General features: G+C 42.7%; 3 long non-coding RNA genes across 3 annotated transcripts; 1 reads left to right on the top strand and 2 right to left on the bottom strand.

Annotated features, from left to right (window-relative positions):
* Positions 1–38,346: 38,346 nt before the first annotated feature.
* LOC309621397 lies at positions 38,347–84,405 on the bottom strand. Its single transcript, XR_014239986.1, has 2 exons — positions 70,411–84,405; positions 38,347–61,426 (listed from the first exon to the last, which is right to left on the bottom strand). It is a non-coding gene; the product is annotated as an uncharacterized lncRNA (long non-coding RNA).
* A 12,169-nt stretch (positions 84,406–96,574) lies between these two features.
* Positions 96,575–108,417, top strand: LOC309621396. The gene is made up of 4 exons (XR_014239985.1): positions 96,575–96,589; positions 96,624–103,280; positions 105,730–105,943; positions 108,052–108,417. It is a non-coding gene; the product is annotated as an uncharacterized lncRNA (long non-coding RNA).
* A 3,598-nt stretch (positions 108,418–112,015) lies between these two features.
* LOC309621399 lies at positions 112,016–124,745 on the bottom strand. The gene is made up of 2 exons (XR_014239988.1): positions 112,587–124,745; positions 112,016–112,255 (listed from the first exon to the last, which is right to left on the bottom strand). It is a non-coding gene; the product is annotated as an uncharacterized lncRNA (long non-coding RNA).
* Between the last annotated feature and the right edge of the window lie 4,940 nt (positions 124,746–129,685).

Raw genomic sequence — 129,685 nt, 5'->3', positions numbered from 1 at the left:
AAAACTCCTAGAAGAAAACATAAAGAAGAATCTACTTAACACTGGTTTGGGCAATAATTTTTAGATATGATCCCAAAAGCAGAAGCCAGAAAAGTAAAAACCAACAGATGGGATTATATCAAACTAAAAAGCTTTTTATATAAATAAAAAATATAAAGTCTATATACAGAGTAGGAGAGAATATCTGCAAATCCTATGTTGCATCAAAGAGTATAAACTTTCAGTGTTAAGATGAGTAAGTTCTGGGAACTTTAATATACAGCATGGTGACGATAGCTAACAATGCTGTATTATATATTTGAAAGTTGCTAAGAGAGCAGATCTCAAAAATTTTACCACAAAAAAAGTTAATGATGTGAGTTTATGGAAGAATCTTTATTGTGGTAATCATTTCATACTATATATCTGTATCAAATCACCACACTGTGCATCTTAAACTTACACAATAGTGTATATCAATTATGTCTCAATAAGTCTGGAGGAAAAAAAAAAAGAATTTCAAGATGGATAGAAGAGCATGAGACCAAGCATGGGCATTTTTGAGTGAAGAAACTTGTGTCATAGCCATGTAGCTGTTCCCAGTTCTACCTGCAAAACCACAACGAAAATCTGAGCACTGGTCCCCATGACCAGGGCTAACAACCTGCCTGAGCTCCCACCTTGCTTACTGCAGCAGTCTCCTAATTCGCGCCCCAATTCTGCTTTTGCCCCCTCAGTCAGTTGGTAGGACAGCAGCCAGAGGAAGTCAGATGATAGCCCTCCTCTGCTTAAAACCATTCACTAGTCCTTTATTTCACTCAGAGTAAAAGCCAATATCCTTTAAATGGCCGACAATCTGTTGACACCCCCAAGGGCTCTATCCCTTGTTCACTTAACTTCAACCACCCAGCATTCCCAACTTTCCTCAAACAAGCCAGCCATGTTCCTTCTTTACAGCATTTTACCTTGCTCTCCCCTCTGCCTGGAATCTGTTTTTGCCACCTATGCACACTATGTATGCCCTCCCTCATATCTTTTAAGTCTTATTCACAGGTATTTACTGAGCAAGAGTATGTGCCAGACACTATTTAAGGCACAGATGTTTGGACGCAGCATCTCTCTGATCTTACTGAGGCGGAGCCTCATTTCATAAACTTACTGACTTTTTTTTCTGGAAAAAACAGATACATAAATATGGGAATGTAGGAATCGCTCAGGCACAATCCCAAATAATAGATACAGATGTTTAACTATCAGAAAGGTGGCGCATAACTTCCCAAATCCTTAAATGTGTCCTGCACACAGTGACATCCTTCCACAAGGTACACACTGAATGGACGGGGGGAAAGATGGATGTTACAGTGAGGAACTTGACAAACCCCACCTCAGCCAGGTGATCAAGGGCAATAAGTCATCTGCAGAGCATGTGCCCTTGATATGAAATGTGAATTCCATTTGTTCTTCTCCAGAAACACATAACCCCAGTCTAATCACGAGGGAAACAACAGGTTAAACCCCAATTGGAGACTGTCAAGGTCATCAAAAACAAGAAATGTCTCAGAAATTCTAACAACTAACAGTGTCCTAAAGAGAAATGGCAGCTAAATGGAATGAGGGTGAGATATCCTGAATGCAATCCTAGAAGAGAAAAAGGGAAGTCTAAGAAAATTTGAAAACAGAGTGGGTTGTAGTTAAAAATCAGGTGTCAACACTAGCTCATTAACTGTAAAAATGTACCCTAATGACATGAAACTGTAATAAGATAGGAAACTGAGTCTGGGCTACATGTGAAATCCTGCACTATTCTTGCAAATTTTCTATAAATCTAAAACAATGACTTCGCCATCGAATCTGAATGAGATCCTTGCTGGGTAGAGTAATTTTGGTGGTAGGTTTTTCTCTTTCATCATTTTAAATATAACCTGCCACTCCTTCCTGGCCTGCCAAGTTTCCACTGAAAAATTAGCTGATAACCGTATGGGATTCCTTTGTATGTTACTTTTGTTTTTCCCTTGCTGCTTTTAATATTTTATCTTTGAATTTAATTTTTGTTAGTTTGATTAATATGTGTCTTGGTGTGTTTTTCCTTGGGTTTATCCTATATGGAACTGTCTGTGCTTCCTGCACTTGGGTGACTATTTCCTTTGCCATGTTAAGGAAGTTTTCCACTATAATCTCTTCAAATATCTCCTCAGACACTTTCTTTTTCTCTTCTTCTTCTGGGACCCCTATTATTCGAATGTTGGTTCATTAGTGATGTCCCAGATGTCTCTGAGATTGTCTTCAATTTTTTTCATTCTTTTTTCTTTATTCGGCTCCTCAGCAGTTATTTCCAACATTTTGCCTTCCACCTCACTTAATCTGTCTTCTGCCTCTGTTATTCTGTTATTGATTCCTTCTAGTGTATTTTTCATTTCAGTTATTGTGTTGCTCATCTCTGTTTGTTTGTTCTTTAGTTCTTCTAGATCTTTGTTAAACATTTTTTGTATTTTCTCAATCCGTGCTTCCATTCTATTTCCAAGATTCTGGATCATCTTTACTATCATAACTCTGAATTATTTTTCAGGTAGTTTGCCTATTTCCTCTGCATTTATTTGGTCTTGTAGATTTTTACCTTCCTCCTTCAACTATGACATAGTTTTTTGCTGTGACTTTTTTTTTTTTTTTATGATTGGGATTGTGTTCCTCTTATACTGGTTGTTTGGCCTGAGGCTTCCAACCCTGGAGTCTGTAGGCTCTTGGCTAGAGCTGGATCTTCCTGCTGAGATGAGGAACTCTGTGAGATCTCACTCTGATGAATATTCTCTGGGATCTGAGGTTCTCTGTTAGTCCAGTGGTTTGGACTTGGATCTCCCACTGCAGGAGTTTCTGCCCAAACCCAAGCTCGAGAATCAATATCCTGCAAGCCACATGGGGTAGCAAAAAAAAAAAAAAAAAAAAAGAGAGAGAGAGAGAGAGAAAAGAACTATAACAAAGTAAAAATAAAATTAGACTAGGAAATTAACAGATATGTTAGAAAGAATATAAAAATAAATATATAGATGAATCAACAACTGGAATGTACGACACTACCACAATAGTAAAAAAGAGGCGGGGGGGAAAGAACAAAAATGGAGGGGGTGGTGGGGGAGGACTTGGCTGTGGAGAGTGAGACCTAAGCAATGGTGAGGTTTGGGCAGTGGGTAAGGCCAATGCTCAGGACCCACAGGGCTGGAAAGGGCTCTGGGGGCTGTGGGGGTGGGGCTTAGGTTCAAGGAACAGAAGGGGCCCACACGTGTCCCCCATCCCTGGTCTCAGCGATCAGGGGACCTCACCTGGGAGCCCATCAGGATTCCTGGTCTCGAGTGGGTAAGGCAAATGCCCTCCTCTGCTCGCCTCTCCTCCTCCGGTCTGGGAGGGCCCCTCCCGCCTACCTCTCCTGATCTCCCCCGCCTCCCCCCTATGCCCCCAGGACCCACACGGCCTGGATGGGGCTTTGGAAGGGGGCAACAGGCTTAGGAGCTCAGCAAGCTCTCTGGCCCAAGTGGGTCAGGCGATCGATCGCCCTCCACTCCTCTCCTGCTCTTCCCGGAGAGTCCCTCCCACCTGCCTCTCCTGATCTCCCCAGCCTCAGGGGCGCCGATCTTGTCTGGCTTCCACTTCTCCTCCCCCTTCAGTCCCCGAATGTCCTACCAGTTCACTCTATGTCCTACCAGTTCACTCTGTGGTTCCTACCGTCTCCTTGGGGGTCAGAGTTCCCCACCAGCGGTCAGCAGGCGCCCTAGTTGTGGGGAGACGCTAACTCCGCATCTTCCCACACTGCCATCTTGACTCCTCCCGCTATTCTTTTAAAAATTTTACATATTCAATGAACTCTGGCAAACACGGCCACAGTCAAAAGAGATGTCTCCAAACTAAAGTTCAAACTAAATAGTTTTGTGGTTTATGATACCCCCTTTTGATACTCAGAAAATACCTGGTAGTTTTTATAGTTGAAGCTCATCCAGATGGGAGCTGTATTTCAGTAACAGGGATTTGTGATTTTTTTCTGAGATGAGAGAAGACAGCAGGTGGATTCCCTCCCTAGAGCATTAAAAATTGTGACTTTTGTGTCTTAGTGATTATTCTAACCAAGATTACTGAGAGTAATGTAACCAGTTTTATATTTACCAAAAAAAGGTTTATTTCACATGGCAAAATTTCCTAAGTTTACCTGCTCTTTAGGTAAAACTCAAACATGTAGTGTTAAAAAATACTACTTTCCTAACCCAGGTCTGGCACAATGTTCTAAAGGGCAGATAGTAAATCTTTTAGGCTTTGTCACATGACCTGTGTTGCATCTACTCAATTCTGTTATTGCAGCAGGAAAGCAGCCGCAGATGAGTTAAATGAATGAGCATGGATGTGCTCCAATAAAACTTTATTTATTTATAGACACTGAAGTTTGACGGTCATATAATTCTCATTTCTCACAAAATTTTTTAAAAATTTCTTAACATTTAAAATTATAAAAACCATTCTTAGCTTGCAGGTCCTACCAGCACAGGCTGGGACAGAATTTGGTCCACGGGATGCAGGATGCCATGGGCTGATCTATAGAGCCACAGTGGAACCGACACTTTTTAGAGATCAGCATTCCAAAATAAACTGATTGCATTAGACACATGCCAGAAAATATAAAAACAAAACAAATACCAAATTACCAAAAGCTCCCATCAAGTCCTCCCCCAAGATGCCCCAGCCCCCCATGCACGGCTTCCTCATCTTGGCATCCCCAGGCACTGGCAGTGAGTGAAAGCTGTCCTATCCCTGTTCTCCCTGGCCTGCCGTGTGCAGGGCTCCCATTAGTTCTTAGCAGCAGCTATTTGCTGGGTACAGTTCCTCATCCGTTAAGTCACCAGTATCTACAGTGTCTCCCAGAGGGACATAAAGCTGCCTTTCCAGCCCCACCCCTGCACGTGGAGTCCGGCCCCTGAGTCCTGCTTCTCTGACGGCTAATGGCCAGCGGAGCGTGGCAGCTGTTTTGTGCTCTGTGCACCCAAAGGTGGTTGAGGCTGTGACCAGCTCTTGAGACTCACAGCCAAAGCTTAAGGATGACTGGCATTTCGATTCATGAACCGTCTTGATTTGGCAGGGGACAGAACGCCTTCTGCAAAATAATTTCATAGAACCACTTTTAGCAGGATGGAAACCTGGGCCCGTTCACACCAGAGACAAGGATCAAAGAAGGGACGCGCGCGGTGCGGCGTGGACTTGGTGTCCCACCGGCGGCCCCGCGCACAGCACGCAGACAACGGAGGGGCCGGAGCGTCCCGTCCTCCCGCTCCCTGGGCGGCAGGCCCGCAGGCAGGCGGAGCGGGAAATGGCAGCGTCCCTGCGCCCCCAGACTTAGACGGGAGGCCGTGCTCAAAGGCTCGGGCTGCCGCTGGGCCAGCAGGTCATGGGAAGGAACGCGGGAGGAGCGGGGGAAGCATCTCCTCCCGCCCCGGATGCGGCCGCGCCTTCCCAGGACGGGGAGATGCCGGGGGTTCGGGGCCTCGGACGTGCTTCGCCGGCCTCGCCGCCCTCCGCGCAGGGGACCCGGGGCGGCAGCTCCAGGGCGCGCGGTGTCAGGTGTCCGCGGAGTCTTCGAAGGGCAGGGCCCGGCGCTTCCAGACTCGCGGCTGCGCCCGCAGGGTCCCCTGACGCCCCCGCCCCTGGACACGCGGGGACAGCGCAGCCCGACTCCGACTCCTCTGGGTCTGAGCTGCTCGGGCGTTGAAGAGGCCCCGCGCGACGCCGGCTGTTTCTCCACCCGAAGAAGCAGTCAAACTGCCCGCCCCGTGGCCCCGTAGCGCGGAGCCCTCCCTCTCGTCCTTCCTTCTTTCCCCAACCTCGGGGCGCCCGGACTCCCGTCCCAGGAACCCGACCCGACCTCGTGCGCGGGCCCTGAGACGCTTCTGAAAGGAGGCGGCCCGCGCTGTCCGCCACCCGCAGGGGCAGAGACGTGAGCTCCGGCAGGTCTGGGCGAGTTCTGGGCAGAGAAGTGGAGGCCACCTGGGGACACCTGCTCCAGGCCATGGACACCTGCCAGGAGTGCGTCCCTGCTCGCTGCCCTTGCTGCACCCTGTGTGCCCTCAAGTCAAAGTGGGGTTCACCGTTCTTCACTCAAGGCCTTTGTTCTTCCCTGTGCTTCTCCTTGACCTCAATGGTCGGGACCTCACTCTGTGGTCTGAACACTCTGCTGCGTTGTGTTTTGTGTTGAAAGGACTCTAGATCAGGACACGAGGGTGAGACTAGGTGTTAAAGAGGGCGGGGTACTTGCGCAAATAACTGAAGTGAGCCGCGTCAGCATCTCAGGGGCACCCACACCAACAGCTGCATCCTGCCCACCCAGCCGCGACACTAATGTCTTCGGTTCCTCCTGCCTAATCCCCGCAGCAGGCCTAGCTGTCCATTGGATTCTGTGCCTGTGTTTCCCGGGGTCCCCTCCTGGCTCATTCCTGGCTGTGCACACCCCACCTGCCCTCCCCACCTCGTCCTCCACGAAGCTGCCCTGACAGGCTGTCACCCATATAGTGTGCACGCCTTGTTTCTTGCTGGTAATAAACTAACAAAACATTATTCTGTAACCATCTATTATGACCCACGCTGATTATACCCATTGTTTGATTATCTGCAACTCATATTTTCGTACTTAGTTGTATTCTAAAGTGTCGTGAAGAAAATGTTCAATTATGTAAAATAACGTCCTTTCAACTGACGCAGAAAGGTAGTTGGCCAGCAGAAACATGGCCCCTCAAGTTGTCCAGGCCCTAACCCCCAGTATGAAGATGTAAAGTCACCTGGCAAAAGGGACTTGTGTAGGGTGATTAAGTTAAGGATCTTGAGCTGGGGAGACCCTCCTGGGTTATTTGCGGTGGTGCGCTGTGATCACACAGGTCCTCGGAAGTGAAAGAGACAGTTAAGAGGGTCACAGGTGGAGGAGATGTGAGGACGTGACCGAGGCGGGAGTGCAGTGGGTGCTGGGGCCACAAGCAAGGAGTGTGGTGGCCTCTAGAAGCTGGTGAAGGAACAGACCTTCCCCCAGAGCCTCCAAGGAACACAGCGCCGTTCACACCTGATGTCCACACAGTGAGACCCATTTTGGACTTCTGACTCCAGGACTGTAAGAGAAGGAACTTGTGTAATTTGTTATACCAGCAATAGGAAACAAATAGAGGTAGGGAAGTGTATTTTTTTTTAACAGGTTTATTTTAACACTGGTAAGTGAAATTTCCTTGTATTGCGAGTTAGAATGAGGAGGGGTGACACTGATAATGTTTCCTCAAGAAAATCATTTCAGAAGCCCTTCTCCTGCGAAGAAAGAGCGCATCATGGGCAGAGGAGCCTCAGGGCACCAAGGGGAGCAGCTGTGTGCCCAGCACCTGACTGAGGAGGTCTGAGAGCCTCTGAGTGGGAAAGGGAGATGCTGAGAGGCTTTCCTGAGGTCTCTGCATCTGCACCTAACCAGCAGCTGAGCACCCGGCGTCCAGATGGAAGCAGGGACGATGCCTCACTTTCCTTACTTCTAAAGCAGAGATGACAATACTATCATGTCATAGAGCTGTGTGGAGAATTACATGAGGTAATGTGTGTATTAGCACATATCTCGGGCACGTAGCAATCCCCGATAAACGCTATGAATGATTTGAGATCATTATGTGTTACTTGTCTAAATGGGCCACAGGTTGGTCAGTCTTAGCCCTGGATTCTGGTCCTGCTTTGGACCCTTCTCATCGCTCCTGACTTGTTTCTACTTCTCCATCCCCCTTGATCCACAGGGACCTAATGACTTCCAGCTGAAACTCCATTTTCCCTTGTATGTGGTTTGAGGGTGGGCAGGAAGCAGCCTTCTCCTTATTTTCGAGAACACAGAGCTTAAATTTGGTGCTTTAGTAACTTGGTCAGGAGAACAGAGTGAATGAGTGAGTGACCAAGATATAAATCCAGGCTAGTCTGATTCCTGGGCCCTCACACCCACAGAAAGTTCACCTCCTGTGCTACTCAGAGCTCAGTGATTGTACTGGTGTTTCTTTTGAAGTAGTCTTCAAGTTCTGCTAACAGATTTCTCTTATTACCAAAATACTTTATATTTATTGTAGCAAGCTTTAAAGCTTTAAAGCTTTAAAATTATTGATAATCATGAAACGAAATATTTAAATTCACCTATAACTCACAACCCAAAAAATCTACCTGTAAGAGAGGATCTCTCTTGTTTTATTTCCTTTCCATTTTAAATATTTGCCTGATATTGAAGGTAGTAGTTTTGTTTCACCAAATTCTTATTGTTGAGCATTTAAGATTATTTCTCACTTTTGAGTAAGCATTCTGATAGTTAAAATATTATACTTAATTATTTGTTTGGTATATTTTCCCAGAAATGACAACAGAAATTTCTAAGTCAAACAGAAACCATTTTAAAGGCTTTTGATTTGCATTTACCGGAAAATGGGCAAGAAGAAAAAAATTGAAGAGCATGCAGATCTTCATGGATGAAAGCTAGAGTCTTTGTTAGCAGGTAAGATATGTAAAAAGATTCTTTTCTCTTCATAGAAAGGAAAATATTATTTCAGTCTAAATTTATACAAATAGGCTGATTTCCTTTCCTGTTTTCTAGTAACCATCTGTATTTCTTCATTTGAATTTTCCCACTTATGCATCCTGCCAATTTTTCTGCTACAATGTTTATACTATTATATATTTGTAGGAATTATTTATTAGGAATATCAGACTTCCGTGAATCATGTTATAAATAACATTTTGACTTTGTAGTTCTCCTCTTATTTCTTGACCTATAAGAATTTAACAATGTTGTGTAGTAAAACCCTTTAAGGTTTTTCTATGTAGTTTGACATTCAGGATAATGCTTATGTATCATTTTCTTCCAGCTGCCATATCAGATACCACAGCCGGCTGGGGGCGGGGACACAAACAACAGAAATTTATTTCCTCACAGTTCTGGAGGCTGGAAGTCCAAGGTCAAAATGTCATGCTGTGTGGTTTCTCCTGAGGCCTCTCCCCTGGCTTTGCAGATGGCGGCCTCCGCAGTGTGTCCTCACATTGTCTTCCCGCTCTGCACACAGCCCTGTGTCCTTTGTTGGGACGAATTTCCTCTTCTTACAGGGATGAAGTCTGATTGGATTAGGGTCACCCTAACAGCCTCATTTTAATTGGTTTACCTCTTTAAATGCCCATCTGCAAGTCCATCCACATTCTGACATACTGGGGGTTAGAGCTTCAACCTATGAATTTGGGGGACACAATGCAGTTCATAACAGTTTATAAAGGTCTTCCTTGCCTCAAGATCATAGGAATATTTTTATTTTCTTCTTGAAGTGTACTATATCAAATTTTATATATAAATGCCACTTGTAATTTATTTTGTCGTGTGATACATTATTTATTGAGAAATATGTAAGGAAACTGCATAGGTAATATAAGTGTATAGTAAAAAATACTCATATTCTCCCCATCCACCTTCAGAAATAGAACATTCTAATTCTTCTGTGCCTCTCAACTCTCTGACATTCCCTGGCTTTCATTAGAGAGTCCCACATACATATGAATTCCTAAACAACACTTTGGCTTTTCCTCTTTTGGTCCTTTATATAAGTAAAATCACATAATCATTATCTGTTTGAGATGTAATTTTTCTTTTGTTTACAGTATTTTTTTCTGAGATTTATCCATGTTGCTGCATGCAGGTGATTTATTTTTGCTATTTAGTAGTCTATATTTTAAATATACCAAAACCTATCCTATCTACTTGCAATGCATATTTGAATATTTCTTAACATTACTATTATGGAACTGGTTCACATGTGTCTGCTCTGTGTCTTGGTAACAGTTGATAAGACCTCAGGAATGTACTCAACTAGCTGTACAATATAATCACAGCTGATATTCCTATTAAACTAGAATGACAGTTCCTCTTATGCCGCATGTGAGCCAATGTTCTTATTGCCATTTTTAAACATTTGCCCAACTGTAGAATGTGGAAACTTGTTTGACTGTGATTTTAATTTGCATATAATTTATGACCAATGAGAGTGACTATCTCTGAACATCTTCACTGGGCTTCCGTATTTTACCTTCCATGAAATGCCTGTTGATGTCTTTTTGACATCATTTACTGTCGATATTTGAAAGTTGTTTATAATGATTGCACCTATCACTTAATTCATGTCTTCCTTCTTTTTATGTTGCTTTTTAATGAGCAGTTCTTAATCATAACATGATAGTATTTATCAATCTTCTTCTTTAATGTTTTCCACTTTGTGTGAACTTTTAAGAAGTTCTTCGTTTCCCTGATATCATAAGAACATTCCTTATGTAGGTGTCTAAAGATTTTGGTTTTTGCCTTTCACTTTGAATTTCAATTTACCTGGAGTTGATATGTCTGCATTGTTTCTGAAGGAAAGTAGCTCGTCCTGCAGCAAAGCCTGTGGGGAGAAGATGCCACCCCACCCACTCTTCCCATCTCCCTTCACCCACAACCCGCACTTGGGATTAAGATCCCGTCTGTGGAGGCTGTAGGAGCTACAAGAAAAGGTAGAAAAGGACAAGGGGACAGAGAGACCAGCGCTGATATTTTCCATGGGTTGTGTGGAATCTTTCTCTAAGGAGGGGGCATATGAGTAAAGGCCATGAAGACAGAGAAGGAAAGAGACATTTATTGCTGGAGTAGTAGCAAGTTTCATCAAGCCACAGAAGAATGTGGAAAACTCTCTGGGCCAGAGGGTGCTCAGAGATTTCTAAGATGCTGCGGCCGCTGGTGTGGTCAGAGCGTGTGTGTGGGCATGAGGAGGAGAGGACGCCAGGATCCTGGTTCATTTTCACAATCTCTGCCCTTCAGGTTAGCCCCATCCCCTACCTGATGGGGAACCTTCTTGATTTTCAGGAAAAAACTGTAATGTCCTTGTGACTCCTACCCAAAGCAAGCGACCTCCACTGCATTGTGATGTGATGTTCTTTTACTTTCAATCACACCATGAAAGGATGAGTTTCTTACAGAGAAGATTTGGGGGCGAGGGGTGTTTGCTTGTTGGTTGGTTTGGTTTGGTTTGGTATTCTTAGTGACAGGAACGGTCAGTCCTCAGTAAATATTGAATAATGAACAAATGACTGCAAAGGGGTGATGGCAACAATTTCTTCTGGCCTCAACTTGTCCTGGTAGGAACCCGGTGTAGTAGGATTAGAGATGCTGCTAAACAGACTCTAGAAATGGCTACTTCTGATTTTTACCATGACGAAGGGTCTCGGGAATGAGTCTCAGGCATCAGCCTCCTGCCGTGTTCCCTTAGTGAGAATTGGTGACTGGCAACCCTCTGTCTGTCTCTGCTTCCCCAGCGGGTGCTGGTGGCTGCAGGCTCAGTGGGCTGTGACCTCCTGCCTGGCTCGGCCCTCCTGTGTCCCCCATTGGCTGTCCCAGACTCACAGGCGCCCACCTGTTACAGGGGACAAAGATCTGAGACCATTATCTGCTGGGGGTATGAACTCGGGCCGCTGGTTCATTTGCATTTGCTTCAGTCAACAAGGGTGTCAGCCTGTCCCTGGACAGAGGGCTGGCCCGGCCACCCTGTCACCTTCCCCTCACAGACAGCCTCCTGTCATTCCACCTTGACTCTGCCTGTTCCCTTGCCTCATGGGGATGTCCTACATGTCACAGCCACTGCTGTTCCTCGGCCTACATCAGGAAGTAGATAAGTTCTTCCTGACACTGAACATCCCTGAGGCAGTGAGTTATGTGTCCAGCCCTGACCTCAAGGCCACAGTGATGAGCAGTGACCTGGTCAACATGGCCATATTGTCAGGGTGAGCAGAGGGGACAAAAGTCTTTGTGACCACGGAAGTCACACACAACACGACCTGAGGATGAGGATGGTGTGAGGTTTCCTAGGGGCCCAGGATCCTGAGAGCAGACCAGACCCCAGGAGGAGCAGAGCCTTCAGCGCAGATGGAGAGAAAATGTGAAAACTAGGTCATGAGTGGGAACGAAATGCAACGACAACACCACAAGAGGAAAGCGAGTGAAGAAAGAGAAGTGACAGGCAGAAGGGGCGGAGTACAGAGCACCTGGGGAGGGGGTGGAAGGAGTCACAGTAGAAGAGGCGAGAAGTGGAGAGGACGGGAGAGGGGTCCCCGGACAGCAGAGGTCAGGCCAGGGTCCCGCAGGGGACGCCGCAGCCTCAGCCCGCCTGCCCCCTGCCAGTCACGGAGGGGAAAGCACGTGTGCAGCAGGACAGCGTATAACTTAGTAATACTACATCCCTGGTTAATGAAATCCTCAACTAATGTCATTGCTTCAAAAATCTCACATAAATAATTGCTTTTACTTTTGTTTTTGATGTTTTAAAATAAGGACCTGAGCATTGACTGACCTCGTGCTCCACCTGATAACTCAGCTTAGAATTACAGACAGACCTGGGCTGCCTCTCAGCTCTGCCTCGTGGGAGCTGTGACTCAGGGTATGTCCCTCACCACCTCCCCCTCCCTTTCCACAATCTCTTGGACATGATAGGCATACAGTGTCATCTTATTATGTATTTAATATTTCCAGTGTGAAATTAGAGACACTTTACAAAGGGCATCCTGATGACTGGACTGGGTACAGAGGTGGATTTTCTTTACCTCAAGGGATGAATACCTACAACAGTTAGCTTCACTGGGTCTTCATTCTTCTGCATCTTGGTCTGCACTCTTGGTCCTGCCTAGTTCCCCTCTCCTTCCCTCTTTCACATGTTGTCAGTGTTGGTCTCTCTCCAGTGTTGAGTTTTGTCTCCAGTTGTGGCCAGAGTGAAATGGCAGTCATCCACCAGGGGAACACCTGACCAAGATGAACACAGATGGGTGCTAGCTGTCTTGTAAACAGGGAGGTTTCAGAGCTCATTTGTGGTTGATGACATATCTAAGACCATTTAAAAATCAAAATGGAGTAACTATGCTTCAGGCATCCATATAGAGTCGAGTGGCCATTGTCGATGTGGTTTTACATACATCCCTGCATCACTGAGAACTTGAATTTTTGGAGCTGTATCAAACTCAAGGACACCACTAGCCATTTTCCAAACAATGTCTGCCAGCAGCTGCCAGTTGCAACCCTGGAATTTCAAAATCACCTTCCTTCAAAACTGTATATTTATTTTGAACCCAAACCAATGCTTGCTTAACAAGCCTCTTACTTCTTGCCAACTTCAATCCTACTTCTTGACAAACAATTTATGTAACCTTGCAGGTTTTTGGCTTTATACACTTTCCCCATGTTGTAGTCTGCGGGAAAACAGTTCAAGTGCTTCTTGGATGTGTGTCTTCTGGGCTGCAGTCCTAACAAACCCCCAATAAAAGCCTCTTTGTTTCCAGTAGGACTTTGTTCTGGGAATTTGCGGTCAACACAGGATTGCTTTTCTGTCTGCTTCCTGTGTCTTTGTCATCATTCCCCACGAGGCCAAAGTTCACACTCTGTTTCCTCCCAGGACCTGTGCTGACCCTTCATTGATGAAAAAGTGCCTCAGCGGATCAATTTACCCTTAAAATGAAGCTATTTTACAGATCTTTTCTTACACGTATTGATACTTAGGTAACTTGATGCTCTATGTCTTGGTAAATCAGTTGAAAATTTTTCAAAGTGTTAAATAAAAAATTCAACTGAGTAAATGTTAAACATCCTATTGGCTTTATTCAGTGATTCTTGAATCTGGCACCATCCCGTCTAGCAGACAGAAAGGAGCTCCAAGAGCTAAAGAAGCAAGAGGTTTTACATGTGGAAGGGAGCAGAGACAAGAAAGTTACACTAGGGCTTCCCTGGTGGCGCAGTGGTTGAGAATCTGCTTGCCAATGCAGGGGACACGGGTTCGAGCCCTGGTCTGGGAAGATCCCACATGCCGCGGAGCAACTAGGCCCCTGAGCCACGGCTACTGAGCCTGCGCATCTGGAGCCTGTGCCCCGCAACAGGAGAGGCCAGGAGAGTGAGAGGTCCCCGCACCGCGATGAAGAGTGACCCCCACTCACCACAACTAGAGAAAGCCCTCGCACAGAAACGAAGACCCAACACAGCCAAAAATAAATATGAATAAATAAATAAATTTAAAAAAGAAAAAGAAAAAGAAAGTTACACTAGGCAGCAGACTGGTTGCTAATTGCAAGGTTCCTTTCCTTTAGGGGATGGGAGGGGCCTTGCGGGCAGATGACCTAACTAGTCTTGATCAGGAGATTCCTAATTGGATGGTTCAAGCTTCCATTTCTGGGAGATCAAAAATCTGTTCCTGGTTGACCTATAAGTCACATCACTGATACATATACTCTCTCTCTGTCATCTCATTGCAGTGCAGTGCCCCTGCTTCCATCCATAAGCTCTATGAAATTGGTGATCTCCACCCATTCAGCAGCGTGAGTGACATGCTTAGGTTGACGCCACCTCTGGCACAACACCCAGACATTTGGAGGAGGAATCATATTATCACTGGAGAGATCAGAATAATAAGCTCATCCACTTACTGATGGTGAATCCTTGGTAGTCTCAAACAAAGCCATCCTTGGCTAAAACTGCTTACTATTGTGGGTCTTGCACATTTCTGCTTCCTGGTTTAAAGTGTTTTCTTCTGTGATGAATTGATTATTAAGTGTTCCACATACTTTACCGTGTGCAGGATTTTCACTTTGGTCTTGTCCTAATGATCAAGAGATGAGAAGATTAAACAAGCCTACCTGATTTATAAAAGATTGATTCTATACAAGTTTTCTCATTAAATCTCAGCCACATAACTAAAAGCAAACAGGGCGAAATAAAACCACAGCTCTGGAATCACTGTTCTGTGTAGTTCTATACTTTAAAAATAAATCTTGTCACCAGAGCTTCCTTTCAGCCATAGTTGTCGTAACTGGAATGTTTATTACCATGGTGATGGGCTGGTTTGGCTGTTTATACCAGAAGGGTCATGGCTGGAGGCTAGTCTTTTTGAGCACAAGCTCGAAAGAAACCCATGTTATCCTGCAAAAGTATACCCCATCTGTCCTTGGAAATATCTAATTTCCCTTGGTGACTAGTTTTATACACCAGTTGTATGGGTTTGGTTTAACTTCAACCTTCTAACAATAAATAAATCCATTTTTGTGTGATGTCAAATTAGGTTGCTCTAAGTTGTGAAACTGATTAATCCCATCATCAATTCCCAAAATAATGCTTTCCACCCTGTAAGTCCTCTCAGGACATGACCTGATCCATTGTTGGTTGAGAGTGTTTTTACATAATATGGAAGATAACGCACAATTGGAGGGATGACCTTGAGAAAGCAACTTTGTATTTGCTTACATCCCTCAGATATTACAACCATGAGAAGCCAAACTCATAGAAATAGAGAAAAGAATGGTGGTTTCCAGGTTGGGGTAAAGAGGGAGGGGTTGGTAAAAGGGAACAAGCATTCAACTATAAGATGGATAAGGTCTGAGGATCTAATGTAAGCCACTGTGACTATGGTTGATAACGCTGTTTTTGTAACTGAAATTTGCTAAGAGGGTGAAACCTAAATGTTCTCTGACACACACACACAATGATAAATATGTGAGGAGACGGATGTGTTAATTCACTAGGCGGGGGGCATCTTTTCACATTTATACATATTTTAGATCAACGTGAGGTACAGTTTGAATATCTTACAATTTTATGTCAATTCTACCTCAATAAATCTGAAATTTAACAACAGATATTGTTGCCGAACCAGGTTCACTTGCCTAATGCACAGCTAGCCAAACACGGAGACGCCAACTTTGCAACAGAGAAGGGTTTATTCATGAAGCAGGCAAGTGAGGAGATAGGAGAACAAATGTCAGATCCACCTACCCGAAAGTGAGGGCCCGAGGATATTTACGGTATAAAGAACCCGGGCGGCCTTAGGAATGAGGAAAGGGGATTGGCGGTGGGGAAAGATGAGGTCATCAGTGTCCTTCCCAGGTGTATCTGCATCACAGGCTTCTATGAGATGCATGTTCATAAATGGAGGCACTCACCGTAATCTGAGATTGGAGGTTTGGGCCCTCTGACATCAAATAGTCACTCATCAGACCCCTGGGCAGACCCAGTTTTAGAGGTGGTGGGTCCCAACCATTCTAATTTGGATTGAACTGAACAGGAACCAACTCGAAGTTCCTGGAAAACAACTTAAACCTCCCTGTTACTATGGTGACCCATAGTCGGGAGCGTTATCTAGAGGGGTGGTTAAAGTGTTTGGTTATATATTCCCTAGGTTACGTGAAGCTTGGAGTGTATGGAATTAAAGAAAGACAGGGAAAAATAACTAAAGTGAGTTCAATCAGCAGAGGCAGGTTTTCAACACACTATGCCCTTATCTGTTGCTCTGTAATGCAAGCTGAAGGATTTCTGTTAGTCACTACTTTCTGTTAACCCAGAAAGGGACATGGTTTCAGTATTACATCCATGAAAAATGGAAGGGTGATAGTGTCTAGCTCCATAACACTTAGGATTATAGGAACTGAGTCAAACATCACAGGATCCAAAAATTCCCCCTGGCTGACAGTATCTGAGCAAGCTTTAGTTATTCCTCATTTCTGAATTACCATGTTTACCTGCATTGTTGGCTTAATGCATGATTTACAAATAGATGCATACTGGAAACTTTCTAGAGTGTTTGATCCTAGTCTCCCAAAGTAAAATGCTGCATTTGAAGATTACCCTTTGTGGGGACTCCTTTGATTTTTTAATATATTAGATTGTAAACAGACATAGGGAGATATCATGAAATAATTTTCTCTATTTTTCTTTTTATTATTTTCTTCAATATGACCCTTTCTCTAGTTAGTAAGAGGCATCTATGCTGCCTCAAAGAGAATTAGTTTGTTATCACAAGATTTCAAATAGGAAGAACAGTCGTATGTTCTGCTTTTATATTTTCAAAATAAGCTATTTAAGTCCAAACTGGAAATAGTTGTTTTGAAAAGCAATCCCTTTCATTTGGAAGAGGTGAAATTCACTGAATGAAGACAAGGTTCTAGAAAATAAGAATGAGGACACTCTGATAGAGATCAGCACAGTGATAACCTGCCCAGCAATAGGAGGAAAGAGGAAGAGAATGACACAGACCACCCTGTCTCAGGAGAGGAGACAACTTTCACTCTGGCTGAGAGAGGAGACACGGTTGGACAGAGGGCTGATCTTGGAGGGTTTGTGGCTTCAGGGATGAGGGGACATGGCTGGGTTTACTGATGGGGGATGAGAATCATCGTGGAGAGAAATCATCCCTCATCAGCAGGGTGTGGGCATCAGGAAACCCCACTGAGACCCGTAGACCCCCTGCTGCCAATGAGTGAGCACCGGCCACCACTGCGCAGGGGCACATTGGCTGTCCTGGTCTTTGAGGTTTCCGGTGGTCCTGGGTAACTGCTGTGCTCGTGTCTCATGGACCATCCAGCAGAAGTCCTCACCATCCCTTCCCTCATCCTCTTTGAAAACTAACTGAAAATTCTCCCTTTTCAGTGACCTGGAGTGTTGTAAACATTCCAATGGTTTGGAAAGTCAGACACAAGATAGAGGAAGAAGGGGAAAAAAAGGAATAAAATGTCATTCCCAATTTTTTTAACTCAAATTTTTTAAAAGAACTGAACCTGTTTTCTGAGGGGACGGGAAGTGCAGCTGTGGCAGGTGAGGCCCAATTGCGGCTGGGGACTCAGCAGAAGGACTCTCTGAAGGAGGGCCTGGGATTCATATGAAGGCTGGAAAGAGAGCCCATGGCTGGCGGTGGGAAGTGACAGCGAGAACTGAGAGCTGCTGGGACAGGATGGGGCTCTGCTCCCCTCTGGGCACCTCTTCCCTTCCAGGCAGCTGCTGTGCACAGACATCAGGATTCAGGATAATGACTCTCGGGGTAGCGAGGCTTGGCAGAAGGTGTAGCCGTGGCGGGAGCCCACGGGTTTCTCCCCGCATTAGTGGCACCTGCTCGTGTTCTGGGCCTGTCAGGTCACCTGAGGTGCTTCCGCTGGAGGGACGTTCTGCCTGGACTGATGGCTGAGGCCTGAGCTCTCTTACGGAGACACGGGAGAGGGCGGATCTGTGCTGGGAAGAAGCAGACCCTTCTAGGAAACTAAGAAAATTGGGGGCGGGTGGGCGGTGAAGAAATGATTGTATTCCACACTCTTTGGGAGCGGGAGAGGATCACCTAAGGGACAGAATGCATCTGGATGGACTCACAAGTTTACTCGGGAAGGATGTCATGGGAACAATTTTTATGTTTAGTCTTTAATCTAAACCGGGGCATCTGGGTTATTGGGCCTGAGATGGAGCCCCAGATATGAGTCACGTGGGGTCCAGGTTTGTGCTTGAGATGTTGCAGAGCCGGTGGGGACCGCCCTGTGTGGACAATTCCTTATTAACCCGGCACAACACCTGCAATGTCCCTGCAAACAGGCGAGGGGACACTTGACACTCAAGAGGCATCAGGTTATTGCAGGAAGAGTCCCCGTTGCCTGCCTTTGGCTGAGAGAGGACAGTGGTGACACTCATCCAAGTGCAAATACCTACATCCTGTGACACTGTACTTTGGTGTCGCTTCACTGTACTGTACTCTACCTTAACTTCTTTCTTTAGATTTCATTTTTTGTTAAAAGGAAATATGGAGATTGAGGGAAAATCAGGGATAAGTGGGGTAGGTACAACTTGGCCCATGCTCCACTTTCTGAAAAAGAAATCAAATTAGGCCAGTGCCTGAGATGACATTTGGAATACCTGTTATAACCATCATTAAATATCTAGCGTCCGTGAACTGAAAGGGACCTCCATCCCACATGTGCACGTTAAGGCAGGTGGTCTGGCTCGTGTGGGACCCAGGTAACAGCAACGGGAGGAGCAGGAATGGAATCATGAGAGTGGATGACCACGTGGGTCTTTTTGTTCCAACTCCATGAACTTCCAAGGACTTTGTGAATAGGTTCCACTTTAATTGTCATTGCTTGCCTGAGAGATAGTGTGAACTGTAGTTTATGGATGGGTGAGTGGATATGTGAAAGACAAGTTCAAGGCCAACTCTACCAGAAGTATCATTTATGTACAGATCCAGGAAAGAAACCAGATATTTTGGGCTCTTTCAGAAGCCTGTATTAGCCACTTGGATGCCTGATATGTCACTGCTGCTCCCCTGACTTTAAACCCAGCCTCACCCACCCTCATATCTTGGCGTTTATAAGTGAGGAGATGGTGAGAGGCATGTGGGTGGTGACTTCAATTGTTATTTAGAGATCGCCCTCTATGGCTGCCATGGTTACGTGCAGCTACGGAGTACAGATCCTTTTTCTTCCTGATATGTCTTCTGATTCCCTTTTACTATACTGGTTTCCACAAGCCTCATCTTTCGCAGCATACTGTGTTTTACCGCAAGCCTCCAAAGATCACCTCCTTCAGAGGGACCTCCTGCTTCTACATCATTGCTGTTGCTCTGAGACTGTCCCCTGCCCCATGGCCCTTTCTAAACGCTTTCCTTTTGGCGCTTTCACAGTTAATGCTCAGACCTGCAAATGTCACTTTTCCTCACTCTCTCATGGCTAATTCTCTGACCATCACATATGAGACCTCTTCTCACTATTTCCCACTCATGGCAGCCTACAGCTTCTGAGTGGGAATCCCTCTGATGGTGTCTGTCAATAACCACCACCAGGACCCAGCACACTGGTTTCCTTTCCTTCCGGTCTCTACCTGACACTCAGATCTGCTGGGGGCTCTGGGGCTGACTCTTACATGGATGTCGAGCAGGGGAGTGCACTGTTTGTGCATAGACTCTGGGAGCGTATATGCTTCACTTTTGGATTTAAAAAAATGTAACATGGAGAGATTCTAATTCAACTAGCCACTATGCATCTTCATATACAGAATTTCAGACTTCTTCAATGTAAATCAACATCAGTGGCACAGCCTAATCCAAAAGGGAAGTTAAGAGCTACCTCTCTCCAATCCACTCCCAGATGAAAGATGTTTTGATCAAAATCACGACAAGAACACTGTTGTTCCTTTACCAAACAAAGTTTGTGCATCTGATGCACAGCAAACCAAACCCTGAGACACTGAGGTTTGCAGCAATGAAAGGGTTTGTTCACAAAGCAGCCAAGAGAGGCAATGGGAGAACAAGTCTTAGATACCCCTCCTTGAAGTCCAGAGGCTTGAGATATTTGTGGGATAAAGAAGCAGGGTGGCCTTAGGCCTGGTGAAAGGTGACTGGAAGTAGGGAAAGGGAGGTAATTAGTGTTCTGCAGAGATATATCTGAGCAACATGCTTCGTCGTGGGATGTATGTTCAAAAGTGGAGGCAGGCCTGAGTCTTTCTCCGCGGGCATTCTCTCCCACCATCTTACATCAAAACCAGCCTTCTCTGACCCCCAGAGGACTTGAAGAGATATCTGCCCACCTTCTGTAAGACAAAACTGAAGTTCTTCTTGAGCTGATGTATTGAGAACACCAGAATCACAACTAGCTATTGGACAATCATCGACAGGAAGACACTGGAACTCACCAAAAAGATACCTCACATCCAAAGACAAAGGAGAAGCCACAATGAGATGGTAGCAGGGGCGCAATCATAGTAAAATCAAATCCCATAACTGGTGGGTAGGTGACTCACAGACTGGCGAACACTTATACCACAGAAGTCCACCCACTGGAGTGAAGATTCTGAGTCCCATGTCAGGCTTCCCAACCTGGGGGTCCGACAACGGGAGGAGGAATTCATAGAGAATCAGACTTTGAAGCCTAGTGGGAACTGATTGCAGGACTTCGACAGGACTGGGGAAAACAGAGACCCCACTCTTGGAGGGTGCACACAAAATAGTGTGCCCATTGGGACCCAAGGGAAGGAGCAGTGACCCTGCGGGAGACTGAACCAGACCTACCTGCTAGTGTTGGAAGGTCTTCTGCGGGGCTGGCGGGGTGGCGCTTTTTCACCGTGGGGACAAGGACACTGGCAGCAGAAGTTCTGGGAAGTACTCCTTGGCGTGAGCCCTCCCAGAGTCCGTCATTGGCCCCACCAAAGAGCCCAGGTAGGCTCCAGTGTTGGGTTGCCTCAGGCCAAACAACCAACAGGGAGGGAACCCAGCCCCGCCCATCAAGAGTCAAGTGGATTAAAGTTTTACTGAACTCTGACTGCCACAGCAACAGTCAGCTCTACCCACCACCAGAGCCTCCCATCAAGCCTCTTAGATAACCTCAACCACCAGAGGGCAGACAGCGGAAGCAAGAAAAACTACAATCCTGCAGCCTGTGGAACAAAAGCCACATTCACAGAAAGATAGACAAGATGAAAAGGCAGAGGGCTATATACCAGATGAAGGAACAAGAAAAAAACCCAGAAAAACAACTAAATGAAGTGGAGATAGGCAACCTTCCAGAAAAAGAATTCAGAATAATGATAGTGAAGATGATCCAGGACCTCGGAATAAGAATGGAGGCAAAGATCGAGAAGATGCAAGAAATGATTAACAAAGACCTAGAAGAATTAAAGAACAAACAAACAGAGATGACCAATAAAATAACTGAAATGAAAACTACACTGGAAAGAATCAATAGCAGAGTAACTGAGGCAGAAGAACGGATACGTGACTTGGAAGACAGAATGGTGGAATTCACTGCTGCAGAACAGAATAAAGAAAAAAGAATGAAAAGAAATGAAGACAGCCTAGGAGACCTCTGGGACAACATTAAATGCAACAACATTCGCATTATAGGGGCCACAGAAGGAGAAGAGAGAATGGACCAGAGAAAATATTTGAAGAGATTATAGTCGAAAAATTCCCTAAGATGGGAAAGGAAATAGCTACCCAAGTCCAGGAAGCGCAGAGAGTCCCATACAGGATAAACCCAAGGAGAAACACGCCGAGACACATAGTAATCAAATAGGCAAAAATTAAAGACAAAGAAAAATTATTGAAAGCAGCAAGGGAAAAATGGCAAATAACACACAGGGGAACTGCCATAAGGTTAACAGCTGATTTCTCAGCAGAAACCCTACAAGCCAGAAGGGAGTGGCATGATATACTTAAAGTGATGAAAGGGAAGAACCTACAACCAAGATTACTCTACCCGGCAAGTATATCATTTAGATTTGATGGAGAAATCAAAAGCTTTACAGACAAGCAAAAGCTAAGAGAATTCAGCACCACCAAACCAGCTCTACAACAAATGCTAAAGGAACTTCTCTAAGTGGGAAACACAAGAGAAGAAAAGGACCTACAAAAACAAACCCAAAACAATTAAGAAAATGGTCATAGGAACATACATATTGATAATTACCTTAAACGTGAATGGATTAAATGCTCCAACCAAAAGACACAGGCTTGCTGAATGGATACAAAAACAAGACCCATATATATGCTGTCTACAAGAGACCCACTTTAGACCTAGGGACACATACAGACTGAAAGTGAGGGGATGGAAAAAGATATTCCATGCAAATGGAAATCAAAAGAAAGCTGGAGTAGCTATACTCATATCAGATAAAATAGACTTTAAAATAAAGAATGTTACAAGAGACAAGGAAGGACACTACATAATGATCAAGGGATCAATCCAAGAAGAAGATATAACAATTATAAATATATATGCACCCAACATAGGAGCACCTCAATACATAAGGCAACTGCTAATAGCTATAAAAGAGGAAATTGACAGTAACACAATAACAGTGGGGGACTGTAACACCTCACTTACACCAATGGACAGATCATCCAAAATGAAAATAAATAAGGAAACAGAAGCTTTAAATGACACAATAGACCAGATAGATTTAATTGATATTTATAGGACATTCCATCCAAAAACAGCAGATTACACTTTCTTCTCAAGTGTGCACGGAACATTCTCCAGAATAGATCACATCTTGGGTCACAAATCAAGCCTCAGTAAATTTAAGAAAATTGAAATCATATCAAGCATCTTTTCTGACCACAACGCTATGAGATTAAAAATGAATTACAGGGAAAAAAACGTGAAAAGCACAAACACATGGAGGCTAAACAATACGCTACTAAATAACCAAGAAGAAATCAAAGAGGAAATCAAAAAATACCTAGAGAGAAATGACAATGAAAACACAATGATCCAAAACATATGGGATGCAGCAAAAGCAGTTCTAAGAGGGAAGTTTATAGCTATACCAGCCTACCTAAAGAAACAAGAAAAATCTCAAGTAAACAATCTAACCTTACACCTAAAGGAACTAGAGAAAGAAGAACAAACAAAACCCAAAGTTAGCAGAAGGAAAGAAATCATAAAGATCAGAGTGGAAATAAATGAAATAGAAACAAAGAAAACAATAGCAACTCTCAATAAAACTAAAAGCTGGTTCTTTGAGAAGATAAACAAAATTGATAAGCTATTAGCCAGACTCATCAAGAAAAAGAGGGAGAGGACTCAAATCAATAAAATTAGAAATGAAAAAGGAGAAGTTACAACAGACACTGCAGAAATACAAAGCATCCTAAGAGACTACTACAAGCAACTCTATGCAAATAAAATGGACAACCTGGAAGAAACGGACAAATTCTTAGAAAGGTATAACCTTCCAAGACTGAACCAGGAAGAAACAGAAAATATGAACAGACCAATCACAAGTAATGAAATTGAAACTGTGATTAAAAATCTTCCAACCAACAAAAGTCCAGGACCAGATGGCTTCACAGGTGAATTCTATCAAACATTTAGAGAAGAGCTAACACCCATCCTTCTCAAACTCTTCCAAAAAATTACAGAGGAAGGAACACTCCCAAACTCATTCTATGAGGCCACCATCACCCTGATACCAAAACCAGACAAAGATACTACAAAAAAAGAAAATTACAGACCAATATCACTGATGAATATAGATGCAAAAATCCTCAACAAAATACTAGCAAACAGAATCCAACAACACATTAAAAGGATCATACACTACGATCAAGTGGGATTTATCCCAGGGATGCAAGGATTCTTCAATATACGCAAATCAATCAATGTGATACACCATATTAACAAATTGAAGAATAAAAACCATATGGTCATCTCAATAGATGCAGAAAAAGCTTTTGACAAAACTCAACACCCATTTATGATAAAAACTCTCCAGAAAGTAGGCATAGAGGGAACCTACCTCAACATAATAAAGGCCATATATGACAAACCCACAGCAAACATCATTCTCAATGGTGAAAAACTGAAAGCATTTCCTCTAAGATCAGGAAAGAGACAAGGATGTCCACTCTCACCACTATTATTTAACATCGTTTTGGAAGTCCTAGCCATGGCAATCAGAGAAGAAAAAGAAATAAAAGGAATACAAATTGGAAAAGAAGAAGTAAAACTGTCACTGTTTGCAAATGACATGATACTATATATAGAGAATCCTAAAAATGCCACCAGAAAACTACTAGAGCTAATCAATGAATTTGGTAAAGTTGCAGGATACAAAATTAATGCACAGAAATCTCTTACATTTCTATACACTAATGATGAAAAATCTGAAAGAGAAATTATGGAAACACTCCCATTTACCATTGCAACAAAAAGAATAAAATACCTAGGAATAAACCTACCTAGGGAGACAAAAGACCTGTATGCAGAAAACTATAAGACACTGATGAAAGAAATTAGAGATGATACCAACAGATGGAGAGATATACCATGTTCTTGGATTGGAAGAATCAATATTGTGAAAATGACTCTACTACCCAAAGCAATCTACAGATTCAATGAAATTCCTATCAAATTACCAATGGCATTTTTTACGGAACTAGAACAAATCATCTTAAAATTTGTATGGAGACACAAAAGACCCCGAATAGCCAAAGCAGTCTTGAGGGAAAAAAACGGAGCTGGAGGAATCAGACTCCCTGACTTCAGACTATACTACAAAGCTACAGTAATCAAGACAATATGCTACTGGCACAAAAACAAAAACATAGATCAATGGAACAAGATAGAAAGCCCAGAGATAAACCCACGCACCTATGGTCAACTAATCTATGACAAAGGAGGCAAAGATATACAATGGAGAAAAGACAGTCTCTTCAATAAGTGGTGCTTGGAAAACTGGACAGCTACATGTAAAAGAATGAAATTAGAATACTCCCTAACACCATACACAAAAATAAACTCAAAATGGATTTGAGACCTAAATGTAAGGCTGGACACTATAAAACTCTTAGAGGAAAACATAGGAAGAACACTTTTTGACATAAATCACAGCAAGATCTTTTTTGATCCACCTCCTAGAGTAATGGAAATAAAAACAAAAATAAACAAATGGGACCTAATGAAACTTCAAAGCTTTTGCACAGCAAAGGAAACCATAAACGAGACGAAAAGACAACTCTCAGAATGGGAGAAAATATTTGCAAATGAATCAACGGACAAAGGATTAATCTCCAAAATATATAAACAGCTCATTCAGCTCAATATTAAAGAAACAAAAAACCCAATCCAAAAATGGGCAGAAGACCTAAATAGACATTTCTCCAAAGAAGACATACAAATGGCCAAGAAGCACATGAAAAGATGCTCAACATCACTAATTATTAGAGAAATGCAAATCAAAACTCCAATGAGGTATCACCTCACACCAGTTAGAATGGGCATCATCAGAAAATCTACAAACAACAAATGCTGGACAGGGTGTGGAGAAAAGGGAACCCTCTTGCACTGTTGGTGGGAATGTAAATTGACACAGCCACTATGGAGAACAATATGGAGGTTCCTTGAAAAACTAAAAATAGAATTACCATATGATCTAGCAATCCCACTACTGGGCATATACCCAGAGAAAACCGTAATTCAAAAAGACACATGCACCCCAATGTTCATTGCATCACCATTTACAATAGCCAGGTCATGGAAGCAACCTAAATGCCCATTGACAGATGAATGGATAAAGAAGAAGTGGTACATATATACAATGGAATATTACTCAGCCATAAAAAGGAACGAAATTGAGTCATTTGATGAGACGTGGATGGATCTAGAGACTGTCATACAGAGTGAAGTAAGTCAGAAAGAGAAAAACAAATATCGTATATTAACGCATGGATGTGGAACCTAGAAAAATGGTACAGATGAACAGGTGTGCAAGGCAGAAGTTGAGACACAGATGTAGAGAACAAACGTATGGACACCAAGGGGGGAAAACCGCAGTAGGGTGGGGATGGTGGTGTGCTGAATTGGGCGATTGGGATTGACATGTACACACTGATGTGTAGAAAATTGATGACTGATTAAAAAAAAAAACAATTTAAGTAACAGGATTAATTGAATTAATGCTGACTCTGAGTTCTCTGTGTGTGCTGAGGCTGGAGCTCCAAATGAGGACTCTTCCACCATGAGTACAGGTCTAGGGTTTCTCTTCATTTGAGTATCCTGGTGGTTTAAGAAAGAGAAATTCTAGCTGAAGCTCTACCTCATTGTTTGCAGATAAAGAGTGTCTCTTCCTGAGTTCTCTGGTGCATACAAATGTGAGAGCAGCATTTAAGGGTTCTTCCACATTTATTATATTTATAGGGCTTCTTCCCAATGTGACTTCTCACATGATGTCTAAGGTCATCGTTTTGTCTTATGTTTTCCCACATAGGTGACACTCACAAGGTTTCCTCTCCAGTGTGAATGAGTCCACGACTTTGAAGTAACATAGTTTCAACTGAAACCTCTTCCATAGTTATTCCAGACATAGGACTTCTCTGTTATTTGAGCTCATATATGTGAATGAAAGTTGGCCTCTGATGAAGAGTCTCCCACATTCACTACATTTTTACGTTTCTCTCCAGTGTGATTTTTCATGTGTATAATGGCAAAGCTCCAGCTGAGCTATTTCCCACTTTCATAACATTTGTAGGGGTCCCTCCAGGGTGAGTTCTCTCATGCCATCTAAGTTTAGAGCATTGACTGAAGCTTTCCCACATTGGTGGGTTTTCTATGGTTTCTCTACATTATAATTCACCTTCTGTTATTGATACTTAAAAAAGGAATATTGGCCAAAGGCTCTTCCAGATTAGTGACAAGTATAGAATTTTTCTCCTGTGTGAATTTTTGCTGTATATAAAGGTGAGGGCTCTAGTTGAATTCTTTCTCACATTCGTAGCATTTATAAGGATTCTCTCCTGTTTGAGTTAATACATGTGGAGTTCACGTTGTTGCATGTGAAATCTCCTCACATGCATTACATTCGATGGACCCTCCTCCAGAGTGAAGTCTGCTATGTGCAAGGAAAGGAGAGGCTGTTACAGATGCCCATGCACGTCCATGTACTCATTTCTCTACGTGCTGACTCTAGTCTGCTCTCTCACTGGTGGACATTTTGTTTTTAAAAAACTCCCCATGTTTGTTCTATTCACATGCAGTGTAACTTTGCTGAATTCACACTGATTTTCTATTTTGTAGCCTCTCACCTCCATAACTTTCTGATTAAATTTTAAGTCTTTATTTTTCACACATTATATACATGAGCTACATTGAGGCAATTGTCCTTTTATTGAAACTGAAGTTCCAGTTTGTCTTCAGGGAAATGTTATTCCAAAATTTAAAGTATTCAAAATTTCTACTGGGACAGAATTTATGCTCAGGCTTTTTTTCCATCAGAAGATTCCCATGAACTCCTAATTTATCCCATTACCAGGTCTCTAATGTGACGACTGAGTTCATCCCCAAGAAACATACCATTGACCTGCAGATAAATGGGTCCTTCTTGAACGCTTGTTGTGTGGGTACCATTTCATGCTTTTTAAGGTCACCTTCCATGTCTGAAAAAAGAGAAAAGAAATACCTACAGTGACTTAGGGGAAGGAGAATTTTGCAGATGCTCACAAGGCTAATGTAAGTATGTGTCAAGTATTGGCTTTAACACAGAGAAAAGATGTGAAATGGAGGAATATAGCAACAATTAGATACACGATATAGAACACTGATGATGTATACTATTTTTAAGAGTAAAATGACTGAAAAATAAAATGAAGGTGGGATGTCGGGGAGATTAAGATACAGTAAATCAACAAAGGGGAGGGACAAACAAATATTGCTACATGAATAATAGTAACAGAAGGAGCACTTTCTCAGAAGCCAAGGAATGTACATAAAGTTAGATGAGTAGAGATTAATATGCTCAAAGAATTAGGACACTATTGGAGCGATATTTCTGCATTGGCCTTACAAGATGTCATAAGACTTCTTCCTCAAGGAAATCTGCAGTTGACATTACAGGTCCTGTTCTCTCACTGACCAGGCCCCTCTCCACATAGAATCCCAGGAGGCTGGAGCCCAACTTGAGCTGGGACTCTGGGAATCCTCTTTCTTCCTCCACACCTCTTCTCCTGCTACAGCTGGGAAATCACATCTACTTGTAGAGGCAAAAACTATTTGTGGAAAAATGTATGTGGATTTGGAGTCCTGCTTTGGGATCTGCGTGTGGTCTTCAGGTTCACTTCAGGAGGAAGAGCAAGCCGAACAGTAAAGAGCAGCACGGGGAAGGGCGTCCTGAGCACTGGAGGCACCACCGGCCCTTCCCCAGAGCAGAAGGACGCTGACCTTTGCTTCAGATGTTAAGGAACTGTCTGTTGATGCTTAGGTCCCAGGACTTTGAAAAACTGCAGGATCCTTTTTTCCCGCCTTTCCTCTGACTAGTGTGAATCAATTGTTTTATAGTGGATTAAACTTTATTAAAAAGGAAAATCCAATAGCATAACTCAATGCCAACCCTATGATTTGTATCTTAAAGGGACAATATCTGTTCTGTGTAACTTTGTAGGGTTAAACTCCACCAGAATTTGCACAGCAGAATGGTTTTTGGAAAATATTTAATGCATTTATTTATCCATTTAAGGCCTCCATGCAGTGAGTGCCCAGCACTGGTCTGAGTGTTAGATATGGAGCCACAAGAAAGACATACTACAGTTCTCCGAAAGTCTACTACCTTTTGACATGACAAACATGAAGTAAAAATATGAACAAGATCATTTCATCCAGGTTTTAGTAAGTGCTGTATGAGTGTATATGTGTCAGGGTGGGGAGGGGAGTGAACTCTGGGGAAGCTGTTCTGGATGATTTTTATTAAATAAGTAAATGCTGACAGTGTCACCCTCAGAGAACAGATGACTGTTGTTCTCCAGCGTCACATCCCTGTGCAGGTTCCTCTGTGTTGGTTCTGACAGGGCCTCCCTTTTCTGATGAAGTTTATAGCCACAATTGGAAGGTGGCTGATTCCTAAAAACATGCTGGATTTTCTGGTTCACGCTTCTCCATCCCCAAGTGTATCCAGAGGTGATGGTTGAGGGTGACTACACTGGGAAAAGGCAGCTGTGTGTATCAAAAGCTCAAACCCTTCTTGAGGTCAAGTCCAATATTTCTCTGGGCTGACTTGGCATATGTCTTTCAAATGCATCACAGAGATGTGCACACTCTGAATACACAATAACTTTCATAATTAAGGAATATCACATAAGTGGTTTGAAATAACCAGCACATTCTATGACAAAATGTAAGTTCTGAGTTCTGGGTTAGCAATTATAATATTTGTACTTGGGAATTAATAAATAAACCCTGTGTTCCACCAATTTTTGTTAAATCTACAGACAATACAAGGCAAGAAATATCTATGTTCTGCCACTAATCAGCTTTGATTGTGGGCAAATTATTTCCCATTTTGAACTTCACAATTTTCAGGTGTGAATAAGTTTTATAACCTCTTGAGAGAGTTGAGTGATTACATGATCTAATAGGTAAGTGCTTCTCACATAACAAAACCCAATAAATAAAAGCTATATATTATTATATGTTATTTATTATTTGTTCAGGAATACTATCATTAAAAAGTCAGAGAGCCTTGAGGCAATGTCCACCCCTCTGCATGACTGGACAAGTTTTGTACTAAACTTGGGGTCAGGAGGTGCTGCCTGTATCATCTCCACTCTCATCAGGTGTTCATCACCAGATGTGAGGACAAAGTGTGTATGATGAGTCCAGGTGCAAAAGTTCAGGTGTCCCCTTGGTTCGCATCTGCTGTGCAAGGGGAATTCTTTCCCTTGGGAAAGCAACTCAAGGCTCATGGAGTGAAGGGCTGAAACCATGCAGAATCGAGCCAGCAGCCCCTGGTGGGGATGATTGGGGCGCCTGAGTGAATGTCTAGGGGCTCCCAGGATGAGGGAACAGGCTGAGGAGCCCAGGTCTGCAGAGGCAAGTTTACACAAGGTCCCCACTTGCATCTGGGCCTGGGTGGAGCAGAGACATTTAGGGGCTGGGATGCCAGCTCCTGCCTGGAAGCTGTAGTAGGATGGGGCAGAAAAGCAGGAGGTGCAGCCCATCTTTGTTTCTGAAAACACTCATCTTTCTGGCTCCAGACACCAGGCTATAGGGAAGAGTTGATTCTTGTTGTTCAGAATTGCTTTAGCTATTCTAATTTCTTAGCCTTTCTAACTCACATTCTTTAAAAGATAAATGCATATCCTGTTGTTGGTGCTGGCTTTTTTTTTTTTTTTTAACCACACTGGAATTTCTACAAATGGCTATTTTCATTGAATAGTTCATTATCAACATCTAAGTCAGTACCTATAGATCTTCTTCATTTAAAAAAAAATCAGTAACCCAAATACAAATTGATAATAATGCATTGTGGGGATGCACTAACTAGAATTTATTTACCTAATTCCACTTAATGGCTATATTTTTGAAATACTCTGTTTTTATATTAAGTAATGCTGATATCAATATTCTTATTACACATGTAATTTGCACAAATGTTCCCCACACAGCCGTTTGTTATTTGACTTTGCTTGTGGAATATGTAAAGATCAATTTGTGGTCACGTTTACCATTCATTTCTTTGATGGCTTCTGGACTTTTTAAAGAAATGCTTCACAAGGACTCCACTATGAAATCACAAATAAAAATTATTCATACATGTTTTTACTGAGTAATCTCATGGTTTCAGTTTTTCACTCCGCACAACCGGAGTCCCCGCAAAACCCCTAAGTCCGCCACTGGGTCAGGGACCCGCCCGTGTGCTCGGGGATCCTTCGCTGCAGCCTCGCGGCGACATCTTCCCAGCTCCCTCCCCCTTTCTCTCTGCTGCCGGGGTCGCGCCGCGTCTTACCGAGCCGGGAGCTAGCTCCGAGGCGGACGACCCGGGACGAGCTCGGGTGCTTGGGCGGCCCGCGCTGCACCCTCGCCGGCCGGCGATCGGTTGTCGTCCCGGGTACGTTCTATCGGTTGCCGGGCGCTACACAGCGACCGCTTTGAGATCGTCCCTTCCCTCCGGAGCTTCGGCGACTTTGGCGACGGCTGTGACTCGGCCGCCGGGCACGAGGCAGAGTTCCGGGAGGCGGGATGCTGGCGGCGACTGTCCCGGTGGCGTTGAGGCTTGGGCGCTTCCTGCTGTAGCCAGAGATTGGCCGAGCAGATTCATGTGGTGTGAGGCCGGCCTTGCGCTTCGGGGCTGTGGTTGGGATGGTCCTGGCGGGTCTACCTGCATGCCCTGGTGCCCCTCCGCCCTCAAGACTGAGCGTGCTGGTAGGACACGGTGTCTGTGCCCGACGTCGTCCTCCACGTCCTGGTGGTCGTACTTTCTCAATGTTTCCGAGTCATCGGGAGGTGGGGAACGACACGGATGTACTCAGATGGCGCCTGCCCTTCCCCGGCCTCCCTGCTGGATACCGGACTTATTCACCAATTTTTTACGTCTCTCGCCGGAGTGGGGCCAGGGCCGGATGGGGAAACGAGGAGGCACTGGGAAGGTGACGGCGGCCCTCCCCTTCCTCCTTCCCACGGGACCATGACGCCCCCACCCACAGGCCGTCCGGCAGTGCGTCCTCGCCGCCTTGGGGGCCCGGGTCCGTCCAGGTGCCGTCGGGACAGTGGGGCTGCTCCCCGGCGGCCACTTTAGTTTCTCCAGGTTCCACGCGAAGGGGTCACGGGGCTCCGTAGATGGGATCCCCCTGCAGGTCAGGCTGCGTCTACACTGAGAGCACCCGGCGTCCAGTCTCCTGTTTGCCTCGGCGCAGCGCTTGTGTCGACATCACACGCAGGTCCCCTCACCGCGGGAAACGACACGGAGTGTCACGGGCAAGTGGGGAGTACGCTCCAGGCACGGCAGCCGTCCCACCTGGGTCTCAATGGTCGGAACCCCTAGCAAACGTTTGGTAAACGGGGCGCGGCCTGGGCCGTCCGCTGGTGGTCGGGAGGAGCCCCGAGCCCGGGCGCAATCCTGGTTGGGAGCGGTTGTCTGAGGCTCCCTCAGGGAATAAGCTCGCTCTCTGGATCCTGGGAACGGTCTCTGGACCCGCGAGCGGATACCCCGGACCGAGCAACGCGACGGATGGCGGTCTGTGTCGACCCCAGGAGTTAGGGCGGCGGCTGTACGCCTGCGCCCTTGCACGCCCCGGATTCGTCCCACTGAGCTTCGCACCAGTGGAGCTTCACCTGGTGGCTCCTGCAGCAAGGTCGACCAGATGGCTTGGCAGCGATATTGGGGACGCGAAAAATATGTATTGGGTTAATGATTTTTTATGTTTTTCTTTCACTTTAAGACTCACCACAATGTAGGCATTAATGAAATAAGAAATCCTGAGATTTTGGTAATGAAAATTACCATTGTTTTTGTTACTCAACACTAGTGTAATTATTACCATTGTTTGCAGTTAATTTTAAAAACACTGACTAAAATTTCTTTATCCACAGAGTATTTGAAGATGTTGAAAGAAGGTTTCCAGAATACAGAATTTTCTATATACGCCTGGGAGTCAGGGAACTCCTCCCTCTAATCACGAGGTCCTGCCCCACCCCCTGCAGCAAGCAACCTGGAAAGCCAGACCCAAATCTGTGCAGCAACAGATCCCAAGTGTCAGTGCTTGCTCAGTGACTGACAACATCCTCATTTTTCATCCTTTGCATTCAGAACCGAATGTAAGAAAGCCAAATATGTTGCCCGAGGCAGTCACGTGGGCTGCCCCTCTTCCTGTCCGCCGCCTCCAGCTTCCTCACATCACAACCTTCTTTTTTGCCACCAGAAAGCACTTCTGCGTGTGCTTGAGTCAGTGTAACGTGAGAGGCAGTGTCTGTGTCCCTCAGTCTGTAGCGCCAGCTCTAAACAAATAGTGCTTGTCTCGCTTGGGAGGTCTTTCCTCATGTCTACAGAGCTTAGTAGAGTGAGAGTGAGAACCAACCAATAAACAAACAACTCAGGATTATATGTATTTTTGATGTTCTTTTATAAAAATCACATTTACTCATAACGATTTTTAAGTGAGATAGATACACATAACATAAAATTCATCCTTTCATAAGTGTACAATTCAGTGATTTAGAGTCGACATAGAAAGTTGTACAACCGTCATCAGTACTAATCGAGAACATTCCATCACCTCAGAAAGAAATCCAGATCTCATTTTACAGCCACTTCTCCTTCCCCCTCCTCACCACTAGCCCTCAGCAACCCCTTGTGTGCTTTTTGTCTATGGATTTGCCTGTTGTGTATATTTTAAGTACTTGGAATTGCACAATTCTGGACATCTCTGTCTGGCTTCTCACACTTAGTGTCATGTTGTCGAGGCTCATCCATATTTTAACCTGTGGTTGATTCCTCTGTTTCACTTAAGAATTTGCCATTCTAGGGCTTCCCTGGTGGAGCAGTTGTTAAGAATCCGCCTGCCAATGCAGAGGACACATATTCGAGCCCTGGTCCGGGAAGATCCCACATGGTGCTGAGCACCTAAGCCCATGCACCACAATTACTGAGCCTGCACTCTAGAACCAGCGAGGCACAACTACCGAAGCCCACAAGCCTAGAGCCCATGCTCTGCAGTAAGAGAAGCCACCGCAATGAGAAGCCCATGCACCACAATGAAGAGTAACCCCTACTCGCCGCTACTAGAGAAAGCCTGCACACAGCAACGAAGACCCAATGCAGCCAAAAATAAATAAATAAATAAATAAATAAGAATTTGCCCTTCTAGATCATTAAGATATACACACATACACAGATACATTTTATCATTTTTTGAAATGTGAAATATACAGAATATATACATTCCATCATAACCTTTTTATGAACACAGGTCCATGGTATTACGTCATGTTTTCCTACAGATCCTCAACTTGCACCAAAGACCTACAGCTGCCACCACGCACAGCGGACATGAGCGAAGTCCTGTTGTCTTTTCTCACAACACCACAAACCACCCACACCGACCAGGACTCCACCAATGGGTGCCTCGTGCTGGCGGCCAAAGAAGAGAGCAGGGGGTGGGAACAGGGGTGACAAATAGAGAGAGAGACGGAAGGAGAGAGAGGTGGCAAAAGCCTGATCTCCCGGAACCCACAGTGCCCCAATCAAGTACAACCCACGTATCCTCAGAGTGGTGTGGCCGTCGATGATGGCATCCAGGGTGGCACACTGCCAGCCAGGCTTCACTCCCCAGTGTGCTCTGAGCCCTGGGCTCCCCAGGCTCCTGTGGGTGGGCTGCTTCTGTCACACCCTTCAGCCCTCTGTGGACCACACCCTCAGGCTGGGACTTTTGAGTTCCCAGGAGACTGTGCACACTCAGGGGGTGTGGCCAGTTGCAAAAGGTCAGGACCAGCCAAGAGCAAAGTCCTGCCCCCTATATTCCAATGCCTCCCTGACACCACCCGCCCTTCTCCTACTCACTCTTACATTCCTCTATCAACACATTCCACCATCATGTTGCAAGCTGCGGTTTTGGGGACAGCAGTGACAGGGGACAGCACGAGCTGAGCATCTCACAGTGAGATGCCAGGAACTCAGCCAGGCACCACCTCGGCCGACATAACTGTCAGATTTACCTAGAGTTACGAACAGAGGTTACAAAGGCAGTATTGACTTGATGTAGGCCATGAAGAAGGCTTAGAACTGAGGTCTGGTGACTGGTAAATCTATCAAGGAGAAACATTGAACCCCAGGTAATCATAATCAGGTTGGTTAAGGGCAAAGAAGGAGGGATGTGTCCTGGTGGAGGAGGGGTGAAAACTTCCTCTGGTTTTGCTGCCCCACTTCCCACTGCCCACGGGCTCAGACACCGGGTCACGTCCTCCTCAACACCCTGTGCTCGCATAATGTCTTCTCCTGGCTCAGGCACCACAGAAGGGCTCCTGCCTTTAAGGTTCTCAATACTGAGAGGTACAGCCATGAAATGTCTTCAAAGTGTAAACAAAATGAAATGAAAGACAACAGTCTTCCAGACTACTAAAGTGGCAGATGAGGTGATGGTGAGCTAACACCCCTCGGGCTCCTGGTCCTGGAATGAGGGAGGAAGAGGAGGAGGAAACTGACCTTTTGTGAACTTGACTTACACATGGCCTGTATTTAATCCTTTCACTATTCAGTCATTTAGCTATCATCACACATTTACGAGCTCCTCTCTGAGTCTGGTCCAATGTCCTCACAGAGTTCACAGGCTGGAGAGGTAATCAAATCATGATCACAGCCCTGGGGTGTTCCACATAGGGCCAAAGGCAGCAAGAATGGGTGGCCATCAGCATGTCTTCATGGATGAGGCAACATCTGAGCTGGGTCTCCAAGGATGAGTTCTCCTCTAGCCAAAGTGGCACTGAGCAGGAAACACACAAGATGAATGAATAAGGAATGAAGGAATAAATGGCATCCCCCTAACACTACACAAGGACGGCAGTCCACCAAGATGGTGGCTTGGGAACACAGGGTGCACTGGGGGAACAGTGGGGAGAGGCTGCCGCGTGATGCCTGCCTCACTCCCTTTATGGGCTTTGCTGACACAGTGGCCTGTGCTCTACCTGCTCAGGGAGACTTGTCTGTCCTCTGCTCTGGGATCCTGTTGCTCTTTACCAGCAATGACCACATGTGGTGACCCATGTGTATTTGTCTGCCACATGAGGGGCCTTTTCGAGGAGGGAAAATTTGGTGTGCATCCCAGGATTGAAAAGAAAGAGAGGATGGTGGGGAGTCTTGCAACAGTGGGATCATGGTGCGGGATGCTGGGTTGGGGTGGGCTGAGGCAAAAGCCATTGCTGGAGGTTGGGGGGCGCATTAATGGCTTTCCTTACCACAGGGACTTCCAAAATAAAAATGCAACTCAGTTTGGGCTGCACTGACTTTGAGAAGCTTGGCGGACCTTTGGGCAGAGACTTCTGGAAGGAGCTGTACATAGAAAATGAAAGTGTGAGAGAGTGTCAAGATCAGAACTCATGACCCAGATGAGATGGGAGGAGGTGGAGTGGAAGGAGACTGAGGACACAGAGGAAGTTCATGAACTGGGGTCATCAAGGTGGAGACCCCTCACGTTCATTCCACAGCCTCCTAACTTCTCACAGAGTGCTGGGCCCAGGGCGGCCACTCAGTAAACATGCACTGAGTTGACCCAAAGTCACCAAAATTTTCACTTTGAATCACTGGAATAGAATACGCTGAATTCAACAGATTGGTGGTGAGGCTTTTATGTCAATAAGCTTAGAAAGTGAAACGAAGAATACAAATAAAAGCAAAATGCAGACTCAAGAGAAATCTAAGAATTCACAGTAGTAACTAAGACACTCAACATGCCACGCACTGTGACCTCAGGGCCTTTGCACTTGCTATTCTCTCAGCCTGGAACACTCTGCCCTCTCCATTGCTTGCTCACTAAACACACACAGAAATTTGCTCAACTTTCCTTCCTGCCTATTTTTCTCCAAGATATATATCACCATTGGACGTTGTGTCCATTTTATTGTTTTCTATCTCCCCCACAAGTGTGTCGCCTGCATGAGAATGGGCACTCCCTCCTTTTTCATCACCCACTGCTGCACCTCAGTGTCTGGAACAGGCCTGGAACTCAGTGGGGCCTCCACGAATGTGCTCTGGGTGAGAGAGGAGTGAGTATGTAGTGGGGATAGACAGCTGGGTATAAGCGAGCACTATGCCAGATCGAGAATGAAGGGGCTCGAGGACACTCTGCTGCAGGTCTTGGTCTCTTGTTCTGCGTGTATCTCACTATTATAATAAAGAGTCAACATCAGGCCCAGGGAAAGCAGCTGCTCTGACTTGGGGAAAATCAATTATAACCCGCACCTCCCACGCTGAGGTCAGATGGTTGGACTTCAGGTCCCAGGCTCTCACCGGCATCTCCCCTCCTCCCACCATCTCCTCGCATTTCCCTGAGAAACCCCGGCTCAGGATATCCACCAATCCCTCCACTTGGTGGGGCCGGTGCTGAGCCATCAATGTTTCCAGCTCAGAAAGGGTTTAGTCTGTGCTGTGAACCTTAGAAATCTCTCTCCTCCACTCTTGGCCCATCCGAGTCTCACCTTCCCCTCGGCCACCCCCGCGCCCGGAGGGATTCTGAGTCTTTGTTCAGCACGTGAGAACCTGCACATGGCAGGCGCTGAGGCTCCTCCAGCCACCACAATGCACCTGAACCTCCATGGCGTGTCTACAGGCTGTGTGAGGAGGTGGGGTCCCCCCTGCGGGCCTCCCCCAGGCTGGGCCTGGACCTCCTTCCTCCCCAAACCAGAACCAGAACCAGGAGACTGGCCGTGCCTGTGAGTGGGGAAGGGTAGGAGGGGAGAAGAGACTCCAGTTCACTCTGATCCCGGTGAGGGGAATCAGCGGGGGAAGAGGGACAGCGGGGCGGCTTGGCCTGCTTTCTGGCCGGGAAGTAAGGCTTCTTACAAGCTGTGGCTGCACCTGCCAAAGATGTTGATGGTGACAAAGTGCTCCTGCGTCTGTAGGTGCCAGAGCCACTCACAGAGCTCTCTCAGAAACAACAGTTACAATAAACACCCGCGCTGATTGGCAACAGGGGAAGGGCTGACTGTGATCCAGGAAACTCCCCCTACCCTCCGGGGCACATTCTGACAGGGTCTCTGAAGATGCTAAAAAGGTCTGCTTTGGCTAAGAAGACACTGGAGGATTTGAACATTGTCTTCAAAGGTACATTTTTGGTAATGTAGAAAACTGTATTATTTCAAAATTAAAAGCCTACGTTATGATTTTAGAACCAGATTACTTAGATGACTACTAAATTGTATAGTGCAGGCATTGGTGAAAATAAAAGCTAAGTTGTTGGGACTTCCCTGCTGGCACAGTGATTTAGAATCTGCCTGCCAGTGCAGGGGACACGGGTTTGATCCCTGGTCCAGGAAGATCCCACATGCCACTGAGCAACTAAACCCGTGCACCACAACTACTGAGCCCACGTGCTGCAACTACTGAAGCTCGCGTGCCTAGAGCCCGAGCTCCGCAACAAGAGAAGCCACCGCAATAAGCCCACGCTCCACAACAAGAGAAGACACCGCAATGAGAAGCCCGCGCACCGCAACGAACAGTAGCCCCCGCTTACCACAACTAGAGAAAGCCCGCATGCCGCAACAAAGACACAATAAATAATAAATAAGTAAATAAATTTATTAAAAAAAAAAGCTAAGTTGTTATAAACAGTTTTAACATCAATTTGTATTTTCCTATATTTTATATTATAGTATAAAACTGGTGTTTCTCTCTCTCTCTCTCTCTCTCTTTCTCTCTTTCTCCATCTCCCTCTCTCCAGCTTTAAGATGTGTGTCACCATTTGGTAGGTGCCATTTCTCCTGCACCATGTACACTTCGTTCTGTAGGAGAAGTGTTAACATTTGATGACAGGAGTGTAAATGAGAAGGTGAGGCGCGGTCGGACTGGGGCACTGCGATGTGGTGAAAGAACGAAGGGACTTGGCCAGGGTGGCTGGGCCCTGGCCTCTGGGCTCCTGCTTTGCCCACACACTTGGGGTGCCCTGATTCACTCTTGACCCAGTAACAGAGGTCAAAAGGAGCAGTGCAGGCAGCCCCAGCAAACACCTTCCAAATACTTTTCTCCATTTACATCATGGGCATGGAGTTCCCTCAAAGATCTTCATAGTTCTGGGCTCTTCTGATTTCTTTAGTCTTCATTAGTCTTCTTGCCAGTGATGTCACTAACTAAATTAGCCTATACATTATCAATATTAACATACATTATAGGAATATAAATATTATTATATTAATATTGCAATATTATATATTATGTATATGTTATGTTAATATAGTTCTAATAAAGTAAATTAATAAATATAAATGAGTAATATAATAATATGAATATATGTTACACCTGGGAGTCAAGCCTTTGCCTACTGTGTGCTTAGCTCTGCCCACTGAGCCACATTGTTTGCCTGAAAAAATGAAGACCTGAGGGCAAAGTGAAATGTGAGGGGGAGGCGGGCAGAGAACACCCAACCTACAATCACAGTGAAGGCACCACAACCGAATCCCTCAAGTGAAGCGTGAAGTGTGTTCTCAAGACCAGCATGAGCCGCACAGTCTTAGTGAGGGGAGTGCACGCCAACCTGCTCTCCCACCCCATGCACCCCGTCTGGAGTGGGGGGTGAGGAAGCGTCCTCCCGGTATTTCTTCTCTTTCCCTGCTCTCAGTTTCCTCCCCTCCAGATGGTCGGATGCGCAGGACAGCAAAAAGCACTTCTGACTTTCCCCGAGTGTGGGTGCTGGCACTGACTGCAGGTTGTTAATCGTTTGTCACTTAAGCACAGGCAGTGAGTTGGATTAAGTCATAGCCCACAAAACAATCAATTAGCAGGACTAAATATGTACATAATTTGAGTGCGCATATTCCCATACACTCAATCTTCTATATTTTTACAATGAGAAGTTACTAATTTTCACTCAGATTTTCAAACATTGGTCACTGGGAAATTTAGTAGTTGCCATTTGGTTTCAAGATGGCAGACTGAACAAGGACTAAATGTAGACCAACATGCAAAGTACTATAATTTGGTCAAAGCTGTCCAAGTGCTTTAGAAATGTTACTGTATAACCTTCCAGACCAATGAGAAATGTCAGAAGAAATTCAAATAGAGAGCTCATTTTGTTAAGTGAAAAGGTGAGAGTAAGAGGTGAGGTGAGGAAGCCGGTCCAGCATGAGGGGTGGGACCCGGCAGTTCAGATGTTATGGAGGTGGCTGTGGCGGCAGTTCTGCCACGTCCTCCCCGGGCTGGTCTCTCAGCCCCCCAGACGGGCAGTTGGTGTCGGTAAACTCAGGGTAGGGTGATCAGCTGTTCACTGGCCACTTCTTTTTCATCACACATGAGCAGAACCCTGAGAGTTGGGAGGTGTACAAATTAGAGCCTGTGTCACTCAGACTGGAGGTTCGGGTGGATCGTGGTGGCTGGAGGAGCCCCAGCACCTGCCATATGTGGGTTCTCACCTGCTGGTTCTCCACTGCACTCAGGCTGGCCAACTGCAGTGCCGGTCCTGGAACAACTGTGAGGGTCACACATGCTTCAGAGCCCACCCCGCCCGGGATCTGGGCAAGGCTTCGCCACGGCTGCATCACAGCTCAACTTTGCCATCTGCCTGATCCTGCTTCCGCCCTGTCCTGCCACAAAGGCTGACACTGAATACACAGTCCTGCTTGTCCAGATCCATCCCAACATCTGCCTTCAGAGAAACTAACTTGTGATGGGGGAGTGGGAGAGACAATGGTGAGAGGGACTTGGGAGCCAGCAAGGACGCCCTCGTGGGCCAGGAGGAGCCCCCATAGTGCCCAGCCTGGGTGGCCGTCCAGGTGCTGGTAGCTCACAGTGATGGGACAGCTCCAGCTACTGTTCTCAATGACGCCCCCAGCACAGGGACCCTGCAAGGATCAAGGTTTTCACGATGAAGATTAACACATTTATATGAGTGAGTTGCACTAAGACTTTCTCAGTGAGGGAGCCGGAGGATTCTTAGAAAGACCACACTGGGGTTTAATGACACAGAGTCAAACACCTTTTAAACAGGCTCTTGAAATAAGAGGAGATGACCTCCATGGAGCTACTCAGTTCTGCCACATTTCAAGGATCAGGGGTCAGTAACATATGATGAAAATATAATTTTTATGCTCAGTTACTGAACTCTTGAAAATATAACTTCTGAATTTTCTCCATGCTATAGAGGAGGTGTTTTCAAAAGATGTCTCCTCAGCATGCCCCCCAATGTTCATTGCAGCACAATTGACAATAGCCAGGTCATGGAAGCAACCTAAATGCCCATCAACAGATGAATGGATAAAGAAGGTGTGGTACATATATACAATGGAATATTACTCAGTCATAAAAAGGAATGAAATTGGGTCATTTGTAGAGATGTGAATGGATCTAGCAAAAGTCATACAGAGTCAAGTAAGTCAGAAAGAGGAAAAAAATCATATATTAAGGCATATATGTGGAATCTAGAAAAATCGTACAGATGAACCAGTTTGCAAGGCAGAAATAGAGACACAGATGTAAGAACAAATGTATGGACACCAAGCGGGGGAAAGCGGGATGGGGGGGATGATGGTGGAATGAACTGGGAGATTGGGATTGACAGATATATACACTAATATGTATAAAATAGATAACTAAGAAGAACCTGCTGTATTAAAAAAAAAAAAAAGTGTCTCCTCAGATAAGGGCTTCATGTGAACAGGTGCAAAGCAGAGATTGTTCCCGTGCCCACAAAGTCTGGAGAGCAGGGGGAGTGGCCAAAATCAGTGACATAATAAAACAGTTCTAGAGAGTAACAGTAAAAGAAAGCAACTCCATGTAGCAGTGTTCCACCCTCTCAGCTTATATGTTTGTATTCAAAAAAAAAAAAAATCTGCTTCTAGAATAAATATTGAAAATCAAACTTGGATTTTACCAGGCTGAAAGAAATTTTTGGAACCGGATTTTGTTTTCTAAAAAATTATTTTGCTTTCATTTTTGCCTGGAACAACTTCACCAGTGGCTATTTCTGGGAAGGTATGAATTAACCAGCTCGTTCTCGAGTGAGGATCCTCTTCCCTCTCAGAAGACTTAAACTGGCCATTGTGATGTGTGAACCCAGAGGGGCCAAAACAAGGCCTCAGAGAAACATTTTGTTTAAAATAACAGCAACAACAAGCCTTCCTAGAAATACTGTTCTGTGTAGTAGAATTTTCCCCAGGCCACAGAGGCTGAGCCACATGGGCCGCAGCTCAAGGAATGATGCATCCAGGGATGGGGACTCGGACCTGCCTTCAGGCCTGGGCCCAACCTCTAAGGAACCCAGTGACCAAACCAATGTATTTTAAAACGTACAATGAAAACGCACAAACCCGCAAATGTGCACAACGTAACTTTTTCAATGTCAACTTAAATTTCCTGTGAATTATTTGTGAACTGAGTTAAAAGATGTGTTGGGGATGGCAGCAAAGGAAAGAGAGGATGTTGGCCATAAAATTCGTTCTAAAAGACTTGTAATCAAACTAAATAAAAAATCTCTCCAATCTTTGGGAAAACATTTACTAATTTACAGGCATTGCCCTAAAGTTAGCAAATCCCTTACGGTTTGGGGATTGTTTGGGAAGATGAAGCAACAAGGCTCTGAAGCTTTAAGAGCCAGTTCAGGGCCCATCTGAGCTGAGGTCGCCCTGCGTGTGAGCGTCTGGAACAGGACTGAGTCGGGAAGGGGTCAGTTTCAGGGGCACGTTTACTGGCTGACTTGGTTCTCTCCCCTCATCCCTGCTGAGCCACAGCCCCTGTCACCCCTACATGGTGTCAGTTTGAAGATGCCTCCTTCTGGGGGGAGGGGAGTCTCCTTGTTGTCAGACACAGAGCAGCAGCCACTGGTCCTACGTCTTCAAAAGCCCCATGTTATGAACTCATTTGTAATACTGTGTCTTATCATTAATGTCCTGGATATTTCATCTGAAAACTGGTTATCACCACCAAAATTTTAATTTTGGCAACGCTGCATGGCTTGTGGGATCCCAACCAGGGGTTGAACTCAGTCACCACAGTGAAAGCCCGGAACCCTAACCCCTAGGGCACCAGGGAACTCCCATCAACACCAATTTTAATAACAGAATTAGGTGCACTAGATACAGCCTAAAGTTTAACCTAATTTTTGCCTGAAAGTTGTAAGGAATTTGAAACAAGACTAGACTGTGTAAAGGCACCACAAAAAATGCTTGGTGACTGGGCTTTATTCACTTTAAATAAAACTTATACACGAAAAATTAGACACAATTATTTACCTAGTGATCAGCATAATAAGTGAGGGATAGAAATAAAATATGAACCTGGATATGCTTACAACAGAGTTACGTGGTTCTGGAAAGCTTTTTGCACTGTTATTATACAGCAATGGAAAAACCAAAAGAAAAAAAAAAGGAAATGGTGGTAATTCAAAATCTTACTGTTACACGAGAAAAGCAAGTTGCAAAGCAACACGAATTATTTATTTAACAGAACTGAAAATGAATCTACACTATTTGTGTGTAAATGTAGATTTGAAAAAAATTTTTTAAAGATTGGGGAAATTATATAAATAAACATCACACACCTTGACAGGGATGAAAGGGAAATTTGTTTGGTTTTTGGTTTGGGGTTTTCTGGGCCCTGCAACATGGCTAAACGCTGAGGTCTTACTCCCCCAACGCCCTTGGCAGTGAAAGCACGAGTCCTAACCACGGGACCTCAAGGGAATTACTTCCCTGAAGTAACGTAAATTTGAAATAAAATGTGCACTGCTTGTATTAAAAAACAACAATAACAGTAACTGTGCATGTGGTGTTATAAAACTAGCTTGTCGGAAAGCCTCGCCAATGCATTTCGGAGTCAAGCAACAGGTAGGTTTATTCTGTGGGAGAGAATGGATCTTTATGAAAGGATTAAAAACAGAACACACACGAAGCACAATTAATGAAACCCTGGCTGCACACTGCTTTCTACTCTAGTCACTAGAACATTTCTTGAGCACTCGCTAGGCTTAAGACAGCCTGGAACTCAGTTATGTGCCCAAGGCAAGTCAGAATTTTTGTAGGCTCATAGAAAAGACGGACGAGTTTATTAGTTTGGCTACTGGGGTCTCTCAGTGGAAGAAAAGGTACATTTTAGTCTCAAAACTTGTTTGGGCCTGTTCTGTTAGGGATTGCTACATGAAAAACAAACAACCCAAACCAACATTAAAAAACACCGTTTTTGCATACCTGGTGGCTTCTGCCAATTTAGAGATTTCTCTTTTTCTGCCATGTGTCCAATGCCATATAAAATAAAGGAGGTCGAGTGGGCAGCAGGCAACGCCCCCACGGTGCTGAGCAGCCGGGCATCCGTGCTGGCAGCAGCAGCTCAGGGTGCCCTGGGCTTCGGTCCTGACCAAGCGTGAGAGAACCAAGGAGCATTTCCGCTCCGGGTCCCTAAAGGCATTTTATTCCTGGATAATCTGGATCTACAGAAGCATGGGATGGCCTGATACTGTTTTCTACATCTCCCACAATTTAAAATAATATGCAAATTTCTTATTTTCTGCAACCAGAGGTTGGGAATTCTGGAGACAGAGTATAAATATAACTACATAACTCATTGTAAATAGAGTATACTTAGAAAGACATGTGGGTCTAACTTACCTTGATATCTTAGTTACCGTGGCTCTTAGTAGAGAAGGCTCAGATTATATACACTGGGCATTTCTACAGATTGGACAGCAAGGGGCAATTTTAGTCCATTATAAAAAAACAAAAAACAAAAAACAAAAAACCAGACAACCAATAAAACAAACAAAAAATAACCTTCAGTTCCCTGGTGTTTTGTTTGTTTGGTTTTTAAGCAGCTTGCCACACTTTCAATGGAAGCATAAATATTTATATGTACTGGTGCACTAAGTAAAACCACATTAGCCTGGAAGGGTAGTTGTAGAAGAGCACAAAGCCATCTGAAATGATGTCTATGAAACTTTCGCAATTAACCACAGAAACAGGCTCTGCCATCTAAAAATGTACTTGGGACCAGCCCTGAACTTTTTGTCCTGTGATCCTGTTCAGACAGACAGACTTGATAAGTTAGGTTTTCTTAGGTAGAAAAACAAATTAACAGAGAAACAAACAAAAGACTTAACCTAGCACCTCACAAGTGGGAAACAAACTACTCTTGATTAAAATATTTGGTAACACTCATAGTGCAGGCTCGAATGCTCTCAATTCGATGTATTCCACAAAATGTTTTTCCACCTTTTCAACGACCAGTCTCCCCCAATCCTCGAAAGCTTACTTTTACTCAGTACAGTTAACAATTAATATGTGCTGAAATTACTGTAGCTGTGTGTTCTGGTACAATTCACAGGAAGAACTAAAGACTAGAAATGTTGATAAAATATTCTGGAGAGGCTGGACCCAGAGCATTTAATCTTATATGAACAAAAGCCTGTGCACAAACACATTTTATACGTGATTTCAGGGAGGCCCCAGGCTCCCTGGGCTCCCTAATCCCCTCAGATTAAGAGCTAGTTGGCTGGGAGTTAAAAGAGGACTAAAGCACCCCTACTTACCTCCCCATTCAGACCTCTGGTCCCATCACAGCCACACTCGTGGGAAGGAAAGTGGACGCTCGGGCACACAGTGTCCCAGCTGCACGGCGATCAGACACGTTGTAAGGAGTGTCATCATAGGGAAGAACGAATTTCACTCCACAGTGGATGTTTCTTTACTTTAACCTCTGTGTTCTATTGCCTTCCCTTTGAGTTAAGAATGTTGCCTCTAGCCTGAAATAGGCAAGATAGCCCATTCTCAACGCTTTGACCTTTAAGGGGATAACACTTTTCATCCATATAGAGATAAAAGTTGTGGAACAGAGAACAACATTTTTTTTGTTGGAGGTTACAGGAACACCGCGACCTGACCTTAGTGGACAAAGGATTTTCCTGCGCCAAGAAGTTTGCAGCAACCAACGTCGACACCCTCACCTGGCCTTTCAAAACGCTTTGCTGAAAACCTTTGGGGAGTTTGTGCTTTTGTTGGGCACAAGCCACCCATCTCCTTGCGTGGCCCTGCAATACACCTTTCTCTGCTCCAAACTCAGACATTCCACTTTGCTTGGCCTCACTGGCCATCGAGCACAGGAACTTGTGTTCAGTAACAGGAGCACACTTGCCACACTGCACCTCTGCTTCATACATTCTGCTGGGCTTTGTGCGATGGCCCAGAAGGAGACTTAGACAAAACACAAAGAAGAGCACCAGCTCACTTCACCAATCCACATGGGAATAAACACCAATATTTACTGATCTTTTGGTATTCCAAACAACGCTGCCATGCATAAACTTGGCCTATGGTTTTCCACTGCTAGAAAATTTATAGGATAAGTTTTGAAGGGATGTGTAACCTGGAGTTTCTCTAACTGAAAGAACACTTGATAAGATGTTACTATGTAAAGATAGTGAGTTGCTGAATCCTTCTGAGGAAACTAGCAATGAGACTTCTGCTTTCTTTAAACTGTAACCTCTCTATCAGACCTCTTCTCCACCTGTGTTTAAAAATATTCCCCAATCTGTTCTACCTTCAGAAACCGTCCATAATCCGCTCTTCTTCTGAGCACTGACCTGTATTCTCACCCAATCGCAGCCTGCTCTGGTACATACCTGCTGTCTCTACCTTGCCCTCTGCCCATCATTGCTCATCTCACTCCATTAGAGCTGGACCCAACATGGCCAGATAACCTCCCGTGTATAGAGAAATGGATCATGGATGATTCTGAACCATGGAGCCTGGGTGCCCAGGAGAGAGGGGCATCCACAGGGGATGTAGCTGAGGAGAGGAAGAGGGAGAGGAATGAGGTTTCATGCATGGTAATTATTTAGGGGAACATGTTACAGAGCCCAGAGGCGGGCACGGGGAAGTCAGGTTGGAGATAAATCCTTGGGAGCCGGTGCCCAGTAATGACGGCTGAGCTGGGAGGCAGGGGCTCCAAAGGGAAGAGCGAGGGGGGAGGCTGCTGGGAGTGGCGGGCAGAGCACACACGGGTCCACGACGCAGCAGAGAAGCAGGAAGGCATAATAAGCATCCCAAAGGAAGGACGGAATGTCATGGCAATGAGGATGTGTCTGTAGTGACATGTGTCACAGAAGGGTGGAGAAGAATGGAAAAGAGGTAACAGGAAGGGAGATTCGATGTCATTGATAAACTCACACAGGGGTTTCGCGACAAGCTAAGGGCAGAAGCCACAGCATAGCATACACTGAAGGATGCATAAAAATCAATAAATACAAAACATACATGTTCAAATCTAGAATTTGTTGAAATGGTCTTTCAAAGAATATAGAAGTAAAATTGCAGGTAAGAGGACATTGATGCTGAGGTGATGGCTGACAAGAATGATTCCCCCTCCAAAAAAGAGTTCCCGTCAGGAACAATGCTGTGCAGAGGCAAGCAGGGAGGCCACGTGACATTGGTGAAATGATGGGACAGGGGACACATGTGTCAGGTGGAGACCCTGCGCCTTCTCTGGAGGAAGGGGTTCCTGCAGACTCCACATGCCCGTGAGCTGAGAACGTCAAGTGGGAGCTAGCTGAGTCAGTAAGAGTTATTTCAGCTGAATTGCGTTTGTAAGTGGTGCAGATAAAGCACAATACGAATGATCCTGGCAACAGGGGAAGGAGTGTGCAGCACTGAGCGGCTGCCTACCACCAGACACAGCCTGCTGGCTTAGAATGAGCCCCTTCACCCCTGAACTCCTCTTATTTTTCCATCTTTTCTTTCTTTATTTTAAAGATACACGTTCCTTAAACTCTCCAAGCAATTTCCTGGTGACTTTCTTCCACAGAAGTAGGATTTCTAAGGTCTGGTTCCCTTGTAGTCTTTCTATGTGACCTTCAGAAAGATGAACTTTTTCTTTGAGATAATAGTTCTGCAAATTTATAAATGAATTCATTTAGGCTCATGCTGAGCAAGACTGCTCAACTTGGCCTTCAGCCTCCTGTGTTAGAAATTGGCTCACTGATGTCACGAAAGTCCCTGCTGATTTCAGACCCTGTGATCTTGCTGGTGCCTCGCCTACTGCATCCAGCCCAATACGACTGCTAGACCCTCTGTCTTCCCCCTGTGTGGGCACAGGACATCTAATGTGCACTAGGAACATAGAGCAGCGTTCACAGCAGGAACAAATCTGAGACCACAAACTCCCAGCCTGAGCCAGGCCCTGACTCGCCCATCCCTCCCCTTACCCCTCCACCCCATCATTTAGGCCCCTCACTCAGGACAATGGAGTCGCAGTGTTTTCTCACCATCCGGCTTTGGACCCATCTCCAACTTTCCGACCTTGCTCTTCCCTCTGCTTAGGATGCCCTTGCCCTAGACCTTCAAAGGGCTGGTGGCTTCTGCTCACCTGGATGCCGGCTCAGATGTTAGTTCCTCAGAAAAGCCTCAGGAACCCCCTCGTCTGACGCTGGCCCCTCCCCAGCCCATTGCACATTAGAGCTTTCTCTTTTCCCGTCACATCTCAAATGCCATCTTTAATGAAGGAGTCTGAGTCAGCAGCAGAGAACGCCCCACTGTGGTGAGACTGGCCGGCTGTCCCGGCAGCAGCCGCCCCGGCGCTCTGGGCTTCAGTCATCGCCAGCTTTGTTGTCTTGGTAGCGCTCTTCAAACTTATTTTTCTTAGACATTCTTTTACAGGAGTCTGTGTACTCCCCCCAGCAACGTGAGAGCAGGGTCCCTTGTGTCTCGTTCATAATGTGTCCCCAGTGTGTACAATCCTCAGGAAATGTGCTGAAGAATGAACACAAGGGACCTTCAGGTCCCATTCGTCCAGGTCCCTCAGTGACGGAGGAGTTAAGTGAGCTGCTATAGTCACTCAGCTGGTCACCTCAGGCCAATCCAGAGATGCTCACTGCACACTTCAGAACAGAAACAACTGCTAATGACTACACAAAAACATGAGTGCTGAGATCCAGGAAAAAATATGCTCTACAATATCAACTGTGGGAAAGTGTATTACAAATGGACAGCAGAAATGTGTAGACGGGAAGTATCTTGGTAAATGTTGAATGCAAAATTTGGTAACAAGTAACAAGAAATAAAGCATCCCCAGTTCAGTGGATCAGCGCTTGGACATATGTAAGCACTACTGAGCGAGCGTGTGTCTCTCAAAACAATGAAACCTTGTGCTCAGTAAGAATGGGCCTGTTTTCCTTCAATGCAGTCATTATTGATCAGTTAGTGACTTTCTATTTTTATGAAGTTGTGAATATACTTAGAAACACTAGGTTTAATCAGGAACTAACTTTTAATGATAACTAAAAAGTAGAACACAAATGATGTTAACTGTTATATTAGTGTTCAAATATGTATGCACATGTCAAGGATGGATGGCCACAAGAATAAACACATGATTTGTGCTTAAACTCTGGTGCTTCGATTAATTCTATTGCTTTTAAATTTTATTTAATATTTTCCTCATAACTGAAAAGAGAATTAATTTAATCTTAACAAGAGTGCTAGTCCTGAAGAACTGTGTGCACCTGGACAGGAACATTCCAAGAATTCAGAGTCAGGCATAGGTTCATCACTTACCTTAGACTTTGTAGCCAAGGGTTTGTTTTGTTTTGTTTTGTTTTCCCACCAAAAACAGGTCGATATCTGCATGACTACAAAGGTGGAAGATGATTGCAGACATGGTAAGTGTCCCATTTTCAGAATGTGTTCAAACACCAGGGGCGCATACACTCATTCACAGAGACACAACGCCCAGCCCCCCAGAGATCCATGTTTATGTCTACCCTCCAGAGGTTTCTGACAAGTGTTCATATATTGTACAATTATAAGATGTTTGCAACTAGTCTACAATGATAAGTTGGCACTTGATAAAATAAAATCCATGTTTAAAACATTGTCAATTATAAGACTCTGAAAGATTATATATTTTCAGAATGATTGGGTTAGTACAAATATTTTACAGAATTCTGAACCCTTGGAAAGCTATTCTGCAAGATGCAAGGAGAGGAAAGCTAGATTTCCTTTCCTAAGAGTAAGGTTTGCTGTTCACTACATTATAAAATAAGTACTTTTAAATTTAATTGTTTGAATTCTAAATTATGTTTTTGAAAATCAGTATGCTTTATAAGCATAGAAAATTTTCTCTACAAGCCTCTTAAAATTCCATTTACCAACTATTTTATTTGAGATTTAATGAGTTTCCATTTTAAATGATATTAGACGAAATGATATCTATTTTGAGTATTTTATTGGGGTCCTAATTTTATTCTAATTTAATTTTAGATAATTCATAACAATCCAAAATAACACGTTATTACCAGATAAATCAGCATTTCCCAGAATGTATTATAGGCTATACACACTATTTTTTTTTAAATTAATTATTTATTTATTTATGGCTGTGTTAGGTCTTCGTTTCTGTACGAGGGCTTTTCTCTAGTTGCGGCAAGCGGGGGCCACTCTTCATCGCGGTGCGCCGGCCTCTCACTATCCCGGCCTCTCTTGTTGCAGAGCACAGGCACCAGACGCGCAGGCTCAGTAATTGTGACTCACGGGCCTAGTTGCTCCGCGGCATGTGGGATCTTCCCAGACGAGGGCTTGAACCCGTTTTGCCTGCACTGGCAGGCAGATTCTCAACCACTGCGCCACCAGGGAAGCCCTATATACACTATTGATAAATTTCAACTAAAATATACTTATAAATACAAAAGAAAAATACAAACTGTCTTTATCTATGTGTTCTCATTATGCAGGAATGCATTTTAAGAACGAAACGGTGCACCAGATGCAAGAGTATACCAGGAAGTTGCATGAAAATGCTTTTTATTTAATGACCAAAAAATAGTATGATTCTAATTAGTTATTTTGGCTTTTATAAAATTTTCATAAGCATATGTAAATTATATAGTAATTGTGTCATCAATGTGACCATTTTTATAGCTTTCTTTCCTCTGAGTGTAAATAGAACTTATTAAATCCTGATAGTTTTCTATCAATAAATTATTATTATTTTTTGATTTTCATGTTCAATAAACTTTGGCAAACACTGTTACAGTTAAGAGAGATGTCTCTAAAGCAAAGGTCAAACTAGTTTTATGGTTTACTCTGCCCCATTTGTAGGATTGGAAATACTTGGCAGTTTCTGTAGTTGATGCTAATTCAGATAGGAGCTATATTCCAGTTATGCTAATTTGTGGTGATTTCTTAGATGAATGAAGTCAGCACATGAATTCCTTTCTCAGCCTAGTAATAATTGCCCATTTGGTGTCTAGGTTTATTATGCGATTCCTTAGAGTAATGTATTCAGTTTTACAGCTACCCAAGGTTTATTTCCGGGGGCAAAATTCACCAAAAGTTTACCTGCTTATTAAGTGTAACCCTCAGCATATAGTGGTAAGAAAATACTACTTTTCTAGAGAAGGAGCTGGCAGACTTTTCTAAAGGGCCAGAGAGTGAATATCTTAAACTTTGCCATATGACCTCTGCTTTATCCATCAACTCTGCCATTGTAGCAGGAAAGCAGCCACAGATAAAAGGTAAACAAAGGAGCTGTGCTCCAATGAAATATTATTTAGAGACACTAAAATGCGAATGTCATATAATTCTCCTATGTTGCAAAATATTAAAATGTTTTTTCAACATTTAAAAATACAAAAATCATTTTTAGCTTGCATGTCCTACAGCACAGGCTGGGGGCAGAATTTGGCCCATGGGTTGTAGGATGCTATGGCCTGTAAGGCTCCAGCTTCTCTGACAGCTAATGACCCAGGGGAGTCAAACAGTCATGTTCTGCTCCCAGTGTCTAAAGGGTTTGGGGCTATGAGCTGCCCTTGCTGCTAACAGCAAATGCCTACAGATTATTCTGGTGATGATAATTCAACCGACATCTTATTTTGGCAGAGAACAGAACGCCTTCTGCAAAATATTTTTAAAGAATAATTTTTGCCCAGGATGGGAACTCTGGGCTCTTTCACACCAGAGATGAAGGATTAAAGAAGGGACCTGCCTGGGCATGTGTAGTTGGCTCTGCCTTGTTGTCCAGTGCCAGCCCTGGGCTCAGGGCAGACAACACAGGGGCCCAGCGCATCCCGCTCCAGTTCTTTGGTCTCAGTCTGGAAGCCAGTAGAGTGAGAAGTCTAAGCACCCCTGCCCCCAAATGGCCTGGAGCCCAGGGGGACACCTCTGGCTGCTCCAGCAGGCAAACAGCTAGATGTGAGCAGAGAAAGGGGGTAGGGCCAGATGGCAGGAAACCATATACCTTGTAAACAACGGGGGTCTGTAGGCAGACAAAGAAAAGCAGGAACTTCTGGAGGGACAGAAAACCATACATTTTGGGGTGACAAGTGTCCTGGAGGCAAAGGAAGGTGGGAAAACGGGAATCTAAGGCCTCTAAATGTAACCTTTTGCTCATTATGCCCTCATTACAATAAAATTAGCCTTGCAGATGAGAAGTTCCCATCATGCACCAGGGCCGGGACACTTCCCAGCAAGGCTAAATAAGGACGAAACTTCCCCCTCTGCTCAGAAAGGTGGAGCTGGGGTGAAAATCAGGAAGTGCGACCCCACCTCCATTCTCCCCAATGAATATTCGCCCCTTCATTTTCACGCCCCGTGTAAGCAGCCTGTCCAAGCAGCTCAGCGCCGCTGCTCACTCCCTTCGTCCCTCTGTGCCCCAGAAGTCCTTGCTGTGCCTTCTCCTTCTCCCTGTTGTCTCTGAATTCTTCCTGCGACAAGATGAGAACCTCCTCTCTGGTGAGGAGGCGGCTGTGGATCCACCGGCTCTTCCTGCAGCTGGGCCGGCGGGTCTGGGAGGAACCCCTCGGTGCGGGCGGAGCTCAGGGCCCCGGGCCATGGCCTCTTTGCTCCGCACCCCGGACTTCCGGGCGGGGCAAGCGCTGCAGCTACAAGGAGCTCCGCTGCAGGGGCCCGGCCGGGAGCTGGAAGAGAGGAGGGAAAGGCGACCAACTCCCTGTCCAGAGCCGCCCAGAGGCCTCCGCCCACAGGGAACGCGGCAGAGGTGGGGAGCCGGCGGGCGGCACCGCGCTCCTTGCAGAAGGCCTTCCGGCCCCAGGCTCGTCCCCCAGGGGACCAGAACCGCCCCGGCTTCCTGCACTCGGGCCGCTGCTGGGCTGGGCGCTTCTTCCTCCTGCTGGCCACTTGCTCCCCCCTGGGCCTCTGCCTCCGCTCCTGCAGGAACTCGGAACGCTGAGATGGACCAGAGGAGAGAGGGGTTCAGGGACCGCTGTCCCAGCAGCTCCTCCTTCCCCCAGAGTGGCCTCTTCAGGGACAGTGGTCTGTCCCGGAGCTGATGGGGGCTGGGCACCAGGAGTGAGGTGCTGTCCTCCCACGTCCTGCAGGGTGAATCCAAGTCCCCCTAAAACAGAGCTCCCTCACTGAGTTTACAGATGATCTCTCTATCCAAAACTTTCTTCCTTTTCTTTGTCACCTCTGACCTCAATCCTGTGCTAACTGAACACTCATCAAGGAGAGTCAGGTGACTACACTTCTGTTGTTAACACCAGCAATGTACCAGTTGCTGTTGTAGATGTCATCGTTCACTCCAAATTCAGGTTGTTTCTCTAGGGCAGGATGAGTTCAAAGATCCCTGAGCCGGGGACCACCTGGCCTGAGAATCATAAACCAGAGATAGCCTGACTTCTGAAGCTATGATGAACAAATGTCACATACAGTATGGGATTAACAGTTACACAATTCAAGATTGGGGGGGCTTATAAAGGCAAAAACCTCAAAATGACGTAAGTTGATTGTCAAGAATTATATATATATTTTGATGTGATGGTAAATGGATTTGTTTCTTTCATTTCCTTTTCTGACCTTTCATTGTTAGTGTATAGAAATGTAACAGATTTCCGTGTTTCAATTTTGTATCCTGTAACTTTACAGAATTCATTGATGAGCTCTAGTAGTTTTCTTGTAGCGTCTTTAAGATTTTCTAGGAATAAACCTACCTAAGGAGACAAAAATCCTGTACTCCAAAAACTCTAAGACACTGATGAAAGAAATCGAAGGTGACACAAACAGATGGAAAGATATACCATGTTCTTGGATTAGAAGAATCAACATTGTTAAAATGATTATACTACCCAAGGCAACCTACAGCTTCAGTACAATCCTTATCAAGTTATCAGTGGCATTTTTCACAGAACTAGAACAAAAAAATCTTAAAATTTGTATGGAAATAGAAAAAACCCTGAATAGCCAAAGCAATCTTGAGAAAGAAAAACAGAGCTGGAGGAATCAGGCTCCCTGACTTCACTCTATGCTAAAAAGCTACAGTCATCAAAATAGTATGGTACTGGCACAAAAACAGAAATATAGATCAGTGGAACAGGATAGAAAGCCCAGAAATAAACCCACCCACCTATGATCAATGAATCTATGACAAAGGAGGCAAGACTATACGAAGAAGGAAAGACAGTCTCTTCAATAAATCGGTGCTGGGAAAACTGAATAGCTACATGTAAAAAAATATGAAATTAGAACTTTCTCTTACACCATAAACAAAAATAAAGAAAAAATGGATTAAAGACCTAAATGTAAGACTGGATACTATAAAACTCTTAGAGGAAAATATAGACAGAACACTCTTTGACATAAATCAAAGCAATATCTTTTACTATGCATCTCCTAGTGTAATGGAAGTAAAAACAAAAATAAACAAAAAGAAACTAATTAAACAGAAAAGTTTTTGCCCAGCAAAGGAAACCATAAACAAAATGAAAAGACAACCCAGAGAATGGGAGAAAATATTCTCAAATGATGCAACTGACGAGGGATTAGCCTCCAAAATTTATAAACAGTTCATGCGGCTCAATATCAAACAAATAAACAACCTAATGAAAAGATGGGCAGAACACCTAAATAGACATTTCTCCAAAGAAGACATACAGATGGCAAAGAGGCACATGAAAAGATGTTCAGCATCACTAATTATTAGAGATATGCAAATCAAAACTACAAAGTGGTATCACCTCACGGCAATCAGAATGGCCATTATCAAAAAACTAGAAACAATAAATTCTGGAAAGGGTGTGGTGCAAAGGGAACCTTCCCACACTGTTGGTGAGAATGTAAATTCATACAACCACTATGGAAAACAGTATGGAGGTTCCTTAAAAAAATAAAAAGAGAACTACCATATGACCTAGCAATCCCACTACTGGACATATACTCTGAGAAAACCATAATTCAAAAAAAGACATGCACCACAATGTTCATTGCAGCACTATTTACAATAGCCAGGACGTGGAAGGAACCTAAATGTTCATCGACAGATGAATGGATTAGGAAGATGTGACACATATATACAATGGAATATTACTCAGCCATAAAAAGAAACGAAATTGAGTTATTTGTAGTGAGGTGGATGGACATAGAGTCTGTCATACAGAGTGAAGTAAGTCAGAAAGAGAAAAAAAAATACACTATGCTAACGCATATATATGGAATCTAAAAAAAATAAAAAAGGTACTGATGAACCTAGTTGCAGGGCAGGAATAAAGAGGTAGACATAGAGAATGGACTTGATGGCAAGGGGTGGGAGGATGAAGCTGGGGTGAAGTGAGCGTAGCAACGACGTATTTACACTACCCAATGTAAAACAGTTGTCTGGTGGGAAGCAGCAGCATAGCACAGGGAGATCAGCTCGATGCTTTGCGATGACCTAGAGGGGTGGGATAGGGAAGATGGGAGGGGGGTTAAGAGGAAGGTGATATGAGGACATGTGTATGCATATGGCTGATTCGCTTTGTTGTGCAACAGAAACTAACACACTATTGTGAAGTAAGTATACTCTAATAAAGATGTATTTTTAAAAAAGATATGACTTTAAGAGTGATCACAGATTTAATTTTCCAGGTATACTGAAAAAAACCAGGGTAGTGAAATTGCACTAAGGATGACGATAGCAACCAACTTCATTTTTATTTTATCTGCACATTGCACAAGAACTGTTATCCATGTGCATCACTGCTTTTTAAAAAGAAGCTTCTTTCATTATAGGATCATTTTTTTAAAATAAATAAATTTATTTATTTTATTTATTTTAAAAAGAAGAATAATTTATTGATAGAAAGCTATCAGGAGTTAATGACTTCTAATTTACACTTGGGAGTAAAGTAAATTCTAAAATGGTCACATTGATGAAATAATGAATACATAATTTAATATGCTTCTGAAAACTTAACAAAAATAACCAACGTCTAGAACTACATAATTTTCGGTTATTAAATACAAAAGCATTTGCATGCAACTTCCAGAGATTCTTGCATTTGGTATAACCTTTCTTTCATAAAAGTGCATTCTTGCATAATAATAACACAAACAAAATACATTTTGATTTTTTCTTATGTATTTATAAATACATTTCATTTCAAATTTATCAATAATGTATATAGCTTATAGCACATTTCAGGAAATGTCTATATGGCAATATTGTGTTATTTGGGGTGTTTTGGATTATGGAAAATTAAGTTAAGAGAAAATTAAGAGTCCCAAGTAATGATTACAATAGAGAGCCTCTTGTACAGTATTCTTGAAAATGGTGCCCCATGGATGTTCAAATAAAATGGCAGATAAATGGAATTTTCAGGGACATGTGCAGCAGATTTTCTATTCTAATAAACACCATTATTGATTCTCCAAAGTTTATTTTCGAATGCAAACAATGAATTTTAAAAATACTTATTTCATGATACAGTAAACAGGAAACCTGGCTCTTAGGAAAAGAAATCTACCTTTACTCTTCCTATATCTTGCAGAGCAACTTTACAAAAGTTCATAACTTTAGACAGTATTTTTAATAACCCAGCCTTTCTGAAAAATATACAGCTTAATCAAGGATCCAGAATTGACAATGTTTGAAATGTCAACTTTATTTTATAAAGTGCCAACTTTTCTTTGTAAACTAGTAGCAAAATTTTGGAATTATACAATGTGTAAACCCTTATTTACATTTAATTTTTAATATCAGAAGTTTTATTTTGCAGGGTAATTTAATTTACTTATTAAGAAGTAGAAGTCTATGAAGGTAAGGACATAGTATAATTTACCTCTCAGTCTTCATAACAGTTCAAATTCTGAAATATTGGAGGTTCCCAGAAAATAGTTGTTATAAAAATGAAAATTTGATTAACGACTGAATAAGGTGATTTAGATGATTTTTCTCCTGAATGACACATTTATGTGGTTGATTCCAGAGTCACATTTTCCCGTAAGATCACATGGATGCTATAGTCTCTCCTGTGTGTTTGTGTGTGTATGTTTTAGTTTTTATTTTTAGCACCAGTGGAAGTCCTACAACTTGCTATTTCCATTGAACAGTCCATCATCAACATTTTTCCAAGTCAACATCTTTCCACCTATAGATTTACCTCATTTAAAAATATCAATAACTAAAACACAAATTGATAATATTGCATTGTGTAGACATACTACAATTTCCTTACCTGGTCCCTCTTAACGGCTATGCTTTCTGAATGTCCTGTTTATATATTAAGTAATTCTGATATCAGTAATCTTATTACACGTGTATTTGCACAAATGTTCCTCACCACCTGTTTCTTATCATTGGACTTTGCTTGTGGAATATGTGAAGATGAATTTGTGGTCAAGTTTATCATTCATTGCTTTGATGGTTTCTGGACTTTTTTAAAAAATGCTTTTCAAGTACTCCATTTTGAAACCACAGAATAAAAATCATTCATACATGTTTTCTACGTGTACTTTCATGGTTTCTGTTCTACAGTACAGGCAGCCCAAGTCCCCGCAAAATCCCTAAGTGCTCCCAGGAGCAGGGACCCGCGCGAGCGCTCTGGGCCGCTAGTGCGCCCGCCCCGCCGCGAATCGCGTGGGGAGCGCTTCTCCGCGGCAGCCTCCCGGCGACCTCGTCCCAGTCCCCCGCCCTCTTCTGTTGCCGGGGCCGCTTCCCGCGGTGCCGATCCAGGAGCTAGCTCCGAGGCGGACGCCCCGGGACGAGCTCGGGCGTTTGGGCGGCCCGCCCTGTACCCTCGCCGGCCGGCAATCGGGATCCGTCCCTCGGACTTTCCCGCTGCTTGTCGGGCGCCAAGTGGCAGCCGCTTTGAGACCGTCCCTTCCATCCGGAGCTTCAGTGAACTTCGCGAGGACTGAGACTCAGTCGCCGAGTCCGAGGTAGAGTTCCAAGAAGCCGGCGACGCTAGCGGCGACGGTCCCGGTGACGCCGAGGCGTGGGCGCTTCATGTTGTCGACGGAGATTGGCCGAGCAGGTCTATAGCTTCTGAGGCTGGCGCTGAGCTCTGGAAGTGGTTGGGTATACTGGCCATGTCGACCAGCACGCCATGGTGCTCCTTGGGCCGCGGGGACCGCTCTTGCTGCTGTGTGTGAACAGGAAAGGGTGTCCGTGCCCGGTGTCGTCCTCCGTGTGTCCCTGTGGTCGTACTTTCTCAAATTTTCCAACTCACCTGGAGGTTGGGAACCACACGGATGTACGCAGACATCGCCCAGTTTTCAACGGCCTCCCCTGTGGATCCTGATCACCCAAACACCCAAATGTTTACGTTTCTCCCTGTAGGGGATTGACCCGGGTGGCTGAAACAAGGAGGTCGTGGGAGGGCGACCCCGGGCGTACCTGTCCTCCTTTCACGGAGCCGCGAAACCCCGGCCCAGAGGCAGCCCAGAGGTGCGTCCTCGCCGCTTTGGGCACGGTTCGGTACCAGTGCCGTGGCGGCGGTGGGGATGCTCCCCTGCGGCCACTTTCATTTCTCCAGGTTCCAAGGGAAGACGTCACGGGGCTCCGCACACCAGATTTTCCGCAGGTCGGGCTGCACCTACGCGGGGAGCGCCCGGCGTCCCCTCTTCTATTTGCCCCGGGTCGAGAAATGGGACGGATGGTGGACTGGGTCGAGCCTGGGTGTCAAGGTGGCGGCGGAGCGCTTTCGTCGGTGTGCGACACGGATTCGTCTGGTTGAAGTTCACACCCGTGATGCTTCACCAGGTGGCTGCCGAGGAGAGGTCGACCAGATGGCCCGACGGCGATATTGGGAATAAAAAAAAAATAATAATGTTTATTTTTTTTTTAGAGCCTAGATTCACTATAATGTGGGCATTAGTGAAATGAGAAATCTTTCGATTTATAGTAATGAAAATTACCATTGTCGATGTTACTCAAAATTACAGTAATTATTACCATTGTTTGCAGTTAATTTTGAGAATAGTGATTCAAATTTCTGTAGGCACAGAGTATGTGATTGAAGATGATGAAAGAGGGGTTTTGGAATGCAGAATTTTCTAAATGTTCCTGGAAGTTGGGGAACCTCTCCCTCCAGCCACAAGGCCCTGCGCCACACCTTGCAGCAACCAACGTGGAAAACCAGACCTCAACCTCGGCAGCAATAGGACTCAAGTGTCAGTGTTTGGTCAGTGACTCACAGCTTCCTCATTTTTCAACCTTTACATTAAGAACGAAATGGGGGAAAGTGGTACAAATATCAATATGTTCCCCTAAGCAATCACGTGGGATGCCCATCCTCCTGTCAGCCCACCTCCAGCTTCCCCACTTCACAAGCTGTGAGCAGGACAAGCCTCCCTTGTTTTCCACCAGAAGGCTTCCCCACACCTATGCCTGCCCTGAGTCTCAGCCGAATGTGACTGGTGGTGGCTGACTCCCGTGCTCTATAGAGAAGTTCTGAGTAAATAGAGCTTGTTCTCATTTTGGGGGTGGGGGGGTATTTGTTAATGTGTACAGAGCTTAGAGTGGGAACCAAATCAAGCAATGAGGATAATATGTGTTTCCAATTATTTTTCAAAAACCTTTTATTTATTAATCACCGGTATTTAAGTTGAGATAGAAATCATATATCATAAAATTCTCATTGAACACTCTACAGTTTAGTGATTTATTGTCTATTTACAGAGTTGTGCCGCCATCATCACTATCTGATCCAGAATATTTTATCTCCCTACAAAGACACCTAGTGCCCCTTAACCAGCCACTTCCTGTTCCCCTTCCCCATAGCCGTAGGCATCTAAATGTGTGCTTTTCATTCCTGTGGATTAGCTTTTTCTGTATATTTCCAGTACATGGATTTGTACAACTCTGGCCTTTATGTCTGGCTTCTTATACAGTGTCATGGTTTTGAGGCTCATCCATGTTTTATTATGCGATTAATTCGTCTCTTTGGCCTCAGAACTTTCCTTTGTAAGTCCTTAAGATACACACAAAGGGAATTCCCTTGTGGTCCAATGGTTAGGACTCCACCACCCTCTCTCTGTCAAGGGCCCGGGTTCGATCCCTGGTGGGGAAACTAAAATCCTACAAGCTGCACAATGCGTCAAAAAGAAAAAAATATACACACACACATACACACGTGCTACTATTGTTTTTAATGTGGAAAATAGAGTACCAAAATTTCTATTATAACCATTTTCTGCAGACAGTTCCAGGGCCCCAAATTGCCCCACCAAACCAGAGCTGCCAGCAAGCACAGAGGACAACAGCCCAGCCGTGCTGCCCTTTTTCAGAACTCTCCACACCACCCACCCTTTCCAAGACTCCAACAGTTTGTGCCACCACCCAGTGGCCAAAGAGGTGACCACCCGTGCAAGGGGAGGTCGGCAGCAGTAGCAAAGGGAGACAGGGATGAAAGGAGAGACAAGTGGCAAAGCCTACAGCATCGGGTATCCCAGTCGGTCTCACCATCAAGTACTAACCAGGCTCAACCCTGCTCAGATTCTGAGTTCAGAAGCTGGCAGGTGACTTCACGGTGATGCGGACCTGGATGATGGCAGCCCAGACCAGGCACCCAATACCCCATGCTGTGCAGCCTTGCCATGCCAGCTCCACTCCCCAGTCCATGTCAGAGCCCTGTTACCCCAGCCTCCTGTGGGCAAACTGCTCCTGACACCCTCACCCATCTGGTGGCCAGGCCACCAGGCTGTGATCTGACTTCCCAGGAGATTGTTTTCACTCAGGGTATGTGGTCAGTGGCAACAGGGCCTGAGCAGCTGGAAGTGACTGGAGGAAAGCCCAGTCTTCTGTAATTCAATGCTGCCTTGACACCGACTGACAGTGCCTCTCTGGTGCCTTCATGGCTCCATCTGGATATTCCACACACGCAGCCGTGTTCCAGGCTGGGATTCCAGGGGCAGCACTAACAGGGCGGCAGCATCCCGCAGTGACCAACACCAGGCAACCGGCCTCCACCACCTCTGGACGCTCATGTACGCAGCCTCGCTATCACATTCCTTAAGATTAAAAACAGGGGATCCAAGACACTGAAGACTTGTCCTAGGTCAGGCAGAGGGCTTCAAACTAAAGTCTAGCGAACTCTAATGCTGTCCCCTAAGGCCACGCCATCTGCCAGGAGACACGTCCACCTCCAGGTAATCAAAATCAGGCTAGTTCAGTACAAAGAGGGACAGGTGTGTCACGGTGAGGACTGGGTGGAAACTTCGTCCCTCTGTTTCTGTTTCCCTACTTGCTGTTGCCCGGGGGGCCCAAGCCAATTCCTCCTCAATATCCTTCGTTCTTATATCGTCCTGTTTTGACTCAGACACCTCAGGAGGATGCCTGCCCCTCAAGGTAAAATTTTCTCAATTTTGATTAGTACAGCCATGAAATGTTTTCAAAGTGTTAAAGTACAAAAAAGATAAAAATCATCCAGGTCATTGAAGTTGTACACGAGGTGAGGGTGAAATAAGAACCGTTGGGTTCCTAGTCCTGGAAGGAGGGAAGGAGGAGGAAGAAAAAATTAAACTTTGGCGAACTTACTCTACACATGGCCTGTGTTTAAACCTTTTACCTATTCAGTTATTTAGTCATCACAATTTTTCAAGATCCTTTCTCTCTCTGGCCCATTGTCTTCACAGAGTTCACAGGCAGGAGAGTTACTCAAAGCATGATCATACCACTGGGGGGGGGAGGCCCAGATGAGGCCAGAGGCAGCCAGGAGAAGGGGTGTTGATCAAGAAGGGCTTCGTGGAGAAGGTGACATCTGAAGAGGGTCTTCAAGGATGAGTTCTCATCTAGCCAAAAACTGACATTGAGCAGGACCCAAGTACAAGATCAATGAATGAGTGGATAGAAACACTAATGTATGCCATACCCCTAACACAATGAGGTTTGGCCCAGTGAGGGTTTGCAAACTTGGAAACAGGGCACAATGGGGGATCAGTGGGGAGGTGCTACAGCGTGATGCCTGCTTCACTCCCTTTATGGGTGTCTTGACTCCACGATGCCCTGTGTTCTGCCTTCTCAGGGAGCCCTAGTCTGTCCTCTGCTCTGGGATACTGCCTGTAATTCCCAGCAACACCTGCCTCTGTGGCCTCAGTGATCCCATGTGTAATTGTGCTCAGCTCAAGGGGACCTACTGACGAGGGAGAGGGTGGTGGGCAGCTCAAGATAGAAAGGTGGAAGGAGAGAATGACAGGGAGTACTGCAGCAATGGGATCATGGGGTAGGAGGCAAGGGGGGAGGATGGGGCAGAGGTCGTGTGTTAGAGCTTGAGGGTGGGGCCATCAAGGGGTTCCCTTACTGATAGGGATTCAACAAGAGGAGACAAGGGATGAACTCAGTTTGGGACCTAGGACTTTAAGAAGCCTGGGGGAATTTCGGGCAGAGATGACAGGTGAGCTTCGCATAGGAAATGAAGGTGTGCCAGAGGGGCAGGATCAGAGCTTTGACCCAGATGAGATGGGGAGGAAGTGGAGCGGAGGGGACCTGAGGACACTGAGGAAGTTTATTAACTACAGTCATCATGGGGATTCATTCCACAGCCTGCTAGTTGCTAACAGAGTGCTGGGCCCAAATTCACATGTTTCCACTTTAAATCTCTGGAGTAGAATTTGCTGAAATAAATCACTGGAATTGAATTTACCAGATTGGTGAGATCAACCTCAAGCTAATGAGCTAGGAAAATGAAATCAAGGCTTACAAATAAAAGCAAAACAGACTGAGCACAAGACAAGTATTCCAGGTAAAAACTAAGACTCTCAAACATGCAGCCCATGGTGACTTCAGGGCCTTTGCACTTGCTATCCTCTGAACCCGGAACACTGTGTCTTCTACATGTTAGCTCCCTAAACTTCTTCAGGAATTTTCAAAAGTTTACTTTACTTTTCTTTATGGTACATATCACCTCCTGATACTGTGTACCTCTATTTTTTAATCTGTTTTCGCCATGAGTCTGTCACCTGAATGTGAATTGGAATCTCCCTCCAGCTGTTTCACCCACTGCTGTCGTCTGGTGTCTGGACCAGGTCAGGTACACAGTCGGGCCTCAGTGAATGTGTGCCATGTGCTGGGTGAGTGAGCACTGAATGTATAGGGGGGACAGGTGGAGGTCATAGAGCATTGCCCTAGATCGAGAAAGAAGGGGTCAGAAGGACAATCTCCTGAAGGTCTTGGTATCTTGTTCTTCAGGAAATATCTCACTGTTATTATAAAGATGCAAAATTAGACCCAGGGAAAGCAGCTGCTGTCCTGATTTCAGGACAGCCCTAAATATGCTATGCTGCTACTTCCCAGAGCTGAGGTCACATGGTTGAGTGTCAGGTCCAATTGTCTCAGGGGCATTTCACATCCTCCCAATCTCTCCTCCCATTGATGTAAGAAACTCCATGTTCAGGACACCTCTGACGACTACCTTCCACCTGATGGAGGCTGGGCGGAAGTAGCAGCATTTCCAGCCCGGAAAGACCTCATTCCCCTCTCTAGAACTTAAAAAACTCTTTCCTCCACCCTCAGTCCATCCAAGCCACACCCAGTCCTCACATCCTGCATCGCCAAGAGAGTTTCTGCATCTTCATTCAGCAAATGAGCCCCCACTAGGTGTTAGGGGCTGGGGCTCATCTAGGGACCCAAACCTCATGTGACAAGTCCATGGTGCTCGTGCGTGGATAGAGACCCCACCTGTGGGCGACTTCTGAAACCTTTGGGAGCCTCCCATCTTTCTGTGGTCTCAGATTATGAACCCTGCAAACCTGAGCCCTGATTCTGCTAACTCCTACCCACCCGTCCCCTCACTCTGAACATCACAGAGTTGCTCTTGCGTATTAGACAAAGCTCAGATCCTGCTTAGACTTGCAAGGCCCTTAGGAACACAGCGTCAAGGAAACAGCTATCTTGTCCCCGGATGATCCCTACCAGCCCCATTCTCCTCTGCTTCCTATTGCCCAATGACCATAAAAAGTTGTTTTATATGTTTTGCCCAGTTTCTCAGTGTTTATAGTGAGGACAAGTCCCACACCATTTCCTCCTTCATGGAAGGTTCTGGAATTGTCTTTTTTCATGTGCTTCACCTTTGGACTCCGAGAGCTCAGGTAGACTGTATTGGACCCTGGCATCTGTTGCCCAGTTGTAGCATTCATCACAGAATCTTCGTGGTGGTTTATCTGAAAAAGGCAGCCACCTTCAATTCCTTCCTTCCTTATACAAAACAAGGCACCCCACCCCGAGGAGACAAGCAGTCTGTTTCTCCAAACTCCTACATCTGGCCTGGCCTGTGACTGCTTTGGCCCGTAGAGAATTGTAGAGGAGACTTTAGGCCAGTCCTGAACCGGCCTTAGAAGAGATCTGGTCACTGCCCCTTTCTTTACTCAGACTGCTGCTCATACACTCTGGTTCCTGGAAACACAGGCTCTGCTGCGAAGAAACCAAGCCACATGCGGAGGTCACGTGCACACTCTGGTCCACAGCCCAGGTGAACCCCAGCCAGCCCTGTGAGTGGCCTGCTGGAGCCCCAGCTGCCCTCCAACTGCAAAAGCACGTGAAGCTCTCAGCAAAAAGCTCGCAATTAAGCACAGACAGCCCACAGATCTAGCAGAGATAATAATAAATTATATTTCAAACCATCAGGTTTTGTAATAGTTTCTTACATAGCAGTAATAAACCCGACTGATTCTAGGACAATCTTTTAAAGCAAAATATAACCTTAAAATAAACTATAAGCTCCATTAAAAAAAAAGGAAAATAAAATTCGACTGAGTAAAATTTTAAAATCACTGGCTTTATTTGAAGATTTATGAATCAGGCAGCATCCAATTTAGGAGATAGAAAGAGCTCTGAGGAGTTGCACAAAATTAAAGACGCTTATAGGCAGAAGGGAGCTGAAACAAGGAAGCTGTACTGGGCAAAGAATCCTGTGGGTTTTTGCAAGGTTTCTTTGCATTAGGGGATGGCAGGGGTCTCCCAGGCAGATGACTTAGCTAGTGCTGATCAGAGGATTCCTGATCCACTGGATTAAGATTCCGTTTCTGGAGGAGCCAAAACTGCATTTAAGTCGCAGTTTGATGACACAGTTATTACTAAGCCACTCCTTTGGGGCTGTTGTCTTGATTTTAACTGTCCCCTGAGGGCAGCAGCAAGGTTCATCATTGTTGGCTGCTTGTGTTAAGCACAGTGAGTGGCATATTCATAATTCAAAATGCTGATCCAGCATCTGCTGTGTGCCAGGCCTGTGCTGGGGGAAGGGATTACAGTCCCGAGGAGACAGAGACACCCAAAAAGGAAATCACAAAAAGGCGCTTTCCCCGCTGTGATAGGAGCTGCTCATTCAGTGTTTATGGAGTCTCTACCTCAGGCTCCACACCGACCTGGGCTGTAAGCAGCGCAGAGAATAAAACATACAAAAACAAGAACAATTTTGAAAGAAACAACCCTGCTGCTCCCATGGAGCTGACTCTGCGGAGGGGGGAGAGACGGTAAGCAGAACAGCGTGTAGAAGGGTCGACTCTGTGTAGGAAAGGGCAGGCCTCAGGGGAAGCAGGAGAGCGGGGCGGGGGAGGGGCTGGGGTGGCAGAGAGAGGGGACAGCAGTGGCAGAGGAGCTCTCAGGCCTGGACCCCGAGAGTACAGTTCCTCCGGGTGGGGTGGCCGCAGTGGGTGCTGACAGGGCCGGCCCTGGGTGCTGCACAGGAATGAGGTGGATGATGGCTTGGACACGTGGGCGAGGGTGGCTGTCACTGCAGATGCACAGGCAGGGGACGTGTCTCTGAGAAGGTGACGTTTAAGCTGCGCCCTAGTGTGGACCAAGTTTCTAGGTTCTGTAAACCTGACGCTTTAACATCTCCTCACGTGCACATGCCCGGCACGCCTTGTTCTAGACAACCCTGTGCCAGACCCGGGTCCCCTTGCCTCGGCCTCTGAGTCCCTCCTCTCCTGCCTCCCTGGATTCAGACCTGCTCCCAGGTCTGCTTTTCAAATACAAACCAGTCCATCCAGAGCCCTCACCATCCACCTCCTCTGTGGCTCTCACGTTCAGGGTCACTGTCTCCCTTCCCTCATCACCCAGACACCAGGGACAGCCCCTGACATCCTACAGGTTACTCAGTCCTGAATCTGCTCACCCTCGTCACTGTTCCTTCCTGGGGAATCACAGAAAAAGCACTTTTCCCGAATTCCCCTCCACCCCTCTGCCTGCTGACCAATGTGCGGCCTGTCCCCTCCTCTTGGGAGCTGCAAATAACCAACCATCTTTTCAGTGACAGTCGTCTAGTGATCCGTTAGCCTTACTTTACCTCATATTCCCTATTAATAAACTATATTTTAAACCAGTCCCGAAAGAAAAGACACTCTGTAGATAATTAAGCATGAACAAATAAAGAACATATGAACTATGAAACTTTTTACAATGTTCTCAATCACTTTAATATTTTATTATATATTAGGCTGTCTTTTCAACATAAACTTCGGGGTCCATAAGGCTGGAAAGTATATGAGAAGTTATATGGACAAGAACAGACACCTGGGAAGTCCAATACACCTGTACTTGAATGGGGAGCTCAGGCCAAGGCTTGAGTTGAGTCCCACTTTGTGTGTGGATGACGCAATTGGATATTTTTGTTTCTCCAAATTAGGCTCTTAAAAGTATTGGTTTACTACAGGACTTAGTTCTAAACTTATCTTTCCAGCAACATTGAAGCTACAACAGACGTAAGATGGTCTGTGCCCTGAGTTATTTATTTAGAATCTGCACGTATCAGCAGGGAAACAGCACAACACGTTTCAAAACAAGCTATGTGTTTAGGAGATCGCCGGGGTGCACGCTCTGGAGGAAAGAACAAGACTGTATCCCCGGAAAATATTAGCTCCAGATTCCTTGTGTTGGGAGCATCCATCTTCACCCAGTAGATTTCCGGAGAAGCGCCTGGAGAAGATATTGGATTGTTGCTGAGCTTGGCTGTCCCCCCACCACCCATGAAAGGGAGAGCTGAAAGTATCAGACAGCTGTGGTCCTTGGAGCAGCCTGACCCATGGGAAGTGCAGAGAGGAGCCCCTTCCAGGATTCCTGTGTTGGTTAGAGTTCAGTTGCTGCAACACACCGCCCCATCCCCCCTCCCCCCACGTAATTATGCCAAACAGAAGTTTGCATCTCTCCCACATTCTGATCTGGATGCAGGCAGTCCGGGGTTGCTCTCGCAAGGCTACTTCAGGAAGCTTCTCTGTCATCCCTGATGCTCTGTCATCCTAGGGGAGTTGGCCTCCTCCGGGGTGGACGTGGGGCAGGATGGAGCTACAGTTTCAGTGTTTACATTCGTGCAGTAGGACAGAGGGAGGAGAAAGTAAGGCCTGCCTCTCCCATGTAGGAAATATCCTACAAGTTGCACACATTTCTTTCCTTCCATCTTGGAGGGAGAGCTTAGTCTCACAAATAACCCAGCTGCACAGGAGGCCGAGAACGTCTGTAGTCTCGGGCAGCCCTGCACTCAGTTACATATCGAGTGTTCACTTGCTCTAGGAGAGAAGTGGGCCAGGCTGTTGGGAGCCAAATGGATGTCTCTACCCCGTCCCCACACACAGTTTTCACTGTTTGTTCTCATCCCCCACCCACTCCCTAACAGAGTTCATGTTTTGTGATAATTTTTCCAGACAAATCACATTAATTCATATTTCAGGACCCAGATGAAAGTCATCAGCCTGTGGGTGCTTTTCATTACACTCGCTGGCAAATTGAAGGTGGAACTCCGTTACTAACAGTGTCTCTGGCTAGGGGAGGAGACAGGGCAGGGTAGTGGGAGAACAATAGTAAAGTACAAAGTGGGAGCAACAGGGTGACAGGCAGAGGCTTCAATCCCCAGGAAGAAAATAAACACAGGCACGCTCATTTTTTCAACCCCCAAAATAATTTTGTAGGGAAGAAACAGCTACAATTAAGTAAAATCATATCTAAACACTTAAAATTATCCTCCTTAGAATTTCCGATTAGTCAGAAACTCCATAAGCACTTCATCCAGATGTGAAAGTAACTTTAGTTTTTTTAATTTTTTTTGTATCTCTAACTAGCAAGCTGTCAGTAAAAACTGCAAAGGTAAATGTGGTGAGGATGCAGTGAGACCAACACTCTTAGATGCTGGATTGGAAAAATTTACACGGTACCATTTATTTCTGGAACATCATTTGGTAATATGCATTAAAATTTCTAAAATATTTATAGTGTTTGAGCTAGTAATTCTACTTCTGGGAATTCATATAAAGAAAATAATCAGAGATGCTGGCAAAGATTTAGGTACAATTGTTTACAAAATAAATGGAAAGATATTCCATGTTCATAGATTGGAAGAATTAATGTTGGCAACATTTCCATTCTCCTCAAGGCAATCTACATACAGATTTAATGTAATTAAAATAATTAATGTAATGTATCAAATTCCCAATGGCATTATTCACAAAAATAGAAAAAAAACAATCTTAAGATTTGTGTGGAACCACAGAGGACTCTGAATACCTAAAGCAATCCCAAGAAAGAAGAACAAAGTAGGAAGAATCACACTTCTTGCTTTCAAATTACAATGCAAAGCTATAGTCATCAAAACAGTATACTACTTGCATCAACATAGACACACAGACCAATGGAACAGAATGGAGAGGTCTAAAATAAACTCCTGCATGTACAGTCAACTAATGTCTGACAACAGGGCCAAGAATACTCAATGGAGAAAGGATAGTCTTTTCAGTAAATTGTGTGTGAAAAACTGGCAGCCACATGCAAATGTATAAAACTGGATCTGTATTTTATACCACTCACAAAAATCAACTGAAAGTGGATTGAAGAAAAATTTATGATCTGGAACCATAAAACTCCTACAAGAAAGTATAGGGGACTGGCTCCTTCACACAGGTCTTGGCAATGTTTTTTTTTTTTTTTTTTTTTTTTGCATTTGACACCAGAAACAAAGCAACAAAAGCCAAAAGAAACAGGTGGGAGTACATAAAATTAAAAGGTTTCTGCACTGCAAGGGAAACCGTCAACAAATTGAAAAGGCACACTATGTAATGGGAGAAAGTATTTGCAAATATCTAATAAGGGGTTAACATGCCGATTGTATAAAAACCTACCCAAGTCAATAGCAAAACAACAATAACAAAAAGAAAAACAATTTAGTTAAAAAATGAGTAGAAGAACTGGATAGATATTTTTCCAAAGAAGACATGCAAATGGGCAACAATACATGAAAAGATGTTCAACATCATTAATCATCAGGGAAATAAAAATCAAAGGCACAGTGAGATATCACCTCACAGCCGTTAAGTTGGCTGCCCTCAAAAGGACAAAAGAATGAGTGTTAGCTAAGATGTGGAGAAAAGGAAAACCTTGTGCACTTGTAAGTGAGAATGTAAATTGGTGTAGCCACTATGGAAAACAGTATGAAGGTTTCTTGATTATAGCACAACAAATCTGAAAAAAATCTATTTTAAAACGAAAAGGAAAATCAAAAAAACCAATACCACAGGGCTTGTGAGGAAATGGGTTTAGGGTCCAATACTCAAAAACTCTCATTGGTACATTAAAAAATAAGACCCTGCTAGGGACTGAATGTTTCTGTCCCCTGAAGATTAATATTTTGAAGACCAATTCCCAATGTGATGTTATTTGGAAGTATGTGATGTTACTTTCAGAAGTAATTAAGTCAGGAGTGTGGAGCTCTCATTAATGGGATTAGTGCCCTTATAAAAAGACACCTGAGAGCTTGCTTTCTCTGCTCTTCACCCGGAGAATAACTCTCCAGGAAAGCGCTCGCACCGACAAGTGCTGCCACCTTGATCTTGGACTCTCCAGCCTCCAGAACTGTGAGAAATAAATGTTTGTTGGTATGTTTGTTACAGCAGCCCAAACTAAGACAAACCCTATTAAAAATGACAGTGTAATTATATGTGCTAAATGGTTAAATATTTACCCACAATAAATATGGCACTTTATCATGAAAAGGACCTGCAGTTTGCTGGTTAATCTGGGTGGCAGAAGGGTTGCAGCTTGTGGGTGATTGTGAAGCAGTGAGAGAAGTGTGATTTGAAATCCCTTAAAAAGCTGTAACGTCTGATGTGAGTGGGGTAGCTGTTTGAGGTTTGTGCAAGTGTGTGTTTTGTGTTTTTCCACCTGGCTAGGTTCCTCTGGGTGCAGCTATGCATTCATTCACCAACTGTTTCTCTGGACAAAATTACATGTGAACACAAGTGAGATTCAGAATATGTTCAAATTGTTCCCTGTATGTCAGGCACGTTTGAGCAATACCTTATTGCAACTCTGACAATGTATTAATATCTTTCTCCAACATGGCTGTGAAAGAGCATATATGGCCTTAAATCCTGAGATCCCTAAGGATCACGAACTGCAGTTGGAGGAATTGAACCAAAATGTCTTTAACAATTATTTGTAAATAATTAATATAACACATTATGAAAAAAGGAGTACTAAGGTTTACAGCGTACCTTGGCTTCCATGTTCCGTTGAGTCGTTTTCTCTTAATAAATTCAGTTCTCAGATTAGGCAACCAAAGAACTGTAGGCTTTTGTATAGTTAAATATAGAATATTATAATATAATGCTAATGTAGTATGAGCTTCAATAGGTGTGGAGAACAACATTTTGAAATATGAAAATCCATAAAGGAGGGTTAGTAGTTCCATAGGCACTATAGTCCCTGCTCTCTAACTTTAGATTTAAAAAGGTAATGACCCTGACTAGCTGAGATGGTTAAAGCCAGTTTTTGAACATTTCTTGTTCTGTAGCCCCACACTGTCTTAACAACATCTTCAACATACTTTGATTAAACAACTCTAAAATAAATGCACTCCAAGAAATATCAATAAATCTTTACCTAATTAAAAATAATATCCCAGAAATTTTCATCTATATTTTGAATGCTTCATCATTTTTAACTTGGTTTTTACCCTGATTATGTGAGTAATGTTTTGTCCAAATTTATAAAGTACCAAGAAAAGAAGAATCATGCACATCTCTATCGCAAAGAAAGAGCTAGTAACATTTTTATATATTTACACTCCTAATAAACTCACATGTAAATATTGTTGATTTCTCTCTCTCTCCATGTATATATAATGTAATGTAATATATAATTTTGAGAACAATGCATTGAAAGAATGCAAGATTGGGCATCTGATTTGCAGATGACACAACCCACCGCCCAGGCCTGCTCTAAGGATTTAAATTAGATTCCCAAAGTTAAGGGTTCAACGTATGTAACACGTAATGTAAATAGTAGCTGCTAGGATGCATTTATTGACCTGTATTTAAATATCTTCATAGACGTTATGATAATGCCTGAATAATGTTATGTCAGGAACATGTGCAATATAGTTTAACCATTTCATTGCTATTTAGATTGTAGATTTAGGGCTCTTCACAATTTTTCCATCTTAAAAGTAAAGTATTTGAATGCCTTTTCTATGTAAAAACACGTCTCCATATCATTTTCCCCCCTGTTAGTAGTAGAATTCTAAAGATAGAATTACAGGAGGTTTATTAACACATCTTTAAAAACTGCTTTCTAGAAATGTACCAATTTATGTATGTGGCTGTTCACCACTTTTGATTTAATTGTGCCATGTTTTGAAAGTTTTCCTAAAGGTAGAAAGGATTGTATTATTTTTCACTTGTGAGATCAATGTTTTATGTTTGTATTTTTATTTAATCAAAGGAATTTTCTGTGCACATCATTCGTGTGTGAGATTCAGATTTGTTTTATTGTTTGTGTTTAAATCAATTTGTATTAATATTTTAATGTTATAAATATTAACTTATACAAATATTAACCTCTTGAAGTTTCCCATTTTTATGTAATTTTTCTTCTATCCTTTTTATGTTTGAGATTTTTCCATCTAGAAATCATATATATATATATATATATTTAATTAAAACCCTGTTTAAATTTATTTCAAATTTATTTTTATGTATGGTTTTGAGTGAAGATGTAAATACTTTTTAAAGAAAACTAACTACCCAGTTTTTCATCACCACTTATTGTATGGTCCATAATGGCTTCTATTGATTGTAATACCTTTATCATATAGGTTCTCATCCTAGAATCTATATTTAGGGTAATGCTAGTCTCAGCTACGAATTGGCACTTGTCATCTACCTCGACAAGGGTTAAATCATGTGCTGGTGCAGCTGCTTCAGCCACTGACCTTCAACACCCCCTGAAAGGAGTTCAGTGTGGAGAGCAGAAATGAGGCACTCTGTGCTCTGGGGAAACTGGCAGGAAAGTTCTTCAGAGAGTTAGATACTTTCAGGAGAAGATTTTAGGATCCCAATTCTTGTATCCCCTCATATCTAGAAAAACACTAAGATCTTTCATGGTGAGGTCTGCTCTTCGAGACTAGCAGTAACCTTCACGAGACTAACAGAAACGTTCTGCAAAAAATATATGTGCTCGATTGCATGTACTCCCCCTTCACCGAAATCACATATATACGGACCTTCCCCCTGTCTCTTTGGAGCAGTTTCTCAGAGCTCTCTGAAATGCTGTCTCCTGAGCTATAGTCCTCGTTTTGCCCAAATAAAACTTAACTTGCAACTCTCACGTTGTGCATTTTTTTTAAGTCGACACTAGTTTATCTTTTTCTCTGTTAGAACCACACTCTTAATTTAGCTTTATATATATAATTAGTAAGGCACGGTTCACTCATTCTTTTCAAAAAATTTTCTAGCTTGACTTTCAGCTAAATCTTAATCACTTTCTTAAAAACACTCTAGGATTTTGATTGGAAGGTTATTAGAATTAAAATCAAGAAAGGTAGATATGTCTATAATATTTGGTCTTCTACAGAATCATGGCATTTTCTCTTTTTTTTTTTTTTTTTTGGTCTTTTTAAATGGTATTTTGTAAATTTGATTTTTCTCTACTTATTCATTCTCTATATTCCTTTAAAATATGTTTATTTTAAATTTTAGTTGTTTTTTATGGATGAGATTTATACATATGTTTTCTATATCCTAAAAGTAGAAAGTCAGTTGTTTTGTGCATTTTTTTATGATTCTTGTCCTTTGAGCTGTTATATTTTTAAGGATTTTCAGTGCCTTTTCATTAACTATTGGAAAATCTCATAATCTCTGAAAATGTCCTTTGGCATTCAACAATTCATATATTATTATTTAGTATTTTAATAAGATAAGATTTTTAAAATTGGGGTATAGTTGCTTTACAATGTTGTGTTAGTTTCTGCTGTACCGCGAAGTGAATCAGCTATATGTATGCATATATGCCCTGTTTTTTGGATTTCCTTTCCATTTAGGTCTCCACAGAGCATTGAGTAGAGTTCCCTGTACTATACAGCAAGTTCTTATTAGTTATCTATTTTATACACAGTAGTGTATATATGTCAATCCCAATCTCCCAATACATCCCACCTCCCTTTTCCCCCCTTGGTGTCCATACATCTGTTCTCTATGTCTGTGTCTCTACTTCTGCTTTGGAAATAGGTTCATCTGTACCCTTTTTCTAGATTCCACATATATGCGTTTATATACGATATTTGTTTTTCTCTTTCTGACTTACTTCACTCTGTATGACAGTCTCTAGGTACATCCACGTCTCTACAAATGACCCAATTTCATTCCTTTCACTGGCTGAGTAATATTCCATTTATATATGTACTACATCTTCTTTATCCATTCATCTTTTGATGGAGACTTAGGTTTCTTCCATGCCCTGGCTATTGTAAATAGTGTTGCGATGAATATTGGGGTGCATGTGTCTTTTTGAATTATGGTTTTCTCAGGATATATGACCAGTAGTGGGATTGCTGGGTCATATGGTAGTTCTATTTTTAGATTTTTAAGGAACGGCCATATTGTTCTCCATAGTGGCTGTATCAATGTACATTCCCACCAACAGGTACAATTGGTGTGTGGTTTTGTTTCATATCATTTATGTTTGATATCAGGGTTAAATTATTTTCACAAAACACAGATTTCCTCTATACTTCTATTCTTGATTCTCTGAAACTATTTGTTACTTTTGTAGTCAGCTGATTTTTTTTTTTTTTACTTGCATAGCCCATACTTGATTTTCAAAAGTAATTGTTGAAAATTTTTATTTTATATCCTTCCTTGTTTATTTTTCTTTTGCTTTAGTTGTTTTAAATATTGGTCTTGAGAATTTATATTTTTCCAGAAAGTAGTCAATTTCTTGAATATTCTAATGTATATATACATATATATATATATACATATCTATATAACCTGGGGTCTCACACAAGGCCCCTAAATCCCTTTGACTTTCCTGGCTTATAGAAGTGGGGTTTTTTTCTATGTTTTTTTAAAGTGTTAATTAGAAATTTTTTTCTGGTAGGAAACGATTACTTGCATATCACATAGACCCTTTCAAGTCTTATTTTTAAGGTTTCTTAGTACAGTTCTAGAGTATCCTTTAATACAGTCCTAGAGTATCCTTTATTCTAGGGCTTGTGATTAGTTCCACTTGTAATATGCACACTTTCTGGTGTCTTTATTGAATACTCCATGTATTCAAGGAGGTTTCTTCACTCTGGCTGGTGAGGATTCTCAGCCATATATGAACTTTGGAAATTATTTAATGTACAGTTCTCCAGTAATTGTTCTTTCCACAGAAATTGTTCCTACACAAATTGTGTAATTTCACCTGTATGTGCTCAGATTGGTACTCGACAAAGACTCAGAGGTATCATCAGCCAGTTGCGGACTTTTCTCTCCTGGTAGCTCCCTCCTTTTGGACCCGTGCCCCACAAATTATCGCCCCCTGGACCTCCCAACTCACTGTGTTCTCTCCATTGCTCTTCCCGTTGGAGTCCCTGCCTCTCAGTTCAGCTGTAAATTCTGGACCATTGCAAGTACTTGCCTCCAACTCTGTCTTCTCCTGCTCCTATGTAAAGGCTCAGTACCCTCTTCCCCTGAATGATGACCATGGATGAAACCTAAATCCTCTTCTCCTTCCCCAGCTACTTTAAACTCCCCTCTGGATGTCTCCTCTCATCCAGGCTCAGTGCGTCACAATCATCCATGATCCATTTTTTCATACTCAACAAGATGTCTGGCCATGTTGACTCTATCTCCAGTGGAGTGGGTTGAGCAATGATGGACAAAGAGAGACGTACAGACAGCAGTTAGAGACCATGTCAGGCCGTCGTGGGCATGAGAATGAATGACGCTGCTAAGAAGAGGAACAGATTATAGAGAAGTCACAAGGGTACAAGGGGTTGGAAAATGTTTTTAAGCACAGATTGAGGAGAAATCTGGTAGAGGAGAGGTTGAATTTATAATAAAATAAAGAGAAGTGACCATTTCTAGGTTCCTTAGAAAAACTCAGTACCTGCTATCTTACTGGTAATATCTTATCAAATGCTATTTCAGTTAGAAATACTTCAGGCTACAAATCCTTTAGAAACTATCCTATACATATTTTAGCAGTAGAATAACATAGGCCAAAGTTATGCATTGCAGCATTGTTTGTAATGTCAAAAGTTGGTTGACTATTAGTGTTTATCCCAATGTGGACTGGCAACATGCATTATACTACATCATCCACTCAGTGGACTGCTTTGTAGGAAACAACGTCCTGATAGAAAATTTTTTCCCCCAGATATTGTCAACTGAATATAAGGAAGATATAATGAAACATTATACAACTATTTATGTATTAAAATGTGGAGGGAAGGAAAAATAGCTATTCACATTTGCTTGTATACACATAAAAAGACACTCTGGAATGATACCTGGGAAATCAACCACAGTGGCTGACTTTTAAGACTGGGCATCCTAGGCAAGGATAGGGGGCAGAATACAATATAAAGTATTTAATATTTTTAGGCTCTTGAACATTGTACACGTATTATCAACTTCTCAGGAATGTGGACATTAATTTTTTTTAAACCTCTAAAGATTAAAAGTTATAGCACGATTTCTACCAACAGAATGGAAGTCAAATTTGTTTTACCAGAAAGATTTTCTGGCTTCTCTAAAATGTCTACTCATGAGAATTTTCTGCTGGATTTTCCTTATTTTCTTTCACACTGGAAGCAGTTTTCTGATTAATAATCCTTTGTGTTCTTCTTTTTAAAGTACATCTACCACTGCTAATTTTATGAGCTACGAATGATCTAATTTTCTTACGTTTTGTCCCATTTTTCTCTATGAAAAGTCTCTGTACATTCATTATCAGTTGAAACAATAGTTAGATAATTCATATGGTTGGAGGACAATTATTTGCCTTAATACTTGAAATCTTTCCCTGCATCTGACATATTAATAATGCCAGTAAGATATTGTATAAAACCGTTGACTTTATTATAATAAATATTAGTCAGGAGACCATATCTTAGGACTGACTGTAAAACCAGCAGCCATGTTGACAGTGAGGAGATGTGACACGGGAGGGGATATTTCATGTGGCAGAAAGGAGAGCTCTCTTCCGAGGTTTAAAGGGTGTTTAAAAACATGTAGAATTAGGCCCAGTGGATGGACCCTTTGGGAGTCACTCCCCAGGGATACATAGGACAGGGTCCTGAGCATCTCAAGTGCTACACAATGCGGTGGTCTGGAGTGGTGACTGTGGACCCCTCTGTAGATCAACAAAGAAGATAGTTGCAGCCTTGTGTCTGTACAAGTCTGTGCAAGGCGATCTGGCCTTCAGAAAAACAAATTTGACTAAATGGCATATGGTCTCAGCTCTAATAATAAGATCTTTTCTTGAATCCATTTCTTTTTCCTCTCAACTTGTCGAACTCAGAGTAGTTATTCTGCATGAGACCATTCGCTTTTAATTCCATTCTTCAGTCTCAAATTTTGTAGCTTTTCTCCAGTAAGTACCTGTCCATCTGTATTCTTTAGACAAGGTAAGCAAGAGGGTCTTTTCTTATCAGACTTTAAAGGAAAACAAATACCTTTACAATTAGACTTTCTAAGGTTCTAAATTTATTTCATGTTCCCACAGTAGTATCTTCAATCCTGAGTTTGTGGCATTTTTACCTACTTCAAAGATCACTCTGGGGAGTGAATTTGTGGTGGGACCTCACAGACCCCTGGGATTTTGAACACTTGGCAGTTAGATCTCCATTTATAAAAGTGTTAATAACCAATGAAACAATCAGCATACGGTCCTGGGTTGCAGTGGTGACAGCCAGGAGAAGACGATCTATGGATGACAAAAGAGATCGGCCTTCTGACAAGCAGTTGCATTTCATTGCGAGGCAAACAGAAAGTGCCTGCAGATACAGAGATGCCATCAGCAGGGAGCAGGATGGCTTCACCCACATATGTTATCAACAAAACCGTCAGAAGTCAGTCATTCCCTGTGCTGATTTGTGCTTCCTGTTTCTCCACTCCCTTGTGCTTCCAGCCTGCTCTGCTGAGTTGATGTTCTCCTCTGTGCTTTTTCTAAATCTCCTTCTGGGCCAGCAGGATGTAGGAAGCAGAGGTGCAGTGCGGCGGATCTGCTTCGTATAACATGTCTTACCGCCGTGCAGCTGGGACAGTACGTGTGCTGAGCACCCACCTGCCTTCGCACGGGGGTGGCTGAGATGAGACCAGAGGTCAGAATGGGGACGGTGGTAGGGGTGCCTTTCTTTTCGTTCACTCCCAGGTCAGGAGCTCTTCATCTGAGGGGCTTAGGGAACCCAGGGAGCCTGTGGCCTCCCTGAAGTCATGTATAAAATGTGTTTGCGCACAGATTTTTGTTCAAATAAAATTAAATGCCCTGGATTTACACCTTCAGAATATTTTATCACTGTTCCTAGTCTGTAGAGATCCTTGTGCATTGGAGCAGAACATAGCTGCAGTGATTTCAACACATTTCCATTGTGAACAGTACGAAGTAAAGTAAGCTTTCAGAATCAAGAGTGACTGGTGGCTGAAAATGTTTAAAAATATTCTATGAAGTCTTTAGAATCAGGAGTGTTTGACCTGCACTCTACTGGAACATTTTAAGGTCTAATACTTTGTTTTCCACTTGTGAGCAGCTAGGTCAAGTTTTTTTCCCTGGGACAAGACAACCTAACTATATAAAGTCTCTGTGTCTGGCCTAGGTCAAAGGACAAACTAGTTGAGGGCTTGTCACAGGCAGACTTTTGTGATTATCAGAAATTTAATTTGCAAAGAATATTTATGACACAAAACCCTAAATGCATTTCATTATTGGATAATCTCAATCTACAGAGAGGCAAAGTCTCTTCCTGTGGTTATTTGTAAATACTTCATACAGATCTATGTCAATGGCTTTGTGCTCTTCTAAAATTACTCTCCCGTGACAATGGCCAGGACTTAATGCACTTATGCACCAAACTGTTAAGGTTCCTGGCCAAGTGTGGTAAACTGGTTAAAAAAAAACAACAAACCAAACCAGTGAACTGTTTTTTAAACTAGCTGAAGGTTCCACCTACTGTCCAGTCTGTAGAAATGAGACGGGAATGTAACCTGAGCCTTATCTACTGAGAGCCACAGGAACTAGGATATGGAGGTGAATTAGACTCACGTCTAATTATACTTTCTATTTATACTCTATTAATAATGAGTTATATAAATAGTTATATTGATACTCTCTCCCCAACATCCCCAATCTCAGGTTACAGAAAATAAAATATTAGAAAATTATTTTAAACTGTGGCAGATGTAGGAAACAGTATCAGGCTGTCATGTGCTTTCTGTAGATCCAGATTACCCAGTAGCAAAATGCCTTCAGGGTTCTGCATCAAACTTTCTCTTTGACATTTCAACTCTAGTGATGACCGAAGCCCAGAGCCCCCTGAGTAGCGGCTCCTGCTGTGGACTCGACTGTATTTACTTTACAGTGTGTGGAATAGATGACAGAAAAAGAAAAAGCTCTAAAAAGGAGGAAGATTTCAGGTGCGCAAAAATGGTTTTTTTAAATATTGATTTGGGAGTTTTGTTGTTAATGGACCAATCCATGATAGAACAGGCCCAAACGAGTTTTGAGAATAAAATGTACATTTATTCCCCAGAGAGATACTGGCAGCCAAGTTAATTAAAACATGTGTTTTCTAGGAACCTGGCATAAATTCTCACTTGTTTTAGACAAATAACTGATTTCCAGGCTGGCTTAAACCCAGCGAGTGCTCAAGGAATGTTCTAGTGACTACTGTGCAGCGAGGGTTTCACTATTTGTGCTTCGAGTGTGTTCTGTCTTTAATCCTTAAATAAAGACCCATTCCCTTCCACATAACTTACTATTTGACTTGACACTAGGCTGTATGACAAGACATTTCTATGTCATCACATGTAAAGTTGTGCGTGTGTGCGTGTGTTTTTAAATACAAACAGTGTACACTCTTGTTCAAGTTCATCCTGATTTCCAAGTACACACACACGCACACAAAACTGGATAATTCAGGGTAAAAGTACAATTTCTCATTCACCCGTAACAAGGTATCCATGGTTCATTTGTATATATTCTTCAAACAACAACAACAAAAAAAACATTTTCAAATATATTTTTATTTACTCACAGATAATATAGTTACATGTTTACTTGTCTTGAATACTCCGTGTTGCCTTGCAGCTTGCTTTCGGCAGGTAACAGCATGACTTTGAGGTTTCGCCATTTCTTGTTTTGGGGTTTTCCACTGCTATTTGAGAACACTGCAGAAAGCTTTCCACAGAACCACATAATACTGGTATAAGCACATCCAGGTTCATATTTCATTTCGATCTCTCACCTTCATACTACTAACAATATGCATAATTAAACGTTTCTAAGTTTTCAAAGATAATTTTACTTAGAGTGAATATAAAGCCCATTCACCAAGCAGTTTCTGTGGTGTTTGTCTTATACTGGTCTCATCTTGAATTCCTTAAAACTTTGAGGCGAAAACTTGGTTGTAAACTTTAGGTTAAATTGTAGGCTGTCTCTAGCGCAGCTAATTCCATTACTGACATCGGTGGTAATAACCGGTTTTCAGATTAATCCTACTAAAAATATCTAGCACATTAATGACAAAAACAGAGTTATTACAAGTCAGTTCATAGCATGAGGCTTTGGAAGTCCGCAGGAGCCGGGAGCTGCCTGTCCATGTGTAGGAGCTGAGGTGTCTCCTCGTCTCCCTTCTCCACCATGAAGGGCTGAGAGGGGTTCTAACTCAGGAGGGATGCGGGAGGAGAAGCCCCCCAGCCAGTTCAGCGCCCCTACACCTGACTCTTTCCCGCTCGGTCTTGTCCAGACGCTCACATGAGGGCACCTCAGCTGACACACTGAGAATTCAGTCCCATTTGTCTTCTCGCATCACCACCAGCACACTGGCTGGGTCATGAAGCTCTTTCGGGAGAGTTACAGCCTGATGGCCAGGAGAGGACACAGAGACAGCTCGTCTGCACTGTTTCCAAGCAAGGCGGTAACACCTGTTTGTTTGTTGGGTTCTCTTTTCTGCATGTGTTGAATTTATTCAGCATAATCACAGGGGCGTTGTCGTCATGCTGTCACACACAAACACAGACACAGATATTGCACCGCATCCATGTGGAGCCCAAGTGCATTCCTTCTGAGGCTTATTTACACGCTTTTACGTGCCACTGCCCATCTTTTAAATAATACATGTTTCAATGCCAGTTGCTGTGTTGACCTTCTCAGCATCGTCTGCAGACATCTTCACGACTGCAGCACCCAGAGCAAGCTGTTTTCCTTCTGCCTCAATTGCAACAATCCTATCTGCTGCAGCGCAGCAAATCTTAGCTCCTGGAGAAGCTAAGCCTAGTCACGTGATATCAACCCCTCTGAGTACAAATTTGATGGCTCCTTTATCCACATGCTGGTGTGGAAAAAGAGTCTTTTTGATCTCTTTTTGTGTGGAATAACCTTGGGATTGGATCAAACGACACTTCTCTTTTTCTAAATAGAGTAACTCTCCAGTCATTGCAAAGATTTCCATCTGTTCATGGCATCCCACTCTTAACTGTTTCCTTCTTTGGCACGATTGGATGAAGCCGTGGTTCTTTGCCTGGGAAAGGTTCTACTTGTTCTTAATACCCTTAATAGCAGGTTTTCCACTGGATGTAGCTGAACACATTTTCTTTTTAATCAAATTTCTTGAACATGATTCAAGGTGAAGGGGTGATGATGGGGAAGGGCCGGGAATGGGGAAAAATAGACTTAGCAAGGAGCCAGCAGACGCCCTACACCTGGAAGGCCAAAGGGACGGTGGCAGCTGGGGTCGTTACCCGCATGTGACGCATCTGGCTGCACTTTTCTGGCTCTAGGGAAATCTCACTCCTTCTGCTCCTTCAGCTACTTCCTCCAACTATTCATGTGAGCACTGCGGCAATTTGGGGGGTTGTTGCGTGTTACCAATTTCTCCCCAGGGCTGGTAGCTGTAAGGAAGGAAGTTGAGCAGGAAGAAGGGACGAAGCACTCATTCTCGTTGCAAGAACAGAATGGAGGGGAGGCACCTGGTCTCCAGAGGGACGGTTGGCCATTTCTGCAGGCTCACAGGGGTCAGAAGCATGTGGGCTTCAACACTCAGGGACATCCTCCTGAATTCCACTACCAAGTTAGGGTCCCTCTCGCGGCCCTAACCTCCCACGGGCTAGCAGACATCTGGTGGGTGGCTGACTAACCTCGTCTGGGACTTGGAGCCTGGCTACTTTAACTCATACATTGTTGATGAAAATAATCAATAAACAGTCTACAATAGGAATAGAAAAACATCTTATTTGAGCCAAACTGTGGACTATAGCCTGGAAGACAATCCCTCAGATAGCTCTGAGGAACTGTCCCAGGGAAGCCTGGTTTTCAGTACAGTTTTATATATTGTCAGAACAAACAACATTAAACACATCAGGGATACATTCCTTTAAGGCTTCAGGGGAGAAAACAAAAACAAAAACAAACAAACAAACAAAAAACAAATCAGCCCATACACAGCAAGTCAGCATGGCCTTGGCACCAGGGAAGTGAGGCTTATTATTAAAGGAGCTTCAGCATTGGCGTCCCAGGAAGGGAGGCATTTCATCTTTATTTTTAACATGGACACTCTTTACTTCTGGTCAATGCACTCTTTTCTTTAATACTTAAAACAGAAGCACAATGTATGTTTGATAGGCCACACGCAGGTTGTTCTAGTATGCATAACATTCAACTTAACTCATGTATAAGCCAGACGACTTCCCCATACCTCAATATGTGAAAATATCTTTTATCAAAATCCTGGGTCTGGATGGGGTGTTTAGCTTTTTCTGCTTTCTTTCTACCCAGAAGCTACTCTGCTGGCTTCGATGGTGACTAGCAATTATTACCCTCTCACCTGTGAGAGTTTGCACACCTGGACCATCAGCTATTTCAGACACGATGGGTACTCCACCTAGCCCCTGGAGGGTCCTTGTTACTGCCAACTGCGGAGAAGTCTAGCTCCCAAATACTTCTCATCATTGCTTTCCCCCCATCACAAGTCAGTTTCTCTGGAAGGGAATGTTAAGATGGATTTTGGCAAGCAGGGTGCAAAATAGGTGTCAACCTCTGTGACAGGGCAAAGAGGGAGCAGGAATGGGCAGATGACATAGTTTCAGGTGTCCAGCCCTGAGGAAGCCTTGGCTCAGCCCATTCGGGTTCTGAAGCATATGTGGCCATCACAGGTGTTGTAAGTGCCCCTCTGCACTTGACCATTGGGCGTGGCAGCACTGAGAGGGACCCATGCATGAGTGAGGCTGCCTGAGGGGATCTTGGCTGGAAGATACCTGTTGATGGCACTCCAGCAGTTGGGCAGTGAGTGTTTTCTGGGCCAGAGGTGTGGGTGGCACATCTGTGTGCACCCTGAGTGGTGCCCCATATTTTAGAGATGAGTAAGTGGGGAACATGTTAGAGATATTTGGCTTGTCATCTTCATCTTGCTGCACCACCTAACATGCTACACTACCTGATTCTGGTGGTAAACAGTCATGATGATTAAGTTTCTTTAACTTCATTTGGAATTATTACTGTAAAATAGATTGTTTCCTAATATTTACTACATATTCTGGTAACAAAGTCTCACTATTATCAGTAAAATTAGTTTAGGTTCATTGTGAGTTGTTACCTTGAAGGCTATTGAAATAATGAAGATTCTGTTTTCTCACATTGTATAATCTAAGTAGATACACGCTGTTGATGTAGGCACACAGAAAGGCAGATCTGAGGGAATATATTAAACAAACGTGGCATTCAAAACACTTTAGGTAAAGGCATCTTGGGACCTTGGGCCAAATACCACTAAGGAATGGAGGACTTCGAGTCCGATCTGCACAGAAGGATCCAAAAATAGCCTGAAGCTACTACACAATGAAAACCTATTCTTTAGTTTGTCATAATTCCATCACTGGGCAAGTCTTGGTGAGTCATTTGTTGTTGTTGTTTTTGTAGCTGTTGTTTTGGTTCTCCTTGCAATCTACTGGTGCCACTTGAGAAAAAATTTTCAGCTGGGGCAATTTTTCCCCAATCCCCCATCCCCAGAGGACAAGTGGCTACATCCGGAGACACTTTGGGTTGTCACGCCTGAGGAGATACTAGTGGGTAGAGGCCAGGGGTGCTGCTCAACATCCCAGAACTCACAGGACAGCTCCCACAGCAAAAAGTTATCCCACTCAGAATGTATTTCATCCCCAGATTGAGAAATCTTGCCCTAGAGCAAGAACAAAGGGCTTAAACATCACACAATGTGCATTCTGCACTTTTTGAGCAGAGTATTGGACTAAAACCTTTATACAAAAAGTGAATAAGCTTGTTGAGGTTAGTGGCATTGTGACAACTCTTGTTGAAAGTCACCCCCACGTGATACTGTACGTCTCATGAGCTTTCAGTGTAGTTGAGCTTTAACAGCCTGACACAAGACTGGAACAACTTTGGTCCTTCCCACTTGGTCTATGCAAATCTCTAGGAGGAGAAGCTAAAAGGGTCATATTATCAGGGGGAAAAGAACATGCAGATGAAACAAGCTGTGAGATCTTTAGTGCCCACCACAGGCAGGGAGGTTTCTGCAGCTCAGCTGCAGTCACAAGCTGTGTCAATCAGCTTAGGAGTAGACGCTTGTGCAGTTTAGCCTCCTTGTCCCCAATAAATGTTCATGAACTGCCTGCTACATGCTAGACACGGAAATGTCACAGCCCAGTCTAAAGTAGAGCCACTGTAAGCTTGGACACTCAGGATGTGGTATAGGTGCTGTGATAGACACCAAAAGAAGCCTCAGTTGAGGAGAGCACAGAGCACAGACTAGTGACTGCAGAGGCTCTAATATTTAAACCTTGCAGCTACAAGGGTCCTGCTCAAGTGTGAAGCCAAAGAAGTGCCTGATGAATGGCTGATATCATGGCACTGAGTTTACCAAGAAAAGCTGCCCGTCTAGGGGGCTGAGAGACCAGCCCCGTGGAGGACGTGGTAGAGCTGCCACCAGAGCTGCCTGCATAAGGTCTCAACTTCCTGGTCCCACCTCCCACACTGGGCTAGCTTCCTCACCTCACCTCACCTCTCACTGTCATCTTTTTGGCTGAACGAAAACACATCTATATTTGACTTTTCTCTGGCATTTCTCATTTGTCTGGATGGTTAAACAATAGCATTGTAAAAGTAGTCGGACAATTTTGACCATATTAGGTATTTTGCAGGTGTTTATACCTTTAGTCCCTGTTTACTCTGCTATCTGGAAAACAATGACAGCTAATAAATTTCCCAGTGACCAATCTTTGCAAATCTGAGTAGAAGTTAGAAAGCTCTAAAGCTGTAATTAATTGAGTGTATGAGACTAGGCTCAATGAGGTTCTGAATATATTTAGTCATACCAATCATATCAGGGGAGTTTTTCTCTTATTGTATTTTTGGGCCATATCTTAAACCAACGCACAGCCTGTGCTTAGGTGGCAAGCCTTAGCAACCTCCAATCGGTGCTAGCATGCACACCCGGGGAAAGTCAGAGGCGCCTTTAGTTGTCCTGCACATGCGAGCACCTGGTGGGGGGAGACTAACAGCAGGGAAAGTCTCCAGTGACAGCAGGTACCCAGTTATCGCAGCTCTGAAAGGAGGAAGATGGGGCAAGGACAGCACGCTGGTTGCAGGGAAAGTGCTTATGACTGGCTGTGGACCCCAGTTTGGCTGATAGCAGGCCTGAGAGCCTCAAAGAAGGGAAAGAAAAGAGAGACAGGAGGGAGGAGAACAGTGGGAGGGCGGTAAATTCACCTCCATGTGGCAAAACACAAGTGTCACAGCAGAGACTGGGGAGGAGAGGGGGTCCGGTGAGAGGAGCCTGAGAAGATATGCATGGAGGACGCTTCCTTCCCGAGCCCCACTCCAGACGGGGCTCACGGGGCGGGCGACGGTGTTTGCATCTACTCCCCTCACTAAGGGTGTGCGCTTCAAGCTGGTCTTGAGGACACACTTCATTCTTCACTGTGATTGCAGGTTGGGTCTTCTCTGCCTGCCTCCCCCTCACATTTCAATTTGCCCTGAAGTCTTCATTTTTTCAGGCAAACAGTGTGGCTCAGTGGCAGAGTTGAGTACCCAGGAGTCAAATCCTGACTCGCAGGTGTAATATATATTCATATTAATAGCTTATTTATATTTATTAATTTCATTTACTATAATACAAGAATACTACATAAATATATGTACATATAATGTAAATAAAATGTTAAATATCATACACTATTGTTTTAAAATAATAATATTTACTAATATATCAATAATATATGTTCATATTAATCATACATAGGCTGATTTAGTTAGTGACATCCTTGGCAAGAAGAAAAGCGAAGATTATAGAAATCAGAAGAACTGAGAACTTGAAAATCTTTGAGAAAACTCCATGCCCACGATGTAAATGGAGAGAAGTAGGTGTAGGACTCCTGGCTAGGACTGTTCACAGAGCTTTTCTAGGCCCCCTGTTTACTGGGTCAAGAGTGAATCAGGGCACCCCAGATGTCTGGATAAAAACAGCAGCCTAGGGGCCAGGGCCCAGCCCCCCTGGACAATGCCTACCCTTCTTTCACCACATTGCAGTGGCCTAGCCCGCCCGTGCATCACCTCCTCACTTACACTCCAGTGAACAAACGTTACCACTTCTCCTACACAATGAAGTGTGCATGTTGCAGAAGAATTAGCACCTACCAAATAGTGACAAACATCTTAAAACTACGGAGAGAGGGAGAAGGAGACATAGATGGACAAATAGTTAAGCATGTCACAGTTTTAGACTATAATGTAAAAATTATGAAAATAGAAAGTAATGTTAAAACTGTTTAACTCTTAGCTTTTATTTTTACCAATGCCTTCATTAAACAATTTATCAGTCATCTAAGTACAGTAGATTCTAAATCATAAAATAGGATTTTAATTTTGAAGTACTGTAGTTTTCTACATTTCCAAAATATACCTTAAAATCATCCAATGTCTTCTTAACCAAAGCAGACATTTGTTGCATATTCAAAGACCCTGTCAGAATGTGCCCGGAGTTTAGGGAGGAGTTTCCTGGAACATCATCTGCCCTTCCCCTGTTGCCAGAAGAGTGTTTATAAATGGATGTTAGTTTTGAGAGAGCTTGGTGAACTCGTTCAGCTCCTACACATGCAGAAACTGTTTGTTGACCAACATTCTCCAGTAGGTTCAGCCTGCACTTGAATGTGTCCTAAATCCCTAACCACTAAGCAGGCCAAGAGCCTCTCTGTCTCATTACTCCCTCTGCTTCCACCCACCGGGGTCATGGGCCCACAGGATGCAGAATGGACTGGACTCTCTAGGCCACTTGTCCCCTCCTACCCTTCCCCACTCACAGGCCCAGAGAAACCAAGCTCCTTGCCCTGATTTAAGGAGGAAGGAGATCCAACAACAGTGTCAGAAGAGGCACATGGGAGGGGCCCCTGCACTCCCAGAAGACTGTGGACTCATCCTATAGGGTTGGGTGTAACCTGGTGGCTGGAAGAGACTCAGGACCTGACACCTATGGGACCTCGCCTGCTGAACAGACTCAGAAGCCGTCTGTGGGCTGTGCGAGCTGAGGAACGGGGGGCGACTTGGATGGACTGGAGGTAGAGGGGAGGGATTTCCCTGTTGCAAAGCACAGGCTGTGGTCTTTCTGGGCTGGAAATATTGACAGCTCAGCACCTAATGGAGAGCGTTGGTTGGAAGTGTCTTGGTAGTAGAGTTTCTCACGGAGGTGAGAGGAGATTCTGGGAGGATGCAAAACACCTCCGAGAGCCTTGGAGCACACACCCAGCCTTCTGACCCCAGCAGTGGAAGGTAGCAATTTCTTATGTTTAAAGCTGTCCCAGGTCAGGACAGCCGATTTCCCAGGGCCTGAACAGTGAGGAATACAGGTGGGTGTTGCCAAAGATGAGCAGTGTCCCTGAGCAGAGGACAGACGAGGGTTCCCGTGCAGCCAGAACACAGGCTATTGAGTCAACAAGACAGTCATGAAGGGGGTGAGGCAGACATCATGCTGGAACTCACAGCAATCTTTGCCCTTGAATAAGCCCCCACAAGGGAGTGAAGTGTTGGAAGAGAGAAGGGAAGATGGAGGACTGTGCGGGGCAGGCACACAGGTGAGTGTGCATGGAACACGTAGCACATCTTAGTTCCTTAGAGGGTTTTTCTTGAGAAAACAAGGACAGGTCCATGAGGCAGCCCTGAAATATGGATGGTCTAGAAAGTCATTTACTTTTTCTTGTCAAGCTTTACCTCTTCCGGGTGGAAAGAGAAAAAGAGAAAGAAAGGAAGGAAGGAAGAAAAGAATGACAAGAGATGTCCCCAAGTGTTCACTGGTTCTCCTCCATAGGGGCCTGGCAGGGACCTCAGCAGAATACGCCCTCAGGATACCAGCACTGTACCTCATGGGGCCCCTGGGTGACTGCAGGTCCCAGGGCACTGCTTCCTTGTCCCAAGCACAACAACTTGCCTGGGGACAGCTGCCCTCTTCACTAGAGTCTCTCAGTGTCTGGAGTTCTTTTTGCTACAATGAAGGGTGCTAATAGTGGGGTCATGGTCAGTTTGGATGGCGTTGGGGTTCCAAGGAAGGGCAGCATGGCTGGGCTTGTGTCCTCTGGGCCTACTGGCAGCTCCAGGTGAGTGGGGTAAGTTGGGGTCAGGCAGGGAAGCGGTACTTAATATTAGTCAACTGTAGACTTTAAATGGTTAAATTTGAAAATATATTTTTTACAAAAAAACCCAAAAAACAAAAAACCCTTGTGGCATGTGAATGTACGTAAAATCTTATGGCTTAAAAGGAAAAATTCTTAGGCCAAACGAAGGAGTACATTACTGATACATTCTAAAACATGAGCCTCATATGCGTGATATTCAGTATAAGAAGCCAGATATAAAGAGCACATATTGTATGATTCCAGTCACATGAAATATTGAGAATAGGCATATCCGTAGAGACAGAAAGCAGATTTGCGGTGGCCACTGCCTGAGCATAGGTGGAATAGAAGAGACTAATGGGGATGGGGTTTCTTTTTGAGGTGACGAAATGTTCTGGTTTTAGTGCTGATGGTTGCACAATTTTGTGAATAGATTATAAAGTACTAAATTCTACACTTTTCAAAGGGTGAATTTTATGGTATTTGAATTATGTCTCAAGTTTAAAAATGGTGATTAATAAATGTGATTTTTAAAATAACAATGGAAACATTATCATGAGTTTTATTTGCTTCCTGCCATACTAAGCTCTGTAGATATGAAAAACGACACCCCCCCCAAATGAGAACAGACACTATTTACTCACAACTTATCTATAGAGCACGGGAGTCAGCCATATATATTTATACATATAAGCTCATTGAAAAATCTTCTGCAATATTCCAATGTGACTAGTATTATTAAACATCATAATATTCAGGTCAATACCAAATTTTTATAAGAATGTAATTTTAAAAATTGGGAATTACTTTTAGAAGTTCCAGGCAGAGTGACGATTTTTAACTACCAACCATTGCATACTTCATAAGACCATTTAAGATGAAATATATTAAAACTTAAAACTTCAACAGAATACTTAAAAGGTAAGACAGGGGCGGCTTTTTGTAAATTAAATACATTCATAGCAAATAAATTTTCTCCTAATACAGAATATGAAGATTTTTAGCTTAATTTTGTATATCTCCATTCAAAAGGTGAAATTAGGATATCTATAATCTCCTTATTATTTATTTTAAGCCTCTTTCCCATAAGAATTGATATTTCTATCTGTAGAATCTTCATAGTTTATTCATTTACTTTTTCTTTTGGTTTATTTTCCAAAACAGAAAGAGTATTCTTATGTCTTGTTAAAGTTTTTATTCTCCTAACCTAGTTCAAGGTTACTTTCTGACATTGGTTGTAAACAAGGGGAGAGGCCTTATAATAAGCATGCGTTTTTTCCTATAGTCAAGATTTTTTTCTTGGACAACTTTGTTTACAATTTCCACTTTGGTGACAATATTATCCCCCTGTGACAACTGCATAAAAATTTGTAATCTATTTATACCTAGATGCTTCTGATTTCACCACAGTGCATTTCTTAATATGATTTTACATTAAATATTAATATAGTATAGTTGATTTTATTCATATATGCTAACATGTTTTATATAGGTGCACACATATATGAATATTTGGTACATGTCATTCATTTCCATGGAATGATAGCTGATTGCATCTGATCTTTCTGACTGACAATTGGATAGTCTTATGTGTGTTTAAAGTACTACTTAGAACAGACATTAAAATATCACATCCTCTCATTATACAGTATTTTCAAGGTCATATTTTAAATTGTGGGAGCAGAAATTTTGTCCATGAAGGTTAAGAAATGAATCAGGTCACAAATTTGGCATCGTCATGTTCAGTGGAGGAACATGGCTTCTATGTCTTCGTACATCTGCCACAGTTGCACCTGTATAATATCTGTGACCATGAGCATTTTTATGTCAACATTATCTTTTTCCAATATACTCATAATTACCTGAGGTATATCATATCTATTTTTTCCTTTTACTTCAGTACAATCAATAAAGCTTTCTTTTGCAGTGATGGCAATGTTTTTAACATGAAGGTACCTTGTCATCTGACATATTTGTACATGATGGGCTACTGCTCATGTACAAAGCAAGGAAAAGTACTTTCATTTCATATTTTCATCTGTATTCCAGATCTAACCTGATTTCTTAGGAGCATTATATACTTTTTTAAACTGTATTAAACACAGAAGAACATATCATTTTTATCTTTACCTACCTCATTAGCTAAATGGATATAGACATTATAATAACATGTACGTCTGACAAAATTGGGAAACATTCCAGAGTTAGAGCTTCAAGTAATTTTATGTAATCTTCTAAGAGGTAATTTATTTCTGGCACATTATATGGCAACATGTAAAATAAGTTTCAAGTTTGTCTGCCGTTTGGGGTTTCTGATTTTGTCACTTTCAGCTATCCCCTAGGAACTGACTTTGAATATTTTTAAAAACACTTCTGATTAGAAAATATCAGGATGAAACATTGAATTTTTGTGGTCACAACTCTGTTCTCATTATTCTAATGTGATATTTGAGTTGGCAGATAATTTGATTTTGTTCCATTAGTATGAAATGTAAGCATGGAAACAAAATTTTTTAAAAAGCATTCTTGGAATAAATGAACCAGTCACAATGAATCATTAGTTATTATATCTTTATTTTATAAATGGGCTGTTTGAATATGTTCAGCCATGATGTGACATGTAGACTCACTTCTGAGTCCTGACAGACATCTCTGGTGAGTAACTTCTCAGAAAGTGACCCAGGACACAGCCATACCAGTAAAATGACAACAGCCAAAAAAAAAAAAAAAAAAAAAAAAAAAAACAACTTCCCAAATAACATAATATATAATAAATAATTATACACATGTGCATTAATAATTTAACATAAAATATGTAAAATTGGTGTTATTGGAAATTTTCTACTATCATGGGTTATTTACTTCTCTCTGTTATAAATCTTATTTAACAAAATGAAACAGTACAACTAGGTGACAGGGAAAATTAATAGTAATTACTGGTAGTACAATTTAAAAATAATATGTGTTAGAAGAAAATAAAAATTTTGTTTAATAAATTTTCATTTTAAAATTGTTTTAGATTTATAGAAAATTTGTAAGAATAGTGCAGGATTTCACAAGTAGCCCAGACTCAGTTTCCTATCTTATTACAGTTTCATGTCATTAGGGTACATTTTTACAGTTAATGAACTAGTGTTGACACCTGACTCTTAACTACAACCCACTCTGTTTTCAAATTTTCTTAGACTTCCCTTTTTCTCTTCTAGGATTGCATTCAGGGTATCTCACCCTCATTCCATTTAGCTGCCATTTCTCTTTAGGACACTGTTAGTTGTTCGAGTTTCTGAGACATTTCTTGTTTTTGATGACCTTGACAGTCTCCAATTGGGATTTACCTGTTGTTTCCCTCGTGATTAGCCTGGGGTTAAGTGTTTCTGGAGAAGGACAAATGGAATTCACACTTCATATCAAGGGCACATGCTCTGCAGATGACATTACTGTTGATGTTGCCCTTGATCACCTGGCTGAGGTGGGGTTTGTCAAGTTCCTCACTGTAACATCCATCTTTTCCCCCGTCCATTCAGTGTGTACCTTGTGGAGGGATGTCAGTGCATGCAGGACACATTTAAGGAGTTGGGAAGTTATGCTTCACCTTTCTGAGAGTTAAACATCTGTATCTATTATTTGGGATTATGCCTGAGCGATTCCTACACTCCCATATTTATGTATCTCTTTTTTCAGAAAAAATAGCCAGTAAGTTTATGAAATGATGGTCCACCTCAGTAACATCAGAGAGATGCTGGGTCCAAACATCTGTGCCTGGAACATAGTCTTGCTCAGTAAATACCTGTGAATAAGACTTAAAATATATGAGACAGGCCATACATAGTGTGCATAGGTGGCAAAAACAGATTCCAGGCAGAGGGGAGAGCAAGGTAAAATGCTGTAAAGAAGGAACATGGCTGGCTTGTTTGAGGGAAGTTGGGAATGCTGGGTGGTTGAAGTTAAGTGAGCAAGGGATAGAGCCCTTGGGGGTGTCAACAGATTGTAGGCCATTTAAAGGACATTGGCTTTTACTCTGGGTGAAATAAAGGACCAGTGAATGGTTTTAAGCAGAGGAGGGCTATCATCTGACTTCCTCTGGCTGCTGTCCTACAAACTGACTAATGGGGCAAAAGCAGAACTGGGACGCCAATTAGGAGACTGCTGTAGTAACCAAGGTGGGCGCTCAGGCAGGTTGTTAGCTCTGGTGATGGGGATCAGTGGTCAGATTTTCGTTGTGGTTTTGCAGGTGGACCTGTGGCCAGCTACATGCATATGACACAAGTTTCTTCACTCAGAAATGCCCATGCTTGGTTTCATGCTCCTGTATCCATCTTGAAATTCTTTTTTTTTTTCTCCAGACTTATTGAGACACAATTGATATACAGCATTGTGTAAATTTAAGATGTACAGTGTGCTGATTTGATACAGATATATAGTGTGAAATGATTACCATAATAAGGATTCTTTCATAAACTCACATCCTTAACATTTTTTTGGTGGTAAAATTTTTGAGATCTGCTCTCTTAGCAACTTTCAAATATATAATACATCATTGTTAGCTATAGTCACCATGCTGTACATTAAATTACCAGAACTTACTCATCTTAAAACTGAAAGTTTATACTCTTTGATGAAACATAGGATTTGCAGATATTCTCTCCTACTCTGTATGTAGACTTTATATTTTTTACATATATAAAAAGCTTTTTAGTTTGATATAATCCCATCTGTTGGTTTTTACTTTTCTGGCTTATGCTGTTGGGATCATATCCAAAAATTATTGCCCAAACCAGTGTTAAGTAGATTCTTCTTTCTGTTGTCTTCTAGCAGTTTTATAGTATCTGGTCTTATGTTTCAGTCTTCAATCCACTTCAAATTAATATTTGTGAGTGGTATAAGATAGGTGTCCAGTTTCATTTTTCTGCATGTGGTTTTCCAGTTTTCCCAACAGCATTTGTTGAAGACACTATCCTTTCCCCATTCAAAATTGCATTAAAACCAATAAATATTTAGGACTAAACTTAACAAAGGAAGTGAAAAATTTGTACTTTGAAAACTACAAGACTTTGATCAAAAAAATTGAAGAAGACAAAACAGGTGGAAAGATATACAGTACTGTGTTCATGGATCAGAAGAATTATTGTTGTTAAAACGTCCATACTACCAAAAGGCATCTATAGGTTCAATGTAATCTCTATCAAAATTCCAACAGCATCTTTTACAGATATAGGGAAATCAATTTTAAAATATTGTACGTGACCACAGGAGACCCCAAAGAGCCAAAGCAATCCTGAGAAAGAACAAATTGGGAGTCATCACACTTCCTGATTTAGAACTATATTACAGGGGCTTCCCTGGTGGTGCAGTGGTTAGGAATCCGCTTGTCAATGCAGGGGACACGAGTTCAAGCCCTGATATGGGAGGATCCCACATGCCTCAGAGCAACTAAGTCAGTGCACCACAACTACTGAGACTGTGCTCTAGACACCGTGAACCACAACTACTGAACCCACGTGCCACAACCACTGAAGCCTGCATGCCTAGAGCCCGTGCTCTGCAACAAGAGAAGCCACCACAATGAGAAGCCCGTATACTGCAATGAAGGGTAGCCCCCGCTCGAAGAAACTAGAGAAAGGCCACGTGCAACAACGAAGACCCAGAGCAGCCAAAAATAAGTAAATAAATAAATAAATTTATTTTAAACAACAAAAAAGCTATATTACAACGTTGTAGTTATGGGAAACTATGATACTGGCACTAAAATACACACATAGACTAAAGGAACAGAATAGAGAGCCCAGAAATAAACCCTTGTGTATAAGCAACTAATATTTGAGATGGGAGTAAAGCACACTCAGTGGGCAGGATAGTCTCTTCAACAAACGGTACTGGGACAACTGGATACTACTTATAATTTTGGGGGGAACCTCCATACTGTTTTTCATAGTGCTTGTAGTAATTTACATCTTTACCAACAATGCACAAGGATTTTCTTTTCTCCATGTTCTTTCAAACACTTGTAATCTCTTGTCTTTTGGCTGTAGCCATTCTAACGAGAGTGACATGATCTCGTGGTTTTGATTTTCATTTCCCTGATGATTAAAGACGTTGAACATTTTTTTCATATATCTGTTGGACAGTTGTATGTCTTCTTTGGAAAAAATATCTATTCAGATCCTTTATCCTTTTTTAATTAGTTGTTTGTTGTTTTGTTTTGTTTTTGTGTGTCTTTTTTTGTGTGTTTTTTTTCCTGTGCAGAAGGTTTTTTAGGTTGACTTAGTCCCACTTGTTTATTTTTGCTTTTGCTTTGTTGCCTGTCCTTTGGGGTCATAACCAAAAAATCACTCTTCCCAAGACCAAGGTCAAGGAGATTTTCCCCCAGAATTTTTTTAGGAGTTTTACGGTTTCAAGTCATACATTTGTGTGTTTAATCTCTTTTGAGTTAATTTTTGTGAGTAGTGTGAGATAGGGGTCCAATTTAATTCTTTTACATATATTAGACTGTACCAGTTTACATTTCCACCAAAAATGCACGAGTTGCCTTTTCTACACATACTCACAAATATTTTTTTTTTCTTGTCATTTTTATAATAGCCATTCTAACAGGTGTGAGCTGATGTATCATTGTGGTTTTGATTTGCATTTCTCTGATGATTAGTGATGTTGAACATATGTTTATGTACCTGTTGGCCATCTGTATGTCTTTTGGGGGGAAAAATGTCTTTTCAAGTCCTTTAGCCCATTTTTTATTTAATTTTTGATTGCTATTATTTTGTTGCTTGTATATTTTGAATACTAACCCCGTATCAAAAAAAAAATGGTTTGCACATATGTTCTCCTGTTCTATAGTTGCTTTTTAGTTTGCTGATTGATCATTGTGCTATGCAAAGTTTTTCGTTTGTTTGTTTGCTGTAGTTCCACTTTTTTTTTTTTTTTTTTTTTGCTTTTGTGGCTTCCACATTTTTGGTATTATATCTGAAAAATATTTGCCAAAACTATATTGAGGAACTTGTTCTTTATGCTGTCTTCAAGTAGTTTTACAGCTTTAGGTCTTATATTGAAGCCTTCAGTCCACTTTGAGTTAATTTTTGTGACTGGTACAAGAAAGGGGTCCAATTGTATTCTTCTATAGGTTGTTATCCAGTTTTTTTCCAGCACCATTTATTGAAGAGACTGTATTTCCCCTACTGCATCTCCTTGGCCCCCTTGTCAAATATTTGTTAACAGTAAATGACTGGTTTTATTTCTGTGCTCTTGATTCTGTTTCATTGGACCAGGTCTCTATTTTTTGCCAGAATCTAGTGTTTTGATTACTATAGCTTTGTAATAAAGTTTGAAGTTAGGAATTGTGATGTCCCTAGATTTGTTCTTCTTTGACCAGGTTGATTTGGCTATTAGTGGTGTTTTGTGGTTCCATACAAATTTTAGGGTTGTTTCCTCTTTCTGTGTAAAAATCCTTGGAATATTGATAGGGATTGCACTGAATTTATTGACAGCTTGGACTGTATAGATATTTTTACAATATTCTTCTGGTTCATAACCATGGAAACTTTTTTCATTTATTTGTATCTTCAGTTTTTTTCATCAGTGTTTTGTCATTTTCAGTGTATGGATATTTTACCTGCTTGGTTTAATTTATTCCTAAATGTTTTATTTATTTCTGATGCCATTTTAAATATGATTGCTTTTTACATTTCTTTTTCAAATTGTTAGTATATAGAAGTACAATTGCTCTTCACATGTTGATTTTGTATCTTGCAAATTGACTGAATTTGTCTATACCTTGTAATACATTGTTTGTGGAATCTTTGGGATTTTCTCTATATAAGATTATATTAAATGCAAACAGAAATAACTTTACATCATCCTTTTCAATTTGGATTTCTTCTATTTATTTTTCTTGCCTAATTGCTCTGTATATGACTTCCAGTACTATGCTGAAAAGGAGTGGTGAGAGTGTACAAATTTATTTTGTTTATATTTTTAGAAGAAAAACTTTCAAACTTTCACCATTGAGTATGATGTCTGCTGTGAATTTGTGCAATATAACCTTTCCTGTGTTGAGGTACATTCTATGATAGCAATTTTTTAAGTATATATATCATGGAAGATTCTTTAATTATTTCACATGCTCTTTCTATATCTGTTGAGATAACCATATGATTTTCATATTTCATTCTCTTAATGTGGTGCACCACATGTTTGATTTACATAAGTTGAATTACCCTTGCATTCTAGGGATAAATTCCACTTGATCATGGTGTATGATCCTTTCAATATACTGTTGAATTTTGTTTGCTAGTATTTCACTGAGAATTTTTGCATCTATATCAGTAATACTTGACAATTTTTTTTTCATGTAGTGTTCTTATCTAGCTTTGGCATCAGGATAATGCTGGACCCATCAAATGAGTTTGGGAATGTACCTCAAAGTTTTTTAGAAAAGTTTGACATGGATGTGTTTTAATTCGATTTAAATGATTGGTTGAATTTCCCAGTGAAACTATCTGGTCCTAGCCATTTTTTTTTTTTTTTTTTTGTAAATTTTTTATTACCGATACAATCTTTTCACTCATCGTTGGTCTGTACGGTTTGTGTATTTCCTCATGATTCAGTTTTGGTAGTTTTTATGTTGCTAGGAATTCATTTCTTCTAGGGTATCAAATTTGATGGTATATATTTGTTGATGGTCACCTCTCATGAGCTGTTGTATTTTTGTTGCATCAGTTGTAATGTCTCCTTTTTCATTTCTGATTTTATTTGAGTATTCTCTTTTATTCTTCATTAGTATAGCTAGAAGGTTATTTTGTTTTCATTTCAAAAACCACATCTTGCATTGATGTTCTCTATTGTTTGCATGGTCTCTGTTTTATTTCTGTTCTCATATTTCTTATTTCATTGCTTTGCTACTTGTGAGTTTAGTGGTTTGTTTGTTTGTTAGTCCCTTGAGAAGTAAGGGTGTTTATTTGTGATCTTTCTTTTTTCTTATTGTAGGCATTTGTTGCAATAAACTCTCTTATAACTGTTTTTCTTGCAGCCCATAAGTTTTAGCATGTTGTGTTTCCATTTCCTTTTAAGATTTTTTTAAATTTCAAAGACATTATTGTAAAGCTGTTGTAATTTTCCCCCCGGTTTTATTGAGATATAATTGAACACAGTACTATTTAAGTTTAAAATGCATATTATAATGATTTGAATTACGTATATTGTGAAAGCGTTATTGCAGTACGATTAGTTAACATACATCACCTTATATAGATGCAAGAAAAGAAAAAAGAAGAAAAAGAAAATATAGTTTCCTGAGATGAGAACTCTTAAGATCTACTTGCTTAACAGTTTTCAAAGATACCATATGGCCGTGTTAACGCTATTCCTCATGTTGTGCATAACATTCTCAAAACTTATTTATCCTAGAACTGCAAGTTGATACTTTTGGACTTCATCAAATTCTCCCTCTTCCCACCTCCCTCCTCTGGTAACCAAAAAATCTGATCTTTTTCTATGAGATGTTTGTGGGTTTTTTTTTTTTTTTTCACATATAAGCTTGGTCTGATGTCTCTCACTTAGCATAATGCCCTCAAGGTCCATCCATATTGTCACCAATGGCAGGATTTCCTTCTTTCTTATGGCTGAATAATACTCCATTTTCTAAATATACCACTAGGTTTATATCCACTCATCTGTTGATAGACACACTTTTTTTCCCATGTCTTGGCTATTGTAAATACTGCTGCTATGAACATGGAGGTGCAGATATCTCTTCAACATAGTGTTTTTAATTCTTTCAATATATTCCCATAGATGAAAACGCTGGACCATATGGTAGCCCTATTAAATTTTGAGGGCCTTGTCTAGTGTTTTCCATAGAGGCTGAACCAACTTATAAGACAAACAAAAGCACACAAATCAACCCTTTTCTCCACGTCTTTGCTAGCATTTGCTAGCAAATCTCTTGTCTCTTTGATGAGTTCCATTCTAACAGTCCTGAGGTGATCTCTCATTGTGGTTTTGATTTAATTTCCCTGATGTGTAGTGACGTTGAACACATTTTCATGTATTTGTTGTACATTCACATATCTTCTTTGGAAACATGTCTATTGGGGTCTTTGGCACAACTTTTAATTGGCTTAATTTTTTTTGTGCTATCGAGTTCTATGATGTATTTTGGATATCAACCCCTTATTAGTTATAAGGTTTGCAAATATTATTTTTGATTACATAGGCGCTTTTCATCTTGTTGATTATTTATTTTGCTGTGTAGCTGATTTTTAGTTTGATATAGTTCCACTTGTTAATTTTTTAAATTGTTGCTTGTGCTTAAGGTTTCATCAAAAATAATATTTAAGACCTGTGTTAAAAAGATTTTTACTGTTTTCTTCTAGGAGTTTTATGGCCTCCCGTCTTACAGTTGTCTTTACCTTATCTTATTTCTCTTTAATTGTCATGAGTGGTGTTAGACAGGAGTCTAGTTTTATTCTTTTGCATGTAACTATGCAGTTTTCCAAGCACTGTTTAATGAAGAGGCTGTCTCTCCACCGAGTGTTCCTGACTGCCTTATCAAATATTCGTTGACCTTGTATGCATGGGTTTATATCTGGATTCTCAGTTCTTTTCCATTGTTGTGTATGCCTTTTTACATGAGAGTACCATACTATTTACATTACTATGGATTTATAATACAGTTTGATATCATGGAATGTGATACCTCCAGGTTTGTTGTTCTTCCTCATGATCGCATTGCATATACAAGTTCTTTTGTAGTTCCTAATACTTTTCTGTTTTGTTTTTTTCTACTTTAAAAAATGCCATTGGTTTTTGATAGGAATTGCATTAAATCCATAGATGGCTTTGAGTAGTATGAACATTCAAAAAATATTAATTCTTCTAATTATGAACAAGGGATAACTTTACATTTATTTCTGTCTTTTCCAATTTTTTTTCATCAGTGTATTGTAGCTTGTATTGTAGCTATCTTTCATTTCCTTAGATAAATTTATTCCTTATTATTTTATTAGTTTTGATGCTGTTATAAATAGAATGGTTTTCTTTTTTCAGATCATTGTTAGTACATAGAAATATGACTGACTTTTGCATTTTAAGTTTTTACTCTGTAACTTTACTGATTATGTTGATTCGTTTTACGAGGTTTTTGGTGAAGTTTTTCCAAGTTTCTATATATAAAATCATGTTATCTTAAAATAGACACATTTTTACTTCTTAATTTCCAATTTTGATGCCTTTTATTTCTCTTCCTTGACTGATTGCCCTGGCTAGGACTTCCATTACTATGCTGAATGAGTGGTGAGAGTGGACTCCCTTGTCTTGTTTCTGATATTAGAGAAAAAGTTTCAGACTTTCACTCTTGAGTGTGCTTTGAACTGTGACCTTGTCATATTTGGCCTTTTTAAAAAAATTTTATTTATTTTTGGCTGCATTGAGTCTTTGTTGCTGCACGTGGGCTTTCTCTAGTTATGGAGAGCAGGGGCTACTGTTCGTTGTGGTGCGTGGGCTTCTCATTGCAGTGGCTTCTCTTTTTGTGGAGCATGGGCTCCAGGCATGTGGCCTTCAGTAGTTGTGGCACACAGGCTCAGTAGTTGTCACTCACGGGCTCTAGAGCACAGGCTCAGTTGTTGTGGTGCACGGGTTTAGTTGCTCCTTGGCATGTGGGATCTTCCTGGACCAGGGCTTGAACCCATGTCCCCTGCATAGGCTGGCAGATTCTTAGCCACTGTGCCACCAGGGAAGCCCCGATATTTGGCCTTTATTATGTTGAGTTACATTAATTTTATACCTAACTTATTAAATGCTTTTTCTGTGCCTATTGATATTATATTTTTCCTTTGTTCTGTTGATATGATGCATCACATATATTTGATTTGCTAGTATTTATTCAGAATTTTTAAACCTTTATTCATCAGTGTTATTGGCCTCTAATTGGCATTGTCCATTTCAGATTATAATATCAAAGTAATGTTGGTCTTGTAAAATGAGTTTGAGAGTTTTCGCTCCTCATCCATTTTTTCTCTTTCTTTTTTGAAGACTTTGAGGATTGGCATTAATGCATTAAATATTTGGTAAAATTTACCAGTGAAGCCACTTGATCTTGAGTTTTTCTTCATTTGAAGAGTTTTGATTACTGATTTAATTTCCATACTACTAATTGCTTCATTTAGATTTTCTCTTTCTTCCTAATTCACTTTTGGTAGGTTGTATGTTTCTAAGAATTTTTCCATTTATCTAGCTTGCCCAGTTTGTTAGCATGTAGTTGTTCAAAGTAGCATGTTATCCTTCTTATCTCTGTAGTAGAGTTGTAATGTCTTCTCTTTTATTTATAATTTTGTTGATTTGGGTCTTTTCTCCTTTTCCTTGGTTAGTCTAGCTAAAGGTTTGAAATTTTATCTTTTAATGAACCAACTCTTAGTATTGCTAATCTTTTCTGTTGTTTTCCTCCTTTCTATCACATTGATTTCTGCTGTAATCTTTATAATTTTCTTCCTTCTGCTAATTTTGGGCTCAGTTTTGTCTTTTTCCAGGTCCTTGAAGAGAAGAGGTAGGTTTATTATTTGAGATCTTTCTCAATTCGTAAGGTAGGCATTTGTTGCAATAAACCTCCCTCTTAACACTCCTTTTGCTTCATCCCATAGCCTTTAGTACACTGTGTTTTCATTTCAGTTTTTCTCAAAATACTGTCTATTTCTTCTTAAATTTACTCTTTGATAAATTAGTTGGTCAGGAGAGTGTTGATCAATTTTTTTGTATTCATTAGTGTTCCAGTTTTCCTCCTGTTATTGATTTCTAGTTTAATAATATGATAAGACAATATACTTGGTATAATTTAAGTCTTCCTGATTTTACTAAGATTTGATATGTGGTCGATCATGTGGTCTTTTCTAGAAAGTATTTTTTCTGCACTGAGAAGTCTGTGTATTCAGCGTTTGTTAGATAGAATGTTCTGTATATAACTCTTAGGATCATTTGGCCTTTAGTGTTGTTCACATCAACTGATTCTTTTTTTTTTTTTTTAATTAAAATATAGTTGAGTTAAAATGTTGTATTAATTTTTGCTGTATAGCGAAGTGTCTCAGTTATACACATATATACATCTGTTTTATATTCTTTTCCATTATGGTTTCTCTCGGGATATTGAATATCCTGTTCCCTGTGCTATACAGTAGGACATTGTTTTTTATCCATTCTATATGTAATAATTTGCAACTACTAACCCCAAACTCCCAGTCCATCCTTCCCCAAGCCCTTCCCCCTTGGTAACCACAAGTCTGTTCTCCATGTCTGAGTCTGTTTTGTCTCATAGATAGGTTCATTTGTGTCATATTTTAGATTTCACATATAAATAATACCATATAGTATTTGTCCTTCTCTTTATGGCTTACTTCACTTAGTATGCTAATCTCTAGTCACATCCATGTTGCTGCAAATGGCATTATTTCATTCCTTCTATGGCTGAGTAATATTCCATTGTATATATATACCACATCTTCTGTATCCATTCATCTGTTGATGGAAATTTAAGTTGCTTCCATGTCTTAGCTATTGTAAATAGTGCTTCTGTGAACATTGGGGTGAATGTGTCTTTTCGAATTATGGTTTTCTATGGATATATGCTCAGGAGTGGGATTGCAGGATCATATGGCAACTCTATTTCTAGTTTTTTTGAGGAACTTCCATACTGTTCTCCATAGTGGCTGTTTCAATTTACGTTCCCACGAACAGTTTAGGAGCATTCCCTTCTCTCCACACACCCTCCTGCGTTTGTTATTTGCAGAATTTTTGATGATGGCTATGCTGACTGGTGTGATTGGTACCTCATTGTACTTTTAATTTGCATTTCTCCAATAATTAGTGATGATTGGCATCGGTTCATGTGCCTATTGGTCATCTGTATGTCTTCTTTGGAGAAATGTCTGTTTAAGTCTTCTGCCCATTTTTTGACTGTTTTTCTTTTTGGTTATTGAGTTGTATGAGCTGTTTGTATATTTTGGAAATTAAGCCCTTGTTGGTCACATCATTTGGAAATATTTTCTCCTAGTCTGTATGTTCTCTTTTCATTTTGTTTATGGTTTCTTTTGCTGTGAGAAAACCTATAAGGTTGAGTGGGTCCCATTTGTTTACTTTTGCTTTTATTTCTATTGCCTTGGGAGACTGACCTAAGAAAACACTGGTACAATTTATGTCAGAGAAAGTTTTGCCTATGTTCCCTTTTAGGAGTTTTATGGTGTTATGTGTTATATTTAAGTCTTTAAGCCATTTTGAATTTATTTTTGTGTATGGTGGGAGAGTGTGTTCTAACTTTAATGATTTGCATGAACCAACTTTTCCAACACCTCTTGCTGAAGAGACTGTCTTTTCCCCCATTGTCTATTCTTGCCTCCTTCATCAGAGATGAATTGACCATGGGTCTGTGGGTTTATTTCTGGGCTCTCTATTCTGTTCCCTTGATCCATATGTCTGTTTTTGTTCCAATACCAGGCTGTTTGATTAGCATTGTAGCATTGTCTGACGTCTGGGAGGGTTATGCCTCCTGCTTTGTTCTTTTTCCTCAGGATTGCTTTGGCAGTTCTGGGTCTTTTATGGTTCCATGTACATTTTTGGGTTATTTGCTCTAGTTCTGTGAAAAAATGTCATGTGTAATTTGATAGTGATCACATTAAATCTGCAGACTGCTTTGGGTTGTATGGACACTGTCATTTTAAACAGCTGCAGCCTGTTCTCACTGTCAGTGGAACTAGCTCCCCTCTGGAAGCTGGTGTCCATACAGGGCTCTTAGAAATAAGACAGACAACACCACCCACGTGGACTCTTCGTACACACCTCTGACCCCTGTCTTTCCTTTCTAGAAGTAACCTCCTTAATCGAGTGGGTGGCGTCTGGGGATGTGGTAGCCATCACCCTCCAGGAAGAGTCAGTGCCCCTCCTACCACTGGGGAATGAGTGGCCCTGTGCCTCATTCCCACCAAGGGTCCCAGTTTCAGGAGTTTGTTGAGCTTTTATTTTGCTGCTTTAGTGGATGAGAAATGACACATAACCCATTGTCTTCTTTTCACTTCTCTTCTGATGATTGAGGCTGGAATTTCATCACTTTCATTTATTTCCAGAATGCAGCCACTTTTCCCAGTTCTGGGGGAGACCACTGAACATGCCTTCCTGGGTGTTCCCAGCCACAGACTGTGATCCACATCCAGCGAGGAAACTCCACTCTTTGTGCAACTACTATGTAGCTAGTGACTGGCTTCTGACCAACAGAATATAGCAAATCATGGGAGGTCAGTGTTAAGATTCATTGACAAAACCTCTGTCACTTCTCTCTCACTTGCTGCATCCTGTGTTCTCTCTCTGTTTCTGTCTGTCTCTCCTATCCCTGGAAATGGGGAAGCCTGCAAGGGTGTTAGTAGCTGTCGTATGGAGAGGCCCACATAGGAGAGAACACAGGCAGGTCGCAGGTCTCCAGACAGAGGCACTAGGCTCTCAGCTCTGACTGCATCCTGCCAGTACCCATCTCAGTGAGTCTGGGAGCAAATCCTCCCCTGTGGAGAGACAGCTGAGACCTCAGCCACAGCTTCATAGAGACCTTGAGTCGAGGGCACCCAGCTAAGTACCGTGGGAGCTCAGGGGTAACTAGGTGTATGTATTTTGTATGTTGGGAAACCCTCCATAATGATCTTTAGTAAATCAGACAATCTTTAGCATAGAGCAGATCTACTCAATGTTATGTAAAAAAACCCACAAAGATAATGCATGTTAAAAAGGTAATAAAATGGACTAAAAACAATAATAGAATTATGTTGATATTACCATTACTACTCTTAAAGAGAAAAGTAAACTTAGAAAGATGGCAGATTCGCGTACAGACTCCTCTAAGTAAATTTCAGGGTACCTATATGAGACGTTCTCTGGGGTATTTTAGAGTCAGAATCCTAGGTTTGCACAAAGAAATTTGTTCTGAGAGGAGAAAACAAGCAGGAGGGAGTAGAATACCAAAGAGGAGGAGGATGTGGGTGAACTTGGAAAGTTATATGCAAACCACGGAAGGGGAGTCCTAAGGGACATAGAATAAGTACCTCGGTCCATAGTAAAGGGACCTTGTCCTGCCTACCTCATAACCACCACCAGATTTCAGAAGACTGGCCAGTTGGCTAGGGGGCCTAGGCTCCAGGCATGGAAGTCAGGAGCTTTCTGCACACCCTACATGCAGAGGCCTCGTCTGTGATACATCCTTACCCCCAGCACTGTCTCAGCATCAGCACCTTGCCTGCGCTCCTGCCATTTGTACCTACCCGGTCCCATAAAGTCCAGACACTTCGGTTTGCATATGTCACACCAAGGCTATTGGAAGATGTCATCCTAGGTGATCCTGGGTCAGCAGGGAGGACGAATTGTTGGCACAAACAGTGCAGGGGCTCCCTTGGGGACTTAGAAAAATAAGTGGTTACTTGAGCAGGCATGTCACCAACCCTATGTCTGCCAGTGCCACACCAGCTTTTCCTGGACACCTGAGTGAATTTAGAACATGTCCCCAGGTTCAGGCATGCCAAGAATACTCTCCTTACTCCTCACTTGTCAAAATGTCAGTTCCTAGGCTGACTTTTAAAATTCGGAGACTGCACTCTAGGAGGGACACCCTCTCCATCCTTCCCAGGAGATGTGAGAGTGGTTCCTGGCCCAGAGTTGAGGTGGAAAGTCCTGTGCTGAGTCTGGCAGGACAAAAGTGTCTTCCAGGGCTCTTGCACTGGCACCACTTTCTGGTCCCTTAAGAGGACTTTAACATTGTTCTAGAGTCTCAAGAAAGTCAAGACTGTCCTCCCTGGGGCTCACTTACCAGTAACAACTGTCCGTACTTCCAGTGGGTAAGTCTGAATATCTCAGGAGGCTCTCTGACCAACAAGTACCCATAAGTACAGCAGGAACCAGGAAGCACCATGTGTATGTAAGTCTGTTGAAAGCCCTCCATACTACTCTTCAGTAAATTGGATACATTCATGAGCAGAGAAACTTAATAAGAAATGCAATAACAACAGTAGTGATAAATAATATCAATAGTGATTACAATCATAAAGATATTAATTGTACTACTACCAATAATAATACTAATAAACTTAAGGACTGAGGGATTACATACAGAGTTCCCTAATTGAATGCCAATTTCTTGGGGTATTTTGGGATCAGAGTCCTAGGTTAGCACTGGCTTTGGAGCCACAGTCGTAGGTTTGCATAGTGAAGGTATAAAATAAGCAGCAAAAAAGAGCAAAAATAAACAGCAGCAGGTAAAAGAAATCCATAGGGTGGCGTGGGCTGACTTAAGTCTCATATTCCAACCCCAGTGGAGAAAACTATGTAGAAGAGAAATGTTGATCCAGCGCTTTCCTGGCAAATGGAGCCAGCAAATCTCATGAGTTCTGATGACTGGTGTCTGCGGCTCTAACCCGGGAAAGAAAAGCAGGACTCCAGATACACCTTCAATACGTGAAAAAACATAAAATGTACATGGAGCTTCAGCTCTATCTCTACCCCCACTGCCTGGCAATTGACAAAGTGGCAGATCAGGGCTATTGATTGCCTTTTGATGCACCTACAGACTTACTTGAAATTAGGAGGAGAATATTAGTTATGAATTTGCAAGTAAAATGTTTATAATAACCAATCTGGAAGTTGAATTACCACTTTCTTGGGAAATTGATAGTTTATTTTACACAACACCTCATATGTTTCCTTTAGTAACATTTGTTCACAGTATATATATTTCTGAATATGTATGAAAGGCGTATGCCATATTGGCCCAGAGAAGCCATTGATGGGGCTTTAGAAATCAGTGACCTTTGAGGACGTGTTTGTAGAACTCACTCATAAAGAGTGGGACCTGCTGGACACATTGAAGAGAAAGATGTACAAAGATGTGATGCTGGAGGACGTGCATTGTCTCATCTTCTGGGTGAGTCTCTCAATATTTATTTACTTCCTTATGCATGTCTTATTGAGATAGGCTCTGCAGCTTCCACATATGCCGCTGCACTCATGGCCCTGACTCATGCTTCTGTAGCACTTAGAGAAACCTGGAACGAATGTGTTCCTTTACTTACCACAGCACATGTGTCCCTGTATGGAGATAGAGTCTCCATTACCACAATCGTATGTATTCCTTACTAGTCTGCCACCAACACGCAGAATAATGCTGAACACAGATAAGGGCTATTTTATCTAACAAACAAGTGACTTTATGTTGCTAAGTAATTCTACTGCTTGGGGGACTATTATGAGGTTTGAACACAGCAAAAATACATGACCGCTTGTGTCCCCCTTTCTACATGAACTCCACGTAATAATCTCATGGGTCTTATGTTTATTGGATTCTGTTAGAAAACAGTGTTAACCACATTATGAAAACGTTGCTTCCTTCCTGGCTGAGACGTCTAGGCAGCCTGCAGTCTGTCTTTCCTCTTGGGCAAGAACCACAGCAGCCAGAGACTTTTACTGTCTTTGAGTGATGTGTCAGGTGACAACCTTCAGTGTTTTCCCCCTTCAGGGTGCTCGAACCTGGGCTGCCATTGATGCCCTCACACTTGAGCTTTGGCATCTTGTCCTGCACTTGCATTGCATGCACTGTTCTCAACACAGAACTTTAAATCCATCTAGCATTTCCCACATGTATCAGGGCATCAGCTCTGCAAACCAGATGTAATTTCCCAGTTGGAGCAAGAAGAGTAGGTGTGGAGGGACGAGGAGGGTTTCCCCAGGCTGGGGTCCAAGTCAGCTCCAGACACATGTGCTCAGTGTGGGGAGGGAGCAGGACACTTGGAATGGCTACTGGAGGTTTGCTCGACTAAAGGATATTTTTAGAAATGTATGTGAAGCCATTGAGTCAAATTATCCAGATTCTGTCATTACGCATCACACATTAATTTCTCTTCACGTTTTTCCCTCTACTTTTCACCTCAGAGAAGCAAAATTCCTGTCCTCGTGGGAGTTAAAATTCCATGTTTCTGTCTTTGCCATGGTCTCTTTAATAATGTTTCCTCTCATATTCCCTGCAGCATCTGAATTTATTTTATTTTTCTTTCACCTAAACTCTGAACATTTTATTAACATTTTTCTGAACCATGTTTCTATTCACTGGTGTATGCCTCAAATTCATGTTCTTTCCCCAGGTAATGTACTTTTCAAGAATTTAATCCCCTTAATGTCACATGTGTCATTTCTTATTTATTTAATTTAATTATTATTTTTGTCTTATTTCAAGCAAAAATTGTGACCATTAAAAGCAAGAAATGATATCCAGGCAAGTTTTTTTTTTTTTCCTGGTGGACCAATTTAGTTGTAAGAAAATAGTAAATTTCTTCAGGTGTGAACCCTGGTCATCCACATGTGAAACCTAAGGATGAGGTAAGTTAGGAATTCAGCAGAGTCATATAACTCAGATACAGTGTAGTGTAAACAGTAGTAGCCCAGCATAAAGTGTTCACTTTATGGACTAAATTAGACTGAATTTTGATGATAGCTAGTAGAAATGCTGCAAAGGGGGGATGTCCATGCAGAATATTTACATACTATGTGTATGTAACTGACATGGAGATAATTTTAACTGGAGACTATCATTGAATAGACTTACATACACATGAGTTTTCACAGCATAGAAAACACTTTTACTGTAATCAATGAAGGAAAGCCCTCAGGGATTTTTAATTCCTTACTCAACGTTGAATTCTCACACTGGATGTATCAATGCTAAAATCAAACTGAAAAGCCAGAGTTCATATCAAAATTCTCAGACATGGAAAAACTCTTATCAAGAATGTTTTACCACACATTTCAGCTATGGATTCATAATTTTGGCTAATAACCTATTATTTTATAAATAAGCAGAATAAAACTATAGATTTGTTAAGTAATCTTGGAATGATAAATAAAAAATTTTGTAACAATAAGTACTTTTTGAATAGGTTAGTGTTAAGAAATATATATAAACAAAGTTATATGTGACAGTTATTATGATCCACTTAATTGTGATCGTCAGTAAGATTATCAGTTGCTTTTTCTCATCAGAAATGTTGCAGGCCAGAAGAGAGTGAAACGATATGTTTAAAGTACTGGGGGAAACTACCTAACAACCATTCTATATCTTACAATATTATTCTTCAAAAATGAGGAAAATGAAAGACAGTCTCAGACAAAAGCTGAAGGAGTTCAGTACCATAATACCTACCCTTCAAGAAATGGTAAAGGGATTACTTCAAGTTCAAATGGAAGGACACCAGTAACTTGAGGCCATATGAAAATATAAATTTATCTGATAAAGGTAAATAAATGGACAAATAGGAAAAAAAAGCTATAATTTTGACTTGTAACTACACTTTTTTATTATTCTGGGATATTTTCTAAATCCAAAATATTAAAATAATTATAAATGTATTGGTATTGTGTGATTGTTTCCCCTAAAATTCATGTTAAACATATAACCTCCAAATGTAGTGATATTAGGATGTAGGCCTTTGGGAGGTGCTTAGGTTATGACGGCAAAGCCGCCATGAATAGGATTTGTGTGCTTTTATTTATTTTTAAATATATATTTATTTACTTACTTATTTGGCTGCATTGGCTCTTAGTTGCAGCACGTGGGATATTTGTTGTGACGCCCAGGCTTCATATCTAGCTGTGGCACAGGGACTCGGTAGTTGCAGCACATGGGCTTAGTTGTCCCGTGGCATGTGGGATCTTAGTTCTCTGACCTGGGATTGAACCTGTGTCCCCTGCATTGGAAGGCAGATTCTTAACGACTGGCCTACTTGGGAAGTCTCTCCTGTGCTTTTAAAAGAGATTCCAGAGAGCTCTCTAAACCCTTCCTCCTGGTGATGATATAATGAAAAGTCTATGACTCAGAAAAAGACCTTTACCTAACCCCCTTGATCTCACACTTCAGCCTCCAGAACCATGAGAAAGAAACTTCTGTTTATAAGCTACCCAAGCTGTGGCACTTTGTCATAGCATCCCCAAATAACTAATTCATACATCTACATTAACAGAAAACAATGTATAAATATGTGATTTGTGACATTAATAAAATGTAATTAATGTGTAATGTAATAGGAGATGTAATAGAGATTTTGCATGTCATTAAAACTATGTTGATATCAGTTGAAGCTAGTTTGATAGGATTTTATATGTAATCTCCATGGTATCCACAAATTTAATATCTATAGAATATACACAGAAGGAAATTAAAAGTAAGTCAGGGGACTTCCCTGGTGGTCCAGTGGCGAAGACTCCATGCTCCCAATGCAGGGGGCCTGGGTTCAATCCCTGGTCAGGGAAGTAGATCCCACATGCCACAACTAAGTGTTAGCATGCCGCAAAGAAGATCAAAGGTCCCCCATGGCACAACTAAGACCTGGCACAGCCAAATAAATAAATTTTTAAAATGAGTACAAAAAGTAAGCACAAAGGACGTCAGTATGGGAGAAAATGTGGGACAGAAAAGCTATATGACATTACAGAAAAATTGGCAATTAAAAGTCATTCCATATCAGTAATTTATATATATGTATATAGCTTAAACTCATCAGTTAAAAAACAAAGATGGACAAGCTAGACATAAAAAGGGTCCAACTTATGTTGTCTACAAGAGACTCACTTAGAAGTAAGGACACTCATATGCTGAAAGTGAAAATATGGGAAAAGGTATTCCATGAGAACAGTAAGCTAAAGAGGAGAGGAGTGGCTCTGCTGCTTCTGCTGCCAAGGCTGTGGCCCCTACTTTGCAGGGAGTAACCGGGGGTGGGTGCAGGGGCTGGGGCGCCCCTCCCACCCTCTGCACCGTGAGCCAGGGAAGTCAGAGGGACTTGGTCCCCCTCCCGAGTTCCATTCTTGCTCCAATGAGAATGGTGCTAATCAATAAAGACCAGGGTAGAGCTGATTCACTTTGTTTATAAAGCAGAAACTAACACACCAGTGTAAAGCAATTATACTCCAATAAAGATGTTAAAAATAAATAAGTAAAGACCTTGGGAAAAGAGATGGTCCCCGTGGAGAATGCCTATGTCATAAGTTTATCTGCTGTCAGGTTGGGTTGAGAGAGAGGAGCTACATTGGTGTGTTCTCTCCCTTCAAATCGATTACTTTTTCCTTCTTGATGTGCACACACACACACAAAACCATTATAAAGCCCATACATATAGAATGCTAATGGATTGGTCTATGAGCTTGAAAAGAGGGAAACACTTGATGTCGTTGCAGCGATGTGTTTGTGTCTGTGCATGTGCATTACTAGGTGGAGGGTCCACAGTATCCATCAGATAATTAAAGGAAAACATATCTCCCAAGTGTTCTGGATTTCATAGATAAATTATCATAGGACAACAGTCTTCAATAAAAATCAGGTAGCTCTCTCACACACCACTCATTAAAGTAACAAATATTCATTGAGAGTCTCCAGGATTCCAGCATGTGAAATTTTCTGGAGACTAAGAGGTGAAATGTATAACATTACCGCCTTCACCAAGTTTATAGCTCAGTGGAGGCAATAAAATTTAATATCTCACTTTTTTTCTATTTAAGTCTGACTCTGGGTTTAATTTTTCTGCATCGTGTCCACAGTGTCCCAGGACTGACGCCCTCCTCAAGCTCAGCACCTAGAACACAGATCTGATTGAGCAAAACTGGTGATGCAGCTGCTTCCCAGTGAGGCTGTGGCCTCTAATGGCTGTCTCCTGCTCCTGTGTCTGTGGCCTGCTCAGCATATGGGAGACACAGGCTGCTTCCTCAGTGCGTTGTGTACCTTCCAAGGCCAAGAACTTGCTGAGCAAAACATAACTTCTTTACTCTTGTGAACACCTGGCCTCCAAAACGCTGAAATATCTAGTGACAATGTACTGAGGATGTAATTTCTTATTCATTCCCTGACCTACACTCTCAGTAAGAGAGACATGAGGTAAAACAACAGGGAATCAGGCTTATGGTCATGACTTGGCTGGGTCAAGAAGTTCTAGGCCATGTGGGAAGACTCCTCTCTCCTCTGAGATTTCTGCTTCAACCAACGGGGAGCAGCTGCCCTTAAGGTCTGAACTGGAACCCTATAAAATTCATATGTTGAAGTCCAGACCTTTGTACCTCCATAATGTGACTGTATTTGGGAATAGGGCCTTAGGAGAGGTGATTAAGTGAAAATGGGTCATATGGGTGAGCCCTAATCCAGAGCTGTTCCCCTATAAGAAGAGATTAGGACACAGCCATGCACACTCAGCTCATAGAGGTAAGTCCCTGTGAGGAGGAAGCAAGAATGCGGCCATCTGCAAGCGAGGGAGAAAGGCCTCAGAAGAAACTGAACCTGTGGACACCTTGATCTTGGACTCCCAGAGCTGTGAGAAAATTAACTAAGCCTCCCAGTCTGCAGTATCTTGTTCTGGCAACCCTAGCAAAACCCTAATACAGCTTTATTTCTCCTATATTCCTCTTTCTTGCAAATAAAAATTATGAAAATAGCACCGAAAACACACAGCGTATAAAGTATTTGAAAGGACAAAAAAGCAGGGGAACCACGGGGGGGACTGATGAACTACACAGCCGTGATTCCCCTGGTTTTCTTTGTCTCCTACCAAAGTAAAGGAAAATAGTCAAAATCACCATGGAAGGCTTGAGTAGACATTTTAGAGCAGGCAAATCTCCATGGTAAAACAAACTTGAAATGTACTCAGAGTTGGTAGAAATAGTAAATGCATTTTAATCTTCGGAGGTTTAAGAAATTCAATTTCTTGAATTTCTAGAGAGGTTATAATACATATGTACATGGTTGAAGGTCCTGAAAATATAAAATACTTTGCATTACATTGTGCCCCCCACCACCTCCCCCCGTCTTTGCCCCGGAGCCCTGGCCCTCCACAGGTAACCATGTATCTGTTTTCCCATGCATGCTTCCCGGGTGTCTTTATGTGCATACAAGCAAGTATGAACATATATTTCTCCTTGGCACCCTATTTAAAATCACAAATAGAATACTAATAAGCACGGTGTTCTGTTATATCTTGTTTTTATTCATTTGACAATATCTTGCAAATTACCCTCTATCAAGATATAGTTTCCTGCACGACAGTGCACTGAATGGATGACGTACTATAATGCACTTTGCCAATCCACGTTGGGATGAACGCTGATATTCAATAATCTATATTACAAACAGCGCAGTCATTCATAACCTTGGCATGCATTATTCTGCTGCTAGCAAATGTGTAGTATATGTTTCTAAAGGATTTATAACCTGGAGTGTTTCTTTGTTTTGTTTTTAATTTTTTTAACTTTTTGGGTTTATTTTTTATTTATTTATGGCTGTGTTGGGTCTTCGTTTCTGTGCGAGGGCTTTCTCTAGTTGGGGCAAGTGCGGGCCACTCTTCATCGCAGTGCACGGGCCTCTCATTATCACGGCCTCTCTTGTTGCAGAGCACAGGCTCCAGACACGCTATCTCAGTAGTTGTGGCTCACGGGCCTAGTTGCTCCGTGGCATGTGGGATCTTCCCAGACGAAGGCTTGAACCCGTTTTGCCTGCATTGGCAGGCAGATTCTCAACCACTGCACCACCAGGGAAGCCCAACCTGGAGTGTTTTTAACTGACATTTGATAAGATGTTAAAGATACTCTGTTGGCTGAATCCTTCTGCAGAGACTAGCAATGAGTCTTTCTCTTTTTTTAAACTGCAACCTATCAGCTCTATCCCCCCACATGTGTTTAAAAATGCTTTCCAACCTCTTCTACCTCAGAAATCCTCCATAATCTTTCTTCTCAGCACTGCCCTTTATTCCCACATCCATCACAGCCTTACTTGCACATACCTGTTGTCTCCACCTTGCTCTCTGCCCATTTAGGAGGATTCAGAAATACTGAAACCCCTCTTTGATCATCTTCAATTAATCAGCTACTGTGTGAATCAACTTTACTCAGTTCTATCGCTAATTACAAACAATGGTAATAATTACAATAATGTTGAGTAACGACGATAGTAGTACTTTTCAGTTCTGTAGGTCTCAGAACTTCTCATTTCACCAGTGTCTACACTAATGGATCTCAAAACAAATTCTCAAGTCACTGAAATTTTTTCTTGCCACGACACCTCTTTATGGCCATCTAGTCGGCCTTGCAGTAGCGGACGGCCAGATAACAACCAAATGGAGGGAAAACCACCGGGATAGATCTGGAAGGCACGCCAGAGAAGGCGCGCCTCCATCCCTCTGCACTCGTCCCCTCTGGGTCCACCACAGGTCCCATTTCTCTCTCCGGGTTGTCTCCCGTCCACACGCGCATTCAGAGTCCATTCCGGGACGAGATTCTCTCGTGGAGCCTCTGACAACCGCGCCCACCCACGACCGCGCCCGGCCTCGGGCCTCCTCCGACCATCTTCAGACGCCCCAAGAAGCTCCCCATTTCCCCATTTGTTAGGCTTCTCCGACCACCAAGCCCCAGGCGGGACCGTGGCTGCGCCTGGAGCGCCCTCACCGCACGCCCGCGACTGTCTGTGTCGCCACCTGCGGTGAGGGGACCTCTGTGTGGTCGACACACAAGCGCTTCGCCGACGAGGCCAGCAGAAGAGGGGACGCCGGGCGCTCCCCCGTAGACGCACTTCGGCCTGCGAGGAATCCTGTCCGCGCAGCCTCGTGACCGCTTCTCGCGGATTTCGGAGTAAGAGGCCGCCGGGGAGGAGCTACGTCGACGGGAACAGGACGCACCGGTCAACAAGGCGGCCGGGACGACGCAATGGGCGCCCTACTGGCCGGGGCGTTGCGGTCCCTTGGGAAGGAAGACGGGGAGGAAGCGGTCGCCCTCCCAGTGCCTCTTCGCTTCGCCATCCGGGCCGTACCCACTGCCGAAAGAAATTTGGGAATTAGGGCGAACGAGATCCAGAGGGAAGGCCGGCGGAAACTTGGCGCCGTCCACGTCCATAGGAGACTTACAGCCACCCCAAAGCGAAACTTTGAAAACGAAAGTACGACCACCGGGACACACGGAGGACGACGCCGTGCACGGATACCCTCTCATGACCACGCGCAGCAACCTGTGCGTTCCCCGCGGGCAGAGGGCACCAGGGAGTGCCGGTCGAACCTCCCAGACCACCACTCAACGACTTCTAGGGAGCGCAGCGCGGGCCTCACATTACACAGGTCTGCACGTCCAAATCCCTCGAGAGCAGGAAGCGCCCATGCCCCGGAGACCGGGATCCAAGCGCCCCAGCCAACAAGCACGTCGCGCCCTTCAACGGCCTCAACGCACGGGCTCGGGTCCTTCCCCACCCCCGAAGTGGGACGCTGGGGAACCGAGGTGGTAGAAAACGTTCCTAAAGTGACTTAAAACGAAGGACCATCAAGCCTCAGGCGCTCCAGAGGGCTCGGAAGGCCCTCTCCCTTAACAACGCGGCGACCAGCCCAGGTCGGGTCGAGTTCGGTCGATCCCCGCGGCTGGAGGGGCACGGACGGATGCTGGTCGACCAAGCCAGGCAACCCCCAAATCGCCCCCGGGAGTGCGGCAATGGTCACACCCTCATAAACCTGCATGCCCAATCTCCAGCGACAGCAGGAGGCGCACAGGCCTCGGAGCCACCGGGATAGACGCCACCAGCGTCGCCGGCCTCCCGGAACTCTGCCCCGCGCCCGGCGGCCGAGTCTCAGCCCTCGCGAAGATCGCCGAAGCTCCGGAGACAAGGGACGATATAAAAGCGGCCGCCAGGTGGCGCCCGACAACCGGCTCGAACGTCCCCGGGCCGGATCCCGATCGCCGAACGGCGAGGGTGCAGCGCGGGCCGTCCAAACGCCCGAGCTCGTCTCGGGGCGTCCGCCTCGGAGCTAGCTCGCGGCTCGGCACGACACGGCGCGACCCCGGCAGCACACGGGGGACGAGGAGCTGGGAGGATGTTGCCGGGAGGCTGCCGCGAGGGAGACGCGCTCTTCACGCTATTCCTGGGCCGCCGGCCGCTGTAAACAAGGAAAATTCTGCAGAGGGATGGACTGCGTGAACTGTAAACTGAAACCATGAAAGTACCAATAGCAAACACGGATGACATTTTATTCTGTAATTGCAGAGTGCAGATGTTACTAAAACATAAAATCCAGGGCCCAGAAGCCATAAAGGAAACGATTGATAACTTGACCACCTAATTAATCTTTACATATTCCACAAGCAAAGTCAAATGACAAGAAGTGAGTGGGTGGGAACACTTGTGCAAATACATGTGTAATAAGAATATTGATATCAGTATTACTTAAGAACAGAACATTTAGAAAACAGCCATTAAGAGGGACCAGGTAAGTAAATTTCAAGTACATTCAGACAATACAGTACTATCACTTTGTGCTTTGGTTTATTGATATATTTTTAAAGGAGCTAGATCTATAGATATTGACTTGGAAAAAATGTTGATGACAAACTGTTTAATGAAAATAGCAAGTTTATATATATCTTTTGGAAAAAGTAAATGGAAAAGTAAAGGATTGGAATAGGTAAAGCACTTTGAAAAACAAGAATAAATTCCTCCTTATAGCCTGGGGTCAAGAGCCAGAAAGATGAGAGTGTCAGAGACAAACATGAGCCACACTTCCTGCTTTTCTGCCCCCTCCTTCTGCATTCCTGGGACAGGCAGCTGGCATCTCAGTCCCTCAATGTCTCTCCTCCACCCACACCCAGAGCCACCTACAGGCAAGTAGAACTTTCACTCTGCAGGCCTGGGCTCCCTATGTCCTCGGCCTGTTTCCTCATATCAGGAGCCCCTAACAATTCACTTGGTTTGCGCAGTCGTCCATGCCGAGGGTTGCTGGCCCCAACCTACACCTGTGCAGTCTTTCTCTGCAAAAGCTTTGAGCTGATATCCCAAGGGAAGAACATTCCCGTTTTATAGCAGATATGAGCCAAGGGGACAACTGGAAGTTTGCGCCTGGATCCATCCTACAAACTTTGTGTGCACTCAACTCCCAAAGACACAAGAGCGACAGAGGGTCCACTGTATTGTTAGCGCAACATGGCCATTGCTTTCTTAAAACACGCAGGCTCAATCAGCAAGTCCAGCTGTGGCACGAACAAAAAAGAAACACACACACACACACACACACACACATATCGGCAGTAAATCCATACTCCTGCCAGGTCTGAGAGTGGTGGGAGCAGAAAAGAGATCGTTGTTGCCACTTCTTGGGTCCCCTGCGCTGACATATCCTGGCTGCTGTATTGATGTCACTGGCGGGGAGTGAGGGCTTGGAGCTCCCTAATCTGTCATTTGCTGTCCAGTGCCCTACATTTCATTCTATCATACACTTTCTCCTCAATACACAGTTACAGTTAAGAAAATAATAATCTGCATATGTTAGATTCAATTTTCTAGTTTGAACAAAGGTAAAGAACACAGAGGGAAGGATTTCCCTGGGGGCGTAGTGGTTGAATCCGCATGCCAATGCAGGAAACAAGGGTTTGATCCCTGGTCTGGGAGGATCCCACGTGCCTCAGAGCGGCCAACCCTGTTAACCACAACTATGAGCCTGGGAGCCCGTGCTCAGCAATAAAAGAAGACACCACAATGAGAAGCCTGCGCACCGCAATGAAGAGTAGCCCCCGCTCACCGAAAATAGAGAAAGCCCGTGCTCAGCAACAAAGACCCAACGCAGCCAAAAATAATAAATAAATAAATAATAAATAAATTGAAAACTCTTTAAAAAGAAAAGTGCACATAGGATAATTGAGTTATTGTGAAGAAGCTTAGGAAGGAAATTTTATTTATCTTCTTTTGTAGATATAAAAATGTTCAAATATAGTCTATAAAAAGTTTAGTATTTTAAAAATTAGAAATAGTAAATAATTCATTACTCTTTATTGCCCAGCACCCACCTCCACCCAAGCACCTTTCACACTGCACTCACCTGATGACACATCTGCTCGCCCCGGTCTGGAAACTTGTTTCTCTCATCACTAGCACCTGTGTATACCACACACCTAAGGCCGTTGTAGTCATTCACATAGTAATTAGGGAATTTTTCTTTACTGAGCCTAAGGGCTGTATTTATAGTTTTTAGTGAAAAGCTCTCCCATCTGTTCTCTGAAGTCACAGCCTTAATGGAGTCTGGAACAAGTGGGTGTGAATGACGGAAGGAGATTATTTCCACATCAGTCTCCCTAACAGGGTGGTGAACATAACTGGCATTAGTATTTCATGGGTGCACTTAGAAGATCCAGGCCAAAAGGAGAAACCTGACCATTTGGCAAAAGATGGACCAATTCAAGAATAAAAATAAATCTCTTCTCACCTGTTGTTTCATTGTCAGGAACTCAGCCACCACTTGTCCTCCTCTGCATCCTCATGCAGGGTCAGATGAGAAACTGAGCAGATAAAGATGAGGAAAGAGAAAGCAACCAAGAGAATCCAGGCATTTAAAGCATTGCTAGGTACGCCAGGCATGAATGCCCAACCATTCACCTGGGAATGAGCCCTACCACCTAACCCACAGGCATGTGGAGATATGGTGAACCCCCCCCCCCTCCAGGATCAACAATAAGGCAGTGTAGGCTGGTGCACATAATCAAGACAGTAATATTTTCATTTACAAATAAAAAATGAATATCCTTGGGGGTTGTACTTTTATTAGAGCTACTTTTTCAGAGTTATTTCATTAATGTTCAGTTCCTAGGATTTACACCAAACTCCAGGAAACCCGCACAATGATCATTTGGGGAATGTTGACTCCACAGAAAGAGCACCACTCTCAAATGTTTCCTGAAATAATTCTTGATCAAATGCACCAGGATTTTTTCTCCAACACCAGCCCCAGTGCTCCAGAACCCCCACCCTCCCTGCTGTGTCCTGACCCCATCCCCCGGATGCCCTTGCCCTCAGTCACCTTGGTTCGTCCCCATGTGGGAATCAGGCAACATGAGAGCCTCAACCATATTGCTGCCCTCCATGGCCTTGGACATGTGGCCAGGCCGCTTTGCATCTACTTAATGGTGGGGAAAACAATCCAGGGACTCATGTCTTGTTGGAAGGTCTTCTCACACAAATCAGGGCTAACAATCCCTTGCACAGGAAAGCAGCAGGAGTATGTACATCATAAGCCCACTGTTGGGTACCACAATCCACACAGGGCAGACACACTCATCAAATAGAGAGCGAAGTTTAATTTGGGATGAAATTTAGTCGACACCTTCAGATACATTAGTGAAATAGTAGGTGGAGTTCTATCTTACGAAATGTCATGGGGAGAAACATTCTTCATTGCATAATTTTTGTATAGGAAAGTATGTGTAAACTATCAAGTGCTACCTAAGTCAACGTTAATCATTAACTACTACGTAAACAAATACTGATAATGTGTCAGGAACAGGGGTGGATCACAACCCTTTGATCCTGAGATCCTGAAAAGAGAAAACATTCCTTTTGAGACCCTGTGATTGAGATTTACGTACGTTTCCTTATTTATCTTTAGTACAACCCTGTTACTTATAGATTAGTTACCTTTTAACAAGTAACATAAGATAGGTTCTGAAATGTTGCTTATGTGAGAAAATCATGCAGCTAGAAAATGACAGAGCTAGAATTCAAACATAGCTCAGGCTGTTTTTGAATCTCAATTTCCTAAATATGCTGGTGTTGAGGTGTGGATCCCAGATTCAAGTTTGACCTGGATATGTCACCTACCAAATCAGTGGTTAGAATCCGCCCTGTTATCACAACACTTCCCCTCCAGTCTGTTCACACAATGACTACCGTGCTTACGTTCTCCCAACACAGGAACCCTCCAGTGCACTGACCCAGACTCCCGATAAGTCCCATGTCTCCTGAGTTTTATGGAACAATTCTCAGGTCCCTCTGACCTCTCAGCACAGCTGATGATCAAGACCCCAATCAGAGATGACAAAAAAATCTGCCCTTCCTATGGCTGCATCTATCATACGTATCTCCCAATCAGTTTTATAAATATCTGGCATCCTACCAGGATGTGATCATAAATCATTCTCCCATGCTTTGCATACACTTCGAATGTTCCCCTTGTTTTTTTGAATCCCTGAAATTCTCACCTTCCCTCACTTTCAACAGTGTGCTCACCTCCTACCATGCAGATGAAGTAGATAATTTGAAGAAATGTTTCAACTCACTGTCATGAAGTCAACACCTATTCCTGCATCTTCACCCATTGGCGATGCCACTCCATTTAAACTGAAAGTCATTTCTATGCCTGGATAAGCCAATTTTTCCCAAATGTATCCCCTTCTCTCCTGCTCTCTGGAGAATGTTTTATTATTAATTGGAAACTGAAGCTCTTCTACCAACAAACACCCATCACTTCCCAGTCCATTCCCTTTCATCTTTTTTCAGTTTCTTCAATCTTGAAACAAAATCTCTGAACCAATTTATCTCTAGTTCCTGCCCAATGTATTTCCTCCTTCCAAAGTAAACTGAAAGAGCAGTACAGGATTAGTGACAATCTCTGGGCGCCCCTCTCACAGTTTGATTTACTAGGGGTGATCTCCCTGTTACTATTGACCTACGTATACATAAACCTTTATAACATTATAGTTATCCCTCCTAATTAAATCCAATGAATGTTTCACAGTATTTTACTTGGACCCAAGCATAATTGGACTATGACCTCCGTCAGGATCTTTATATTTCCAAGGTCCTCTGACGTCGCAAACTCCCCACTGCCTTTAAACTAGTCAGTTCCTCCCAGTGTACCGTGCGCGGTTCTCCTCAAACAATACTATTTCAACATCTCAAGACTCCATTGTAGCCTTCTTCTCTCTTTTTACTATATACACCATCTTCGAAAACTGTTATAATTATCCAGTCTTCGACTGTTACCACTATGATAATAATGCGTAAAAACGAGTGCTAGATTTCATTTCTGAGGTGTCATCCATACTTGCATGGGAAGCAGGCACCTACAATGAAATGCATATCAGACAGAAGCCAGGAACTTCCTCCCCAAATAAAAACTACTTCTCTCATCTGCAGTCTCAGATAGTGGCTCCACTAATTATTTGCGGCTCAGTCGTTGACATAACGTCCCAGAACCACACAAACAGAACCAAGCATCGATTTTAGCTCTACAATGAGCGCTCTCATCTCTGTTCATCTCCTCCCTGATATCCACATACATAGTTCCAGCTACACTTACACTGCTTCACTTTCAGGTTAAATGTCAGTGCCTCAGAGATTCCTTCTTTAAATTACTAGCTAAGTAACTCTCCTCTCCCTGTTGTCTTGAAGAGAACCTACAGGCTACACATCTAATATTTCATGATATCTCTACTCGTCTGTTTTTTTTTTTTCTTTTCTTTTTTTCCTGTTTTCCTCTCTGGACTAATTGCAGAAAAGTCAACTGTAGAGACATAAAGCAAGTATCTCTTGACTATTACATATGAATTGTAAATCCACAGAAATTCCATGTACACAGTAACCTAATCTAGTCTCAGATGGCCTGTGACCAAAGGTCTTTAATCAAATTAAACAACCATCTTTAGATTAAAAATTCCTTGACTAACAAATGACTTTGATTCCTCCTGCGGAAATTTTTCTTTAGTAATCACCAGAAACAAAATGTGTGGGAAAACTGTGTTTGTGTCTTTACTTAAGTATGCAGTTCCACACTCCCGAGGTCAAAGTTTTAGTCTCTTTCTATAGAATCAGGCATAGAATTGTCTGTCGGCTCCTGTTAATAGATCTGATAACCTCATATATTTTATAATCATGAGGAAAGAACTCCTTTAATCTGGATGCCAATCAGGATAAATCTAATCCAGGAATAAGTTCCCTAACACAAGCTTTTCCTTCTCAACAGGTTAACCCCTTCGATACATGTAAGGAAAGTATAAGTGATTCCTTTAATTTGCTAATATTCTAAAAGCCTCCAAAAGCAATCTTGATGCCTTGGGCCAGATATCTCACTATTTTGTGAATTGTGGCCAGTTCTGGGAAGAGAATTTGCAGCAAGAGGATCAGTCTTTATATAAATGGGTTTAACCTACAAACAGTCCATCAGGCTGTGGGTTTTGTGTGGCTTTACATAAAGACTGGTGTTTTTTGATGATATCAAACATTCAAGGAAGATATTTTTAGTGCTTTAAAGCATTTGTATTTTAATAGCAAGGAAAATAATACTTAAATTCTAATCAATTACATGAAGTTCCCAGGGATGCAGGAGAGAAAAGAATACAATTGGAGAAATTAGGCTTGGCCAAGGAAGACATGATTCTTCGATTCTTCCTATGGGACTGGGTGTCAACAATGAGGAATATTTGCAGATTTTGTGACAGTGAGCTGAAGAATTTCCTCATATTATCTGATTAATCTGTCTAGTAGAAGGTGATTCCCTTTGTGGAAAGTGAGGAAAGTACTGAGAATGATTAAAAATCAAAAGATATGGAGAAAGTCTGAAATATTTGTGAGGCATAGAATAAGACTTAATTATCTAGATATAGTACAATGGCCAGAGATATTTGAAAGATGTTGGGCGATTTCTGAACCCCACCAGATTTAATATCCTAGTTAGATTCAGTCATGGAAGAAGCACGCAGTTGGAGCCCTTCAATATTGGAATCTTGATCAGCAGATGTGAAGAATTTGGAAGGAATATGAAAAGAGGAACATGGAAATTGTTGGTCTTCATAACTATATGTTGAAATTACTTAATTTGATTAGTTTGGAATAAACATGAAGACAGGTTGGCACAGATGTTTGGAGAGTGGGGTCAGTGCACTGGAGGTTCTCCTAGCATTTGGGGTCAGGGAGGAAACTGAATAATAACTTGGAATATCATGGGTTAATTACGTTTAAAAACTTTTCGATTTTTATTTCATAATAAGTAAATTTGGGATACTAATATTTCACTTATGAGAAGCAGTAGTCAAAGCCTTCCTAGTTTGACCCTGGGAAACAAGGTTACTCCTCATTTCTCATAGACCACTTCACATTTGCAGGTGAGGTGGTTGTTCATTCCCAGGTAAAGGTTTATGGATTCATGACTGTTACGTTTGAAAACTCTAGATACGATTCAAGTCTCATGGCTTTCTTGTCTTTCCTTCGATTTGCCTGCTTAGAGTAAGCAGTGTCTCTGAGAGAGGATACTAGCAGCTGAATTCTTGACAATGTGTCCCCAACTGAGTGGGGACGTGCTCTTTCTCCTGAAATAGTAACTCTGTTTCCACCACTTGGACTGAGTGCTCTAAGTGTATCCAGGATGGAGTCAAGGCTTTGAGCACTAGTCCTGTCATCTGGCATCTCTGTGAGGATCGTGGAGTAGGGCAAGCACTAATACAGCAACCGTCTCCTTTCCAACATTTACACAACGACGTGCTCCAGACTCCATGGAGGCAGTGATGGTAAAGAGGACACATGAGAGGTTGTATTTCTCTTCCCTCAGCCATGGTCTTGATGGGGGTGCGACTCACTCCATAAGCGAGTCTGTGATGCAGTGAGCTCTGTCATGTGATGGACACAAGTGGAGGGATGAGCAAGAGCAGAAGTTCAAGGCCTGGAAGGGAAGGAGGTGTGTGGACGGCTAAGTTCAATACGTCCAGGGTCAGAGGTGCTGGCTAGACGGCTGTGCAGGGCTGAGGGAGCAGGAGAAACAGAGGAAGCCCTTCAGCAGGACCGGCCCAGAGGGCAGAGTGGAGCCAATTTTGCTTTTTTTTTTTTTTTTTCCAATTTTTAATCTGTTTTCTCAGAATACAATTGACTATTTTGAAAACTCTAAAAAGTCAAAACAAAATACTCCCTTTCATTCTTGTTCCAAACCAGCCATTTCCCCCCTGTTTAGGTAACATTTGTTCAGAAACTGGCAGCACTTTACAGAAAGCATTTTTTCCTTAATTGATGCATTGAGGAGGATATAGTAGGTAGAGGAAAACTTAGAAAATTATGGCCATATTTGAAGCTCTGGATAGGCCTGAACCATCGAGAGTCTCCTATTAGTCTGTGAGCAGGGAAGACAGGAGGAAGCTACAGGAGACACAATGATAGTCAAAGCGGTGAGGTCCCAGGAAACGAGGAGGGAAATAGGAACCTCAACCCACAGGAAAGGTCAGTCGGGGATCATCTTACAGTTTGGCAACCCCGGGACCACTGGCTTGTGAAGTTGAGCCCATCATTCCTCATATCTGGTGATGAATGCATGGTATGTGTCGAGTTTATGTAGGCAGCAACTGCGGACCCCACGTTGTATATACAGTCTGTTCACTCACACAAAATGGTGGACATTGCATCAAGACTCTCTGACTTTTTAATGACTAATTCACCTGTAGCTTTTATTTATTGTTTTGTTATGTTCAAACATGTCATGTCAGCTCATTTAATCACTCAACTCTCTTGAGAGGTTATTAAAGTATTTTCCACATGAGAACAGTGAGGTTTGTATTGGGGAATACTTTGCCTGTAGTCACTGCTGATAAGTGGCGGAACATGTATATTGCCTGCCTTGTGCTAAGTCTGTAGATTTAACTGAAAGTAGTGGGGAGCAGGGATATTTATGAATTCCCAAGTACACATTTTTTAATTGCCAGTCAGCTCAGAATTAACATTCTGTTGTGGACTGTGCAGGTTATTTCACACCACCCCACATGTGATGCTCCTTTATCATGAAAGTCACTCTGTATTCAGAGTGTGCCCATCTCTGTGATGCATCTGAAAGGCATAGGCCAAGTCAGCCCAGAGGAACATTGGACTTGACGTCAAACAGGGTTTGAGCTTTTGATACACACAGCTGCCTTTCTCAGTATTGTCACCCTCGACCATCACCTCCGGACATTTGGGGAGATGAGGCAGCCTGAACCAGAATGTCCAGCATGTTTTTAGGAATCAGTGACTTTCAAGACATGTGACTGTGAACTTCATCCAGAATTGGGGTAATGTCAATTGCAGGTTTCTCTGAGTGGAATGTCTCTGGAATCTTGTTGAAGTCAATGTAGAAAAATCCCTCCAATAGTGCCACAATTCTGTGAACGTATCAATCTTATTAATCTAACCTTCTGCATATTCCTTGGCCGTAGAGGAAACGATGACTCTGTTGTTACTGGTGCTAAACTTCAACGCAGCGCCCACTGTTTCAGTCCCTCCCTTTCAGCGCTTTTCCTCAACTTGATGTCGCCAACATCCCACCGATTTTATTTTTTGTTTGTTTTACCCTTAAAGATATATTCTAATTGTCAATATCTTATAATATGTTTCCAATTACTGGTATATTCCTCCATTTCATACCTTTTCTCTGTGTTAAAGATCAATATTTTAAAAATGTTCACAGACGGTAGCTTCAGGAAGAACCCATTTATCTGAGGGTCAACAGTAAGTTTATGGGGATGAACCCCGCTGTCCACATTAGAGACATGATCTTAGGGTAAGAGGAATTCGGCACAACCACCTGACTGAAAGTGGACTTAAACGCTGGCCCAGCAGAGGTTATTGAATAGTTTGCATTTGGAACCATATTGCCCAAAAGACAAACTGTACCTTGAGTTTCAACAGGGCAGTTGCGTAAATGTAGCTTATGTATATAGTGTTTGAAAAATAAAGAAGACCTAAAACTTAATCAGAAAACGATGGCAGTGAGAGGCTACGAAATAAAAAAAATCTATGTGAATTCAGGAAAGTGAGACTCTATTTGAATATAAATTCCACGGTAGGGGGGTAGTTAGTGGAGACCATCACTGAGGGAGCAGCCTAGAATTTACGTGTAGTGAACTAAAGAAATGAATTTTATGTGAGCAAATTTTAACAGTCTTTCTTTTCCTTATCAATAGCAGAGACTTCACGCTGGAGAAGAGCCCACTGAATGTAACCAATATGAGGAGATTTCACATAGAACTCAACTTTCACGCCACATGAGTGTCCTCTCACAGGACAGAAACCCTCTGCTTGCAATCAATTTGGAAGAGCCTTCGGCCTTTATTCATCACTGAATTAATATAAGCTAATTTATACTGGAGTGAAACCATGCAGGTCTCATCAATGTGGGAACGCTTTCAGGCAATGCTGTAACCTTAGATGACATGAGAAAACTCACCCTGAAGTGAACCCCTATATATGTTATAAATGTGGAAGATAGTTAACTGGAGCCTCACATTTAAATACACCAGAAACTCACACTGGAGAGAAACCTTAATGTGATAAATGTGGGACACACTTCAGCAGAGCCTTAACTTTGATTCACACTGATGAACTCACAAGGTCAGAAACCCTCTCTCTCGAAACACTGTAAAATCTGGTGCTTCAATTATTTTATTCCTTTTATATTTTCACTTAATGTGCCCCTTATAACTTAAAATTGAATTACAAATAAATTTAATATTTCACAAGAGTCCTAGTCCTGGAGAATTTGTGGACCCGGCCATGAAAATCCAAAGAATTCAGTCAGACAGGGATTTATTCCTACATCAGAAATTTTTAGCCAAAAGGTTTTTTTCCCCACCAAGAACAGATAGATATGTCAAAACCGAGAGTTGGAAGATCATTTCAAAAACACAACAATGTAAAGCAACTATACCCCAATAAATAAAATACAGTAAGATAAAATAAAATGAATCATTGCAGACATGGAGAGTTCCATTTTCAGATCTGGAGATGGTATGGGTTGCATGATAAGGTCTGGCTCCTCTTCAGATAAATTGCTTTTACTTTGTTGGCTTAAAAACATTCATTATAACCCTAAAGTCCACTGACGTCTAATGGGTGAAAGCATGGTATTGTAGGGGTCTATAAAGCATGGGATGTTGCCTGCAACCTTTGTGTGTCTGTGTTCCTGTCTGTGTACATGCACACGCACACACACAAACATGCAAGCAAGGGAGAGAGCATATAACATCCATCTGATCCTAAAGAGAAAATGTGAGTCTGGAATCAATGGCATAAATGTGTCATCAGGAGAAAGAGCATCTAAGTTACCTTATTCATTAATTTATCAAAATTTCAATTATTAACAAATATTTTCTGAAAGCTTCCAGGATTTCAGAGCTTGGCTTGTTATGAGGACTAAATTGTAAATAATACAATGTTCCTATCTTCATAGAACTCTATATTCTAACGCAGTCAATTCAAATACACTGCAAAATAAAATTTCTGATATTAAAAATCACACATACTTAAGGGTTTACAAATCGTGTAAGTACAAAATGTTTGCTACTAATTTACAAAAAAAAGTTGCCACTTTATAAAATAAAATTGAGATTTATAACAGTGTCATTATAGAACTTTGGAAGGCCAAAAATTGTCAAAAAGACTGGGTTATTAAAAAATATTTTACAAAATTCTGAACCTTTCAAAAGCTATTCTGAAAGATTTGGGATGTATAAAGTTAGATTTCCATTTCTAACAGCCAAGATAATTGTTCAAAATATTATGAAATAAGTATTTTTAAATTAATTGTTCAATTATAAAATACACCTTTGAAAATCAATAATGGTTTTTATTAGAATACAAAAACTGCTGAAAATGCCCATTAAAATTCCATTTAGCATCCATTTTATTCGAGATTCAATGGAGCACCATTTTATTTATTCATTTGTCTTCTTCCAGTTTTACTGAGATATAACTGACATAGAGCACAGTGTAACTTTACAGTGTATAATGATTAAACTTACATATGTTATGAAATGATTATCACACTAAATTTAGTGAACATTCAGCATCTCATATAGACACAAAATTAGAGAAATAGAAAAATGTGTTTTTCTTGTGATAGGAACCCTTAGAATTTATTCTCTTAACCACTTTTATGTGTAGGAGACAGCAGTGTTAATTATCTTTACCATGTGCTACCTTGTATCTCTGGTACTTCATCTCTCTTATGGCTGGATGCTTGCAGTTTGGGCCACCTTCATTCAATCCCATTCCTTCCCACGCCCTGACTCTGGCGACCACAAATCAGACTGTTATGGGATGAGTTTGTTTGCTTGTTGGTTGGCTGTTGAAATATAACTGATCTACAGCACTATGTTACTTCTTGTTACACAACAGAGTAACTTGGAATTTCTATACATTTCAAAATGAGCACCGGGTCCTCTGCTTGGGGTGGGGCCAGGGCACCGGCGCGTCTGAGGCCCTGGGCCCCACCGCCAAGCTCAGGGACAGGCCCCTGTTTGCGGAGGACGAGGCAGCCTCCAGGGGCCAGAGGAGATGCTGAGATTGCGCCCCTTCTCTCCGTCCTCCGACCCCAAGTTCCCGCGGCGGCGGCAGAGAGCCCGGGCAGGGGTGTGCGCCGAGGGAGGGAAGCGGGTGCTGTTCGGGCCCCGCTGGGCTGAGCCCGGTCGGCGGGAAGCTCTCTGCCGGGCCGAGGAGCCGCTGTACTGCCCGTGGTGCTCCCATGACTGCCGCTTCCCCTGAGCGCGGACGAGCGGGACCGTCTCCTGGGCCTGTAGGCCGCCCCGCTCCTCTCCTCGCCGCCTCCAGGGCTCCCTACACGCATCCAGCACCTGCGACGTCAGCGAGGGGGCCAGGAGCTCGTGCGGGGATGGGCCCAGCCGCGATCGCCGCCCCAGCCCGGAGCCCTGCCGTGTGCTCCGCCCGCCCCGCGGTCGCTCCTTCCCCAACCTGCCGGCCTAGCTGCAGGCGGAGCCGGAGAGACACGGAAGCCAGAGGCGCCGTCGGGGTTCTCCTGGCGGGTCCGGGGACACCGGGCCGCTTCCACTTCTGGCTCCACCGGCTTCCCGGTCTGTAGCCTAAGAGCCGGAGGACGCAGCGCTGGGCCGCTTCTCTGTCTGCACGCTGCGCGCAGGGCCGGCACTGGAACAACAACGCGGGGGTCAACTACACACTGCACCCCGCGTCCTACCTCTTTGATCCTTGTCTCTGGTGTGAAAGAGCCCAGATTTCCCATCCTGGGTGAAAGAAATGTTCTTTAAAAATGTTTTGTAGAAGGTGTTCTGTCCCCTGCCAAAATAAGATGTTTGGTGACTTGAACTGTCAGAGTCATCCGCTGGTGTTGGCCGTGAGGCTGAAGAACAGGTCACGGCCCCAACCCCCTTTGGGTGCACAGAACCCACAACAGCTGCCAAACTCCGCTGGCCATTAGCCCTCAGAGAAGCTGGACTCTTAGCGGCTGGACTGCAAGCCAGGGGTGGGGCTGGAAAGGCGGCTTTCTGTCCTTCTGGGAGCCACAGAAGTTAGTGGTGATTTGATGGATGAGGAACTGTGCCCAGCAAGTAACTATTGCTCAGAACTCTTTGGCCCCCTGCACGCGGCCGGACAGGGAATACAGGGACAGGACAGTGTCACTCACTGCTGGTGGCTGGGGACGCCAACATGAGGGGACCATACATGAGCAGAGGGGGGGGACCCTGGTGAAGGAACTTATCCCCTCACATCTTGGGCAGATTTTGGTAATTTGTTTTTTGTTTTGATTTTAGTTTTCATATTTTCTGGCGCAGGGCTAGTACAATCAATTCGTTTTGGAATGCTGGTCTCTAAGTAGGGATTTTTGCACTGTAACTAGAGAGAACAGGCCATTGCCTCCTACAGCTCATCGGACAAATTCCACACCCAGCTTGTGCTGGTAGGAACTGAAAACTAAGAATGGTTTTTATATTTTTAAATGGTTGAAAATAATTCATAAAAAGACTATTTGCAACACACGAAAATTATATAGCATTCAAATTTCCTTGCCTATAAATAATGTTTTATTGAAACACAGTTATACTCTTTTATTTACATTTTACTGTAGCTGCGTTTTGGCTACAATGACTGAGCTGAGTAGCAACAACAGACATCATATGGCGAATCTAAAATATTTACTCTCTGTTGCTTTACAAAAGTTTGCCAACCCCTGGTCTAGAGAGCGGGAAAAAAATTTTTTTTAAACATGTATGCTGGGATTTATAGTTTTAAAACAGTTAAACTTATAGCGAATTTTGTCCCTGGAAACAAACTTTAGGTTGAAGTAAATATATTACATTATTCTCAGTAATCTCAGTCAGAACAAACACTAATTCACAATTATTCCTGCACTGAGGAAGGGAATCCACCTGCAGATTTTTAAATTTTCATCTAAGAAATAATCACTAATTAGTGTAACTAAAACCTAGCACCCATCTGAATTAGCATCAACTGCAAAAATTGCTAGATATTTCTGAGCCTCAAAATAGGACATTGTAAAAAATAAAAGTATTTACTTTAAATTTTGGTTTGGCGGCATCTCTTGACTGTGGCAGTGTTGTTTACCAAAGTTAATTGATCATGGAGAATTTCATCAAGAATCATTTTCTAATAGAAAACTATTAAGAGTTAATGCACTATAATTCACACTAGAGTAAAATAAACTAGAAAACAATCAAATTGGTGAAGCAATGAATATGTAATTTACATAAGAATATAAAAATATATATCAACAAAAAATCACTTACTACCTTATTTTCTGTTATTAAATGTAAAAACATATTATGCAACTTCCAGGTATTCTTGCATCTGGTAAGCCATTTCTTTCTTAAAAGGGCATTATTGCCTAATGAAACACATAGGTAAATGCAGTTTTAGGTTTTTATTTTGTATTTAGGAAAACACTTAAATTCAAATTTAGCAATAGTGTATATAATCGCATTGGGACTATATACACTACAGAACACACTGGGAAATTCTGGATTTTATGATAATAATGTGTTATTTTGGATTGTTTTGGATTATCAAAAAAAATAGAAAGAAATTAAGAGTCCAATATAAAGAGCAAGGTAGATATCCTCTTGTCTG

The sequence above is a fragment of the Balaenoptera borealis genome (assembly GCF_965194805.1).
Source record: "Balaenoptera borealis genome assembly, contig: HAP1_SCAFFOLD_395, whole genome shotgun sequence".
Classification (NCBI taxonomy): Eukaryota; Metazoa; Chordata; class Mammalia; order Artiodactyla; family Balaenopteridae; genus Balaenoptera; species Balaenoptera borealis.
The sequence above is the reverse complement of the archived record's forward strand: the minus strand, read 5'-3'. Positions and strand labels throughout refer to the sequence as shown.